The sequence below is a fragment of the Ammospiza caudacuta genome, chromosome Z, assembly GCF_027887145.1.
Source record: "Ammospiza caudacuta isolate bAmmCau1 chromosome Z, bAmmCau1.pri, whole genome shotgun sequence".
Classification (NCBI taxonomy): domain Eukaryota; kingdom Metazoa; phylum Chordata; class Aves; order Passeriformes; family Passerellidae; genus Ammospiza; species Ammospiza caudacuta.
In genome coordinates this window covers 72,088,873-72,221,042 of record NC_080632.1, presented here as the reverse complement: position 1 = coordinate 72,221,042, position 132,170 = coordinate 72,088,873, and the positions used below count along the sequence as shown (strand labels likewise).

Here is a 132,170-nt window from a genome sequence, read left to right as displayed (position 1 = left end):
GGGCAAAACATCACGCTGCTGTCACCATGAAGAGCTTGCTGCTTCAACACTCTTGGAAGTTTTTTCTAGATTTCCAAGCAAAGGCATCTGGGCTCCCAAAAGTTCCACCGGCCTTGGGTAGGAAGCGCGCCACCTTTGGCTGGGAGGCGGCACGGCAAAGAATTTTGGGGAAGCCTAGTGGCAGCAGAAGAGGAAGCTGCTGGTGACAGCAGCACCTTCGAGCTGTTCCACAATGCATCGCCATGCAGGCTGCAATGCTAGCCTTTGAAGCTGAGGACAGCTCTTTGCCCTTAGCTTGAAATTCTGCCACCCGCATGCTGCCTTCCAGTGGCAAGCAATGTAGGACAGACAGACAGGCTCCAGGCAAACATTCCCAGGCAAAGCTGAGAAGAGGAAGAAAGAGAAATTGAGCCAGTGAGCGAGCACCAAGGCCAGAGGACAGACAGGATGGAAGAGTGCAAGAACAGAGCCTGAGGAGTGCAAGGGCACTGGCAGGCAGTACACTTCCCATGCTCTTTCTTCTCCTGTGTGGCGTGACAGCAGCAGCAGCAGCAGCAGCAGCAGCAGCAGCAGCAGCAGCAAAAGAAAGGTGAGAGCAAGAAATCTCGGCTCTCCTTAAGCTCCAGCCGACAAGCAGCATCCGGGCAGTCTTGGGCAAGCACAAGCGGGATCCCTCACCTCCCGACAGACAGCGCCTATCTGTCCTTCCTCCAGGTACACTGCCCTCAGCACATCAAACAAGGTGCCGCCGTCCATGAACTCCATGGCCAGCCAGAGCTCCGCATCCACCAGGTAGCTGAAAGAAGAAAACCACGGCATGGAGCAACAGAATGGGCATAGCCTCAGTCACCCCAGGGCCTGAGACAGGTTTTTGCAGCTGCTCTCCAAGCTACGGGTGCCACAAGAGACTGTTGAACACCAGCTCCACCTCCTCCCACGCTCTGGAGACACGCAGAGAAATCATCCCCAGCTCTGTTCTCTGCCAGCGACCAAAGGGCATCGTCTCTTTGCGCTTGCACCAGCTAAAGCTACATTGACACCAGAATATGCCAACCTGTCTAAGTAGGTAACGATATTGGGACTCCTGTTGTCCCTCATGGCCAGGATTTCATTGGCAGCCAGCTCCTCGGACATCTCCTCCTCGAGTGACATGATCTTGATTGCCACCTGCAATGACATTGGCCACCGGTACCTTGAGAAGACGCACCCCGCTCGAGATCACAAGGAGCACGGAGCGAGTGCTGGTGCAATGAGGCAGCACGCTGGGCCAAAGTGCCTTGTCACTAGACAGCAGAGCTTAGCAGAAGCACCAAAAGCCATCCCAAATGCATTCTGCCGCCTGAGCCTCGACTGTATTTCAGAGGAACAGCCCCTGCTGCAGACATGGAGCTGCCACCCAAACCTCCAAGCACAGCTCACAGCAGCGGGCAAAGCGCTCCAGAGCTGCAAAATGGCGTGGGGCTCTTGGCACTTTACCTGTTGTCCGCTGCTGGTGTCAAGGGCTTTATAAACAGCTCCAAACCCTCTAGAAAGACCAAAGCAGCAGAAAGAGACCTTTATCCCTCTGGCAGTGAAAGCAAGCCCAGGCAGCAGATCTCCCCAGGCTGCCTGGACGCCTTCCTTAGAAAAAATGCCTGGCTGCAGCATCTCTTCGGCCAACAGCATGTTAGCCCGTGAGCCCTCTGCCATGCGGGGCAGGCTGTCCAAGGGAACACTAAGGTGCAGCATGAAGACCAAGGGCCGCTGGAAATCTCCAAGGCGCACACCCTGCCAGGTCATTTCAGAACCTAAGGGGAACTCTCTCCTTGTGCGGGTGTGCATGCATGTGTGTGTCAAAAAAGGGAGAACAGTTTGAGTCAGAAGACTGTCCTTGACAATCTGACCTTTCTTGGATGGCAAGGTGCTCTTTCAGGCCACAAAGCTGCAGGGCCAGGGCTTCTCCCAGCTCCTGCTCCTCACTGCTGCAAGCAAGACACTGCCAGCATCAACTTGTCTTTGATGAGGCCTTTGCATTGCTCTGACCGAGCAGTCCAGGCAGGCGACACGAGGTCAAGCCGGAGCCTGACCATGATTGGAGCTTGCCTGACTTCACGCTTGATATTGCACCAGCCAAAGACCTGGCCCACACTTTTGTAAAATGAGCTGACGTCACGCTTACCCTCGCCCGAGTTCCTCAAATGCCGTGTATTTGCCCGTTGGCCGGCCCGGACTCACGATGCTCCCTGAAAGACAAAAGCAGTGCAGGGCGCTCACTCGCACACAGAGACGCCGCTGCCCAGAGCGTCCCAAAGGCAGCCCTACTGCCCGCAGCTCTGGGCCCTTTGCGGTCCCGCGGCTTCCAGCTGCTGAGACCAGCAAGTGGGAGGGCCATCTTCTCCACCTTTCATCAGGTGGCCTTTCCAAGAAGGCCTTGATTTCTTTCAAGAGCAGCATCTCACGCGATAAGCCAAAATGATGAGCCCTTAAGAAGGGGGCCCTAAGAGGTAAGCAAGGGCCTTTGCTGCCTCCGCAGTCACACCCACCATCACTGGCAGGTCCACTGCCAGGGGCACAAAGTGTCTGGGCCGGAGGAGGAGTAAGAACCAGAGCCAGAAAACACCTGGGGCCAGACAGCTCCCTGGGCAATAGTCACTTGCTACGTGCCAGCCTTCTGCTCAAGCAGAAACAATCTCTGCTTTTGTCTTTGGCCCAGAAGGCAGCCCAGGCAGGGCCAAGCCAGGCCCAGCCGCCCTCACAGGCAGCAGGGACTCCCTGAGCGCTGCCGCGCTTCCTCAGAGCAGTACAACACCTTCTGCAGAGAGGCCTAAGTGCCTCTGAGACTGAGGGCCAGCATCTGGCGCAGCCTACACCCAGACACTCGCACAAGACCCTGCTCTGGCAGACAAGAAATGCACCAGACGGACGTACTCAGTGTCTTCAGGCCCTGCTCCTCCCTCATCTCGGGCTGCTGGGCTGCGCTGCTGCAGGAAGTGCCGGCAGCGGGGCTTGAGCTGGCTGCTGCAGGCCATGCTGGTCCGGCGGCACCAGGTTGAATGGCAGAGCCTGTCTTGCGCTGGGACAAGAAAGGATTGCCCGTCAGAAGGGTGGCTGGCACTCATGCCCCCCCCTAAGCGCACAGCAAAAGCAAGGCCTTGGGAAGGTGCTGCTAGCCACGGCCAGGCCTCTCCAGCTGGAGCAGTTCCCATGTCCCCTTCTCAAAGGCACCTTCGGGAGAAGCCCAAAGGCTACTTGGATCCAGCCCCTCCCGACCACCTCCATGCTCCACGTGTTCAGCTTTTCTGCAAGACACTGGCAACAAGGTATCGATGGGGCTGCCAAATCCACAAAGAGATCAGAGCAGGGCCCCAGAGCCTCGCTGCTTTCCTCCTCCTGTCTTTTCCTGGGCCGGAATGAAATCAGCCCGGAGTTGGCAGGCAACAGTCTGCTCAGAAGCCCGCAGCGTGTCCCTTCTCTGATCTGTTTCACGGATTTCCCTTCTCTATGGCAGCCTTTAGAGAGCGGCCCTTGGGAGCCGCCTTCCAGCCCTGCCCAGACCCACCCGCCCTTTTACAATGCAGGGCTGCCGAGGATTCTCCTCTCCAAACACTGCTCTGACCGGCTGGAAGTGAAGCACAGCCTGAAGCTAATTAGTCCACGGAGACAGCAGGTCCCTTCCAGGGGCCAGTGTCTGCCAGGTACCCTGCAAGGCTGTCAACTGCGTATTTGGGCCGCGCTGTCCGCTGACCACAGGCAGCCTGCACTGACAACGGGCACAAGGGGCTGACTCCTGCACTGAGAGTCACTCAATGCTGCCTCCTGTCTGATCCCAAGAGACACTCTGGCGCCCTCTCAGCATCCCAGCTTCAATGTCAAACTTCAGAACCCATTGGCCAGGGCTCCCCAGCTTGCCTGAAGCCGCACTACGTCACAGCAGGCACACGGCTGCCAGCATCTTCAGCCACGAGCAACAAGGGCTGCTCCAAAACGGGTAGCCTGGCCGTGCGCCAAAGGCAGTGCCAAGCTCAGCTGTCACTTACTGGCTCTGCAAGTTCAGGCTGTGAAGGGACAGCGGCTGAAGGCTTCATCTTCCTTTGCTCCTCTTCATCCTCTTCCTCAATGACAGAGGCAGCCAGAGGAGCTGCTGACCCTGCTGTTGTGCCCTGCAGGCAGACAGAAGTGAGAGAGATGGGCAAAAGCCAGTGCCTTAGGAGCTGCTTTCTATTGAGCTGGGAAAGCACCCAGAAGAAGGGCAAATCATAGACTTTGATACAAGTGGGCCTCTGAGTCACGCAAAGCCGAGGAAGCTGGCTGAACGAGCTGCTACTCCATCTTGCTGTGCATTTGAGCTTCCCTGCTGCCTAGAAGCAGCAAGATGCCTTGGAGCTGTCCCTTTTGCCTTTCATCTCTTGAAAGGCTTTTCACTGGAAAATCAGCAAACAGCCAGTGCTCCCTTTGCTACTGCTGATGCCACCGGGCAGCTGGCCTTTCCTTCAGCCTCCCACGCCGGCACTCCACACTCGGCTGCAACAGGCCAAGCTGGCAGAATTGCTGCACAATTCTCACACGCCAGCAACGTCTCAGCTTCCTTTGCCACTCACCAAAGGACAGGCTTGTCTCCATCCGTGTGTCAGGTGACCTGCAGCCAGCAAGGCAAAAGGAACCAGAGGCCCTTAGAAAAGTGCCTGTGCTGGCCACTCCCACAGCACAAGGCAGTCCCAACACAGAGCATTTCCCTTTCCCAACATGCCTCCAGGAGCAACAGCTCTTTCCCACAGCAAGCAAGAGAACAAGAAGGACGCTAGAGGAGCCTCTGGCTACATTTGGGCCTCTTTTGCCAAGAGAGAAATAGGAAGGCGGTGCTGGAAATGCCCGCTGCTCTTCAAAACTTTGAGCTTCTCTTGTGCCTAACAGCTCAAGCTACATTTCCCTCTTCTCTTTCCTGCATTTTCCATATACATTCTTTTAAATTGCATGCCCTAATTCCCATCCCTTGGCTGAAGATGATAGCCCAGCAAAGCTTCCACAAAGGGTCCCTTCCCTGTGGCAGCTCCCTGCTGAAGCAGCCCAGGAACAGCTGCTGGGCTCAGCAGCAAACCCTCCCTGCACTGGAGTTTGTGCTGCATGGCCAAGGCAATCGCAGTCTTGGCACAGCATCAAAGGCTCAAGTCATGCAGCCAAGGCCTTTAAGGGGTAGAATATGGAGCAAAAGGTGCTTTCCTTCACTCCTGGAGAGAACCACTGAGTTGGTAGAAATACTTGTGAGGATCTGCCCTCAGAGTCTGCAATTTGCAGCTTGTCTTGCTTGAAGCAGCAAGCTGAGGAAATGACAGACTCCGCTGCCGCGCACTCTCCCGGGGAGGGAAGGCAACCGCTGCAGGTTGCATGGCAAATAGTCTGCACGCGCTACCCAGTACAGATGCCCCCTTTGTAGCTGATGCTGCTGGCAGGACATTGACCAAAGCGGTGGCACCTTCACGGCCATTTTGTTCCCAAAGAAACTGGGCCACTGCTGCGGCATAAAGAGCAGAGCCAAGCAAAAGTCGGGCAATGCCAGCCCCAGGAGAAACCTTTACTTACGAGTCAGCTGGGTCAGGTAGTAGCCAGAATAGACAACAGAAAAGATGGTGCAAACGGCGGCACAGACTTGCCCAATCATTTTGGCAGTGCTGTGCGCGTTTGCACGCTGAGTGCCAGCCAAGGGAAAGCCAAGACTCCTCTCGGGGTGCAGGCCGTCTGCTGAGAGCTCCTTGAGCACAAGGATCCTCCTGCAGGGAGCCAGCGGAAGAGCTGCTCTGGACGACCAGGCCTGGCGCGCACCGGGACAACGCTGTGCTGACAGCACTGTGACGTGGCACCTCTGGCTTGACCTCACAATGGCAGCTGCTCTGTGGCTTTCTTGTGCCCAGCAAGACAACCTTGTGTACAGCTGATGCAAAAGAAAAGCCTGGGAAATTCTCCTCACTCACAAAGGCAGTGCTCAAGGCATGCCAGGGGAACTCAGAAAATGCACCAATCCAAGCGGCATCCAAGCAATGCAAGCAAACATGACTCTTGGTCCCAAAAGCTTTGACTGAAAGCAAGTCTGCTTCTTCTAGGTGGCATCCTAGCTGGTTTGGAAAAGCCTAACTTCTTCAGTGACATTTAGATGGCAAACGAAGCAAAGATAATAAATTTCCAGGACTATTGTAGGCTGCAGTTGCTCCTTGAGCACGCGGGTGCATGCTGACCTATGGAGGGGCTTGACAGCTGGCCTGCAAGCAAAGCCGAGTTCATGGAAGAAATAGCAGTTGATGGTTTTTGAGTGTATCCATAGCAAGGAAGAAGACAAGGCCGTCAGCATGGAAACCCATTAGAAGAGATTCAGGAAAAGTTGCGTATGCTAGACTAGGTGCCGAAGTAGATGTGCATACGTGCCTTATAAATTTCTGTAAAACTTTTGCCAGTTGTATTGACGTTAATTGCTTTGCACCAATGGATAGAAGAAGTTATTGTGATGTAGTTAGTGACTTGAGATCACGCTTTGTTAAGAGTGTATAAGCTGGAGAACATGCAGAATAAAACAAACAAACCTTTTTCTTCTTGGACCCTGATCACGTGTGTATGCCACGTCCGGCCTAACGGTGACGCTTGCCCCATCTCTGGGTCAAGAAACAAGTCTTGTCTGACTGGTAACTTTTCAACAAGCTGAGAAAGAAATTAATAGCTGGACATGCAGATTTCTGAAGAGAGGAAAGAAAAGTGTTGACAAGAATAAACCTAAGTTTTCAATGCCTGAAGCACTCAAAAATAACATGTTTTGGGATAGTGTACCATATGTTAGACAGAGTTAAAACAAACCACAACTCATTAGTATCTGGACTTCATTGCCCACTCTGCTTAGAGATGTTGCTTGAAGGCACTTGGTGTCAAGGATCCAGTTCCTGTAGATCACTGTCGACGTAGATCAAAATCCTCCCAACAAATCAGTGTCAAAACCAGCAAGAGTGAGACTTTTGTCCTTGGCAGTAGCTTCCAGGTGCTCCTGGAAGTCACCAGGCCTTGACACAAAGATGTGTATTCAACGGAGGGAGAGAAGCATCATGCTTAGCTCTAAATGTGACCTTTGCTAGCAGATCACACTAGCAGGCAATAAATTACATTTGTTCTGCACTTCGGCAGAGCCAAGATTGGAATCAAAGTCTAGATCACAGGAGAAGATCACACGAGCCTCAGCTTTTCCAGAAGAGGAAAAATACAAAGGATAGTAAATTTGCGTTGGGTTTACAGGCTATTTTTGCAGATCGATAGACAAGGGATGAAGCTTAAAAGATGAGAGCAAAGGAAAATCAACAGATATGCTGAAAGTGAGTGAAGAGTAAGGGGACCTCAAATTAACTGAAAAGCTGCACAGAAAGCTTCTCTACTTTGTGCACTTGCCTCAAGTTTTCAATGGCAAAATCTAGGAGTACTTCAAACTTATTTTTATTAATTCTAGAAGAAAGACAATCAAAACGGTGTACTTCTGCTTACAGTATCAAGTAAAGCACAGGAAGCCATTAGAGTAAGAAAAATTGTGTTCAGACGGCTGAGGCAGCCTTAGGGGTAGGAGGAATGGGGAGGCGTGGAAATCAGGCCTGTGGGCAACATTCAAGGAGCATCCAGTCCCTGAGCAGTCCCTCACAGTGGGTATGCCAGCAGATGGAGGCGAAATGGAGCCACAGCTGGGTGGGAAAAGGGCCGGGGTGGGGAGCCGTGCTCAGCAGGGGCTCCTGCATCAAATTGCTCAATGACAGGTGTGCTATGCTGTGTGCATGTTTCCAACACCTGGCAACAGCAGGCTGGCCCAGAGGTGGGAAAAGGCCAAGGAGGCAGCAGAGTGGGAATGGGGCTCTGCAGGAGGCCCTGGTGGTTGCACACCCCTGTAGGGGATGAGGCTGGCCCAGAGGGTCCCTGGGGGTCTGGGGTGAAAAGCGGGGAAAAGAGAAGCAGGGAGGAAATGCCAGATGCTGCCGCTGTGAGAATGCCATTCCATCCCACAGGTGACATAGTGAGAGGAGGGTGGCAACAAAATGGTGATTGCTGCTGATCAGCCTGACATCTGATCAAGACAAGAGGCCCAGAAAGGACTGCACATCTGCCTCCTAGTGCTGTCCTGAATGGCAGCTCATTACCTGGTGTTCATTACCTGTAGGTCTCTCAGCTTCCCACAGGCATGCCACACTTCAGGTAAGCAAAGCTGCTTACCTCACTATGTTCTTTGGGCCTCTGAAAGGGACTGTCCACTTAGCTACAGCCTGGCAAGGAAGGGAGTCTTACAACACTCTGGATATTTTCGACTTTTATTGACACTCGGGCTGAAACAAAGTATCCCCTCGCTGCTTCTTCATCTTCATCATTCTGTCCTGCAGGTGGCCTGCTCAGGCTGACAGCTTGGAGCGCCTGCAGGCTCCAGTTCTGCTGCAGCCCAGCTTTTCCTCTCACTGCTTAATTCTTATTATGACAATTCTTTCATTTCTACTTCAAAGCTTCCCTAAATTAACAACACTCTATCCTAAGCTAAACAATCCTCTACTATCCAAGCTGTCTACGTTCTATAGTCCTTAAAAGTTGATCCCTATAGTTCCTAATTTTTTTCAATTTTCATCTCTTGCAGAAAGAAAAACAACAGAGCTTTAAATTGAACCTAACAACATATCTAACCTAACCTAACCTAACCTAACCTAACCTAATCTAATCCAACCTAATGCTAACCTAACCCAACCTAACCTAACAGCTAACCTAACAGCTAACCTAACAGCTAAACTGAGCAAATATCTACACTATCATGTTTCCTAGCTACGGCACAGCTCCTCTTCAACCTCGGGGGATGGCTGAAGCTCTGCCTAAAGATGACACATCCCCTTTTCCCTCCTCTTGGCTGGCGGGGCATCAGGGCCTCCTCAGGCGCAGGTGTCTCCTCTCCAGTCTTCCTGCACTTGCTTGGCTGAGATGATCAGAGCAGCCAGGCTGGAGGCAGGATCGCCTGAGGTCACGAAGGGATGCTGCCCAGAGGAAAAAGAACAAAGAAAGGAACTCTTACTTTCCAGGATCACTTGAGCCTGCGGGCTCAAGCAGGATTCCCTGGCTACCAGCAAGACACACAAAGAGCGCTGAGGGCAGCATGTCCCCCTGCGCCTTCCTGTCCTGGCAGCTTTCTGTGCCACGTGGCCCACACTCCTCCTCCTCCTCATCCCTTCATGCAGGTGTCCTCAGCTGCCAGGGCTTTTTGCCCCTTTGCTTTTTCTTACCTGTAGGAGCTCCTGGGCAGACCAGCGCCTGTCCTCATCTGCCTGCAGGCAGCAGCGGAGGAAGTCGCGCAGGAGAGCCGAGTGGTGCCTGGGGTTCTGCAGTTTTGGGGGCCCGTTCCTTTCTAGCAGTTCAAAAACCTACAGCACATGGATGCAAGAGGACACTCCACCTGCTCCTTTGCTAGCCACACACAGCTCTCTCCACACAGAGCCCTCTTGCTAAGCTACACCTTACCCGGAGACGGGCTTCCCGCTGGTAAGGAGCTTCCCCTTCCACCATTTCCAGCCCCATGATCCCCAGGGACCAGATGTCCACTTTGGGGCCGTAGGCTTCTCCTCTCACCACCTCCGGTGCCATCCAGCTGGGAGTGCCGACGCTGGAGCTGCGCTTGCTGTGCTCAGGGCTGAGCTGAGCACAGAGGCCAAAGTCACCTGAGGACAAAAACAAAGCCTGTCAAAGCCAGCTACCACTGGCAAAGCAGCCAAAACCATTGCCCTGACCAGGCCATGCTGAATCTAACTGAAAAAGCAGCTGAGCTCTCCTTCCACGTGCCTGGAGCCAGGCAAATAAGGCATCGGCCGCTTCAAAAACACCCTGACGATTCACGCACTGGCCAAGCCGCCCTTCTGCCCCAGTGGCCGTCACCAAAATGCAAGCACACGGCATATGCTGGACATGCTGCAGCCCAGCAGGGATACCCACCCAACTTGACGGATCCGTCCGTGCCCACCAGGACGTTGCAACTTTTGATGTCTCTGTGGATGACTTGGCGGGAATGAAGGAAATGCAGTCCTTGCAGGCACTGAGAGAGAAAAAGGAGGGAGGGAAAGTTAACCTGCAGGATCTGATTTCATCCCACCCGCAAGGAAAGAGCTCAAGGGGATTGGCGGCTTTCTCAGGGAATTGTGAGCGAGGGCGAAACATCACGCTGCTGTCACCATGAAGAGCTTGCTGCTTCAACACTCTTGGAAGTTTTTTCTAGATTTCCAAGCAAAGGCATCTGGGCTCCCAAAAGTTCCACCGGCCTTGGGTAGGAAGCGCGCCACCTTTGGCTGGGAGGCGGCACGGCAAAGAATTTTGGGGAAGCCTAGTGGCAGCAGAAGAGGAAGCTGCTGGTGACAGCAGCACCTTCGAGCTGTTCCACAATGCATCGCCATGCAGGCTGCAATGCTAGCCTTTGAAGCTGAGGACAGCTCTTTGCCCTTAGCTTGAAATTCTGCCACCCGCATGCTGCCTTCCAGTGGCAAGCAATGTAGGACAGACAGACAGGCTCCAGGCAAACATTCCCAGGCAAAGCTGAGAAGAGGAAGAAAGAGAAATTGAGCCAGTGAGCGAGCACCAAGGCCAGAGGACAGACAGGATGGAAGAGTGCAAGAACAGAGCCTGAGGAGTGCAAGGGCACTGGCAGGCAGTACACTTCCCATGCTCTTTCTTCTCCTGTGTGGCGTGACAGCAGCAGCAGCAGCAGCAGCAGCAGCAGCAGCAGCAGCAGCAAAAGAAAGGTGAGAGCAAGAAATCTCGGCTCTCCTTAAGCTCCAGCCGACAAGCAGCATCCGGGCAGTCTTGGGCAAGCACAAGCGGGATCCCTCACCTCCCGACAGACAGCGCCTATCTGTCCTTCCTCCAGGTACACTGCCCTCAGCACATCAAACAAGGTGCCGCCGTCCATGAACTCCATGGCCAGCCAGAGCTCCGCATCCACCAGGTAGCTGAAAGAAGAAAACCACGGCATGGAGCAACAGAATGGGCATAGCCTCAGTCACCCCAGGGCCTGAGACAGGTTTTTGCAGCTGCTCTCCAAGCTACGGGTGCCACAAGAGACTGTTGAACACCAGCTCCACCTCCTCCCACGCTCTGGAGACACGCAGAGAAATCATCCCCAGCTCTGTTCTCTGCCAGCGACCAAAGGGCATCGTCTCTTTGCGCTTGCACCAGCTAAAGCTACATTGACACCAGAATATGCCAACCTGTCTAAGTAGGTAACGATATTGGGACTCCTGTTGTCCCTCATGGCCAGGATTTCATTGGCAGCCAGCTCCTCGGACATCTCCTCCTCGAGTGACATGATCTTGATTGCCACCTGCAATGACATTGGCCACCGGTACCTTGAGAAGACGCACCCCGCTCGAGATCACAAGGAGCACGGAGCGAGTGCTGGTGCAATGAGGCAGCACGCTGGGCCAAAGTGCCTTGTCACTAGACAGCAGAGCTTAGCAGAAGCACCAAAAGCCATCCCAAATGCATTCTGCCGCCTGAGCCTCGACTGTATTTCAGAGGAACAGCCCCTGCTGCAGACATGGAGCTGCCACCCAAACCTCCAAGCACAGCTCACAGCAGCGGGCAAAGCGCTCCAGAGCTGCAAAATGGCGTGGGGCTCTTGGCACTTTACCTGTTGTCCGCTGCTGGTGTCAAGGGCTTTATAAACAGCTCCAAACCCTCTAGAAAGACCAAAGCAGCAGAAAGAGACCTTTATCCCTCTGGCAGTGAAAGCAAGCCCAGGCAGCAGATCTCCCCAGGCTGCCTGGACGCCTTCCTTAGAAAAAATGCCTGGCTGCAGCATCTCTTCGGCCAACAGCATGTTAGCCCGTGAGCCCTCTGCCATGCGGGGCAGGCTGTCCAAGGGAACACTAAGGTGCAGCATGAAGACCAAGGGCCGCTGGAAATCTCCAAGGCGCACACCCTGCCAGGTCATTTCAGAACCTAAGGGGAACTCTCTCCTTGTGCGGGTGTGCATGCATGTGTGTGTCAAAAAAGGGAGAACAGTTTGAGTCAGAAGACTGTCCTTGACAATCTGACCTTTCTTGGATGGCAAGGTGCTCTTTCAGGCCACAAAGCTGCAGGGCCAGGGCTTCTCCCAGCTCCTGCTCCTCACTGCTGCAAGCAAGACACTGCCAGCATCAACTTGTCTTTGATGAGGCCTTTGCATTGCTCTGACCGAGCAGTCCAGGCAGGCGACACGAGGTCAAGCCGGAGCCTGACCATGATTGGAGCTTGCCTGACTTCACGCTTGATATTGCACCAGCCAAAGACCTGGCCCACACTTTTGTAAAATGAGCTGACGTCACGCTTACCCTCGCCCGAGTTCCTCAAATGCCGTGTATTTGCCCGTTGGCCGGCCCGGACTCACGATGCTCCCTGAAAGACAAAAGCAGTGCAGGGCGCTCACTCGCACACAGAGACGCCGCTGCCCAGAGCGTCCCAAAGGCAGCCCTACTGCCCGCAGCTCTGGGCCCTTTGCGGTCCCGCGGCTTCCAGCTGCTGAGACCAGCAAGTGGGAGGGCCATCTTCTCCACCTTTCATCAGGTGGCCTTTCCAAGAAGGCCTTGATTTCTTTCAAGAGCAGCATCTCACGCGATAAGCCAAAATGATGAGCCCTTAAGAAGGGGGCCCTAAGAGGTAAGCAAGGGCCTTTGCTGCCTCCGCAGTCACACCCACCATCACTGGCAGGTCCACTGCCAGGGGCACAAAGTGTCTGGGCCGGAGGAGGAGTAAGAACCAGAGCCAGAAAACACCTGGGGCCAGACAGCTCCCTGGGCAATAGTCACTTGCTACGTGCCAGCCTTCTGCTCAAGCAGAAACAATCTCTGCTTTTGTCTTTGGCCCAGAAGGCAGCCCAGGCAGGGCCAAGCCAGGCCCAGCCGCCCTCACAGGCAGCAGGGACTCCCTGAGCGCTGCCGCGCTTCCTCAGAGCAGTACAACACCTTCTGCAGAGAGGCCTAAGTGCCTCTGAGACTGAGGGCCAGCATCTGGCGCAGCCTACACCCAGACACTCGCACAAGACCCTGCTCTGGCAGACAAGAAATGCACCAGACGGACGTACTCAGTGTCTTCAGGCCCTGCTCCTCCCTCATCTCGGGCTGCTGGGCTGCGCTGCTGCAGGAAGTGCCGGCAGCGGGGCTTGAGCTGGCTGCTGCAGGCCATGCTGGTCCGGCGGCACCAGGTTGAATGGCAGAGCCTGTCTTGCGCTGGGACAAGAAAGGATTGCCCGTCAGAAGGGTGGCTGGCACTCATGCCCCCCCCTAAGCGCACAGCAAAAGCAAGGCCTTGGGAAGGTGCTGCTAGCCACGGCCAGGCCTCTCCAGCTGGAGCAGTTCCCATGTCCCCTTCTCAAAGGCACCTTCGGGAGAAGCCCAAAGGCTACTTGGATCCAGCCCCTCCCGACCACCTCCATGCTCCACGTGTTCAGCTTTTCTGCAAGACACTGGCAACAAGGTATCGATGGGGCTGCCAAATCCACAAAGAGATCAGAGCAGGGCCCCAGAGCCTCGCTGCTTTCCTCCTCCTGTCTTTTCCTGGGCCGGAATGAAATCAGCCCGGAGTTGGCAGGCAACAGTCTGCTCAGAAGCCCGCAGCGTGTCCCTTCTCTGATCTGTTTCACGGATTTCCCTTCTCTATGGCAGCCTTTAGAGAGCGGCCCTTGGGAGCCGCCTTCCAGCCCTGCCCAGACCCACCCGCCCTTTTACAATGCAGGGCTGCCGAGGATTCTCCTCTCCAAACACTGCTCTGACCGGCTGGAAGTGAAGCACAGCCTGAAGCTAATTAGTCCACGGAGACAGCAGGTCCCTTCCAGGGGCCAGTGTCTGCCAGGTACCCTGCAAGGCTGTCAACTGCGTATTTGGGCCGCGCTGTCCGCTGACCACAGGCAGCCTGCACTGACAACGGGCACAAGGGGCTGACTCCTGCACTGAGAGTCACTCAATGCTGCCTCCTGTCTGATCCCAAGAGACACTCTGGCGCCCTCTCAGCATCCCAGCTTCAATGTCAAACTTCAGAACCCATTGGCCAGGGCTCCCCAGCTTGCCTGAAGCCGCACTACGTCACAGCAGGCACACGGCTGCCAGCATCTTCAGCCACGAGCAACAAGGGCTGCTCCAAAACGGGTAGCCTGGCCGTGCGCCAAAGGCAGTGCCAAGCTCAGCTGTCACTTACTGGCTCTGCAAGTTCAGGCTGTGAAGGGACAGCGGCTGAAGGCTTCATCTTCCTTTGCTCCTCTTCATCCTCTTCCTCAATGACAGAGGCAGCCAGAGGAGCTGCTGACCCTGCTGTTGTGCCCTGCAGGCAGACAGAAGTGAGAGAGATGGGCAAAAGCCAGTGCCTTAGGAGCTGCTTTCTATTGAGCTGGGAAAGCACCCAGAAGAAGGGCAAATCATAGACTTTGATACAAGTGGGCCTCTGAGTCACGCAAAGCCGAGGAAGCTGGCTGAACGAGCTGCTACTCCATCTTGCTGTGCATTTGAGCTTCCCTGCTGCCTAGAAGCAGCAAGATGCCTTGGAGCTGTCCCTTTTGCCTTTCATCTCTTGAAAGGCTTTTCACTGGAAAATCAGCAAACAGCCAGTGCTCCCTTTGCTACTGCTGATGCCACCGGGCAGCTGGCCTTTCCTTCAGCCTCCCACGCCGGCACTCCACACTCGGCTGCAACAGGCCAAGCTGGCAGAATTGCTGCACAATTCTCACACGCCAGCAACGTCTCAGCTTCCTTTGCCACTCACCAAAGGACAGGCTTGTCTCCATCCGTGTGTCAGGTGACCTGCAGCCAGCAAGGCAAAAGGAACCAGAGGCCCTTAGAAAAGTGCCTGTGCTGGCCACTCCCACAGCACAAGGCAGTCCCAACACAGAGCATTTCCCTTTCCCAACATGCCTCCAGGAGCAACAGCTCTTTCCCACAGCAAGCAAGAGAACAAGAAGGACGCTAGAGGAGCCTCTGGCTACATTTGGGCCTCTTTTGCCAAGAGAGAAATAGGAAGGCGGTGCTGGAAATGCCCGCTGCTCTTCAAAACTTTGAGCTTCTCTTGTGCCTAACAGCTCAAGCTACATTTCCCTCTTCTCTTTCCTGCATTTTCCATATACATTCTTTTAAATTGCATGCCCTAATTCCCATCCCTTGGCTGAAGATGATAGCCCAGCAAAGCTTCCACAAAGGGTCCCTTCCCTGTGGCAGCTCCCTGCTGAAGCAGCCCAGGAACAGCTGCTGGGCTCAGCAGCAAACCCTCCCTGCACTGGAGTTTGTGCTGCATGGCCAAGGCAATCGCAGTCTTGGCACAGCATCAAAGGCTCAAGTCATGCAGCCAAGGCCTTTAAGGGGTAGAATATGGAGCAAAAGGTGCTTTCCTTCACTCCTGGAGAGAACCACTGAGTTGGTAGAAATACTTGTGAGGATCTGCCCTCAGAGTCTGCAATTTGCAGCTTGTCTTGCTTGAAGCAGCAAGCTGAGGAAATGACAGACTCCGCTGCCGCGCACTCTCCCGGGGAGGGAAGGCAACCGCTGCAGGTTGCATGGCAAATAGTCTGCACGCGCTACCCAGTACAGATGCCCCCTTTGTAGCTGATGCTGCTGGCAGGACATTGACCAAAGCGGTGGCACCTTCACGGCCATTTTGTTCCCAAAGAAACTGGGCCACTGCTGCGGCATAAAGAGCAGAGCCAAGCAAAAGTCGGGCAATGCCAGCCCCAGGAGAAACCTTTACTTACGAGTCAGCTGGGTCAGGTAGTAGCCAGAATAGACAACAGAAAAGATGGTGCAAACGGCGGCACAGACTTGCCCAATCATTTTGGCAGTGCTGTGCGCGTTTGCACGCTGAGTGCCAGCCAAGGGAAAGCCAAGACTCCTCTCGGGGTGCAGGCCGTCTGCTGAGAGCTCCTTGAGCACAAGGATCCTCCTGCAGGGAGCCAGCGGAAGAGCTGCTCTGGACGACCAGGCCTGGCGCGCACCGGGACAACGCTGTGCTGACAGCACTGTGACGTGGCACCTCTGGCTTGACCTCACAATGGCAGCTGCTCTGTGGCTTTCTTGTGCCCAGCAAGACAACCTTGTGTACAGCTGATGCAAAAGAAAAGCCTGGGAAATTCTCCTCACTCACAAAGGCAGTGCTCAAGGCATGCCAGGGGAACTCAGAAAATGCACCAATCCAAGCGGCATCCAAGCAATGCAAGCAAACATGACTCTTGGTCCCAAAAGCTTTGACTGAAAGCAAGTCTGCTTCTTCTAGGTGGCATCCTAGCTGGTTTGGAAAAGCCTAACTTCTTCAGTGACATTTAGATGGCAAACGAAGCAAAGATAATAAATTTCCAGGACTATTGTAGGCTGCAGTTGCTCCTTGAGCACGCGGGTGCATGCTGACCTATGGAGGGGCTTGACAGCTGGCCTGCAAGCAAAGCCGAGTTCATGGAAGAAATAGCAGTTGATGGTTTTTGAGTGTATCCATAGCAAGGAAGAAGACAAGGCCGTCAGCATGGAAACCCATTAGAAGAGATTCAGGAAAAGTTGCGTATGCTAGACTAGGTGCCGAAGTAGATGTGCATACGTGCCTTATAAATTTCTGTAAAACTTTTGCCAGTTGTATTGACGTTAATTGCTTTGCACCAATGGATAGAAGAAGTTATTGTGATGTAGTTAGTGACTTGAGATCACGCTTTGTTAAGAGTGTATAAGCTGGAGAACATGCAGAATAAAACAAACAAACCTTTTTCTTCTTGGACCCTGATCACGTGTGTATGCCACGTCCGGCCTAACGGTGACGCTTGCCCCATCTCTGGGTCAAGAAACAAGTCTTGTCTGACTGGTAACTTTTCAACAAGCTGAGAAAGAAATTAGTAGCTGGACATGCAGATTTCTGAAGAGAGGAAAGAAAAGTGTTGACAAGAATAAACCTAAGTTTTCAATGCCTGAAGCACTCAAAAATAACATGTTTTGGGATAGTGTACCATATGTTAGACAGAGTTAAAACAAACCACAACTCATTAGTATCTGGACTTCATTGCCCACTCTGCTTAGAGATGTTGCTTGAAGGCACTTGGTGTCAAGGATCCAGTTCCTGTAGATCACTGTCGACGTAGATCAAAATCCTCCCAACAAATCAGTGTCAAAACCAGCAAGAGTGAGACTTTTGTCCTTGGCAGTAGCTTCCAGGTGCTCCTGGAAGTCACCAGGCCTTGACACAAAGATGTGTATTCAACGGAGGGAGAGAAGCATCATGCTTAGCTCTAAATGTGACCTTTGCTAGCAGATCATACTAGCAGGCAATAAATTACATTTGTTCTGCACTTCGGCAGAGCCAAGATGGGAATCAAAGTCTAGATCACAGGAGAAGATCACACGAGCCTCAGCTTTTCCAGAAGAGGAAAAATACAAAGGATAGTAAATTTGCGTTGGGTTTACAGGCTATTTTTGCAGATCGATAGACAAGGGATGAAGCTTAAAAGATGAGAGCAAAGGAAAATCAACAGATATGCTGAAAGTGAGTGAAGAGTAAGGGGACCTCAAATTAACTGAAAAGCTGCACAGAAAGCTTCTCTACTTTGTGCACTTGCCTCAAGTTTTCAATGGCAAAATCTAGGAGTACTTCAAACTTATTTTTATTAATTCTAGAAGAAAGACAATCAAAACGGTGTACTTCTGCTTACAGTATCAAGTAAAGCACAGGAAGCCATTAGAGTAAGAAAAATTGTGTTCAGACGGCTGAGGCAGCCTTAGGGGTAGGAGGAATGGGGAGGCGTGGAAATCAGGCCTGTGGGCAACATTCAAGGAGCATCCAGTCCCTGAGCAGTCCCTCACAGTGGGTATGCCAGCAGATGGAGGTGAAATGGAGCCACAGCTGGGTGGGAAAAGGGCCAGGGTGGGGAGCCGTGCTCAGCAGGGGCTCCTGCATCAAATTGCTCAATGACAGGTGTGCTATGCTGTGTGCATGTTTCCAACACCTGGCAACAGCAGGCTGGCCCAGAGGTGGGAAAAGGCCAAGGAGGCAGCAGAGTGGGAATGGGGCTCTGCAGGAGGCCCTGGTGGTTGCACACCCCTGTAGGGGATGAGGCTGGCCCAGAGGGTCCCTGGGGGTCTGGGGTGAAAAGCGGGGAAAAGAGAAGCAGGGAGGAAATGCCAGATGCTGCCGCTGTGAGAATGCCATTCCATCCCACAGGTGACATAGTGAGAGGAGGGTGGCAACAAAATGGTGATTGCTGCTGATCAGCCTGACATCTGATCAAGACAAGAGGCCCAGAAAGGACTGCACATCTGCCTCCTAGTGCTGTCCTGAATGGCAGCTCATTACCTGGTGTTCATTACCTGTAGGTCTCTCAGCTTCCCACAGGCATGCCACACTTCAGGTAAGCAAAGCTGCTTACCTCACTATGTTCTTTGGGCCTCTGAAAGGGACTGTCCACTTAGCTACAGCCTGGCAAGGAAGGGAGTCTTACAACACTCTGGATATTTTCGACTTTTATTGACACTCGGGCTGAAACAAAGTATCCCCTCGCTGCTTCTTCATCTTCATCATTCTGTCCTGCAGGTGGCCTGCTCAGGCTGACAGCTTGGAGCGCCTGCAGGCTCCAGTTCTGCTGCAGCCCAGCTTTTCCTCTCACTGCTTAATTCTTATTATGACAATTCTTTCATTTCTACTTCAAAGCTTCCCTAAATTAACAACACCCTATCCTAAGCTAAACAATCCTCTACTATCCAAGCTGTCTACGTTCTATAGTCCTTAAAAGTTGATCCCTATAGTTCCTAATTTTTTTCAATTTTCATCTCTTGCAGAAAGAAAAACAACGGAGCTTTAAATTGAACCTAACAACATATCTAACCTAACCTAACCTAACCTAACCTAACCTAACCTAACCTAACCTAACCTAACCTAATCTAATCCAACCTAATGCTAACCTAACCCAACCTAACCTAACTGCTAACCTAACAGCTAACCTAACAGCTAAACTGAGCAAATATCTACACTATCATGTTTCCTAGCTACGGCACAGCTCCTCTTCAACCTCGGGGGATGGCTGAAGCTCTGCCTAAAGATGACACATCCCCTTTTCCCTCCTCTTGGCTGGCGGGGCATCAGGGCCTCCTCAGGCGCAGGTGTCTCCTCTCCAGTCTTCCTGCACTTGCTTGGCTGAGATGATCAGAGCAGCCAGGCTGGAGGCAGGATCGCCTGAGGTCACGAAGGGATGCTGCCCAGAGGAAAAAGAACAAAGAAAGGAACTCTTACTTTCCAGGATCACTTGAGCCTGCGGGCTCAAGCAGGATTCCCTGGCTACCAGCAAGACACACAAAGAGCACTGAGGGCAGCATGTCCCCCTGCGCCTTCCTGTCCTGGCAGCTTTCTGTGCCACGTGGCCCACACTCCTCCTCCTCCTCCTCATCCCTTCCCACCTTTGCAGGTGTCCTCAGCTGCCAGGGCTTTTTGCCCCTTTGCTTTTTCTTACCTGTAGGAGCTCCTGGGCAGACCAGCGCCTGTCCTCATCTGCCTGCAGGCAGCAGCGGAGGAAGTCGCGCAGGAGAGCCGAGTGGTGCCTGGGGTTCTGCAGTTTTGGGGGCCCGTTCCTTTCTAGCAGTTCAAAAGCCTACAGCACATGGATGCAAGAGGACATTCCACCTGCTCCTTTGCTAGCCACACACAGCTCTCTCCACACAGAGCCCTCTTGCTAAGCTGCACCTTACCCGGAGACGGGCTTCCCGCTGGTAAGGAGCTTCCCCTTCCACCATTTCCAGCCCCATGATCCCCAGGGACCAGATGTCCACTTTGGGGCCGTAGGCTTCTCCTCTCACCACCTCCGGTGCCATCCAGCTGGGAGTGCCGACGCTGGAGCTGCGCTTGCTGTGCTCAGGGCTGAGCTGAGCACAGAGGCCAAAGTCACCTGAGGACAAAAACAAAGCCTGTCAAAGCCAGCTACCACTGGCAAAGCAGCCAAAACCATTGCCCTGACCAGGCCATGCTGAATCTAACTGAAAAAGCAGCTGAGCTCTCCTTCCACGTGCCTGGAGCCAGGCAAATAAGGCATCGGCCGCTTCAAAAACACCCTGACGATTCACGCACTGGCCAAGCCGCCCTTCTGCCCCAGTGGCCGTCACCAAAATGCAAGCACACGGCATATGCTGGACATGCTGCAGCCCAGCAGGGATACCCACCCAACTTGACGGATCCGTCCGTGCCCACCAGGACGTTGCAACTTTTGATGTCTCTGTGGATGACTTGGCGGGAATGAAGGAAATGCAGTCCTTGCAGGCACTGAGAGAGAAAAAGGAGGGAGGGAAAGTTAACCTGCAGGATCTGATTTCATCCCACCCGCAAGGAAAGAGCTCAAGGGGATTGGCGGCTTTCTCAGGGAATTGTGAGCGAGGGCGAAACATCACGCTGCTGTCACCATGAAGAGCTTGCTGCTTCAACACTCTTGGAAGTTTTTTCTAGATTTCCAAGCAAAGGCATCTGGGCTCCCAAAAGTTCCACCGGCCTTGGGTAGGAAGCGCGCCACCTTTGGCTGGGAGGCGGCACGGCAAAGAATTTTGGGGAAGCCTAGTGGCAGCAGAAGAGGAAGCTGCTGGTGACAGCAGCACCTTCGAGCTGTTCCACAATGCATCGCCATGCAGGCTGCAATGCTAGCCTTTGAAGCTGAGGACAGCTCTTTGCCCTTAGCTTGAAATTCTGCCACCCGCATGCTGCCTTCCAGTGGCAAGCAATGTAGGACAGACAGACAGGCTCCAGGCAAACATTCCCAGGCAAAGCTGAGAAGAGGAAGAAAGAGAAATTGAGCCAGTGAGCGAGCACCAAGGCCAGAGGACAGACAGGATGGAAGAGTGCAAGAACAGAGCCTGAGGAGTGCAAGGGCACTGGCAGGCAGTACACTTCCCATGCTCTTTCTTCTCCTGTGTGGCGTGACAGCAGCAGCAGCAGCAGCAGCAGCAGCAGCAGCAGCAGCAAAAGAAAGGTGAGAGCAAGAAATCTCGGCTCTCCTTAAGCTCCAGCTGACAAGCAGCATCCGGGCAGTCTTGGGCAAGCACAAGCGGGATCCCTCACCTCCCGACAGACAGCGCCTATCTGTCCTTCCTCCAGGTACACTGCCCTCAGCACATCAAACAAGGTGCCGCCGTCCATGAACTCCATGGCCAGCCAGAGCTCCGCATCCACCAGGTAGCTGAAAGAAGAAAACCACGGCATGGAGCAACAGAATGGGCATAGCCTCAGTCACCCCAGGGCCTGAGACAGGTTTTTGCAGCTGCTCTCCAAGCTACGGGTGCCACAAGAGACTGTTGAACACCAGCTCCACCTCCTCCCACGCTCTGGAGACACGCAGAGAAATCATCCCCAGCTCTGTTCTCTGCCAGCGACCAAAGGGCATCGTCTCTTTGCGCTTGCACCAGCTAAAGCTACATTGACACCAGAATATGCCAACCTGTCTAAGTAGGTAACGATATTGGGACTCCTGTTGTCCCTCATGGCCAGGATTTCATTGGCAGCCAGCTCCTCGGACATCTCCTCCTCGAGTGACATGATCTTGATTGCCACCTGCAATGACATTGGCCACCGGTACCTTGAGAAGACGCACCCCGCTCGAGATCACAAGGAGCACGGAGCGAGTGCTGGTGCAATGAGGCAGCACGCTGGGCCAAAGTGCCTTGTCACTAGACAGCAGAGCTTAGCAGAAGCACCAAAAGCCATCCCAAATGCATTCTGCCGCCTGAGCCTCGACTGTATTTCAGAGGAACAGCCCCTGCTGCAGACATGGAGCTGCCACCCAAACCTCCAAGCACAGCTCACAGCAGCGGGCAAAGCGCTCCAGAGCTGCAAAATGGCGTGGGGCTCTTGGCACTTTACCTGTTGTCCGCTGCTGGTGTCAAGGGCTTTATAAACAGCTCCAAACCCTCTAGAAAGACCAAAGCAGCAGAAAGAGACCTTTATCCCTCTGGCAGTGAAAGCAAGCCCAGGCAGCAGATCTCCCCAGGCTGCCTGGACGCCTTCCTTAGAAAAAATGCCTGGCTGCAGCATCTCTTCGGCCAACAGCATGTTAGCCCGTGAGCCCTCTGCCATGCGGGGCAGGCTGTCCAAGGGAACACTAAGGTGCAGCATGAAGACCAAGGGCCGCTGGAAATCTCCAAGGCGCACACCCTGCCAGGTCATTTCAGAACCTAAGGGGAACTCTCTCCTTGTGCGGGTGTGCATGCATGTGTGTGTCAAAAAAGGGAGAACAATTTGAGTCAGAAGACTGTCCTTGACAATCTGACCTTTCTTGGATGGCAAGGTGCTCTTTCAGGCCACAAAGCTGCAGGGCCAGGGCTTCTCCCAGCTCCTGCTCCTCACTGCTGCAAGCAAGACACTGCCAGCATCAACTTGTCTTTGATGAGGCCTTTGCATTGCTCTGACCGAGCAGTCCAGGCAGGCGACACGAGGTCAAGCCGGAGCCTGACCATGACTGGAGCTTGCCTGACTTCACGCTTGATATTGCACCAGCCAAAGACCTGGCCCACACTTTTGTAAAATGAGCTGACGTCACGCTTACCCTCGCCCGAGTTCCTCAAATGCCGTGTATTTGCCCGTTGGCCGGCCCGGACTCACGATGCTCCCTGAAAGACAAAAGCAGTGCAGGGCGCTCACTCGCACACAGAGACGCCGCTGCCCAGAGCGTCCCAAAGGCAGCCCCACTGCCCGCAGCTCTGGGCCCTTTGCGGTCCCGCGGCTTCCAGCTGCTGAGACCAGCAAGTGGGAGGGCCATCTTCTCCACCTTTCATCAGGTGGCCTTTCCAAGAAGGCCTTGATTTCTTTCAAGAGCAGCATCTCACGCGATAAGCCAAAATGATGAGCCCTTAAGAAGGGGGTCCTAAGAGGTAAGCAAGGGCCTTTGCTGCCTCCGCAGTCACACCCACCATCACTGGCAGGTCCACTGCCAGGGGCACAAAGTGTCTGGGCCGGAGGAGGAGTAAGAACCAGAGCCAGAAAACACCTGGGGCCAGACAGCTCCCTGGGCAATAGTCACTTGCTACGTGCCAGCCTTCTGCTCAAGCAGAAACAACCTCTGCTTTTGTCTTTGGCCCAGAAGGCAGCCCAGGCAGGGCCAAGCCAGGCCCAGCCGCCCTCACAGGCAGCAGGGACTCCCTGAGCGCTGCCGCGCTTCCTCAGAGCAGTACAACACCTTCTGCAGAGAGGCCTAAGTGCCTCTGAGACTGAGGGCCAGCATCTGGCGCAGCCTACACCCAGACACTCGCACAAGACCCTGCTCTGGCAGACAAGAAATGCACCAGACGGACGTACTCAGTGTCTTCAGGCCCTGCTCCTCCCTCATCTCGGGCTGCTGGGCTGCGCTGCTGCAGGAAGTGCCGGCAGCGGGGCTTGAGCTGGCTGCTGCAGGCCATGCTGGTCCGGCGGCACCAGGTTGAATGGCAGAGCCTGTCTTGCGCTGGGACAAGAAAGGATTGCCCGTCAGAAGGGTGGCTGGCACTCATGCCCCCCCCTAAGCGCACAGCAAAAGCAAGGCCTTGGGAAGGTGCTGCTAGCCACGGCCAGGCCTCTCCAGCTGGAGCAGTTCCCATGTCCCCTTCTCAAAGGCACCTTCGGGAGAAGCCCAAAGGCTACTTGGATCCAGCCCCTCCCGACCACCTCCATGCTCCACGTGTTCAGCTTTTCTGCAAGACACTGGCAACAAGGTATCGATGGGGCTGCCAAATCCACAAAGAGATCAGAGCAGGGCCCCAGAGCCTCGCTGCTTTCCTCCTCCTGTCTTTTCCTGGGCCGGAATGAAATCAGCCCGGAGTTGGCAGGCAACAGTCTGCTCAGAAGCCCGCAGCGTGTCCCTTCTCTGATCTGTTTCACGGATTTCCCTTCTCTATGGCAGCCTTTAGAGAGCGGCCCTTGGGAGCCGCCTTCCAGCCCTGCCCAGACCCACCCGCCCTTTTACAATGCAGGGCTGCCGAGGATTCTCCTCTCCAAACTCTGCTCTGACCGGCTGGAAGTGAAGCACAGCCTGAAGCTAATTAGTCCACGGAGACAGCAGGTCCCTTCCAGGGGCCAGTGTCTGCCAGGTACCCTGCAAGGCTGTCAACTGCGTATTTGGGCCGCGCTGTCCGCTGACCACAGGCAGCCTGCACTGACAGCGGGCACAAGGGGCTGACTCCTGCACTGAGAGTCACTCAATGCTGCCTCCTGTCTGATCCCAAGAGACACTCTGGCGCCCTCTCAGCATCCCAGCTTCAATGTCAAACTTCAGAACCCATTGGCCAGGGCTCCCCAGCTTGCCTGAAGCCGCACTACGTCACAGCAGGCACACGGCTGCCAGCATCTTCAGCCACGAGCAACAAGGGCTGCTCCAAAACGGGTAGCCTGGCCGTGCGCCAAAGGCAGTGCCAAGCTCAGCTGTCACTTACTGGCTCTGCAAGTTCAGGCTGTGAAGGGACAGCGGCTGAAGGCTTCATCTTCCTTTGCTCCTCTTCATCCTCTTCCTCAATGACAGAGGCAGCCAGAGGAGCTGCTGACCCTGCTGTTGTGCCCTGCAGGCAGACAGAAGTGAGAGAGATGGGCAAAAGCCAGTGCCTTAGGAGCTGCTTTCTATTGAGCTGGGAAAGCACCCAGAAGAAGGGCAAATCATAGACTTTGATACAAGTGGGCCTCTGAGTCACGCAAAGCCGAGGAAGCTGGCTGAACGAGCTGCTACTCCATCTTGCTGTGCATTTGAGCTTCCCTGCTGCCTAGAAGCAGCAAGATGCCTTGGAGCTGTCCCTTTTGCCTTTCATCTCTTGAAAGGCTTTTCACTGGAAAATCAGCAAACAGCCAGTGCTCCCTTTGCTACTGCTGATGCCACCGGGCAGCTGGCCTTTCCTTCAGCCTCCCACGCCGGCACTCCACACTCGGCTGCAACAGGCCAAGCTGGCAGAATTGCTGCACAATTCTCACACGCCAGCAACGTCTCAGCTTCCTTTGCCACTCACCAAAGGACAGGCTTGTCTCCATCCGCGTGTCAGGTGACCTGCAGCCAGCAAGGCAAAAGGAACCAGAGGCCCTTAGAAAAGTGCCTGTGCTGGCCACTCCCACAGCACAAGGCAGTCCCAACACAGAGCATTTCCCTTTCCCAACATGCCTCCAGGAGCAACAGCTCTTTCCCACAGCAAGCAAGAGAACAAGAAGGACCCTAGAGGAGCCTCTGGCTACATTTGGGCCTCTTTTGCCAAGAGAGAAATAGGAAGACGGTGCTGGAAATGCCCGCTGCTCTTCAAAACTTTGAGCTTCTCTTGTGCCTAACAGCTCAAGCTACATTTCCCTCTTCCCTTTCCTGCATTTTCCATATACATTCTTTTAAATTGCACGCCCTAATTCCCATCCCTTGGCTGAAGATGATAGCCCAGCAAAGCTTCCACAAAGGGTCCCTTCCCTGTGGCAGCTCCCTGCTGAAGCAGCCCAGGAACAGCTGCTGGGCTCAGCAGCAAACCCTCCCTGCACTGGAGTTTGTGCTGCATGGCCAAGGCAATCGCAGTCTTGGCACAGCATCAAAGGCTCAAGTCATGCAGCCAAGGCCTCTAAGGGGTAGAATATGGAGCAAAAGGTGCTTTCCTTCACTCCTGGAGAGAACCACTGAGTTGGTAGAAATACTTCTGAGGATCTGCCCTCAGAGTCTGCAATTTGCAGCTTGTCTTGCTTGAAGCAGCAAGCTGAGGAAATGACAGACTCCGCTGCCGCGCACTCTCCCGGGGAGGGAAGGCAACCGCTGCAGGTTGCATGGCAAATAGTCTGCACGCGCTACCCAGTACAGATGCCCCCTTTGTAGCTGATGCTGCTGGCAGGACATTGACCAAAGCAGTGGCACCTTCACGGCCATTCTGTTCCCAAAGAAACTGGGCCACTGCTGCGGCATAAAGAGCAGAGCCAAGCAAAAGTCGGGCAATGCCAGCCCCAGGAGAAACCTTTACTTACGAGTCAGCTGGGTCAGGTAGTAGCCAGAATAGACAACAGAAAAGATGGTGCAAACGGCGGCACAGACTTGCCCAATCATTTTGGCAGTGCTGTGCGCGTTTGCACGCTGAGTGCCAGCCAAGGGAAAGCCAAGACTCCTCTCGGGGTGCAGGCCGTCTGCTGAGAGCTCCTTGAGCACAAGGATCCTCCTGCAGGGAGCCAGCGGAAGAGCTGCTCTGGACGACCAGGCCTGGCGCGCACCGGGACAACGCTGTGCTGACAGCACTGTGACGTGGCACCTCTGGCTTGACCTCACAATGGCAGCTGCTCTGTGGCTTTCTTGTGCCCAGCAAGACAACCTTGTGTACAGCTGATGCAAAAGAAAAGCCTGGGAAATTCTCCTCACTCACAAAGGCAGTGCTCAAGGCATGCCAGGGGAACTCAGAAAATGCACCAATCCAAGCGGCATCCAAGCAATGCAAGCAAACATGACTCTTGGTCCCAAAAGCTTTGACTGAAAGCAAGTCTGCTTCTTCTAGGTGGCATCCTAGCTGGTTTGGAAAAGCCTAACTTCTTCAGTGACATTTAGATGGCAAACGAAGCAAAGATAATAAATTTCCAGGACTATTGTAGGCTGCAGTTGCTCCTGGAGCACGCGGGTGCATGCTGACCTATGGAGGGGCTTTACAGCTGGCCTGCAAGCAAAGCCGAGTTCATGGAAGAAATAGCAGTTGATGGTTTTTGAGTGTATCCATAGCAAGGAAGAAGACAAGGCCGTCAGCATGGAAACCCATTAGAAGAGATTCAGGAAAAGTTGCGTATGCTAGACTAGGTGCTGAAGTAGATGTGCATACGTGCCTTATAAATTTCTGTAAAACTTTTGCCAGTTGTATTGATGTTAATTGCTTTGCACCAATGGATAGAAGAAGTTATTGTGATGTAGTTAGTGACTTGAGATCACGCTTTGTTAAGAGTGTATAAGCTGGAGAACATGCAGAATAAAACAAACAAACCTTTTTCTTCTTGGACCCTGATCACGTGTGTATGCCACGTCCGGCCTAACGGTGACGCTTGCCCCATCTCTGGGTCAAGAAACAAGTCTTGTCTGACTGGTAACTTTTCAACAAGCTGAGAAAGAAATTAGTAGCTGGACATGCAGATTTCTGAAGAGAGGAAAGAAAAGTGTTGACAAGAATAAACCTAAGTTTTCTATGCCTGAAGCACTCAAAAATAACATGTTTTGGGATAGTGTACCATATGTTAGACAGAGTTAAAACAAACCACAACTCATTAGTATCTGGACTTCATTGCCCACTCTGCTTAGAGATGTTGCTTGAAGGCACTTGGTGTCAAGGATCCAGTTCCTGTAGATCACTGTCGACGTAGATCAAAATCCTCCCAACAAATCAGTGTCAAAACCAGCAAGAGTGAGACTTTTGTCCTTGGCAGTAGCTTCCAGGTGCTCCTGGAAGTCACCAGGCCTTGACACAAAGATGTGTATTCAACGGAGGGAGAGAAGCATCATGCTTAGCTCTAAATGTGACCTTTGCTAGCAGATCACACTAGCAGGCAATAAATTACATTTGTTCTGCACTTCGGCAGAGCCAAGATTGGAATCAAAGTCTAGATCACAGGAGAAGATCACACGAGCCTCAGCTTTTCCAGAAGAGGAAAAATACAAAGGATAGTAAATTTGCGTTGGGTTTACAGGCTATTTTTGCAGATCGATAGACAAGGGATGAAGCTTAAAAGATGAGAGCAAAGGAAAATCAACAGATATGCTGAAAGTGAGTGAAGAGTAAGGGGACCTCAAATTAACTGAAAAGCTGCACAGAAAGCTTCTCTACTTTGTGCACTTGCCTCAAGTTTTCAATGGCAAAATCTAGGAGTACTTCAAACTTATTTTTATTAATTCTAGAAGAAAGACAATCAAAACGGTGTACTTCTGCTTACAGTATCAAGTAAAGCACAGGAAGCCATTAGAGTAAGAAAAATTGTGTTCAGACGGCTGAGGCAGCCTTAGGGGTAGGAGGAATGGGGAGGCGTGGAAATCAGGCCTGTGGGCAACATTCAAGGAGCATCCAGTCCCTGAGCAGTCCCTCACAGTGGGTATGCCAGCAGATGGAGGCGAAATGGAGCCACAGCTGGGTGGGAAAAGGGCCAGGGTGGGGAGCCGTGCTCAGCAGGGGCTCCTGCATCAAATTGCTCAATGACAGGTGTGCTATGCTGTGTGCATGTTTCCAACACCTGGCAACAGCAGGCTGGCCCAGAGGTGGGAAAAGGCCAAGGAGGCAGCAGAGTGGGAATGGGGCTCTGCAGGAGGCCCTGGTGGTTGCACACCCCTGTAGGGGATGAGGCTGGCCCAGAGGGTCCCTGGGGGTCTGGGGTGAAAAGCGGGGAAAAGAGAAGCAGGGAGGAAATGCCAGATGCTGCCGCTGTGAGAATGCCATTCCATCCCACAGGTGACATAGTGAGAGGAGGGTGGCAACAAAATGGTGATTGCTGCTGATCAGCCTGACATCTGATCAAGACAAGAGGCCCAGAAAGGACTGCACATCTGCCTCCTAGTGCTGTCCTGAATGGCAGCTCATTACCTGGTGTTCATTACCTGTAGGTCTCTCAGCTTCCCACAGGCATGCCACACTTCAGGTAAGCAAAGCTGCTTACCTCACTATGTTCTTTGGGCCTCTGAAAGGGACTGTCCACTCAGCTACAGCCTGGCAAGGAAGGGAGTCTTACAACACTGGATATTTTCGACTTTTATTGACACTCGGGCTGAAACAAAGTATCCCCTCGCTGCTTCTTCATCTTCATCATTCTGTCCTGCAGGTGGCCTGCTCAGGCTGACAGCTTGGAGCGCCTGCAGGCTCCAGTTCTGCTGCAGCCCAGCTTTTCCTCTCACTGCTTAATTCTTATTATGACAATTCTTTCATTTCTACTTCAAAGCTTCCCTAAATTAACAACACTCTATCCTAAGCTAAACAATCCTCTACTATCCAAGCTGTCTACGTTCTATAGTCCTTAAAAGTTGATCCCTATAGTTCCTAATTTTTTTCAATTTTCATCTTTTGCAGAAAGAAAAACAACAGAGCTTTAAATTGAACCTAACAACATATCTAACCTAACCTAACCTAACCTAACCTAACCTAATCTAATCCAACCTAATGCTAACCTAACCCAACCTAACCTAACAGCTAACCTAACAGCTAACCTAACAGCTAAACTGAGCAAATATCTACACTATCATGTTTCCTAGCTACGGCACAGCTCCTCTTCAACCTCGGGGGATGGCTGAAGCTCTGCCTAAAGATGACACATCCCCTTTTCCCTCCTCTTGGCTGGCGGGGCATCAGGGCCTCCTCAGGCGCAGGTGTCTCCTCTCCAGTCTTCCTGCACTTGCTTGGCTGAGATGATCAGAGCAGCCAGGCTGGAGGCAGGATCGCCTGAGGTCACGAAGGGATGCTGCCCAGAGGAAAAAGAACAAAGAAAGGAACTCTTACTTTCCAGGATCACTTGAGCCTGCGGGCTCAAGCAGGATTCCCTGGCTACCAGCAAGACACACAAAGAGCACTGAGGGCAGCATGTCCCCCTGCGCCTTCCTGTCCTGGCAGCTTTCTGTGCCACGTGGCCCACACTCCTCCTCCTCCTCCTCATCCCTTCATGCAGGTGTCCTCAGCTGCCAGGGCTTTTTGCCCCTTTGCTTTTTCTTACCTGTAGGAGCTCCTGGGCAGACCAGCGCCTGTCCTCATCTGCCTGCAGGCAGCAGCGGAGGAAGTCGCGCAGGAGAGCCGAGTGGTGCCTGGGGTTCTGCAGTTTTGGGGGCCCGTTCCTTTCTAGCAGTTCAAAAACCTACAGCACATGGATGCAAGAGGACACTCCACCTGCTCCTTTGCTAGCCACACACAGCTCTCTCCACACAGAGCCCTCTTGCTAAGCTGCACCTTACCCGGAGACGGGCTTCCCGCTGGTAAGGAGCTTCCCCTTCCACCATTTCCAGCCCCATGATCCCCAGGGACCAGATGTCCACTTTGGGGCCGTAGGCTTCTCCTCTCACCACCTCCGGTGCCATCCAGCTGGGAGTGCCGACGCTGGAGCTGCGCTTGCTGTGCTCAGGGCTGAGCTGAGCACAGAGGCCAAAGTCACCTGAGGACAAAAACAAAGCCTGTCAAAGCCAGCTACCACTGGCAAAGCAGCCAAAACCATTGCCCTGACCAGGCCATGCTGAATCTAACTGAAAAAGCAGCTGAGCTCTCCTTCCACGTGCCTGGAGCCAGGCAAATAAGGCATCGGCCGCTTCAAAAACACCCTGACGATTCACGCACTGGCCAAGCCGCGCTTCTGCCCCAGTGGCCGTCACCAAAATGCAAGCACACGGCATATGCTGGACATGCTGCAGCCCAGCAGGGATACCCACCCAACTTGACGGATCCGTCCGTGCCCACCAGGACGTTGCAACTTTTGATGTCTCTGTGGATGACTTGGCGGGAATGAAGGAAATGCAGTCCTTGCAGGCACTGAGAGAGAAAAAGGAGGGAGGGAAAGTTAACCTGCAGGATCTGATTTCATCCCACCCGCAAGGAAAGAGCTCAAGGGGATTGGCGGCTTTCTCAGGGAATTGTGAGCGAGGGCGAAACATCACGCTGCTGTCACCATGAAGAGCTTGCTGCTTCAACACTCTTGGAAGTTTTTTCTAGATTTCCAAGCAAAGGCATCTGGGCTCCCAAAAGTTCCACCGGCCTTGGGTAGGAAGCGCGCCACCTTTGGCTGGGAGGCGGCACGGCAAAGAATTTTGGGGAAGCCTAGTGGCAGCAGAAGAGGAAGCTGCTGGTGACAGCAGCACCTTCGAGCTGTTCCACAATGCATCGCCATGCAGGCTGCAATGCTAGCCTTTGAAGCTGAGGACAGCTCTTTGCCCTTAGCTTGAAATTCTGCCACCCGCATGCTGCCTTCCAGTGGCAAGCAATGTAGGACAGACAGACAGGCTCCAGGCAAACATTCCCAGGCAAAGCTGAGAAGAGGAAGAAAGAGAAATTGAGCCAGTGAGCGAGCACCAAGGCCAGAGGACAGACAGGATGGAAGAGTGCAAGAACAGAGCCTGAGGAGTGCAAGGGCACTGGCAGGCAGTACACTTCCCATGCTCTTTCTTCTCCTGTGTGGCGTGACAGCAGCAGCAGCAGCAGCAGCAGCAGCAGCAGCAGCAGCAGCAAAAGAAAGGTGAGAGCAAGAAATCTCGGCTCTCCTTAAGCTCCAGCCGACAAGCAGCATCCGGGCAGTCTTGGGCAAGCACAAGCGGGATCCCTCACCTCCCGACAGACAGCGCCTATCTGTCCTTCCTCCAGGTACACTGCCCTCAGCACATCAAACAAGGTGCCGCCGTCCATGAACTCCATGGCCAGCCAGAGCTCCGCATCCACCAGGTAGCTGAAAGAAGAAAACCACGGCATGGAGCAACAGAATGGGCATAGCCTCAGTCACCCCAGGGCCTGAGACAGGTTTTTGCAGCTGCTCTCCAAGCTACGGGTGCCACAAGAGACTGTTGAACACCAGCTCCACCTCCTCCCACGCTCTGGAGACATGCAGAGAAATCATCCCCAGCTCTGTTCTCTGCCAGCGACCAAAGGGCATCGTCTCTTTGCGCTTGCACCAGCTAAAGCTACATTGACACCAGAATATGCCAACCTGTCTAAGTAGGTAACGATATTGGGACTCCTGTTGTCCCTCATGGCCAGGATTTCATTGGCAGCCAGCTCCTCGGACATCTCCTCCTCGAGTGACATGATCTTGATTGCCACCTGCAATGACATTGGCCACCGGTACCTTGAGAAGACGCACCCCGCTCGAGATCACAAGGAGCACGGAGCGAGTGCTGGTGCAATGAGGCAGCACGCTGGGCCAAAGTGCCTTGTCACTAGACAGCAGAGCTTAGCAGAAGCACCAAAAGCCATCCCAAATGCATTCTGCCGCCTGAGCCTCGACTGTATTTCAGAGGAACAGCCCCTGCTGCAGACATGGAGCTGCCACCCAAACCTCCAAGCACAGCTCACAGCAGCGGGCAAAGCGCTCCAGAGCTGCAAAATGGCGTGGGGCTCTTGGCACTTTACCTGTTGTCCGCTGCTGGTGTCAAGGGCTTTATAAACAGCTCCAAACCCTCTAGAAAGACCAAAGCAGCAGAAAGAGACCTTTATCCCTCTGGCAGTGAAAGCAAGCCCAGGCAGCAGATCTCCCCAGGCTGCCTGGACGCCTTCCTTAGAAAAAATGCCTGGCTGCAGCATCTCTTCGGCCAACAGCATGTTAGCCCGTGAGCCCTCTGCCATGCGGGGCAGGCTGTCCAAGGGAACACTAAGGTGCAGCATGAAGACCAAGGGCCGCTGGAAATCTCCAAGGCGCACACCCTGCCAGGTCATTTCAGAACCTAAGGGGAACTCTCTCCTTGTGCGGGTGTGCATGCATGTGTGTGTCAAAAAAGGGAGAACAATTTGAGTCAGAAGACTGTCCTTGACAATCTGACCTTTCTTGGATGGCAAGGTGCTCTTTCAGGCCACAAAGCTGCAGGGCCAGGGCTTCTCCCAGCTCCTGCTCCTCACTGCTGCAAGCAAGACACTGCCAGCATCAACTTGTCTTTGATGAGGCCTTTGCATTGCTCTGACCGAGCAGTCCAGGCAGGCGACACGAGGTCAAGCCGGAGCCTGACCATGACTGGAGCTTGCCTGACTTCACGCTTGATATTGCACCAGCCAAAGACCTGGCCCACACTTTTGTAAAATGAGCTGACGTCACGCTTACCCTCGCCCGAGTTCCTCAAATGCCGTGTATTTGCCCGTTGGCCGGCCCGGACTCACGATGCTCCCTGAAAGACAAAAGCAGTGCAGGGCGCTCACTCGCACACAGAGACGCCGCTGCCCAGAGCGTCCCAAAGGCAGCCCCACTGCCCGCAGCTCTGGGCCCTTTGCGGTCCCGCGGCTTCCAGCTGCTGAGACCAGCAAGTGGGAGGGCCATCTTCTCCACCTTTCATCAGGTGGCCTTTCCAAGAAGGCCTTGATTTCTTTCAAGAGCAGCATCTCACGCGATAAGCCAAAATGATGAGCCCTTAAGAAGGGGGTCCTAAGAGGTAAGCAAGGGCCTTTGCTGCCTCCGCAGTCACACCCACCATCACTGGCAGGTCCACTGCCAGGGGCACAAAGTGTCTGGGCCGGAGGAGGAGTAAGAACCAGAGCCAGAAAACACCTGGGGCCAGACAGCTCCCTGGGCAATAGTCACTTGCTACGTGCCAGCCTTCTGCTCAAGCAGAAACAATCTCTGCTTTTGTCTTTGGCCCAGAAGGCAGCCCAGGCAGGGCCAAGCCAGGCCCAGCCGCCCTCACAGGCAGCAGGGACTCCCTGAGCGCTGCCGCGCTTCCTCAGAGCAGTACAACACCTTCTGCAGAGAGGCCTAAGTGCCTCTGAGACTGAGGGCCAGCATCTGGCGCAGCCTACACCCAGACACTCGCACAAGACCCTGCTCTGGCAGACAAGAAATGCACCAGACGGACGTACTCAGTGTCTTCAGGCCCTGCTCCTCCCTCATCTCGGGCTGCTGGGCTGCGCTGCTGCAGGAAGTGCCGGCAGCGGGGCTTGAGCTGGCTGCTGCAGGCCATGCTGGTCCGGCGGCACCAGGTTGAATGGCAGAGCCTGTCTTGCGCTGGGACAAGAAAGGATTGCCCGTCAGAAGGGTGGCTGGCACTCATGCCCCCCCCTAAGCGCACAGCAAAAGCAAGGCCTTGGGAAGGTGCTGCTAGCCACGGCCAGGCCTCTCCAGCTGGAGCAGTTCCCATGTCCCCTTCTCAAAGGCACCTTCGGGAGAAGCCCAAAGGCTACTTGGATCCAGCCCCTCCCGACCACCTCCATGCTCCACGTGTTCAGCTTTTCTGCAAGACACTGGCAACAAGGTATCGATGGGGCTGCCAAATCCACAAAGAGATCAGAGCAGGGCCCCAGAGCCTCGCTGCTTTCCTCCTCCTGTCTTTTCCTGGGCCGGAATGAAATCAGCCCGGAGTTGGCAGGCAACAGTCTGCTCAGAAGCCCGCAGCGTGTCCCTTCTCTGATCTGTTTCACGGATTTCCCTTCTCTATGGCAGCCTTTAGAGAGCGGCCCTTGGGAGCCGCCTTCCAGCCCTGCCCAGACCCACCCGCCCTTTTACAATGCAGGGCTGCCGAGGATTCTCCTCTCCAAACTCTGCTCTGACCGGCTGGAAGTGAAGCACAGCCTGAAGCTAATTAGTCCACGGAGACAGCAGGTCCCTTCCAGGGGCCAGTGTCTGCCAGGTACCCTGCAAGGCTGTCAACTGCGTATTTGGGCCGCGCTGTCCGCTGACCACAGGCAGCCTGCACTGACAACGGGCACAAGGGGCTGACTCCTGCACTGAGAGTCACTCAATGCTGCCTCCTGTCTGATCCCAAGAGACACTCTGGCGCCCTCTCAGCATCCCAGCTTCAATGTCAAACTTCAGAACCCATTGGCCAGGGCTCCCCAGCTTGCCTGAAGCCGCACTACGTCACAGCAGGCACACGGCTGCCAGCATCTTCAGCCACGAGCAACAAGGGCTGCTCCAAAACGGGTAGCCTGGCCGTGCGCCAAAGGCAGTGCCAAGCTCAGCTGTCACTTACTGGCTCTGCAAGTTCAGGCTGTGAAGGGACAGCGGCTGAAGGTTTCATCTTCCTTTGCTCCTCTTCATCCTCTTCCTCAATGACAGAGGCAGCCAGAGGAGCTGCTGACCCTGCTGTTGTGCCCTGCAGGCAGACAGAAGTGAGAGAGATGGGCAAAAGCCAGTGCCTTAGGAGCTGCTTTCTATTGAGCTGGGAAAGCACCCAGAAGAAGGGCAAATCATAGACTTTGATACAAGTGGGCCTCTGAGTCACGCAAAGCCGAGGAAGCTGGCTGAACGAGCTGCTACTCCATCTTGCTGTGCATTTGAGCTTCCCTGCTGCCTAGAAGCAGCAAGATGCCTTGGAGCTGTCCCTTTTGCCTTTCATCTCTTGAAAGGCTTTTCACTGGAAAATCAGCAAACAGCCAGTGCTCCCTTTGCTACTGCTGATGCCACCGGGCAGCTGGCCTTTCCTTCAGCCTCCCACGCCGGCACTCCACACTCGGCTGCAACAGGCCAAGCTGGCAGAATTGCTGCACAATTCTCACACGCCAGCAACGTCTCAGCTTCCTTTGCCACTCACCAAAGGACAGGCTTGTCTCCATCCGTGTGTCAGGTGACCTGCAGCCAGCAAGGCAAAAGGAACCAGAGGCCCTTAGAAAAGTGCCTGTGCTGGCCACTCCCACAGCACAAGGCAGTCCCAACACAGAGCATTTCCCTTTCCCAACATGCCTCCAGGAGCAACAGCTCTTTCCCACAGCAAGCAAGAGAACAAGAAGGACGCTAGAGGAGCCTCTGGCTACATTTGGGCCTCTTTTGCCAAGAGAGAAATAGGAAGGCGGTGCTGGAAATGCCCGCTGCTCTTCAAAACTTTGAGCTTCTCTTGTGCCTAACAGCTCAAGCTACATTTCCCTCTTCTCTTTCCTGCATTTTCCATATACATTCTTTTAAATTGCATGCCCTAATTCCCATCCCTTGGCTGAAGATGATAGCCCAGCAAAGCTTCCACAAAGGGTCCCTTCCCTGTGGCAGCTCCCTGCTGAAGCAGCCCAGGAACAGCTGCTGGGCTCAGCAGCAAACCCTCCCTGCACTGGAGTTTGTGCTGCATGGCCAAGGCAATCGCAGTCTTGGCACAGCATCAAAGGCTCAAGTCATGCAGCCAAGGCCTTTAAGGGGTAGAATATGGAGCAAAAGGTGCTTTCCTTCACTCCTGGAGAGAACCACTGAGTTGGTAGAAATACTTCTGAGGATCTGCCCTCAGAGTCTGCAATTTGCAGCTTGTCTTGCTTGAAGCAGCAAGCTGAGGAAATGACAGACTCCGCTGCCGCGCACTCTCCCGGGGAGGGAAGGCAACCGCTGCAGGTTGCATGGCAAATAGTCTGCACGCGCTACCCAGTACAGATGCCCCCTTTGTAGCTGATGCTGCTGGCAGGACATTGACCAAAGCGGTGGCACCTTCACGGCCATTTTGTTCCCAAAGAAACTGGGCCACTGCTGCGGCATAAAGAGCAGAGCCAAGCAAAAGTCGGGCAATGCCAGCCCCAGGAGAAACCTTTACTTACGAGTCAGCTGGGTCAGGTAGTAGCCAGAATAGACAACAGAAAAGATGGTGCAAACGGCGGCACAGACTTGCCCAATCATTTTGGCAGTGCTGTGCGCGTTTGCACGCTGAGTGCCAGCCAAGGGAAAGCCAAGACTCCTCTCGGGGTGCAGGCCGTCTGCTGAGAGCTCCTTGAGCACAAGGATCCTCCTGCAGGGAGCCAGCGGAAGAGCTGCTCTGGACGACCAGGCCTGGCGCGCACCGGGACAACGCTGTGCTGACAGCACTGTGACGTGGCACCTCTGGCTTGACCTCACAATGGCAGCTGCTCTGTGGCTTTCTTGTGCCCAGCAAGACAACCTTGTGTACAGCTGATGCAAAAGAAAAGCCTGGGAAATTCTCCTCACTCACAAAGGCAGTGCTCAAGGCATGCCAGGGGAACTCAGAAAATGCGCCAATCCAAGCGGCATCCAAGCAATGCAAGCAAACATGACTCTTGGTCCCAAAAGCTTTGACTGAAAGCAAGTCTGCTTCTTCTAGGTGGCATCCTAGCTGGTTTGGAAAAGCCTAACTTCTTCAGTGACATTTAGATGGCAAACGAAGCAAAGATAATAAATTTCCAGGACTATTGTAGGCTGCAGTTGCTCCTTGAGCACGCGGGTGCATGCTGACCTATGGAGGGGCTTGACAGCTGGCCTGCAAGCAAAGCCGAGTTCATGGAAGAAATAGCAGTTGATGGTTTTTGAGTGTATCCATAGCAAGGAAGAAGACAAGGCCGTCAGCATGGAAACCCATTAGAAGAGATTCAGGAAAAGTTGTGTATGCTAGACTAGGTGCCGAAGTAGATGTGCATACGTGCCTTATAAATTTCTGTAAAACTTTTGCCAGTTGTATTGACGTTAATTGCTTTGCACCAATGGATAGAAGAAGTTATTGTGATGTAGTTAGTGACTTGAGATCACGCTTTGTTAAGAGTGTATAAGCTGGAGAACATGCAGAATAAAACAAACAAACCTTTTTCTTCTTGGACCCTGATCACGTGTGTATGCCACGTCCGGCCTAACGGTGACGCTTGCCCCATCTCTGGGTCAAGAAACAAGTCTTGTCTGACTGGTAACTTTTCAACAAGCTGAGAAAGAAATTAGTAGCTGGACATGCAGATTTCTGAAGAGAGGAAAGAAAAGTGTTGACAAGAATAAACCTAAGTTTTCAATGCCTGAAGCACTCAAAAATAACATGTTTTGGGATAGTGTACCATATGTTAGACAGAGTTAAAACAAACCACAACTCATTAGTATCTGGACTTCATTGCCCACTCTGCTTAGAGATGTTGCTTGAAGGCACTTGGTGTCAAGGATCCAGTTCCTGTAGATCACTGTCGACGTAGATCAAAATCCTCCCAACAAATCAGTGTCAAAACCAGCAAGAGTGAGACTTTTGTCCTTGGCAGTAGCTTCCAGGTGCTCCTGGAAGTCACCAGGCCTTGACACAAAGATGTGTATTCAACGGAGGGAGAGAAGCATCATGCTTAGCTCTAAATGTGACCTTTGCTAGCAGATCACACTAGCAGGCAATAAATTACATTTGTTCTGCACTTCGGCAGAGCCAAGATTGGAATCAAAGTCTAGATCACAGGAGAAGATCACACGAGCCTCAGCTTTTCCAGAAGAGGAAAAATACAAAGGATAGTAAATTTGCGTTGGGTTTACAGGCTATTTTTGCAGATCGATAGACAAGGGATGAAGCTTAAAAGATGAGAGCAAAGGAAAATCAACAGATATGCTGAAAGTGAGTGAAGAGTAAGGGGACCTCAAATTAACTGAAAAGCTGCACAGAAAGCTTCTCTACTTTGTGCACTTGCCTCAAGTTTTCAATGGCAAAATCTAGGAGTACTTCAAACTTATTTTTATTAATTCTAGAAGAAAGACAATCAAAACGGTGTACTTCTGCTTACAGTATCAAGTAAAGCACAGGAAGCCATTAGAGTAAGAAAAATTGTGTTCAGACGGCTGAGGCAGCCTTAGGGGTAGGAGGAATGGGGAGGCGTGGAAATCAGGCCTGTGGGCAACATTCAAGGAGCATCCAGTCCCTGAGCAGTCCCTCTCAGTGGGTATGCCAGCAGATGGAGGCGAAATGGAGCCACAGCTGGGTGGGAAAAGGGCCGGGGTGGGGAGCCGTGCTCAGCAGGGGCTCCTGCATCAAATTGCTCAATGACAGGTGTGCTATGCTGTGTGCATGTTTCCAACACCTGGCAACAGCAGGCTGGCCCAGAGGTGGGAAAAGGCCAAGGAGGCAGCAGAGTGGGAATGGGGCTCTGCAGGAGGCCCTGGTGGTTGCACACCCCTGTAGGGGATGAGGCTGGCCCAGAGGGTCCCTGGGGGTCTGGGGTGAAAAGCGGGGAAAAGAGAAGCAGGGAGGAAATGCCAGATGCTGCCGCTGTGAGAATGCCATTCCATCCCACAGGTGACATAGTGAGAGGAGGGTGGCAACAAAATGGTGATTGCTGCTGATCAGCCTGACATCTGATCAAGACAAGAGGCCCAGAAAGGACTGCACATCTGCCTCCTAGTGCTGTCCTGAATGGCAGCTCATTACCTGGTGTTCATTACCTGTAGGTCTCTCAGCTTCCCACAGGCATGCCACACTTCAGGTAAGCAAAGCTGCTTACCTCACTATGTTCTTTGGGCCTCTGAAAGGGACTGTCCACTTAGCTACAGCCTGGCAAGGAAGGGAGTCTTACAACACTCTGGATATTTTCGACTTTTATTGACACTCGGGCTGAAACAAAGTATCCCCTCGCTGCTTCTTCATCTTCATCATTCTGTCCTGCAGGTGGCCTGCTCAGGCTGACAGCTTGGAGCGCCTGCAGGCTCCAGTTCTGCTGCAGCCCAGCTTTTCCTCTCACTGCTTAATTCTTATTATGACAATTCTTTCATTTCTACTTCAAAGCTTCCCTAAATTAACAACACCCTATCCTAAGCTAAACAATCCTCTACTATCCAAGCTGTCTACGTTCTATAGTCCTTAAAAGTTGATCCCTATAGTTCCTAATTTTTTTCAATTTTCATCTCTTGCAGAAAGAAAAACAACAGAGCTTTAAATTGAACCTAACAACATATCTAACCTAACCTAACCTAACCTAACCTAACCTAACCTAATCTAATCCAACCTAATGCTAACCTAACCCAACCTAACCTAACAGCTAACCTAACAGCTAACCTAACAGCTAAACTGAGCAAATATCTACACTATCATGTTTCCTAGCTACGGCACAGCTCCTCTTCAACCTCGGGGGATGGCTGAAGCTCTGCCTAAAGATGACACATCCCCTTTTCCCTCCTCTTGGCTGGCGGGGCATCAGGGCCTCCTCAGGCGCAGGTGTCTCCTCTCCAGTCTTCCTGCACTTGCTTGGCTGAGATGATCAGAGCAGCCAGGCTGGAGGCAGGATCGCCTGAGGTCACGAAGGGATGCTGCCCAGAGGAAAAAGAACAAAGAAAGGAACTCTTACTTTCCAGGATCACTTGAGCCTGCGGGCTCAAGCAGGATTCCCTGGCTACCAGCAAGACACACAAAGAGCACTGAGGGCAGCATGTCCCCCTGCGCCTTCCTGTCCTGGCAGCTTTCTGTGCCACGTGGCCCACACTCCTCCTCCTCCTCCTCATCCCTTCATGCAGGTGTCCTCAGCTGCCAGGGCTTTTTGCCCCTTTGCTTTTTCTTACCTGTAGGAGCTCCTGGGCAGACCAGCGCCTGTCCTCATCTGCCTGCAGGCAGCAGCGGAGGAAGTCGCGCAGGAGAGCCGAGTGGTGCCTGGGGTTCTGCAGTTTTGGGGGCCCGTTCCTTTCTAGCAGTTCAAAAGCCTACAGCACATGGATGCAAGAGGACACTCCACCTGCTCCTTTGCTAGCCACACACAGCTCTCTCCACACAGAGCCCTCTTGCTAAGCTGCACCTTACCCGGAGACGGGCTTCCCGCTGGTAAGGAGCTTCCCCTTCCACCATTTCCAGCCCCATGATCCCCAGGGACCAGATGTCCACTTTGGGGCCGTAGGCTTCTCCTCTCACCACCTCCGGTGCCATCCAGCTGGGAGTGCCGACGCTGGAGCTGCGCTTGCTGTGCTCAGGGCTGAGCTGAGCACAGAGGCCAAAGTCACCTGAGGACAAAAACAAAGCCTGTCAAAGCCAGCTACCACTGGCAAAGCAGCCAAAACCATTGCCCTGACCAGGCCATGCTGAATCTAACTGAAAAAGCAGCTGAGCTCTCCTTCCACGTGCCTGGAGCCAGGCAAATAAGGCATCGGCCGCTTCAAAAACACCCTGACGATTCACGCACTGGCCAAGCCGCCCTTCTGCCCCAGTGGCCGTCACCAAAATGCAAGCACACGGCATATGCTGGACATGCTGCAGCCCAGCAGGGATACCCACCCAACTTGACGGATCCGTCCGTGCCCACCAGGACGTTGCAACTTTTGATGTCTCTGTGGATGACTTGGCGGGAATGAAGGAAATGCAGTCCTTGCAGGCACTGAGAGAGAAAAAGGAGGGAGGGAAAGTTAACCTGCAGGATCTGATTTCATCCCACCCGCAAGGAAAGAGCTCAAGGGGATTGGCGGCTTTCTCAGGGAATTGTGAGCGAGGGCGAAACATCACGCTGCTGTCACCATGAAGAGCTTGCTGCTTCAACACTCTTGGAAGTTTTTTCTAGATTTCCAAGCAAAGGCATCTGGGCTCCCAAAAGTTCCACCGGCCTTGGGTAGGAAGCGCGCCACCTTTGGCTGGGAGGCGGCACGGCAAAGAATTTTGGGGAAGCCTAGTGGCAGCAGAAGAGGAAGCTGCTGGTGACAGCAGCACCTTCGAGCTGTTCCACAATGCATCGCCATGCAGGCTGCAATGCTAGCCTTTGAAGCTGAGGACAGCTCTTTGCCCTTAGCTTGAAATTCTGCCACCCGCATGCTGCCTTCCAGTGGCAAGCAATGTAGGACAGACAGACAGGCTCCAGGCAAACATTCCCAGGCAAAGCTGAGAAGAGGAAGAAAGAGAAATTGAGCCAGTGAGCGAGCACCAAGGCCAGAGGACAGACAGGATGGAAGAGTGCAAGAACAGAGCCTGAGGAGTGCAAGGGCACTGGCAGGCAGTACACTTCCCATGCTCTTTCTTCTCCTGTGTGGCGTGACAGCAGCAGCAGCAGCAGCAGCAGCAGCAGCAGCAGCAGCAGCAAAAGAAAGGTGAGAGCAAGAAATCTCGGCTCTCCTTAAGCTCCAGCTGACAAGCAGCATCCGGGCAGTCTTGGGCAAGCACAAGCGGGATCCCTCACCTCCCGACAGACAGCGCCTATCTGTCCTTCCTCCAGGTACACTGCCCTCAGCACATCAAACAAGGTGCCGCCGTCCATGAACTCCATGGCCAGCCAGAGCTCCGCATCCACCAGGTAGCTGAAAGAAGAAAACCACGGCATGGAGCAACAGAATGGGCATAGCCTCAGTCACCCCAGGGCCTGAGACAGGTTTTTGCAGCTGCTCTCCAAGCTACGGGTGCCACAAGAGACTGTTGAACACCAGCTCCACCTCCTCCCACGCTCTGGAGACACGCAGAGAAATCATCCCCAGCTCTGTTCTCTGCCAGCGACCAAAGGGCATCGTCTCTTTGCGCTTGCACCAGCTAAAGCTACATTGACACCAGAATATGCCAACCTGTCTAAGTAGGTAACGATATTGGGACTCCTGTTGTCCCTCATGGCCAGGATTTCATTGGCAGCCAGCTCCTCGGACATCTCCTCCTCGAGTGACATGATCTTGATTGCCACCTGCAATGACATTGGCCACCGGTACCTTGAGAAGACGCACCCCGCTCGAGATCACAAGGAGCACGGAGCGAGTGCTGGTGCAATGAGGCAGCACGCTGGGCCAAAGTGCCTTGTCACTAGACAGCAGAGCTTAGCAGAAGCACCAAAAGCCATCCCAAATGCATTCTGCCGCCTGAGCCTCGACTGTATTTCAGAGGAACAGCCCCTGCTGCAGACATGGAGCTGCCACCCAAACCTCCAAGCACAGCTCACAGCAGCGGGCAAAGCGCTCCAGAGCTGCAAAATGGCGTGGGGCTCTTGGCACTTTACCTGTTGTCCGCTGCTGGTGTCAAGGGCTTTATAAACAGCTCCAAACCCTCTAGAAAGACCAAAGCAGCAGAAAGAGACCTTTATCCCTCTGGCAGTGAAAGCAAGCCCAGGCAGCAGATCTCCCCAGGCTGCCTGGACGCCTTCCTTAGAAAAAATGCCTGGCTGCAGCATCTCTTCGGCCAACAGCATGTTAGCCCGTGAGCCCTCTGCCATGCGGGGCAGGCTGTCCAAGGGAACACTAAGGTGCAGCATGAAGACCAAGGGCCGCTGGAAATCTCCAAGGCGCACACCCTGCCAGGTCATTTCAGAACCTAAGGGGAACTCTCTCCTTGTGCGGGTGTGCATGCATGTGTGTGTCAAAAAAGGGAGAACAATTTGAGTCAGAAGACTGTCCTTGACAATCTGACCTTTCTTGGATGGCAAGGTGCTCTTTCAGGCCACAAAGCTGCAGGGCCAGGGCTTCTCCCAGCTCCTGCTCCTCACTGCTGCAAGCAAGACACTGCCAGCATCAACTTGTCTTTGATGAGGCCTTTGCATTGCTCTGACCGAGCAGTCCAGGCAGGCGACACGAGGTCAAGCCGGAGCCTGACCATGACTGGAGCTTGCCTGACTTCACGCTTGATATTGCACCAGCCAAAGACCTGGCCCACACTTTTGTAAAATGAGCTGACGTCACGCTTACCCTCGCCCGAGTTCCTCAAATGCCGTGTATTTGCCCGTTGGCCGGCCCGGACTCACGATGCTCCCTGAAAGACAAAAGCAGTGCAGGGCGCTCACTCGCACACAGAGACGCCGCTGCCCAGAGCGTCCCAAAGGCAGCCCCACTGCCCGCAGCTCTGGGCCCTTTGCGGTCCCGCGGCTTCCAGCTGCTGAGACCAGCAAGTGGGAGGGCCATCTTCTCCACCTTTCATCAGGTGGCCTTTCCAAGAAGGCCTTGATTTCTTTCAAGAGCAGCATCTCACGCGATAAGCCAAAATGATGAGCCCTTAAGAAGGGGGTCCTAAGAGGTAAGCAAGGGCCTTTGCTGCCTCCGCAGTCACACCCACCATCACTGGCAGGTCCACTGCCAGGGGCACAAAGTGTCTGGGCCGGAGGAGGAGTAAGAACCAGAGCCAGAAAACACCTGGGGCCAGACAGCTCCCTGGGCAATAGTCACTTGCTACGTGCCAGCCTTCTGCTCAAGCAGAAACAATCTCTGCTTTTGTCTTTGGCCCAGAAGGCAGCCCAGGCAGGGCCAAGCCAGGCCCAGCCGCCCTCACAGGCAGCAGGGACTCCCTGAGCGCTGCCGCGCTTCCTCAGAGCAGTACAACACCTTCTGCAGAGAGGCCTAAGTGCCTCTGAGACTGAGGGCCAGCATCTGGCGCAGCCTACACCCAGACACTCGCACAAGACCCTGCTCTGGCAGACAAGAAATGCACCAGACGGACGTACTCAGTGTCTTCAGGCCCTGCTCCTCCCTCATCTCGGGCTGCTGGGCTGCGCTGCTGCAGGAAGTGCCGGCAGCGGGGCTTGAGCTGGCTGCTGCAGGCCATGCTGGTCCGGCGGCACCAGGTTGAATGGCAGAGCCTGTCTTGCGCTGGGACAAGAAAGGATTGCCCGTCAGAAGGGTGGCTGGCACTCATGCCCCCCCCTAAGCGCACAGCAAAAGCAAGGCCTTGGGAAGGTGCTGCTAGCCACGGCCAGGCCTCTCCAGCTGGAGCAGTTCCCATGTCCCCTTCTCAAAGGCACCTTCGGGAGAAGCCCAAAGGCTACTTGGATCCAGCCCCTCCCGACCACCTCCATGCTCCACGTGTTCAGCTTTTCTGCAAGACACTGGCAACAAGGTATCGATGGGGCTGCCAAATCCACAAAGAGATCAGAGCAGGGCCCCAGAGCCTCGCTGCTTTCCTCCTCCTGTCTTTTCCTGGGCCGGAATGAAATCAGCCCGGAGTTGGCAGGCAACAGTCTGCTCAGAAGCCCGCAGCGTGTCCCTTCTCTGATCTGTTTCACGGATTTCCCTTCTCTATGGCAGCCTTTAGAGAGCGGCCCTTGGGAGCCGCCTTCCAGCCCTGCCCAGACCCACCCGCCCTTTTACAATGCAGGGCTGCCGAGGATTCTCCTCTCCAAACTCTGCTCTGACCGGCTGGAAGTGAAGCACAGCCTGAAGCTAATTAGTCCACGGAGACAGCAGGTCCCTTCCAGGGGCCAGTGTCTGCCAGGTACCCTGCAAGGCTGTCAACTGCGTATTTGGGCCGCGCTGTCCGCTGACCACAGGCAGCCTGCACTGACAACGGGCACAAGGGGCTGACTCCTGCACTGAGAGTCACTCAATGCTGCCTCCTGTCTGATCCCAAGAGACACTCTGGCGCCCTCTCAGCATCCCAGCTTCAATGTCAAACTTCAGAACCCATTGGCCAGGGCTCCCCAGCTTGCCTGAAGCCGCACTACGTCACAGCAGGCACACGGCTGCCAGCATCTTCAGCCACGAGCAACAAGGGCTGCTCCAAAACGGGTAGCCTGGCCGTGCGCCAAAGGCAGTGCCAAGCTCAGCTGTCACTTACTGGCTCTGCAAGTTCAGGCTGTGAAGGGACAGCGGCTGAAGGTTTCATCTTCCTTTGCTCCTCTTCATCCTCTTCCTCAATGACAGAGGCAGCCAGAGGAGCTGCTGACCCTGCTGTTGTGCCCTGCAGGCAGACAGAAGTGAGAGAGATGGGCAAAAGCCAGTGCCTTAGGAGCTGCTTTCTATTGAGCTGGGAAAGCACCCAGAAGAAGGGCAAATCATAGACTTTGATACAAGTGGGCCTCTGAGTCACGCAAAGCCGAGGAAGCTGGCTGAACGAGCTGCTACTCCATCTTGCTGTGCATTTGAGCTTCCCTGCTGCCTAGAAGCAGCAAGATGCCTTGGAGCTGTCCCTTTTGCCTTTCATCTCTTGAAAGGCTTTTCACTGGAAAATCAGCAAACAGCCAGTGCTCCCTTTGCTACTGCTGATGCCACCGGGCAGCTGGCCTTTCCTTCAGCCTCCCACGCCGGCACTCCACACTCGGCTGCAACAGGCCAAGCTGGCAGAATTGCTGCACAATTCTCACACGCCAGCAACGTCTCAGCTTCCTTTGCCACTCACCAAAGGACAGGCTTGTCTCCATCCGTGTGTCAGGTGACCTGCAGCCAGCAAGGCAAAAGGAACCAGAGGCCCTTAGAAAAGTGCCTGTGCTGGCCACTCCCACAGCACAAGGCAGTCCCAACACAGAGCATTTCCCTTTCCCAACATGCCTCCAGGAGCAACAGCTCTTTCCCACAGCAAGCAAGAGAACAAGAAGGACGCTAGAGGAGCCTCTGGCTACATTTGGGCCTCTTTTGCCAAGAGAGAAATAGGAAGGCGGTGCTGGAAATGCCCGCTGCTCTTCAAAACTTTGAGCTTCTCTTGTGCCTAACAGCTCAAGCTACATTTCCCTCTTCTCTTTCCTGCATTTTCCATATACATTCTTTTAAATTGCATGCCCTAATTCCCATCCCTTGGCTGAAGATGATAGCCCAGCAAAGCTTCCACAAAGGGTCCCTTCCCTGTGGCAGCTCCCTGCTGAAGCAGCCCAGGAACAGCTGCTGGGCTCAGCAGCAAACCCTCCCTGCACTGGAGTTTGTGCTGCATGGCCAAGGCAATCGCAGTCTTGGCACAGCATCAAAGGCTCAAGTCATGCAGCCAAGGCCTTTAAGGGGTAGAATATGGAGCAAAAGGTGCTTTCCTTCACTCCTGGAGAGAACCACTGAGTTGGTAGAAATACTTCTGAGGATCTGCCCTCAGAGTCTGCAATTTGCAGCTTGTCTTGCTTGAAGCAGCAAGCTGAGGAAATGACAGACTCCGCTGCCGCGCACTCTCCCGGGGAGGGAAGGCAACCGCTGCAGGTTGCATGGCAAATAGTCTGCACGCGCTACCCAGTACAGATGCCCCCTTTGTAGCTGATGCTGCTGGCAGGACATTGACCAAAGCGGTGGCACCTTCACGGCCATTTTGTTCCCAAAGAAACTGGGCCACTGCTGCGGCATAAAGAGCAGAGCCAAGCAAAAGTCGGGCAATGCCAGCCCCAGGAGAAACCTTTACTTACGAGTCAGCTGGGTCAGGTAGTAGCCAGAATAGACAACAGAAAAGATGGTGCAAACGGCGGCACAGACTTGCCCAATCATTTTGGCAGTGCTGTGCGCGTTTGCACGCTGAGTGCCAGCCAAGGGAAAGCCAAGACTCCTCTCGGGGTGCAGGCCGTCTGCTGAGAGCTCCTTGAGCACAAGGATCCTCCTGCAGGGAGCCAGCGGAAGAGCTGCTCTGGACGACCAGGCCTGGCGCGCACCGGGACAACGCTGTGCTGACAGCACTGTGACGTGGCACCTCTGGCTTGACCTCACAATGGCAGCTGCTCTGTGGCTTTCTTGTGCCCAGCAAGACAACCTTGTGTACAGCTGATGCAAAAGAAAAGCCTGGGAAATTCTCCTCACTCACAAAGGCAGTGCTCAAGGCATGCCAGGGGAACTCAGAAAATGCGCCAATCCAAGCGGCATCCAAGCAATGCAAGCAAACATGACTCTTGGTCCCAAAAGCTTTGACTGAAAGCAAGTCTGCTTCTTCTAGGTGGCATCCTAGCTGGTTTGGAAAAGCCTAACTTCTTCAGTGACATTTAGATGGCAAACGAAGCAAAGATAATAAATTTCCAGGACTATTGTAGGCTGCAGTTGCTCCTTGAGCACGCGGGTGCATGCTGACCTATGGAGGGGCTTGACAGCTGGCCTGCAAGCAAAGCCGAGTTCATGGAAGAAATAGCAGTTGATGGTTTTTGAGTGTATCCATAGCAAGGAAGAAGACAAGGCCGTCAGCATGGAAACCCATTAGAAGAGATTCAGGAAAAGTTGTGTATGCTAGACTAGGTGCCGAAGTAGATGTGCATACGTGCCTTATAAATTTCTGTAAAACTTTTGCCAGTTGTATTGACGTTAATTGCTTTGCACCAATGGATAGAAGAAGTTATTGTGATGTAGTTAGTGACTTGAGATCACGCTTTGTTAAGAGTGTATAAGCTGGAGAACATGCAGAATAAAACAAACAAACCTTTTTCTTCTTGGACCCTGATCACGTGTGTATGCCACGTCCGGCCTAACGGTGACGCTTGCCCCATCTCTGGGTCAAGAAACAAGTCTTGTCTGACTGGTAACTTTTCAACAAGCTGAGAAAGAAATTAGTAGCTGGACATGCAGATTTCTGAAGAGAGGAAAGAAAAGTGTTGACAAGAATAAACCTAAGTTTTCAATGCCTGAAGCACTCAAAAATAACATGTTTTGGGATAGTGTACCATATGTTAGACAGAGTTAAAACAAACCACAACTCATTAGTATCTGGACTTCATTGCCCACTCTGCTTAGAGATGTTGCTTGAAGGCACTTGGTGTCAAGGATCCAGTTCCTGTAGATCACTGTCGACGTAGATCAAAATCCTCCCAACAAATCAGTGTCAAAACCAGCAAGAGTGAGACTTTTGTCCTTGGCAGTAGCTTCCAGGTGCTCCTGGAAGTCACCAGGCCTTGACACAAAGATGTGTATTCAACGGAGGGAGAGAAGCATCATGCTTAGCTCTAAATGTGACCTTTGCTAGCAGATCACACTAGCAGGCAATAAATTACATTTGTTCTGCACTTCGGCAGAGCCAAGATTGGAATCAAAGTCTAGATCACAGGAGAAGATCACACGAGCCTCAGCTTTTCCAGAAGAGGAAAAATACAAAGGATAGTAAATTTGCGTTGGGTTTACAGGCTATTTTTGCAGATCGATAGACAAGGGATGAAGCTTAAAAGATGAGAGCAAAGGAAAATCAACAGATATGCTGAAAGTGAGTGAAGAGTAAGGGGACCTCAAATTAACTGAAAAGCTGCACAGAAAGCTTCTCTACTTTGTGCACTTGCCTCAAGTTTTCAATGGCAAAATCTAGGAGTACTTCAAACTTATTTTTATTAATTCTAGAAGAAAGACAATCAAAACGGTGTACTTCTGCTTACAGTATCAAGTAAAGCACAGGAAGCCATTAGAGTAAGAAAAATTGTGTTCAGACGGCTGAGGCAGCCTTAGGGGTAGGAGGAATGGGGAGGCGTGGAAATCAGGCCTGTGGGCAACATTCAAGGAGCATCCAGTCCCTGAGCAGTCCCTCTCAGTGGGTATGCCAGCAGATGGAGGCGAAATGGAGCCACAGCTGGGTGGGAAAAGGGCCGGGGTGGGGAGCCGTGCTCAGCAGGGGCTCCTGCATCAAATTGCTCAATGACAGGTGTGCTATGCTGTGTGCATGTTTCCAACACCTGGCAACAGCAGGCTGGCCCAGAGGTGGGAAAAGGCCAAGGAGGCAGCAGAGTGGGAATGGGGCTCTGCAGGAGGCCCTGGTGGTTGCACACCCCTGTAGGGGATGAGGCTGGCCCAGAGGGTCCCTGGGGGTCTGGGGTGAAAAGCGGGGAAAAGAGAAGCAGGGAGGAAATGCCAGATGCTGCCGCTGTGAGAATGCCATTCCATCCCACAGGTGACATAGTGAGAGGAGGGTGGCAACAAAATGGTGATTGCTGCTGATCAGCCTGACATCTGATCAAGACAAGAGGCCCAGAAAGGACTGCACATCTGCCTCCTAGTGCTGTCCTGAATGGCAGCTCATTACCTGGTGTTCATTACCTGTAGGTCTCTCAGCTTCCCACAGGCATGCCACACTTCAGGTAAGCAAAGCTGCTTACCTCACTATGTTCTTTGGGCCTCTGAAAGGGACTGTCCACTTAGCTACAGCCTGGCAAGGAAGGGAGTCTTACAACACTCTGGATATTTTCGACTTTTATTGACACTCGGGCTGAAACAAAGTATCCCCTCGCTGCTTCTTCATCTTCATCATTCTGTCCTGCAGGTGGCCTGCTCAGGCTGACAGCTTGGAGCGCCTGCAGGCTCCAGTTCTGCTGCAGCCCAGCTTTTCCTCTCACTGCTTAATTCTTATTATGACAATTCTTTCATTTCTACTTCAAAGCTTCCCTAAATTAACAACACCCTATCCTAAGCTAAACAATCCTCTACTATCCAAGCTGTCTACGTTCTATAGTCCTTAAAAGTTGATCCCTATAGTTCCTAATTTTTTTCAATTTTCATCTCTTGCAGAAAGAAAAACAACAGAGCTTTAAATTGAACCTAACAACATATCTAACCTAACCTAACCTAACCTAACCTAACCTAATCTAATCCAACCTAATGCTAACCTAACCCAACCTAACCTAACAGCTAACCTAACAGCTAACCTAACAGCTAAACTGAGCAAATATCTACACTATCATGTTTCCTAGCTACGGCACAGCTCCTCTTCAACCTCGGGGGATGGCTGAAGCTCTGCCTAAAGATGACACATCCCCTTTTCCCTCCTCTTGGCTGGCGGGGCATCAGGGCCTCCTCAGGCGCAGGTGTCTCCTCTCCAGTCTTCCTGCACTTGCTTGGCTGAGATGATCAGAGCAGCCAGGCTGGAGGCAGGATCGCCTGAGGTCACGAAGGGATGCTGCCCAGAGGAAAAAGAACAAAGAAAGGAACTCTTACTTTCCAGGATCACTTGAGCCTGCGGGCTCAAGCAGGATTCCCTGGCTACCAGCAAGACACACAAAGAGCACTGAGGGCAGCATGTCCCCCTGCGCCTTCCTGTCCTGGCAGCTTTCTGTGCCACGTGGCCCACACTCCTCCTCCTCCTCCTCATCCCTTCATGCAGGTGTCCTCAGCTGCCAGGGCTTTTTGCCCCTTTGCTTTTTCTTACCTGTAGGAGCTCCTGGGCAGACCAGCGCCTGTCCTCATCTGCCTGCAGGCAGCAGCGGAGGAAGTCGCGCAGGAGAGCCGAGTGGTGCCTGGGGTTCTGCAGTTTTGGGGGCCCGTTCCTTTCTAGCAGTTCAAAAGCCTACAGCACATGGATGCAAGAGGACACTCCACCTGCTCCTTTGCTAGCCACACACAGCTCTCTCCACACAGAGCCCTCTTGCTAAGCTGCACCTTACCCGGAGACGGGCTTCCCGCTGGTAAGGAGCTTCCCCTTCCACCATTTCCAGCCCCATGATCCCCAGGGACCAGATGTCCACTTTGGGGCCGTAGGCTTCTCCTCTCACCACCTCCGGTGCCATCCAGCTGGGAGTGCCGACGCTGGAGCTGCGCTTGCTGTGCTCAGGGCTGAGCTGAGCACAGAGGCCAAAGTCACCTGAGGACAAAAACAAAGCCTGTCAAAGCCAGCTACCACTGGCAAAGCAGCCAAAACCATTGCCCTGACCAGGCCATGCTGAATCTAACTGAAAAAGCAGCTGAGCTCTCCTTCCACGTGCCTGGAGCCAGGCAAATAAGGCATCGGCCGCTTCAAAAACACCCTGACGATTCACGCACTGGCCAAGCCGCCCTTCTGCCCCAGTGGCCGTCACCAAAATGCAAGCACACGGCATATGCTGGACATGCTGCAGCCCAGCAGGGATACCCACCCAACTTGACGGATCCGTCCGTGCCCACCAGGACGTTGCAACTTTTGATGTCTCTGTGGATGACTTGGCGGGAATGAAGGAAATGCAGTCCTTGCAGGCACTGAGAGAGAAAAAGGAGGGAGGGAAAGTTAACCTGCAGGATCTGATTTCATCCCACCCGCAAGGAAAGAGCTCAAGGGGATTGGCGGCTTTCTCAGGGAATTGTGAGCGAGGGCGAAACATCACGCTGCTGTCACCATGAAGAGCTTGCTGCTTCAACACTCTTGGAAGTTTTTTCTAGATTTCCAAGCAAAGGCATCTGGGCTCCCAAAAGTTCCACCGGCCTTGGGTAGGAAGCGCGCCACCTTTGGCTGGGAGGCGGCACGGCAAAGAATTTTGGGGAAGCCTAGTGGCAGCAGAAGAGGAAGCTGCTGGTGACAGCAGCACCTTCGAGCTGTTCCACAATGCATCGCCATGCAGGCTGCAATGCTAGCCTTTGAAGCTGAGGACAGCTCTTTGCCCTTAGCTTGAAATTCTGCCACCCGCATGCTGCCTTCCAGTGGCAAGCAATGTAGGACAGACAGACAGGCTCCAGGCAAACATTCCCAGGCAAAGCTGAGAAGAGGAAGAAAGAGAAATTGAGCCAGTGAGCGAGCACCAAGGCCAGAGGACAGACAGGATGGAAGAGTGCAAGAACAGAGCCTGAGGAGTGCAAGGGCACTGGCAGGCAGTACACTTCCCATGCTCTTTCTTCTCCTGTGTGGCGTGACAGCAGCAGCAGCAGCAGCAGCAGCAGCAGCAGCAGCAGCAGCAAAAGAAAGGTGAGAGCAAGAAATCTCGGCTCTCCTTAAGCTCCAGCTGACAAGCAGCATCCGGGCAGTCTTGGGCAAGCACAAGCGGGATCCCTCACCTCCCGACAGACAGCGCCTATCTGTCCTTCCTCCAGGTACACTGCCCTCAGCACATCAAACAAGGTGCCGCCGTCCATGAACTCCATGGCCAGCCAGAGCTCCGCATCCACCAGGTAGCTGAAAGAAGAAAACCACGGCATGGAGCAACAGAATGGGCATAGCCTCAGTCACCCCAGGGCCTGAGACAGGTTTTTGCAGCTGCTCTCCAAGCTACGGGTGCCACAAGAGACTGTTGAACACCAGCTCCACCTCCTCCCACGCTCTGGAGACACGCAGAGAAATCATCCCCAGCTCTGTTCTCTGCCAGCGACCAAAGGGCATCGTCTCTTTGCGCTTGCACCAGCTAAAGCTACATTGACACCAGAATATGCCAACCTGTCTAAGTAGGTAACGATATTGGGACTCCTGTTGTCCCTCATGGCCAGGATTTCATTGGCAGCCAGCTCCTCGGACATCTCCTCCTCGAGTGACATGATCTTGATTGCCACCTGCAATGACATTGGCCACCGGTACCTTGAGAAGACGCACCCCGCTCGAGATCACAAGGAGCACGGAGCGAGTGCTGGTGCAATGAGGCAGCACGCTGGGCCAAAGTGCCTTGTCACTAGACAGCAGAGCTTAGCAGAAGCACCAAAAGCCATCCCAAATGCATTCTGCCGCCTGAGCCTCGACTGTATTTCAGAGGAACAGCCCCTGCTGCAGACATGGAGCTGCCACCCAAACCTCCAAGCACAGCTCACAGCAGCGGGCAAAGCGCTCCAGAGCTGCAAAATGGCGTGGGGCTCTTGGCACTTTACCTGTTGTCCGCTGCTGGTGTCAAGGGCTTTATAAACAGCTCCAAACCCTCTAGAAAGACCAAAGCAGCAGAAAGAGACCTTTATCCCTCTGGCAGTGAAAGCAAGCCCAGGCAGCAGATCTCCCCAGGCTGCCTGGACGCCTTCCTTAGAAAAAATGCCTGGCTGCAGCATCTCTTCGGCCAACAGCATGTTAGCCCGTGAGCCCTCTGCCATGCGGGGCAGGCTGTCCAAGGGAACACTAAGGTGCAGCATGAAGACCAAGGGCCGCTGGAAATCTCCAAGGCGCACACCCTGCCAGGTCATTTCAGAACCTAAGGGGAACTCTCTCCTTGTGCGGGTGTGCATGCATGTGTGTGTCAAAAAAGGGAGAACAATTTGAGTCAGAAGACTGTCCTTGACAATCTGACCTTTCTTGGATGGCAAGGTGCTCTTTCAGGCCACAAAGCTGCAGGGCCAGGGCTTCTCCCAGCTCCTGCTCCTCACTGCTGCAAGCAAGACACTGCCAGCATCAACTTGTCTTTGATGAGGCCTTTGCATTGCTCTGACCGAGCAGTCCAGGCAGGCGACACGAGGTCAAGCCGGAGCCTGACCATGACTGGAGCTTGCCTGACTTCACGCTTGATATTGCACCAGCCAAAGACCTGGCCCACACTTTTGTAAAATGAGCTGACGTCACGCTTACCCTCGCCCGAGTTCCTCAAATGCCGTGTATTTGCCCGTTGGCCGGCCCGGACTCACGATGCTCCCTGAAAGACAAAAGCAGTGCAGGGCGCTCACTCGCACACAGAGACGCCGCTGCCCAGAGCGTCCCAAAGGCAGCCCCACTGCCCGCAGCTCTGGGCCCTTTGCGGTCCCGCGGCTTCCAGCTGCTGAGACCAGCAAGTGGGAGGGCCATCTTCTCCACCTTTCATCAGGTGGCCTTTCCAAGAAGGCCTTGATTTCTTTCAAGAGCAGCATCTCACGCGATAAGCCAAAATGATGAGCCCTTAAGAAGGGGGTCCTAAGAGGTAAGCAAGGGCCTTTGCTGCCTCCGCAGTCACACCCACCATCACTGGCAGGTCCACTGCCAGGGGCACAAAGTGTCTGGGCCGGAGGAGGAGTAAGAACCAGAGCCAGAAAACACCTGGGGCCAGACAGCTCCCTGGGCAATAGTCACTTGCTATGTGCCAGCCTTCTGCTCAAGCAGAAACAACCTCTGCTTTTGTCTTTGGCCCAGAAGGCAGCCCAGGCAGGGCCAAGCCAGGCCCAGCCGCCCTCACAGGCAGCAGGGACTCCCTGAGCGCTGCCGCGCTTCCTCAGAGCAGTACAACACCTTCTGCAGAGAGGCCTAAGTGCCTCTGAGACTGAGGGCCAGCATCTGGCGCAGCCTATACCCAGACACTCGCACAAGACCCTGCTCTGGCAGACAAGAAATGCACCAGACGGACGTACTCAGTGTCTTCAGGCCCTGCTCCTCCCTCATCTCGGGCTGCTGGGCTGCGCTGCTGCAGGAAGTGCCGGCAGCGGGGCTTGAGCTGGCTGCTGCAGGCCATGCTGGTCCGGCGGCACCAGGCTGAATGGCAGAGCCTGTCTTGCGCTGGGACAAGAAAGGATTGCCCGTCAGAAGGGTGGCTGGCACTCATGCCCCCCACTAAGCGCACAGCAAAAGCAAGGCCTTGGGAAGGTGCTGCCAGCCACGGCCAGGCCTCTCCAGCTGGAGCAGTTCCCATGTCCCCTTCTCAAAGGCACCTTCGGGAGAAGCCCAAAGGCTACTTGGATCCAGCCCCTCCCGACCACCTCCATGCTCCACGTGTTCAGCTTTTCTGCAAGACACTGGCAACAAGGTATCGATGGGGCTGCCAAATCCACAAAGAGATCAGAGCAGGGCCCCAGAGCCTCGCTGCTTTCCTCCTCCTGTCTTTTCCTGGGCCGGAATGAAATCAGCCCGGAGTTGGCAGGCAACAGTCTGCTCAGAAGCCCGCAGCGTGTCCCTTCTCTGATCTGTTTCACGGATTTCCCTTCTCTATGGCAGCCTTTAGAGAGCGGCCCTTGGGAGCCGCCTTCCAGCCCTGCCCAGACCCACCCGCCCTTTTACAATGCAGGGCTGCCGAGGATTCTCCTCTCCAAACTCTGCTCTGACCGGCTGGAAGTGAAGCACAGCCTGAAGCTAATTAGTCCACGGAGACAGCAGGTCCCTTCCAGGGGCCAGTGTCTGCCAGGTACCCTGCAAGGCTGTCAACTGCGTATTTGGGCCGCGCTGTCCGCTGACCACAGGCAGCCTGCACTGACAACGGGCACAAGGGGCTGACTCCTGCACTGAGAGTCACTCAATGCTGCCTCCTGTCTGATCCCAAGAGACACTCTGGCGCCCTCTCAGCATCCCAGCTTCAATGTCAAACTTCAGAACCCATTGGCCAGGGCTCCCCAGCTTGCCTGAAGCCGCACTACGTCACAGCAGGCACACGGCTGCCAGCATCTTCAGCCACGAGCAACAAGGGCTGCTCCAAAACGGGTAGCCTGGCCGTGCGCCAAAGGCAGTGCCAAGCTCAGCTGTCACTTACTGGCTCTGCAAGTTCAGGCTGTGAAGGGACAGCGGCTGAAGGCTTCATCTTCCTTTGCTCCTCTTCATCCTCTTCCTCAATGACAGAGGCAGCCAGAGGAGCTGCTGACCCTGCTGTTGTGCCCTGCAGGCAGACAGAAGTGAGAGAGATGGGCAAAAGCCAGTGCCTTAGGAGCTGCTTTCTATTGAGCTGGGAAAGCACCCAGAAGAAGGGCAAATCATAGACTTTGATACAAGTGGGCCTCTGAGTCACGCAAAGCCGAGGAAGCTGGCTGAACGAGCTGCTACTCCATCTTGCTGTGCATTTGAGCTTCCCTGCTGCCTAGAAGCAGCAAGATGCCTTGGAGCTGTCCCTTTTGCCTTTCATCTCTTGAAAGGCTTTTCACTGGAAAATCAGCAAACAGCCAGTGCTCCCTTTGCTACTGCTGATGCCACCGGGCAGCTGGCCTTTCCTTCAGCCTCCCACGCCGGCACTCCACACTCGGCTGCAACAGGCCAAGCTGGCAGAATTGCTGCACAATTCTCACACGCCAGCAACGTCTCAGCTTCCTTTGCCACTCACCAAAGGACAGGCTTGTCTCCATCCGTGTGTCAGGTGACCTGCAGCCAGCAAGGCAAAAGGAACCAGAGGCCCTTAGAAAAGTGCCTGTGCTGGCCACTCCCACAGCACAAGGCAGTCCCAACACAGAGCATTTCCCTTTCCCAACATGCCTCCAGGAGCAACAGCTCTTTCCCACAGCAAGCAAGAGAACAAGAAGGACGCTAGAGGAGCCTCTGGCTACATTTGGGCCTCTTTTGCCAAGAGAGAAATAGGAAGGCGGTGCTGGAAATGCCCGCTGCTCTTCAAAACTTTGAGCTTCTCTTGTGCCTAACAGCTCAAGCTACATTTCCCTCTTCTCTTTCCTGCATTTTCCATATACATTCTTTTAAATTGCATGCCCTAATTCCCATCCCTTGGCTGAAGATGATAGCCCAGCAAAGCTTCCACAAAGGGTCCCTTCCCTGTGGCAGCTCCCTGCTGAAGCAGCCCAGGAACAGCTGCTGGGCTCAGCAGCAAACCCTCCCTGCACTGGAGTTTGTGCTGCATGGCCAAGGCAATCGCAGTCTTGGCACAGCATCAAAGGCTCAAGTCATGCAGCCAAGGCCTTTAAGGGGTAGAATATGGAGCAAAAGGTGCTTTCCTTCACTCCTGGAGAGAACCACTGAGTTGGTAGAAATACTTCTGAGGATCTGCCCTCAGAGTCTGCAATTTGCAGCTTGTCTTGCTTGAAGCAGCAAGCTGAGGAAATGACAGACTCCGCTGCCGCGCACTCTCCCGGGGAGGGAAGGCAACCGCTGCAGGTTGCATGGCAAATAGTCTGCACGCGCTACCCAGTACAGATGCCCCCTTTGTAGCTGATGCTGCTGGCAGGACATTGACCAAAGCGGTGGCACCTTCACGGCCATTTTGTTCCCAAAGAAACTGGGCCACTGCTGCGGCATAAAGAGCAGAGCCAAGCAAAAGTCGGGCAATGCCAGCCCCAGGAGAAACCTTTACTTACGAGTCAGCTGGGTCAGGTAGTAGCCAGAATAGACAACAGAAAAGATGGTGCAAACGGCGGCACAGACTTGCCCAATCATTTTGGCAGTGCTGTGCGCGTTTGCACGCTGAGTGCCAGCCAAGGGAAAGCCAAGACTCCTCTCGGGGTGCAGGCCGTCTGCTGAGAGCTCCTTGAGCACAAGGATCCTCCTGCAGGGAGCCAGCGGAAGAGCTGCTCTGGACGACCAGGCCTGGCGCGCACCGGGACAACGCTGTGCTGACAGCACTGTGACGTGGCACCTCTGGCTTGACCTCACAATGGCAGCTGCTCTGTGGCTTTCTTGTGCCCAGCAAGACAACCTTGTGTACAGCTGATGCAAAAGAAAAGCCTGGGAAATTCTCCTCACTCACAAAGGCAGTGCTCAAGGCATGCCAGGGGAACTCAGAAAATGCGCCAATCCAAGCGGCATCCAAGCAATGCAAGCAAACATGACTCTTGGTCCCAAAAGCTTTGACTGAAAGCAAGTCTGCTTCTTCTAGGTGGCATCCTAGCTGGTTTGGAAAAGCCTAACTTCTTCAGTGACATTTAGATGGCAAACGAAGCAAAGATAATAAATTTCCAGGACTATTGTAGGCTGCAGTTGCTCCTTGAGCACGCGGGTGCATGCTGACCTATGGAGGGGCTTGACAGCTGGCCTGCAAGCAAAGCCGAGTTCATGGAAGAAATAGCAGTTGATGGTTTTTGAGTGTATCCATAGCAAGGAAGAAGACAAGGCCGTCAGCATGGAAACCCATTAGAAGAGATTCAGGAAAAGTTGCGTATGCTAGACTAGGTGCCGAAGTAGATGTGCATACGTGCCTTATAAATTTCTGTAAAACTTTTGCCAGTTGTATTGACGTTAATTGCTTTGCACCAATGGATAGAAGAAGTTATTGTGATGTAGTTAGTGACTTGAGATCACGCTTTGTTAAGAGTGTATAAGCTGGAGAACATGCAGAATAAAACAAACAAACCTTTTTCTTCTTGGACCCTGATCACGTGTGTATGCCACGTCCGGCCTAACGGTGACGCTTGCCCCATCTCTGGGTCAAGAAACAAGTCTTGTCTGACTGGTAACTTTTCAACAAGCTGAGAAAGAAATTAGTAGCTGGACATGCAGATTTCTGAAGAGAGGAAAGAAAAGTGTTGACAAGAATAAACCTAAGTTTTCAATGCCTGAAGCACTCAAAAATAACATGTTTTGGGATAGTGTACCATATGTTAGACAGAGTTAAAACAAACCACAACTCATTAGTATCTGGACTTCATTGCCCACTCTGCTTAGAGATGTTGCTTGAAGGCACTTGGTGTCAAGGATCCAGTTCCTGTAGATCACTGTCGACGTAGATCAAAATCCTCCCAACAAATCAGTGTCAAAACCAGCAAGAGTGAGACTTTTGTCCTTGGCAGTAGCTTCCAGGTGCTCCTGGAAGTCACCAGGCCTTGACACAAAGATGTGTATTCAACGGAGGGAGAGAAGCATCATGCTTAGCTCTAAATGTGACCTTTGCTAGCAGATCACACTAGCAGGCAATAAATTACATTTGTTCTGCACTTCGGCAGAGCCAAGATTGGAATCAAAGTCTAGATCACAGGAGAAGATCACACGAGCCTCAGCTTTTCCAGAAGAGGAAAAATACAAAGGATAGTAAATTTGCGTTGGGTTTACAGGCTATTTTTGCAGATCGATAGACAAGGGATGAAGCTTAAAAGATGAGAGCAAAGGAAAATCAACAGATATGCTGAAAGTGAGTGAAGAGTAAGGGGACCTCAAATTAACTGAAAAGCTGCACAGAAAGCTTCTCTACTTTGTGCACTTGCCTCAAGTTTTCAATGGCAAAATCTAGGAGTACTTCAAACTTATTTTTATTAATTCTAGAAGAAAGACAATCAAAACGGTGTACTTCTGCTTACAGTATCAAGTAAAGCACAGGAAGCCATTAGAGTAAGAAAAATTGTGTTCAGACGGCTGAGGCAGCCTTAGGGGTAGGAGGAATGGGGAGGCGTGGAAATCAGGCCTGTGGGCAACATTCAAGGAGCATCCAGTCCCTGAGCAGTCCTTCACAGTGGGTATGCCAGCAGATGGAGGCGAAATGGAGCCACAGCTGGGTGGGAAAAGGGCCGGGGTGGGGAGCCGTGCTCAGCAGGGGCTCCTGCATCAAATTGCTCAATGACAGGTGTGCTATGCTGTGTGCATGTTTCCAACACCTGGCAACAGCAGGCTGGCCCAGAGGTGGGAAAAGGCCAAGGAGGCAGCAGAGTGGGAATGGCGCTCTGCAGGAGGCCCTGGTGGTTGCACACCCCTGTAGGGGATGAGGCTGGCCCAGAGGGTCCCTGGGGGTCTGGGGTGAAAAGCGGGGAAAAGAGAAGCAGGGAGGAAATGCCAGATGCTGCCGCTGTGAGAATGCCATTCCATCCCACAGGTGACATAGTGAGAGGAGGGTGGCAACAAAATGGTGATTGCTGCTGATCAGCCTGACATCTGATCAAGACAAGAGGCCCAGAAAGGACTGCACATCTGCCTCCTAGTGCTGTCCTGAATGGCAGCTCATTACCTGGTGTTCATTACCTGTAGGTCTCTCAGCTTCCCACAGGCATGCCACACTTCAGGTAAGCAAAGCTGCTTACCTCACTATGTTCTTTGGGCCTCTGAAAGGGACTGTCCACTTAGCTACAGCCTGGCAAGGAAGGGAGTCTTACAACACTCTGGATATTTTCGACTTTTATTGACACTCGGGCTGAAACAAAGTATCCCCTCGCTGCTTCTTCATCTTCATCATTCTGTCCTGCAGGTGGCCTGCTCAGGCTGACAGCTTGGAGCGCCTGCAGGCTCCAGTTCTGCTGCAGCCCAGCTTTTCCTCTCACTGCTTAATTCTTATTATGACAATTCTTTCATTTCTACTTCAAAGCTTCCCTAAATTAACAACACCCTATCCTAAGCTAAACAATCCTCTACTATCCAAGCTGTCTACGTTCTATAGTCCTTAAAAGTTGATCCCTATAGTTCCTAATTTTTTTCAATTTTCATCTCTTGCAGAAAGAAAAACAACAGAGCTTTAAATTGAACCTAACAACATATCTAACCTAACCTAACCTAACCTAACCTAACCTAACCTAACCTAACCTAACCTAACCTAATCTAATCCAACCTAATGCTAACCTAACCCAACCTAACCTAACAGCTAACCTAACAGCTAAACTGAGCAAATATCTACACTATCATGTTTCCTAGCTACGGCACAGCTCCTCTTCAACCTCGGGGGATGGCTGAAGCTCTGCCTAAAGATGACACATCCCCTTTTCCCTCCTCTTGGCTGGCGGGGCATCAGGGCCTCCTCAGGCGCAGGTGTCTCCTCTCCAGTCTTCCTGCACTTGCTTGGCTGAGATGATCAGAGCAGCCAGGCTGGAGGCAGGATCGCCTGAGGTCACGAAGGGATGCTGCCCAGAGGAAAAAGAACAAAGAAAGGAACTCTTACTTTCCAGGATCACTTGAGCCTGCGGGCTCAAGCAGGATTCCCTGGCTACCAGCAAGACACACAAAGAGCACTGAGGGCAGCATGTCCCCCTGCGCCTTCCTGTCCTGGCAGCTTTCTGTGCCACGTGGCCCACACTCCTCCTCCTCCTCCTCATCCCTTCATGCAGGTGTCCTCAGCTGCCAGGGCTTTTTGCCCCTTTGCTTTTTCTTACCTGTAGGAGCTCCTGGGCAGACCAGCGCCTGTCCTCATCTGCCTGCAGGCAGCAGCGGAGGAAGTCGCGCAGGAGAGCCGAGTGGTGCCTGGGGTTCTGCAGTTTTGGGGGCCCGTTCCTTTCTAGCAGTTCAAAAGCCTACAGCACATGGATGCAAGAGGACACTCCACCTGCTCCTTTGCTAGCCACACACAGCTCTCTCCACACAGAGCCCTCTTGCTAAGCTGCACCTTACCCGGAGACGGGCTTCCCGCTGGTAAGGAGCTTCCCCTTCCACCATTTCCAGCCCCATGATCCCCAGGGACCAGATGTCCACTTTGGGGCCGTAGGCTTCTCCTCTCACCACCTCCGGTGCCATCCAGCTGGGAGTGCCGACGCTGGAGCTGCGCTTGCTGTGCTCAGGGCTGAGCTGAGCACAGAGGCCAAAGTCACCTGAGGACAAAAACAAAGCCTGTCAAAGCCAGCTACCACTGGCAAAGCAGCCAAAACCATTGCCCTGACCAGGCCATGCTGAATCTAACTGAAAAAGCAGCTGAGCTCTCCTTCCACGTGCCTGGAGCCAGGCAAATAAGGCATCGGCCGCTTCAAAAACACCCTGACGATTCACGCACTGGCCAAGCCGCCCTTCTGCCCCAGTGGCCGTCACCAAAATGCAAGCACACGGCATATGCTGGACATGCTGCAGCCCAGCAGGGATACCCACCCAACTTGACGGATCCGTCCGTGCCCACCAGGACGTTGCAACTTTTGATGTCTCTGTGGATGACTTGGCGGGAATGAAGGAAATGCAGTCCTTGCAGGCACTGAGAGAGAAAAAGGAGGGAGGGAAAGTTAACCTGCAGGATCTGATTTCATCCCACCCGCAAGGAAAGAGCTCAAGGGGATTGGCGGCTTTCTCAGGAAATTGTGAGCCAGGGCAAAACATCACGCTGCTGTCACCATGAAGAGCTTGCTGCTTCAACACTCTTGGAAGTTTTTTCTAGATTTCCAAGCAAAGGCATCTGGGCTCCCAAAAGTTCCACCGGCCTTGGGTAGGAAGCGCGCCACCTTTGGCTGGGAGGCGGCACGGCAAAGAATTTTGGGGAAGCCTAGTGGCAGCAGAAGAGGAAGCTGCTGGTGACAGCAGCACCTTCGAGCTGTTCCACAATGCATCGCCATGCAGGCTGCAATGCTAGCCTTTGAAGCTGAGGACAGCTCTTTGCCCTTAGCTTGAAATTCTGCCACCCGCATGCTGCCTTCCAGTGGCAAGCAATGTAGGACAGACAGACAGGCTCCAGGCAAACATTCCCAGGCAAAGCTGAGAAGAGGAAGAAAGAGAAATTGAGCCAGTGAGCGAGCACCAAGGCCAGAGGACAGACAGGATGGAAGAGTGCAAGAACAGAGCCTGAGGAGTGCAAGGGCACTGGCAGGCAGTACACTTCCCATGCTCTTTCTTCTCCTGTGTGGCGTGACAGCAGCAGCAGCAGCAGCAGCAGCAGCAGCAGCAGCAGCAGCAAAAGAAAGGTGAGAGCAAGAAATCTCGGCTCTCCTTAAGCTCCAGCTGACAAGCAGCATCCGGGCAGTCTTGGGCAAGCACAAGCGGGATCCCTCACCTCCCGACAGACAGCGCCTATCTGTCCTTCCTCCAGGTACACTGCCCTCAGCACATCAAACAAGGTGCCGCCGTCCATGAACTCCATGGCCAGCCAGAGCTCCGCATCCACCAGGTAGCTGAAAGAAGAAAACCACGGCATGGAGCAACAGAATGGGCATAGCCTCAGTCACCCCAGGGCCTGAGACAGGTTTTTGCAGCTGCTCTCCAAGCTACGGGTGCCACAAGAGACTGTTGAACACCAGCTCCACCTCCTCCCACGCTCTGGACACACGCAGAGAAATCATCCCCAGCTCTGTTCTCTGCCAGCGACCAAAGGGCATCGTCTCTTTGCGCTTGCACCAGCTAAAGCTACATTGACACCAGAATATGCCAACCTGTCTAAGTAGGTAACGATATTGGGACTCCTGTTGTCCCTCATGGCCAGGATTTCATTGGCAGCCAGCTCCTCGGACATCTCCTCCTCGAGTGACATGATCTTGATTGCCACCTGCAATGACATTGGCCACCGGTACCTTGAGAAGACGCACCCCGCTCGAGATCACAAGGAGCACGGAGCGAGTGCTGGTGCAATGAGGCAGCACGCTGGGCCAAAGTGCCTTGTCACTAGACAGCAGAGCTTAGCAGAAGCACCAAAAGCCATCCCAAATGCATTCTGCCGCCTGAGCCTCGACTGTATTTCAGAGGAACAGCCCCTGCTGCAGACATGGAGCTGCCACCCAAACCTCCAAGCACAGCTCACAGCAGCGGGCAAAGCGCTCCAGAGCTGCAAAATGGCGTGGGGCTCTTGGCACTTTACCTGTTGTCCGCTGCTGGTGTCAAGGGCTTTATAAACAGCTCCAAACCCTCTAGAAAGACCAAAGCAGCAGAAAGAGACCTTTATCCCTCTGGCAGTGAAAGCAAGCCCAGGCAGCAGATCTCCCCAGGCTGCCTGGACGCCTTCCTTAGAAAAAATGCCTGGCTGCAGCATCTCTTCGGCCAACAGCATGTTAGCCCGTGAGCCCTCTGCCATGCGGGGCAGGCTGTCCAAGGGAACACTAAGGTGCAGCATGAAGACCAAGGGCCGCTGGAAATCTCCAAGGCGCACACCCTGCCAGGTCATTTCAGAACCTAAGGGGAACTCTCTCCTTGTGCGGGTGTGCATGCATGTGTGTGTCAAAAAAGGGAGAACAATTTGAGTCAGAAGACTGTCCTTGACAATCTGACCTTTCTTGGATGGCAAGGTGCTCTTTCAGGCCACAAAGCTGCAGGGCCAGGGCTTCTCCCAGCTCCTGCTCCTCACTGCTGCAAGCAAGACACTGCCAGCATCAACTTGTCTTTGATGAGGCCTTTGCATTGCTCTGACCGAGCAGTCCAGGCAGGCGACACGAGGTCAAGCCGGAGCCTGACCATGACTGGAGCTTGCCTGACTTCACGCTTGATATTGCACCAGCCAAAGACCTGGCCCACACTTTTGTAAAATGAGCTGACGTCACGCTTACCCTCGCCCGAGTTCCTCAAATGCCGTGTATTTGCCCGTTGGCCGGCCCGGACTCACGATGCTCCCTGAAAGACAAAAGCAGTGCAGGGCGCTCACTCGCACACAGAGACGCCGCTGCCCAGAGCGTCCCAAAGGCAGCCCCACTGCCCGCAGCTCTGGGCCCTTTGCGGTCCCGCGGCTTCCAGCTGCTGAGACCAGCAAGTGGGAGGGCCATCTTCTCCACCTTTCATCAGGTGGCCTTTCCAAGAAGGCCTTGATTTCTTTCAAGAGCAGCATCTCACGCGATAAGCCAAAATGATGAGCCCTTAAGAAGGGGGTCCTAAGAGGTAAGCAAGGGCCTTTGCTGCCTCCGCAGTCACACCCACCATCACTGGCAGGTCCACTGCCAGGGGCACAAAGTGTCTGGGCCGGAGGAGGAGTAAGAACCAGAGCCAGAAAACACCTGGGGCCAGACAGCTCCCTGGGCAATAGTCACTTGCTATGTGCCAGCCTTCTGCTCAAGCAGAAACAACCTCTGCTTTTGTCTTTGGCCCAGAAGGCAGCCCAGGCAGGGCCAAGCCAGGCCCAGCCGCCCTCACAGGCAGCAGGGACTCCCTGAGCGCTGCCGCGCTTCCTCAGAGCAGTACAACACCTTCTGCAGAGAGGCCTAAGTGCCTCTGAGACTGAGGGCCAGCATCTGGCGCAGCCTATACCCAGACACTCGCACAAGACCCTGCTCTGGCAGACAAGAAATGCACCAGACGGACGTACTCAGTGTCTTCAGGCCCTGCTCCTCCCTCATCTCGGGCTGCTGGGCTGCGCTGCTGCAGGAAGTGCCGGCAGCGGGGCTTGAGCTGGCTGCTGCAGGCCATGCTGGTCCGGCGGCACCAGGCTGAATGGCAGAGCCTGTCTTGCGCTGGGACAAGAAAGGATTGCCCGTCAGAAGGGTGGCTGGCACTCATGCCCCCCACTAAGCGCACAGCAAAAGCAAGGCCTTGGGAAGGTGCTGCCAGCCACGGCCAGGCCTCTCCAGCTGGAGCAGTTCCCATGTCCCCTTCTCAAAGGCACCTTCGGGAGAAGCCCAAAGGCTACTTGGATCCAGCCCCTCCCGACCACCTCCATGCTCCACGTGTTCAGCTTTTCTGCAAGACACTGGCAACAAGGTATCGATGGGGCTGCCAAATCCACAAAGAGATCAGAGCAGGGCCCCAGAGCCTCGCTGCTTTCCTCCTCCTGTCTTTTCCTGGGCCGGAATGAAATCAGCCCGGAGTTGGCAGGCAACAGTCTGCTCAGAAGCCCGCAGCGTGTCCCTTCTCTGATCTGTTTCACGGATTTCCCTTCTCTATGGCAGCCTTTAGAGAGCGGCCCTTGGGAGCCGCCTTCCAGCCCTGCCCAGACCCACCCGCCCTTTTACAATGCAGGGCTGCCGAGGATTCTCCTCTCCAAACTCTGCTCTGACCGGCTGGAAGTGAAGCACAGCCTGAAGCTAATTAGTCCACGGAGACAGCAGGTCCCTTCCAGGGGCCAGTGTCTGCCAGGTACCCTGCAAGGCTGTCAACTGCGTATTTGGGCCGCGCTGTCCGCTGACCACAGGCAGCCTGCACTGACAACGGGCACAAGGGGCTGACTCCTGCACTGAGAGTCACTCAATGCTGCCTCCTGTCTGATCCCAAGAGACACTCTGGCGCCCTCTCAGCATCCCAGCTTCAATGTCAAACTTCAGAACCCATTGGCCAGGGCTCCCCAGCTTGCCTGAAGCCGCACTACGTCACAGCAGGCACACGGCTGCCAGCATCTTCAGCCACGAGCAACAAGGGCTGCTCCAAAACGGGTAGCCTGGCCGTGCGCCAAAGGCAGTGCCAAGCTCAGCTGTCACTTACTGGCTCTGCAAGTTCAGGCTGTGAAGGGACAGCGGCTGAAGGCTTCATCTTCCTTTGCTCCTCTTCATCCTCTTCCTCAATGACAGAGGCAGCCAGAGGAGCTGCTGACCCTGCTGTTGTGCCCTGCAGGCAGACAGAAGTGAGAGAGATGGGCAAAAGCCAGTGCCTTAGGAGCTGCTTTCTATTGAGCTGGGAAAGCACCCAGAAGAAGGGCAAATCATAGACTTTGATACAAGTGGGCCTCTGAGTCACGCAAAGCCGAGGAAGCTGGCTGAACGAGCTGCTACTCCATCTTGCTGTGCATTTGAGCTTCCCTGCTGCCTAGAAGCAGCAAGATGCCTTGGAGCTGTCCCTTTTGCCTTTCATCTCTTGAAAGGCTTTTCACTGGAAAATCAGCAAACAGCCAGTGCTCCCTTTGCTACTGCTGATGCCACCGGGCAGCTGGCCTTTCCTTCAGCCTCCCACGCCGGCACTCCACACTCGGCTGCAACAGGCCAAGCTGGCAGAATTGCTGCACAATTCTCACACGCCAGCAACGTCTCAGCTTCCTTTGCCACTCACCAAAGGACAGGCTTGTCTCCATCCGTGTGTCAGGTGACCTGCAGCCAGCAAGGCAAAAGGAACCAGAGGCCCTTAGAAAAGTGCCTGTGCTGGCCACTCCCACAGCACAAGGCAGTCCCAACACAGAGCATTTCCCTTTCCCAACATGCCTCCAGGAGCAACAGCTCTTTCCCACAGCAAGCAAGAGAACAAGAAGGACGCTAGAGGAGCCTCTGGCTACATTTGGGCCTCTTTTGCCAAGAGAGAAATAGGAAGGCGGTGCTGGAAATGCCCGCTGCTCTTCAAAACTTTGAGCTTCTCTTGTGCCTAACAGCTCAAGCTACATTTCCCTCTTCTCTTTCCTGCATTTTCCATATACATTCTTTTAAATTGCATGCCCTAATTCCCATCCCTTGGCTGAAGATGATAGCCCAGCAAAGCTTCCACAAAGGGTCCCTTCCCTGTGGCAGCTCCCTGCTGAAGCAGCCCAGGAACAGCTGCTGGGCTCAGCAGCAAACCCTCCCTGCACTGGAGTTTGTGCTGCATGGCCAAGGCAATCGCAGTCTTGGCACAGCATCAAAGGCTCAAGTCATGCAGCCAAGGCCTTTAAGGGGTAGAATATGGAGCAAAAGGTGCTTTCCTTCACTCCTGGAGAGAACCACTGAGTTGGTAGAAATACTTCTGAGGATCTGCCCTCAGAGTCTGCAATTTGCAGCTTGTCTTGCTTGAAGCAGCAAGCTGAGGAAATGACAGACTCCACTGCCGCGCACTCTCCCGGGGAGGGAAGGCAACCGCTGCAGGTTGCATGGCAAATAGTCTGCACGCGCTACCCAGTACAGATGCCCCCTTTGTAGCTGATGCTGCTGGCAGGACATTGACCAAAGCGGTGGCACCTTCACGGCCATTTTGTTCCCAAAGAAACTGGGCCACTGCTGCGGCATAAAGAGCAGAGCCAAGCAAAAGTCGGGCAATGCCAGCCCCAGGAGAAACCTTTACTTACGAGTCAGCTGGGTCAGGTAGTAGCCAGAATAGACAACAGAAAAGATGGTGCAAACGGCGGCACAGACTTGCCCAATCATTTTGGCAGTGCTGTGCGCGTTTGCACGCTGAGTGCCAGCCAAGGGAAAGCCAAGACTCCTCTCGGGGTGCAGGCCGTCTGCTGAGAGCTCCTTGAGCACAAGGATCCTCCTGCAGGGAGCCAGCGGAAGAGCTGCTCTGGACGACCAGGCCTGGCGCGCACCGGGACAACGCTGTGCTGACAGCACTGTGACGTGGCACCTCTGGCTTGACCTCACAATGGCAGCTGCTCTGTGGCTTTCTTGTGCCCAGCAAGACAACCTTGTGTACAGCTGATGCAAAAGAAAAGCCTGGGAAATTCTCCTCACTCACAAAGGCAGTGCTCAAGGCATGCCAGGGGAACTCAGAAAATGCGCCAATCCAAGCGGCATCCAAGCAATGCAAGCAAACATGACTCTTGGTCCCAAAAGCTTTGACTGAAAGCAAGTCTGCTTCTTCTAGGTGGCATCCTAGCTGGTTTGGAAAAGCCTAACTTCTTCAGTGACATTTAGATGGCAAACGAAGCAAAGATAATAAATTTCCAGGACTATTGTAGGCTGCAGTTGCTCCTTGAGCACGCGGGTGCATGCTGACCTATGGAGGGGCTTGACAGCTGGCCTGCAAGCAAAGCCGAGTTCATGGAAGAAATAGCAGTTGATGGTTTTTGAGTGTATCCATAGCAAGGAAGAAGACAAGGCCGTCAGCATGGAAACCCATTAGAAGAGATTCAGGAAAAGTTGCGTATGCTAGACTAGGTGCCGAAGTAGATGTGCATACGTGCCTTATAAATTTCTGTAAAACTTTTGCCAGTTGTATTGACGTTAATTGCTTTGCACCAATGGATAGAAGAAGTTATTGTGATGTAGTTAGTGACTTGAGATCACGCTTTGTTAAGAGTGTATAAGCTGGAGAACATGCAGAATAAAACAAACAAACCTTTTTCTTCTTGGACCCTGATCACGTGTGTATGCCACGTCCGGCCTAACGGTGACGCTTGCCCCATCTCTGGGTCAAGAAACAAGTCTTGTCTGACTGGTAACTTTTCAACAAGCTGAGAAAGAAATTAGTAGCTGGACATGCAGATTTCTGAAGAGAGGAAAGAAAAGTGTTGACAAGAATAAACCTAAGTTTTCAATGCCTGAAGCACTCAAAAATAACATGTTTTGGGATAGTGTACCATATGTTAGACAGAGTTAAAACAAACCACAACTCATTAGTATCTGGACTTCATTGCCCACTCTGCTTAGAGATGTTGCTTGAAGGCACTTGGTGTCAAGGATCCAGTTCCTGTAGATCACTGTCGACGTAGATCAAAATCCTCCCAACAAATCAGTGTCAAAACCAGCAAGAGTGAGACTTTTGTCCTTGGCAGTAGCTTCCAGGTGCTCCTGGAAGTCACCAGGCCTTGACACAAAGATGTGTATTCAACGGAGGGAGAGAAGCATCATGCTTAGCTCTAAATGTGACCTTTGCTAGCAGATCACACTAGCAGGCAATAAATTACATTTGTTCTGCACTTCGGCAGAGCCAAGATTGGAATCAAAGTCTAGATCACAGGAGAAGATCACACGAGCCTCAGCTTTTCCAGAAGAGGAAAAATACAAAGGATAGTAAATTTGCGTTGGGTTTACAGGCTATTTTTGCAGATCGATAGACAAGGGATGAAGCTTAAAAGATGAGAGCAAAGGAAAATCAACAGATATGCTGAAAGTGAGTGAAGAGTAAGGGGACCTCAAATTAACTGAAAAGCTGCACAGAAAGCTTCTCTACTTTGTGCACTTGCCTCAAGTTTTCAATGGCAAAATCTAGGAGTACTTCAAACTTATTTTTATTAATTCTAGAAGAAAGACAATCAAAACGGTGTACTTCTGCTTACAGTATCAAGTAAAGCACAGGAAGCCATTAGAGTAAGAAAAATTGTGTTCAGACGGCTGAGGCAGCCTTAGGGGTAGGAGGAATGGGGAGGCGTGGAAATCAGGCCTGTGGGCAACATTCAAGGAGCATCCAGTCCCTGAGCAGTCCCTCACAGTGGGTATGCCAGCAGATGGAGGCGAAATGGAGCCACAGCTGGGTGGGAAAAGGGCCGGGGTGGGGAGCCGTGCTCAGCAGGGGCTCCTGCATCAAATTGCTCAATGACAGGTGTGCTATGCTGTGTGCATGTTTCCAACACCTGGCAACAGCAGGCTGGCCCAGAGGTGGGAAAAGGCCAAGGAGGCAGCAGAGTGGGAATGGGGCTCTGCAGGAGGCCCTGGTGGTTGCACACCCCTGTAGGGGATGAGGCTGGCCCAGAGGGTCCCTGGGGGTCTGGGGTGAAAAGCGGGGAAAAGAGAAGCAGGGAGGAAATGCCAGATGCTGCCGCTGTGAGAATGCCATTCCATCCCACAGGTGACATAGTGAGAGGAGGGTGGCAACAAAATGGTGATTGCTGCTGATCAGCCTGACATCTGATCAAGACAAGAGGCCCAGAAAGGACTGCACATCTGCCTCCTAGTGCTGTCCTGAATGGCAGCTCATTACCTGGTGTTCATTACCTGTAGGTCTCTCAGCTTCCCACAGGCATGCCACACTTCAGGTAAGCAAAGCTGCTTACCTCACTATGTTCTTTGGGCCTCTGAAAGGGACTGTCCACTTAGCTACAGCCTGGCAAGGAAGGGAGTCTTACAACACTCTGGATATTTTCGACTTTTATTGACACTCGGGCTGAAACAAAGTATCCCCTCGCTGCTTCTTCATCTTCATCATTCTGTCCTGCAGGTGGCCTGCTCAGGCTGACAGCTTGGAGCGCCTGCAGGCTCCAGTTCTGCTGCAGCCCAGCTTTTCCTCTCACTGCTTAATTCTTATTATGACAATTCTTTCATTTCTACTTCAAAGCTTCCCTAAATTAACAACACCCTATCCTAAGCTAAACAATCCTCTACTATCCAAGCTGTCTACGTTCTATAGTCCTTAAAAGTTGATCCCTATAGTTCCTAATTTTTTTCAATTTTCATCTCTTGCAGAAAGAAAAACAACAGAGCTTTAAATTGAACCTAACAACATATCTAACCTAACCTAACCTAACCTAACCTAACCTAACCTAATCTAATCCAACCTAATGCTAACCTAACCCAACCTAACCTAACAGCTAACCTAACAGCTAACCTAACAGCTAAACTGAGCAAATATCTACACTATCATGTTTCCTAGCTACGGCACAGCTCCTCTTCAACCTCGGGGGATGGCTGAAGCTCTGCCTAAAGATGACACATCCCCTTTTCCCTCCTCTTGGCTGGCGGGGCATCAGGGCCTCCTCAGGCGCAGGTGTCTCCTCTCCAGTCTTCCTGCACTTGCTTGGCTGAGATGATCAGAGCAGCCAGGCTGGAGGCAGGATCGCCTGAGGTCACGAAGGGATGCTGCCCAGAGGAAAAAGAACAAAGAAAGGAACTCTTACTTTCCAGGATCACTTGAGCCTGCGGGCTCAAGCAGGATTCCCTGGCTACCAGCAAGACACACAAAGAGCACTGAGGGCAGCATGTCCCCCTGCGCCTTCCTGTCCTGGCAGCTTTCTGTGCCACGTGGCCCACACTCCTCCTCCTCCTCATCCCTTCCCACCTTTGCAGGTGTCCTCAGCTGCCAGGGCTTTTTGCCCCTTTGCTTTTTCTTACCTGTAGGAGCTCCTGGGCAGACCAGCGCCTGTCCTCATCTGCCTGCAGGCAGCAGCGGAGGAAGTCGCGCAGGAGAGCCGAGTGGTGCCTGGGGTTCTGCAGTTTTGGGGGCCCGTTCCTTTCTAGCAGTTCAAAAGCCTACAGCACATGGATGCAAGAGGACACTCCACCTGCTCCTTTGCTAGCCACACACAGCTCTCTCCACACAGAGCCCTCTTGCTAAGCTGCACCTTACCCGGAGACGGGCTTCCCGCTGGTAAGGAGCTTCCCCTTCCACCATTTCCAGCCCCATGATCCCCAGGGACCAGATGTCCACTTTGGGGCCGTAGGCTTCTCCTCTCACCACCTCCGGTGCCATCCAGCTGGGAGTGCCGACGCTGGAGCTGCGCTTGCTGTGCTCAGGGCTGAGCTGAGCACAGAGGCCAAAGTCACCTGAGGACAAAAACAAAGCCTGTCAAAGCCAGCTACCACTGGCAAAGCAGCCAAAACCATTGCCCTGACCAGGCCATGCTGAATCTAACTGAAAAAGCAGCTGAGCTCTCCTTCCACGTGCCTGGAGCCAGGCAAATAAGGCATCGGCCGCTTCAAAAACACCCTGACGATTCACGCACTGGCCAAGCCGCCCTTCTGCCCCAGTGGCCGTCACCAAAATGCAAGCGCACGGCATATGCTGGACATGCTGCAGCCCAGCAGGGATACCCACCCAACTTGACGGATCCGTCCGTGCCCACCAGGACGTTGCAACTTTTGATGTCTCTGTGGATGACTTGGCGGGAATGAAGGAAATGCAGTCCTTGCAGGCACTGAGAGAGAAAAAGGAGGGAGGGAAAGTTAACCTGCAGGATCTGATTTCATCCCACCCGCAAGGAAAGAGCTCAAGGGGATTGGCGGCTTTCTCAGGAAATTGTGAGCCAGGGCAAAACATCACGCTGCTGTCACCATGAAGAGCTTGCTGCTTCAACACTCTTGGAAGTTTTTTCTAGATTTCCAAGCAAAGGCATCTGGGCTCCCAAAAGTTCCACCGGCCTTGGGTAGGAAGCGCGCCACCTTTGGCTGGGAGGCGGCACGGCAAAGAATTTTGGGGAAGCCTAGTGGCAGCAGAAGAGGAAGCTGCTGGTGACAGCAGCACCTTCGAGCTGTTCCACAATGCATCGCCATGCAGGCTGCAATGCTAGCCTTTGAAGCTGAGGACAGCTCTTTGCCCTTAGCTTGAAATTCTGCCACCCGCATGCTGCCTTCCAGTGGCAAGCAATGTAGGACAGACAGACAGGCTCCAGGCAAACATTCCCAGGCAAAGCTGAGAAGAGGAAGAAAGAGAAATTGAGCCAGTGAGCGAGCACCAAGGCCAGAGGACAGACAGGATGGAAGAGTGCAAGAACAGAGTCTGAGGAGTGCAAGGGCACTGGCAGGCAGTACACTTCCCATGCTCTTTCTTCTCCTGTGTGGCGTGACAGCAGCAGCAGCAGCAGCAGCAGCAGCAGCAGCAGCAGCAGCAGCAAAAGAAAGGTGAGAGCAAGAAATCTCGGCTCTCCTTAAGCTCCAGCTGACAAGCAGCATCCGGGCAGTCTTGGGCAAGCACAAGCGGGATCCCTCACCTCCCGACAGACAGCGCCTATCTGTCCTTCCTCCAGGTACACTGCCCTCAGCACATCAAACAAGGTGCCGCCGTCCATGAACTCCATGGCCAGCCAGAGCTCCGCATCCACCAGGTAGCTGAAAGAAGAAAACCACGGCATGGAGCAACAGAATGGGCATAGCCTCAGTCACCCCAGGGCCTGAGACAGGTTTTTGCAGCTGCTCTCCAAGCTACGGGTGCCACAAGAGACTGTTGAACACCAGCTCCACCTCCTCCCACGCTCTGGAGACACGCAGAGAAATCATCCCCAGCTCTGTTCTCTGCCAGCGACCAAAGGGCATCGTCTCTTTGCGCTTGCACCAGCTAAAGCTACATTGACACCAGAATATGCCAACCTGTCTAAGTAGGTAACGATATTGGGACTCCTGTTGTCCCTCATGGCCAGGATTTCATTGGCAGCCAGCTCCTCGGACATCTCCTCCTCGAGTGACATGATCTTGATTGCCACCTGCAATGACATTGGCCACCGGTACCTTGAGAAGACGCACCCCGCTCGAGATCACAAGGAGCACGGAGCGAGTGCTGGTGCAATGAGGCAGCACGCTGGGCCAAAGTGCCTTGTCACTAGACAGCAGAGCTTAGCAGAAGCACCAAAAGCCATCCCAAATGCATTCTGCCGCCTGAGCCTCGACTGTATTTCAGAGGAACAGCCCCTGCTGCAGACATGGAGCTGCCACCCAAACCTCCAAGCACAGCTCACAGCAGCGGGCAAAGCGCTCCAGAGCTGCAAAATGGCGTGGGGCTCTTGGCACTTTACCTGTTGTCCGCTGCTGGTGTCAAGGGCTTTATAAACAGCTCCAAACCCTCTAGAAAGACCAAAGCAGCAGAAAGAGACCTTTATCCCTCTGGCAGTGAAAGCAAGCCCAGGCAGCAGATCTCCCCAGGCTGCCTGGACGCCTTCCTTAGAAAAAATGCCTGGCTGCAGCATCTCTTCGGCCAACAGCATGTTAGCCCGTGAGCCCTCTGCCATGCGGGGCAGGCTGTCCAAGGGAACACTAAGGTGCAGCATGAAGACCAAGGGCCGCTGGAAATCTCCAAGGCGCACACCCTGCCAGGTCATTTCAGAACCTAAGGGGAACTCTCTCCTTGTGCGGGTGTGCATGCATGTGTGTGTCAAAAAAGGGAGAACAATTTGAGTCAGAAGACTGTCCTTGACAATCTGACCTTTCTTGGATGGCAAGGTGCTCTTTCAGGCCACAAAGCTGCAGGGCCAGGGCTTCTCCCAGCTCCTGCTCCTCACTGCTGCAAGCAAGACACTGCCAGCATCAACTTGTCTTTGATGAGGCCTTTGCATTGCTCTGACCGAGCAGTCCAGGCAGGCGACACGAGGTCAAGCCGGAGCCTGACCATGACTGGAGCTTGCCTGACTTCACGCTTGATATTGCACCAGCCAAAGACCTGGCCCACACTTTTGTAAAATGAGCTGACGTCACGCTTACCCTCGCCCGAGTTCCTCAAATGCCGTGTATTTGCCCGTTGGCCGGCCCGGACTCACGATGCTCCCTGAAAGACAAAAGCAGTGCAGGGCGCTCACTCGCACACAGAGACGCCGCTGCCCAGAGCGTCCCAAAGGCAGCCCCACTGCCCGCAGCTCTGGGCCCTTTGCGGTCCCGCGGCTTCCAGCTGCTGAGACCAGCAAGTGGGAGGGCCATCTTCTCCACCTTTCATCAGGTGGCCTTTCCAAGAAGGCCTTGATTTCTTTCAAGAGCAGCATCTCACGCGATAAGCCAAAATGATGAGCCCTTAAGAAGGGGGTCCTAAGAGGTAAGCAAGGGCCTTTGCTGCCTCCGCAGTCACACCCACCATCACTGGCAGGTCCACTGCCAGGGGCACAAAGTGTCTGGGCCGGAGGAGGAGTAAGAACCAGAGCCAGAAAACACCTGGGGCCAGACAGCTCCCTGGGCAATAGTCACTTGCTATGTGCCAGCCTTCTGCTCAAGCAGAAACAACCTCTGCTTTTGTCTTTGGCCCAGAAGGCAGCCCAGGCAGGGCCAAGCCAGGCCCAGCCGCCCTCACAGGCAGCAGGGACTCCCTGAGCGCTGCCGCGCTTCCTCAGAGCAGTACAACACCTTCTGCAGAGAGGCCTAAGTGCCTCTGAGACTGAGGGCCAGCATCTGGCGCAGCCTACACCCAGACACTCGCACAAGACCCTGCTCTGGCAGACAAGAAATGCACCAGACGGACGTACTCAGTGTCTTCAGGCCCTGCTCCTCCCTCATCTCGGGCTGCTGGGCTGCGCTGCTGCAGGAAGTGCCGGCAGCGGGGCTTGAGCTGGCTGCTGCAGGCCATGCTGGTCCGGCGGCACCAGGCTGAATGGCAGAGCCTGTCTTGCGCTGGGACAAGAAAGGATTGCCCGTCAGAAGGGTGGCTGGCACTCATGCCCCCCACTAAGCGCACAGCAAAAGCAAGGCCTTGGGAAGGTGCTGCCAGCCACGGCCAGGCCTCTCCAGCTGGAGCAGTTCCCATGTCCCCTTCTCAAAGGCACCTTCGGGAGAAGCCCAAAGGCTACTTGGATCCAGCCCCTCCCGACCACCTCCATGCTCCACGTGTTCAGCTTTTCTGCAAGACACTGGCAACAAGGTATCGATGGGGCTGCCAAATCCACAAAGAGATCAGAGCAGGGCCCCAGAGCCTCGCTGCTTTCCTCCTCCTGTCTTTTCCTGGGCCGGAATGAAATCAGCCCGGAGTTGGCAGGCAACAGTCTGCTCAGAAGCCCGCAGCGTGTCCCTTCTCTGATCTGTTTCACGGATTTCCCTTCTCTATGGCAGCCTTTAGAGAGCGGCCCTTGGGAGCCGCCTTCCAGCCCTGCCCAGACCCACCCGCCCTTTTACAATGCAGGGCTGCCGAGGATTCTCCTCTCCAAACACTGCTCTGACCGGCTGGAAGTGAAGCACAGCCTGAAGCTAATTAGTCCACGGAGACAGCAGGTCCCTTCCAGGGGCCAGTGTCTGCCAGGTACCCTGCAAGGCTGTCAACTGCGTATTTGGGCCGCGCTGTCCGCTGACCACAGGCAGCCTGCACTGACAACGGGCACAAGGGGCTGACTCCTGCACTGAGAGTCACTCAATGCTGCCTCCTGTCTGATCCCAAGAGACACTCTGGCGCCCTCTCAGCATCCCAGCTTCAATGTCAAACTTCAGAACCCATTGGCCAGGGCTCCCCAGCTTGCCTGAAGCCGCACTACGTCACAGCAGGCACACGGCTGCCAGCATCTTCAGCCACGAGCAACAAGGGCTGCTCCAAAACGGGTAGCCTGGCCGTGCGCCAAAGGCAGTGCCAAGCTCAGCTGTCACTTACTGGCTCTGCAAGTTCAGGCTGTGAAGGGACAGCGGCTGAAGGTTTCATCTTCCTTTGCTCCTCTTCATCCTCTTCCTCAATGACAGAGGCAGCCAGAGGAGCTGCTGACCCTGCTGTTGTGCCCTGCAGGCAGACAGAAGTGAGAGAGATGGGCAAAAGCCAGTGCCTTAGGAGCTGCTTTCTATTGAGCTGGGAAAGCACCCAGAAGAAGGGCAAATCATAGACTTTGATACAAGTGGGCCTCTGAGTCACGCAAAGCCGAGGAAGCTGGCTGAACGAGCTGCTACTCCATCTTGCTGTGCATTTGAGCTTCCCTGCTGCCTAGAAGCAGCAAGATGCCTTGGAGCTGTCCCTTTTGCCTTTCATCTCTTGAAAGGCTTTTCACTGGAAAATCAGCAAACAGCCAGTGCTCCCTTTGCTACTGCTGATGCCACCGGGCAGCTGGCCTTTCCTTCAGCCTCCCACGCCGGCACTCCACACTCGGCTGCAACAGGCCAAGCTGGCAGAATTGCTGCACAATTCTCACACGCCAGCAACGTCTCAGCTTCCTTTGCCACTCACCAAAGGACAGGCTTGTCTCCATCCGCGTGTCAGGTGACCTGCAGCCAGCAAGGCAAAAGGAACCAGAGGCCCTTAGAAAAGTGCCTGTGCTGGCCACTCCCACAGCACAAGGCAGTCCCAACACAGAGCATTTCCCTTTCCCAACATGCCTCCAGGAGCAACAGCTCTTTCCCACAGCAAGCAAGAGAACAAGAAGGACGCTAGAGGAGCCTCTGGCTACATTTGGGCCTCTTTTGCCAAGAGAGAAATAGGAAGACGGTGCTGGAAATGCCCGCTGCTCTTCAAAACTTTGAGCTTCTCTTGTGCCTAACAGCTCAAGCTACATTTCCCTCTTCCCTTTCCTGCATTTTCCATATACATTCTTTTAAATTGCACGCCCTAATTCCCATCCCTTGGCTGAAGATGATAGCCCAGCAAAGCTTCCACAAAGGGTCCCTTCCCTGTGGCAGCTCCCTGCTGAAGCAGCCCAGGAACAGCTGCTGGGCTCAGCAGCAAACCCTCCCTGCACTGGAGTTTGTGCTGCATGGCCAAGGCAATCGCAGTCTTGGCACAGCATCAAAGGCTCAAGTCATGCAGCCAAGGCCTCTAAGGGGTAGAATATGGAGCAAAAGGTGCTTTCCTTCACTCCTGGAGAGAACCACTGAGTTGGTAGAAATACTTCTGAGGATCTGCCCTCAGAGTCTGCAATTTGCAGCTTGTCTTGCTTGAAGCAGCAAGCTGAGGAAATGACAGACTCCGCTGCCGCGCACTCTCCCGGGGAGGGAAGGCAACCGCTGCAGGTTGCATGGCAAATAGTCTGCACGCGCTACCCAGTACAGATGCCCCCTTTGTAGCTGATGCTGCTGGCAGGACATTGACCAAAGCAGTGGCACCTTCACGGCCATTCTGTTCCCAAAGAAACTGGGCCACTGCTGCGGCATAAAGAGCAGAGCCAAGCAAAAGTCGGGCAATGCCAGCCCCAGGAGAAACCTTTACTTACGAGTCAGCTGGGTCAGGTAGTAGCCAGAATAGACAACAGAAAAGATGGTGCAAACGGCGGCACAGACTTGCCCAATCATTTTGGCAGTGCTGTGCGCGTTTGCACGCTGAGTGCCAGCCAAGGGAAAGCCAAGACTCCTCTCGGGGTGCAGGCCGTCTGCTGAGAGCTCCTTGAGCACAAGGATCCTCCTGCAGGGAGCCAGCGGAAGAGCTGCTCTGGACGACCAGGCCTGGCGCGCACCGGGACAACGCTGTGCTGACAGCACTGTGACGTGGCACCTCTGGCTTGACCTCACAATGGCAGCTGCTCTGTGGCTTTCTTGTGCCCAGCAAGACAACCTTGTGTACAGCTGATGCAAAAGAAAAGCCTGGGAAATTCTCCTCACTCACAAAGGCAGTGCTCAAGGCATGCCAGGGGAACTCAGAAAATGCACCAATCCAAGCGGCATCCAAGCAATGCAAGCAAACATGACTCTTGGTCCCAAAAGCTTTGACTGAAAGCAAGTCTGCTTCTTCTAGGTGGCATCCTAGCTGGTTTGGAAAAGCCTAACTTCTTCAGTGACATTTAGATGGCAAACGAAGCAAAGATAATAAATTTCCAGGACTATTGTAGGCTGCAGTTGCTCCTGGAGCACGCGGGTGCATGCTGACCTATGGAGGGGCTTTACAGCTGGCCTGCAAGCAAAGCCGAGTTCATGGAAGAAATAGCAGTTGATGGTTTTTGAGTGTATCCATAGCAAGGAAGAAGACAAGGCCGTCAGCATGGAAACCCATTAGAAGAGATTCAGGAAAAGTTGTGTATGCTAGACTAGGTGCCGAAGTAGATGTGCATACGTGCCTTATAAATTTCTGTAAAACTTTTGCCAGTTGTATTGACGTTAATTGCTTTGCACCAATGGATAGAAGAAGTTATTGTGATGTAGTTAGTGACTTGAGATCACGCTTTGTTAAGAGTGTATAAGCTGGAGAACATGCAGAATAAAACAAACAAACCTTTTTCTTCTTGGACCCTGATCACGTGTGTATGCCACGTCCGGCCTAACGGTGACGCTTGCCCCATCTCTGGGTCAAGAAACAAGTCTTGTCTGACTGGTAACTTTTCAACAAGCTGAGAAAGAAATTAGTAGCTGGACATGCAGATTTCTGAAGAGAGGAAAGAAAAGTGTTGACAAGAATAAACCTAAGTTTTCAATGCCTGAAGCACTCAAAAATAACATGTTTTGGGATAGTGTACCATATGTTAGACAGAGTTAAAACAAACCACAACTCATTAGTATCTGGACTTCATTGCCCACTCTGCTTAGAGATGTTGCTTGAAGGCACTTGGTGTCAAGGATCCAGTTCCTGTAGATCACTGTCGACGTAGATCAAAATCCTCCCAACAAATCAGTGTCAAAACCAGCAAGAGTGAGACTTTTGTCCTTGGCAGTAGCTTCCAGGTGCTCCTGGAAGTCACCAGGCCTTGACACAAAGATGTGTATTCAACGGAGGGAGAGAAGCATCATGCTTAGCTCTAAATGTGACCTTTGCTAGCAGATCACACTAGCAGGCAATAAATTACATTTGTTCTGCACTTCGGCAGAGCCAAGATTGGAATCAAAGTCTAGATCACAGGAGAAGATCACACGAGCCTCAGCTTTTCCAGAAGAGGAAAAATACAAAGGATAGTAAATTTGCGTTGGGTTTACAGGCTATTTTTGCAGATCGATAGACAAGGGATGAAGCTTAAAAGATGAGAGCAAAGGAAAATCAACAGATATGCTGAAAGTGAGTGAAGAGTAAGGGGACCTCAAATTAACTGAAAAGCTGCACAGAAAGCTTCTCTACTTTGTGCACTTGCCTCAAGTTTTCAATGGCAAAATCTAGGAGTACTTCAAACTTATTTTTATTAATTCTAGAAGAAAGACAATCAAAACGGTGTACTTCTGCTTACAGTATCAAGTAAAGCACAGGAAGCCATTAGAGTAAGAAAAATTGTGTTCAGACGGCTGAGGCAGCCTTAGGGGTAGGAGGAATGGGGAGGCGTGGAAATCAGGCCTGTGGGCAACATTCAAGGAGCATCCAGTCCCTGAGCAGTCCCTCTCAGTGGGTATGCCAGCAGATGGAGGCGAAATGGAGCCACAGCTGGGTGGGAAAAGGGCCGGGGTGGGGAGCCGTGCTCAGCAGGGGCTCCTGCATCAAATTGCTCAATGACAGGTGTGCTATGCTGTGTGCATGTTTCCAACACCTGGCAACAGCAGGCTGGCCCAGAGGTGGGAAAAGGCCAAGGAGGCAGCAGAGTGGGAATGGGGCTCTGCAGGAGGCCCTGGTGGTTGCACACCCCTGTAGGGGATGAGGCTGGCCCAGAGGGTCCCTGGGGGTCTGGGGTGAAAAGCGGGGAAAAGAGAAGCAGGGAGGAAATGCCAGATGCTGCCGCTGTGAGAATGCCATTCCATCCCACAGGTGACATAGTGAGAGGAGGGTGGCAACAAAATGGTGATTGCTGCTGATCAGCCTGACATCTGATCAAGACAAGAGGCCCAGAAAGGACTGCACATCTGCCTCCTAGTGCTGTCCTGAATGGCAGCTCATTACCTGGTGTTCATTACCTGTAGGTCTCTCAGCTTCCCACAGGCATGCCACACTTCAGGTAAGCAAAGCTGCTTACCTCACTATGTTCTTTGGGCCTCTGAAAGGGACTGTCCACTTAGCTACAGCCTGGCAAGGAAGGGAGTCTTACAACACTCTGGATATTTTCGACTTTTATTGACACTCGGGCTGAAACAAAGTATCCCCTCGCTGCTTCTTCATCTTCATCATTCTGTCCTGCAGGTGGCCTGCTCAGGCTGACAGCTTGGAGCGCCTGCAGGCTCCAGTTCTGCTGCAGCCCAGCTTTTCCTCTCACTGCTTAATTCTTATTATGACAATTCTTTCATTTCTACTTCAAAGCTTCCCTAAATTAACAACACTCTATCCTAAGCTAAACAATCCTCTACTATCCAAGCTGTCTACGTTCTATAGTCCTTAAAAGTTGATCCCTATAGTTCCTAATTTTTTTCAATTTTCATCTCTTGCAGAAAGAAAAACAACAGAGCTTTAAATTGAACCTAACAACATATCTAACCTAACCTAACCTAACCTAACCTAACCTAACCTAACCTAATCTAATCCAACCTAATGCTAACCTAACCCAACCTAACCTAACAGCTAACCTAACAGCTAACCTAACAGCTAAACTGAGCAAATATCTACACTATCATGTTTCCTAGCTACGGCACAGCTCCTCTTCAACCTCGGGGGATGGCTGAAGCTCTGCCTAAAGATGACACATCCCCTTTTCCCTCCTCTTGGCTGGCGGGGCATCAGGGCCTCCTCAGGCGCAGGTGTCTCCTCTCCAGTCTTCCTGCACTTGCTTGGCTGAGATGATCAGAGCAGCCAGGCTGGAGGCAGGATCGCCTGAGGTCACGAAGGGATGCTGCCCAGAGGAAAAAGAACAAAGAAAGGAACTCTTACTTTCCAGGATCACTTGAGCCTGCGGGCTCAAGCAGGAGTCCCTGGCTACCAGCAAGACACACAAAGAGCACTGAGGGCAGCATGTCCCCCTGCGCCTTCCTGTCCTGGCAGCTTTCTGTGCCACGTGGCCCACACTCCTCCTCCTCCTCCTCATCCCTTCATGCAGGTGTCCTCAGCTGCCAGGGCTTTTTGCCCCTTTGCTTTTTCTTACCTGTAGGAGCTCCTGGGCAGACCAGCGCCTGTCCTCATCTGCCTGCAGGCAGCAGCGGAGGAAGTCGCGCAGGAGAGCCGAGTGGTGCCTGGGGTTCTGCAGTTTTGGGGGCCCGTTCCTTTCTAGCAGTTCAAAAACCTACAGCACATGGATGCAAGAGGACACTCCACCTGCTCCTTTGCTAGCCACACACAGCTCTCTCCACACAGAGCCCTCTTGCTAAGCTGCACCTTACCCGGAGACGGGCTTCCCGCTGGTAAGGAGCTTCCCCTTCCACCATTTCCAGCCCCATGATCCCCAGGGACCAGATGTCCACTTTGGGGCCGTAGGCTTCTCCTCTCACCACCTCCGGTGCCATCCAGCTGGGAGTGCCGACGCTGGAGCTGCGCTTGCTGTGCTCAGGGCTGAGCTGAGCACAGAGGCCAAAGTCACCTGAGGACAAAAACAAAGCCTGTCAAAGCCAGCTACCACTGGCAAAGCAGCCAAAACCATTGCCCTGACCAGGCCATGCTGAATCTAACTGAAAAAGCAGCTGAGCTCTCCTTCCACGTGCCTGGAGCCAGGCAAATAAGGCATCGGCCGCTTCAAAAACACCCTGACGATTCACGCACTGGCCAAGCCGCCCTTCTGCCCCAGTGGCCGTCACCAAAATGCAAGCACACGGCATATGCTGGACATGCTGCAGCCCAGCAGGGATACCCACCCAACTTGACGGATCCGTCCGTGCCCACCAGGACGTTGCAACTTTTGATGTCTCTGTGGATGACTTGGCGGGAATGAAGGAAATGCAGTCCTTGCAGGCACTGAGAGAGAAAAAGGAGGGAGGGAAAGTTAACCTGCAGGATCTGATTTCATCCCACCCGCAAGGAAAGAGCTCAAGGGGATTGGCGGCTTTCTCAGGGAATTGTGAGCGAGGGCAAAACATCACGCTGCTGTCACCATGAAGAGCTTGCTGCTTCAACACTCTTGGAAGTTTTTTCTAGATTTCCAAGCAAAGGCATCTGGGCTCCCAAAAGTTCCACCGGCCTTGGGTAGGAAGCGCGCCACCTTTGGCTGGGAGGCGGCACGGCAAAGAATTTTGGGGAAGCCTAGTGGCAGCAGAAGAGGAAGCTGCTGGTGACAGCAGCACCTTCGAGCTGTTCCACAATGCATCGCCATGCAGGCTGCAATGCTAGCCTTTGAAGCTGAGGACAGCTCTTTGCCCTTAGCTTGAAATTCTGCCACCCGCATGCTGCCTTCCAGTGGCAAGCAATGTAGGACAGACAGACAGGCTCCAGGCAAACATTCCCAGGCAAAGCTGAGAAGAGGAAGAAAGAGAAATTGAGCCAGTGAGCGAGCACCAAGGCCAGAGGACAGACAGGATGGAAGAGTGCAAGAACAGAGCCTGAGGAGTGCAAGGGCACTGGCAGGCAGTACACTTCCCATGCTCTTTCTTCTCCTGTGTGGCGTGACAGCAGCAGCAGCAGCAGCAGCAGCAGCAGCAGCAGCAGCAGCAAAAGAAAGGTGAGAGCAAGAAATCTCGGCTCTCCTTAAGCTCCAGCTGACAAGCAGCATCCGGGCAGTCTTGGGCAAGCACAAGCGGGATCCCTCACCTCCCGACAGACAGCGCCTATCTGTCCTTCCTCCAGGTACACTGCCCTCAGCACATCAAACAAGGTGCCGCCGTCCATGAACTCCATGGCCAGCCAGAGCTCCGCATCCACCAGGTAGCTGAAAGAAGAAAACCACGGCATGGAGCAACAGAATGGGCATAGCCTCAGTCACCCCAGGGCCTGAGACAGGTTTTTGCAGCTGCTCTCCAAGCTACGGGTGCCACAAGAGACTGTTGAACACCAGCTCCACCTCCTCCCACGCTCTGGAGACACGCAGAGAAATCATCCCCAGCTCTGTTCTCTGCCAGCGACCAAAGGGCATCGTCTCTTTGCGCTTGCACCAGCTAAAGCTACATTGACACCAGAATATGCCAACCTGTCTAAGTAGGTAACGATATTGGGACTCCTGTTGTCCCTCATGGCCAGGATTTCATTGGCAGCCAGCTCCTCGGACATCTCCTCCTCGAGTGACATGATCTTGATTGCCACCTGCAATGACATTGGCCACCGGTACCTTGAGAAGACGCACCCCGCTCGAGATCACAAGGAGCACGGAGCGAGTGCTGGTGCAATGAGGCAGCACGCTGGGCCAAAGTGCCTTGTCACTAGACAGCAGAGCTTAGCAGAAGCACCAAAAGCCATCCCAAATGCATTCTGCCGCCTGAGCCTCGACTGTATTTCAGAGGAACAGCCCCTGCTGCAGACATGGAGCTGCCACCCAAACCTCCAAGCACAGCTCACAGCAGCGGGCAAAGCGCTCCAGAGCTGCAAAATGGCGTGGGGCTCTTGGCACTTTACCTGTTGTCCGCTGCTGGTGTCAAGGGCTTTATAAACAGCTCCAAACCCTCTAGAAAGACCAAAGCAGCAGAAAGAGACCTTTATCCCTCTGGCAGTGAAAGCAAGCCCAGGCAGCAGATCTCCCCAGGCTGCCTGGACGCCTTCCTTAGAAAAAATGCCTGGCTGCAGCATCTCTTCGGCCAACAGCATGTTAGCCCGTGAGCCCTCTGCCATGCGGGGCAGGCTGTCCAAGGGAACACTAAGGTGCAGCATGAAGACCAAGGGCCGCTGGAAATCTCCAAGGCGCACACCCTGCCAGGTCATTTCAGAACCTAAGGGGAACTCTCTCCTTGTGCGGGTGTGCATGCATGTGTGTGTCAAAAAAGGGAGAACAATTTGAGTCAGAAGACTGTCCTTGACAATCTGACCTTTCTTGGATGGCAAGGTGCTCTTTCAGGCCACAAAGCTGCAGGGCCAGGGCTTCTCCCAGCTCCTGCTCCTCACTGCTGCAAGCAAGACACTGCCAGCATCAACTTGTCTTTGATGAGGCCTTTGCATTGCTCTGACCGAGCAGTCCAGGCAGGCGACACGAGGTCAAGCCGGAGCCTGACCATGACTGGAGCTTGCCTGACTTCACGCTTGATATTGCACCAGCCAAAGACCTGGCCCACACTTTTGTAAAATGAGCTGACGTCACGCTTACCCTCGCCCGAGTTCCTCAAATGCCGTGTATTTGCCCGTTGGCCGGCCCGGACTCACGATGCTCCCTGAAAGACAAAAGCAGTGCAGGGCGCTCACTCGCACACAGAGACGCCGCTGCCCAGAGCGTCCCAAAGGCAGCCCCACTGCCCGCAGCTCTGGGCCCTTTGCGGTCCCGCGGCTTCCAGCTGCTGAGACCAGCAAGTGGGAGGGCCATCTTCTCCACCTTTCATCAGGTGGCCTTTCCAAGAAGGCCTTGATTTCTTTCAAGAGCAGCATCTCACGCGATAAGCCAAAATGATGAGCCCTTAAGAAGGGGGTCCTAAGAGGTAAGCAAGGGCCTTTGCTGCCTCCGCAGTCACACCCACCATCACTGGCAGGTCCACTGCCAGGGGCACAAAGTGTCTGGGCCGGAGGAGGAGTAAGAACCAGAGCCAGAAAACACCTGGGGCCAGACAGCTCCCTGGGCAATAGTCACTTGCTACGTGCCAGCCTTCTGCTCAAGCAGAAACAACCTCTGCTTTTGTCTTTGGCCCAGAAGGCAGCCCAGGCAGGGCCAAGCCAGGCCCAGCCGCCCTCACAGGCAGCAGGGACTCCCTGAGCGCTGCCGCGCTTCCTCAGAGCAGTACAACACCTTCTGCAGAGAGGCCTAAGTGCCTCTGAGACTGAGGGCCAGCATCTGGCGCAGCCTACACCCAGACACTCGCACAAGACCCTGCTCTGGCAGACAAGAAATGCACCAGACGGACGTACTCAGTGTCTTCAGGCCCTGCTCCTCCCTCATCTCGGGCTGCTGGGCTGCGCTGCTGCAGGAAGTGCCGGCAGCGGGGCTTGAGCTGGCTGCTGCAGGCCATGCTGGTCCGGCGGCACCAGGTTGAATGGCAGAGCCTGTCTTGCGCTGGGACAAGAAAGGATTGCCCGTCAGAAGGGTGGCTGGCACTCATGCCCCCCCCTAAGCGCACAGCAAAAGCAAGGCCTTGGGAAGGTGCTGCCAGCCACGGCCAGGCCTCTCCAGCTGGAGCAGTTCCCATGTCCCCTTCTCAAAGGCACCTTCGGGAGAAGCCCAAAGGCTACTTGGATCCAGCCCCTCCCGACCACCTCCATGCTCCACGTGTTCAGCTTTTCTGCAAGACACTGGCAACAAGGTATCGATGGGGCTGCCAAATCCACAAAGAGATCAGAGCAGGGCCCCAGAGCCTCGCTGCTTTCCTCCTCCTGTCTTTTCCTGGGCCGGAATGAAATCAGCCCGGAGTTGGCAGGCAACAGACTGCTCAGAAGCCCGCAGCGTGTCCCTTCTCTGATCTGTTTCACGGATTTCCCTTCTCTATGGCAGCCTTTAGAGAGCGGCCCTTGGGAGCCGCCTTCCAGCCCTGCCCAGACCCACCCGCCCTTTTACAATGCAGGGCTGCCGAGGATTCTCCTCTCCAAACTCTGCTCTGACCGGCTGGAAGTGAAGCACAGCCTGAAGCTAATTAGTCCACGGAGACAGCAGGTCCCTTCCAGGGGCCAGTGTCTGCCAGGTACCCTGCAAGGCTGTCAACTGCGTATTTGGGCCGCGCTGTCCGCTGACCACAGGCAGCCTGCACTGACAACGGGCACAAGGGGCTGACTCCTGCACTGAGAGTCACTCAATGCTGCCTCCTGTCTGATCCCAAGAGACACTCTGGCGCCCTCTCAGCATCCCAGCTTCAATGTCAAACTTCAGAACCCATTGGCCAGGGCTCCCCAGCTTGCCTGAAGCCGCACTACGTCACAGCAGGCACACGGCTGCCAGCATCTTCAGCCACGAGCAACAAGGGCTGCTCCAAAACGGGTAGCCTGGCCGTGCGCCAAAGGCAGTGCCAAGCTCAGCTGTCACTTACTGGCTCTGCAAGTTCAGGCTGTGAAGGGACAGCGGCTGAAGGTTTCATCTTCCTTTGCTCCTCTTCATCCTCTTCCTCAATGACAGAGGCAGCCAGAGGAGCTGCTGACCCTGCTGTTGTGCCCTGCAGGCAGACAGAAGTGAGAGAGATGGGCAAAAGCCAGTGCCTTAGGAGCTGCTTTCTATTGAGCTGGGAAAGCACCCAGAAGAAGGGCAAATCATAGACTTTGATACAAGTGGGCCTCTGAGTCACGCAAAGCCGAGGAAGCTGGCTGAACGAGCTGCTACTCCATCTTGCTGTGCATTTGAGCTTCCCTGCTGCCTAGAAGCAGCAAGATGCCTTGGAGCTGTCCCTTTTGCCTTTCATCTCTTGAAAGGCTTTTCACTGGAAAATCAGCAAACAGCCAGTGCTCCCTTTGCTACTGCTGATGCCACCGGGCAGCTGGCCTTTCCTTCAGCCTCCCACGCCGGCACTCCACACTCGGCTGCAACAGGCCAAGCTGGCAGAATTGCTGCACAATTCTCACACGCCAGCAACGTCTCAGCTTCCTTTGCCACTCACCAAAGGACAGGCTTGTCTCCATCCGCGTGTCAGGTGACCTGCAGCCAGCAAGGCAAAAGGAACCAGAGGCCCTTAGAAAAGTGCCTGTGCTGGCCACTCCCACAGCACAAGGCAGTCCCAACACAGAGCATTTCCCTTTCCCAACATGCCTCCAGGAGCAACAGCTCTTTCCCACAGCAAGCAAGAGAACAAGAAGGACCCTAGAGGAGCCTCTGGCTACATTTGGGCCTCTTTTGCCAAGAGAGAAATAGGAAGACGGTGCTGGAAATGCCCGCTGCTCTTCAAAACTTTGAGCTTCTCTTGTGCCTAACAGCTCAAGCTACATTTCCCTCTTCCCTTTCCTGCATTTTCCATATACATTCTTTTAAATTGCACGCCCTAATTCCCATCCCTTGGCTGAAGATGATAGCCCAGCAAAGCTTCCACAAAGGGTCCCTTCCCTGTGGCAGCTCCCTGCTGAAGCAGCCCAGGAACAGCTGCTGGGCTCAGCAGCAAACCCTCCCTGCACTGGAGTTTGTGCTGCATGGCCAAGGCAATCGCAGTCTTGGCACAGCATCAAAGGCTCAAGTCATGCAGCCAAGGCCTCTAAGGGGTAGAATATGGAGCAAAAGGTGCTTTCCTTCACTCCTGGAGAGAACCACTGAGTTGGTAGAAATACTTCTGAGGATCTGCCCTCAGAGTCTGCAATTTGCAGCTTGTCTTGCTTGAAGCAGCAAGCTGAGGAAATGACAGACTCCGCTGCCGCGCACTCTCCCGGGGAGGGAAGGCAACCGCTGCAGGTTGCATGGCAAATAGTCTGCACGCGCTACCCAGTACAGATGCCCCCTTTGTAGCTGATGCTGCTGGCAGGACATTGACCAAAGCAGTGGCACCTTCACGGCCATTCTGTTCCCAAAGAAACTGGGCCACTGCTGCGGCATAAAGAGCAGAGCCAAGCAAAAGTCGGGCAATGCCAGCCCCAGGAGAAACCTTTACTTACGAGTCAGCTGGGTCAGGTAGTAGCCAGAATAGACAACAGAAAAGATGGTGCAAACGGCGGCACAGACTTGCCCAATCATTTTGGCAGTGCTGTGCGCGTTTGCACGCTGAGTGCCAGCCAAGGGAAAGCCAAGACTCCTCTCGGGGTGCAGGCCGTCTGCTGAGAGCTCCTTGAGCACAAGGATCCTCCTGCAGGGAGCCAGCGGAAGAGCTGCTCTGGACGACCAGGCCTGGCGCGCACCGGGACAACGCTGTGCTGACAGCACTGTGACGTGGCACCTCTGGCTTGACCTCACAATGGCAGCTGCTCTGTGGCTTTCTTGTGCCCAGCAAGACAACCTTGTGTACAGCTGATGCAAAAGAAAAGCCTGGGAAATTCTCCTCACTCACAAAGGCAGTGCTCAAGGCATGCCAGGGGAACTCAGAAAATGCACCAATCCAAGCGGCATCCAAGCAATGCAAGCAAACATGACTCTTGGTCCCAAAAGCTTTGACTGAAAGCAAGTCTGCTTCTTCTAGGTGGCATCCTAGCTGGTTTGGAAAAGCCTAACTTCTTCAGTGACATTTAGATGGCAAACGAAGCAAAGATAATAAATTTCCAGGACTATTGTAGGCTGCAGTTGCTCCTGGAGCACGCGGGTGCATGCTGACCTATGGAGGGGCTTTACAGCTGGCCTGCAAGCAAAGCCGAGTTCATGGAAGAAATAGCAGTTGATGGTTTTTGAGTGTATCCATAGCAAGGAAGAAGACAAGGCCGTCAGCATGGAAACCCATTAGAAGAGATTCAGGAAAAGTTGTGTATGCTAGACTAGGTGCCGAAGTAGATGTGCATACGTGCCTTATAAATTTCTGTAAAACTTTTGCCAGTTGTATTGACGTTAATTGCTTTGCACCAATGGATAGAAGAAGTTATTGTGATGTAGTTAGTGACTTGAGATCACGCTTTGTTAAGAGTGTATAAGCTGGAGAACATGCAGAATAAAACAAACAAACCTTTTTCTTCTTGGACCCTGATCACGTGTGTATGCCACGTCCGGCCTAACGGTGACGCTTGCCCCATCTCTGGGTCAAGAAACAAGTCTTGTCTGACTGGTAACTTTTCAACAAGCTGAGAAAGAAATTAGTAGCTGGACATGCAGATTTCTGAAGAGAGGAAAGAAAAGTGTTGACAAGAATAAACCTAAGTTTTCAATGCCTGAAGCACTCAAAAATAACATGTTTTGGGATAGTGTACCATATGTTAGACAGAGTTAAAACAAACCACAACTCATTAGTATCTGGACTTCATTGCCCACTCTGCTTAGAGATGTTGCTTGAAGGCACTTGGTGTCAAGGATCCAGTTCCTGTAGATCACTGTCGACGTAGATCAAAATCCTCCCAACAAATCAGTGTCAAAACCAGCAAGAGTGAGACTTTTGTCCTTGGCAGTAGCTTCCAGGTGCTCCTGGAAGTCACCAGGCCTTGACACAAAGATGTGTATTCAACGGAGGGAGAGAAGCATCATGCTTAGCTCTAAATGTGACCTTTGCTAGCAGATCACACTAGCAGGCAATAAATTACATTTGTTCTGCACTTCGGCAGAGCCAAGATTGGAATCAAAGTCTAGATCACAGGAGAAGATCACACGAGCCTCAGCTTTTCCAGAAGAGGAAAAATACAAAGGATAGTAAATTTGCGTTGGGTTTACAGGCTATTTTTGCAGATCGATAGACAAGGGATGAAGCTTAAAAGATGAGAGCAAAGGAAAATCAACAGATATGCTGAAAGTGAGTGAAGAGTAAGGGGACCTCAAATTAACTGAAAAGCTGCACAGAAAGCTTCTCTACTTTGTGCACTTGCCTCAAGTTTTCAATGGCAAAATCTAGGAGTACTTCAAACTTATTTTTATTAATTCTAGAAGAAAGACAATCAAAACGGTGTACTTCTGCTTACAGTATCAAGTAAAGCACAGGAAGCCATTAGAGTAAGAAAAATTGTGTTCAGACGGCTGAGGCAGCCTTAGGGGTAGGAGGAATGGGGAGGCGTGGAAATCAGGCCTGTGGGCAACATTCAAGGAGCATCCAGTCCCTGAGCAGTCCCTCTCAGTGGGTATGCCAGCAGATGGAGGCGAAATGGAGCCACAGCTGGGTGGGAAAAGGGCCGGGGTGGGGAGCCGTGCTCAGCAGGGGCTCCTGCATCAAATTGCTCAATGACAGGTGTGCTATGCTGTGTGCATGTTTCCAACACCTGGCAACAGCAGGCTGGCCCAGAGGTGGGAAAAGGCCAAGGAGGCAGCAGAGTGGGAATGGGGCTCTGCAGGAGGCCCTGGTGGTTGCACACCCCTGTAGGGGATGAGGCTGGCCCAGAGGGTCCCTGGGGGTCTGGGGTGAAAAGCGGGGAAAAGAGAAGCAGGGAGGAAATGCCAGATGCTGCCGCTGTGAGAATGCCATTCCATCCCACAGGTGACATAGTGAGAGGAGGGTGGCAACAAAATGGTGATTGCTGCTGATCAGCCTGACATCTGATCAAGACAAGAGGCCCAGAAAGGACTGCACATCTGCCTCCTAGTGCTGTCCTGAATGGCAGCTCATTACCTGGTGTTCATTACCTGTAGGTCTCTCAGCTTCCCACAGGCATGCCACACTTCAGGTAAGCAAAGCTGCTTACCTCACTATGTTCTTTGGGCCTCTGAAAGGGACTGTCCACTTAGCTACAGCCTGGCAAGGAAGGGAGTCTTACAACACTCTGGATATTTTCGACTTTTATTGACACTCGGGCTGAAACAAAGTATCCCCTCGCTGCTTCTTCATCTTCATCATTCTGTCCTGCAGGTGGCCTGCTCAGGCTGACAGCTTGGAGCGCCTGCAGGCTCCAGTTCTGCTGCAGCCCAGCTTTTCCTCTCACTGCTTAATTCTTATTATGACAATTCTTTCATTTCTACTTCAAAGCTTCCCTAAATTAACAACACTCTATCCTAAGCTAAACAATCCTCTACTATCCAAGCTGTCTACGTTCTATAGTCCTTAAAAGTTGATCCCTATAGTTCCTAATTTTTTTCAATTTTCATCTCTTGCAGAAAGAAAAACAACAGAGCTTTAAATTGAACCTAACAACATATCTAACCTAACCTAACCTAACCTAACCTAACCTAACCTAACCTAATCTAATCCAACCTAATGCTAACCTAACCCAACCTAACCTAACAGCTAACCTAACAGCTAACCTAACAGCTAAACTGAGCAAATATCTACACTATCATGTTTCCTAGCTACGGCACAGCTCCTCTTCAACCTCGGGGGATGGCTGAAGCTCTGCCTAAAGATGACACATCCCCTTTTCCCTCCTCTTGGCTGGCGGGGCATCAGGGCCTCCTCAGGCGCAGGTGTCTCCTCTCCAGTCTTCCTGCACTTGCTTGGCTGAGATGATCAGAGCAGCCAGGCTGGAGGCAGGATCGCCTGAGGTCACGAAGGGATGCTGCCCAGAGGAAAAAGAACAAAGAAAGGAACTCTTACTTTCCAGGATCACTTGAGCCTGCGGGCTCAAGCAGGAGTCCCTGGCTACCAGCAAGACACACAAAGAGCACTGAGGGCAGCATGTCCCCCTGCGCCTTCCTGTCCTGGCAGCTTTCTGTGCCACGTGGCCCACACTCCTCCTCCTCCTCCTCATCCCTTCATGCAGGTGTCCTCAGCTGCCAGGGCTTTTTGCCCCTTTGCTTTTTCTTACCTGTAGGAGCTCCTGGGCAGACCAGCGCCTGTCCTCATCTGCCTGCAGGCAGCAGCGGAGGAAGTCGCGCAGGAGAGCCGAGTGGTGCCTGGGGTTCTGCAGTTTTGGGGGCCCGTTCCTTTCTAGCAGTTCAAAAACCTACAGCACATGGATGCAAGAGGACACTCCACCTGCTCCTTTGCTAGCCACACACAGCTCTCTCCACACAGAGCCCTCTTGCTAAGCTGCACCTTACCCGGAGACGGGCTTCCCGCTGGTAAGGAGCTTCCCCTTCCACCATTTCCAGCCCCATGATCCCCAGGGACCAGATGTCCACTTTGGGGCCGTAGGCTTCTCCTCTCACCACCTCCGGTGCCATCCAGCTGGGAGTGCCGACGCTGGAGCTGCGCTTGCTGTGCTCAGGGCTGAGCTGAGCACAGAGGCCAAAGTCACCTGAGGACAAAAACAAAGCCTGTCAAAGCCAGCTACCACTGGCAAAGCAGCCAAAACCATTGCCCTGACCAGGCCATGCTGAATCTAACTGAAAAAGCAGCTGAGCTCTCCTTCCACGTGCCTGGAGCCAGGCAAATAAGGCATCGGCCGCTTCAAAAACACCCTGACGATTCACGCACTGGCCAAGCCGCCCTTCTGCCCCAGTGGCCGTCACCAAAATGCAAGCACACGGCATATGCTGGACATGCTGCAGCCCAGCAGGGATACCCACCCAACTTGACGGATCCGTCCGTGCCCACCAGGACGTTGCAACTTTTGATGTCTCTGTGGATGACTTGGCGGGAATGAAGGAAATGCAGTCCTTGCAGGCACTGAGAGAGAAAAAGGAGGGAGGGAAAGTTAACCTGCAGGATCTGATTTCATCCCACCCGCAAGGAAAGAGCTCAAGGGGATTGGCGGCTTTCTCAGGGAATTGTGAGCGAGGGCAAAACATCACGCTGCTGTCACCATGAAGAGCTTGCTGCTTCAACACTCTTGGAAGTTTTTTCTAGATTTCCAAGCAAAGGCATCTGGGCTCCCAAAAGTTCCACCGGCCTTGGGTAGGAAGCGCGCCACCTTTGGCTGGGAGGCGGCACGGCAAAGAATTTTGGGGAAGCCTAGTGGCAGCAGAAGAGGAAGCTGCTGGTGACAGCAGCACCTTCGAGCTGTTCCACAATGCATCGCCATGCAGGCTGCAATGCTAGCCTTTGAAGCTGAGGACAGCTCTTTGCCCTTAGCTTGAAATTCTGCCACCCGCATGCTGCCTTCCAGTGGCAAGCAATGTAGGACAGACAGACAGGCTCCAGGCAAACATTCCCAGGCAAAGCTGAGAAGAGGAAGAAAGAGAAATTGAGCCAGTGAGCGAGCACCAAGGCCAGAGGACAGACAGGATGGAAGAGTGCAAGAACAGAGCCTGAGGAGTGCAAGGGCACTGGCAGGCAGTACACTTCCCATGCTCTTTCTTCTCCTGTGTGGCGTGACAGCAGCAGCAGCAGCAGCAGCAGCAGCAGCAGCAGCAGCAGCAAAAGAAAGGTGAGAGCAAGAAATCTCGGCTCTCCTTAAGCTCCAGCTGACAAGCAGCATCCGGGCAGTCTTGGGCAAGCACAAGCGGGATCCCTCACCTCCCGACAGACAGCGCCTATCTGTCCTTCCTCCAGGTACACTGCCCTCAGCACATCAAACAAGGTGCCGCCGTCCATGAACTCCATGGCCAGCCAGAGCTCCGCATCCACCAGGTAGCTGAAAGAAGAAAACCACGGCATGGAGCAACAGAATGGGCATAGCCTCAGTCACCCCAGGGCCTGAGACAGGTTTTTGCAGCTGCTCTCCAAGCTACGGGTGCCACAAGAGACTGTTGAACACCAGCTCCACCTCCTCCCACGCTCTGGAGACACGCAGAGAAATCATCCCCAGCTCTGTTCTCTGCCAGCGACCAAAGGGCATCGTCTCTTTGCGCTTGCACCAGCTAAAGCTACATTGACACCAGAATATGCCAACCTGTCTAAGTAGGTAACGATATTGGGACTCCTGTTGTCCCTCATGGCCAGGATTTCATTGGCAGCCAGCTCCTCGGACATCTCCTCCTCGAGTGACATGATCTTGATTGCCACCTGCAATGACATTGGCCACCGGTACCTTGAGAAGACGCACCCCGCTCGAGATCACAAGGAGCACGGAGCGAGTGCTGGTGCAATGAGGCAGCACGCTGGGCCAAAGTGCCTTGTCACTAGACAGCAGAGCTTAGCAGAAGCACCAAAAGCCATCCCAAATGCATTCTGCCGCCTGAGCCTCGACTGTATTTCAGAGGAACAGCCCCTGCTGCAGACATGGAGCTGCCACCCAAACCTCCAAGCACAGCTCACAGCAGCGGGCAAAGCGCTCCAGAGCTGCAAAATGGCGTGGGGCTCTTGGCACTTTACCTGTTGTCCGCTGCTGGTGTCAAGGGCTTTATAAACAGCTCCAAACCCTCTAGAAAGACCAAAGCAGCAGAAAGAGACCTTTATCCCTCTGGCAGTGAAAGCAAGCCCAGGCAGCAGATCTCCCCAGGCTGCCTGGACGCCTTCCTTAGAAAAAATGCCTGGCTGCAGCATCTCTTCGGCCAACAGCATGTTAGCCCGTGAGCCCTCTGCCATGCGGGGCAGGCTGTCCAAGGGAACACTAAGGTGCAGCATGAAGACCAAGGGCCGCTGGAAATCTCCAAGGCGCACACCCTGCCAGGTCATTTCAGAACCTAAGGGGAACTCTCTCCTTGTGCGGGTGTGCATGCATGTGTGTGTCAAAAAAGGGAGAACAATTTGAGTCAGAAGACTGTCCTTGACAATCTGACCTTTCTTGGATGGCAAGGTGCTCTTTCAGGCCACAAAGCTGCAGGGCCAGGGCTTCTCCCAGCTCCTGCTCCTCACTGCTGCAAGCAAGACACTGCCAGCATCAACTTGTCTTTGATGAGGCCTTTGCATTGCTCTGACCGAGCAGTCCAGGCAGGCGACACGAGGTCAAGCCGGAGCCTGACCATGACTGGAGCTTGCCTGACTTCACGCTTGATATTGCACCAGCCAAAGACCTGGCCCACACTTTTGTAAAATGAGCTGACGTCACGCTTACCCTCGCCCGAGTTCCTCAAATGCCGTGTATTTGCCCGTTGGCCGGCCCGGACTCACGATGCTCCCTGAAAGACAAAAGCAGTGCAGGGCGCTCACTCGCACACAGAGACGCCGCTGCCCAGAGCGTCCCAAAGGCAGCCCCACTGCCCGCAGCTCTGGGCCCTTTGCGGTCCCGCGGCTTCCAGCTGCTGAGACCAGCAAGTGGGAGGGCCATCTTCTCCACCTTTCATCAGGTGGCCTTTCCAAGAAGGCCTTGATTTCTTTCAAGAGCAGCATCTCACGCGATAAGCCAAAATGATGAGCCCTTAAGAAGGGGGTCCTAAGAGGTAAGCAAGGGCCTTTGCTGCCTCCGCAGTCACACCCACCATCACTGGCAGGTCCACTGCCAGGGGCACAAAGTGTCTGGGCCGGAGGAGGAGTAAGAACCAGAGCCAGAAAACACCTGGGGCCAGACAGCTCCCTGGGCAATAGTCACTTGCTACGTGCCAGCCTTCTGCTCAAGCAGAAACAACCTCTGCTTTTGTCTTTGGCCCAGAAGGCAGCCCAGGCAGGGCCAAGCCAGGCCCAGCCGCCCTCACAGGCAGCAGGGACTCCCTGAGCGCTGCCGCGCTTCCTCAGAGCAGTACAACACCTTCTGCAGAGAGGCCTAAGTGCCTCTGAGACTGAGGGCCAGCATCTGGCGCAGCCTACACCCAGACACTCGCACAAGACCCTGCTCTGGCAGACAAGAAATGCACCAGACGGACGTACTCAGTGTCTTCAGGCCCTGCTCCTCCCTCATCTTGGGCTGCTGGGCTGCGCTGCTGCAGGAAGTGCCGGCAGCGGGGCTTGAGCTGGCTGCTGCAGGCCATGCTGGTCCGGCGGCACCAGGTTGAATGGCAGAGCCTGTCTTGCGCTGGGACAAGAAAGGATTGCCCGTCAGAAGGGTGGCTGGCACTCATGCCCCCCCCTAAGCGCACAGCAAAAGCAAGGCCTTGGGAAGGTGCTGCCAGCCACGGCCAGGCCTCTCCAGCTGGAGCAGTTCCCATGTCCCCTTCTCAAAGGCACCTTCGGGAGAAGCCCAAAGGCTACTTGGATCCAGCCCCTCCCGACCACCTCCATGCTCCACGTGTTCAGCTTTTCTGCAAGACACTGGCAACAAGGTATCGATGGGGCTGCCAAATCCACAAAGAGATCAGAGCAGGGCCCCAGAGCCTCGCTGCTTTCCTCCTCCTGTCTTTTCCTGGGCCGGAATGAAATCAGCCCGGAGTTGGCAGGCAACAGACTGCTCAGAAGCCCGCAGCGTGTCCCTTCTCTGATCTGTTTCACGGATTTCCCTTCTCTATGGCAGCCTTTAGAGAGCGGCCCTTGGGAGCCGCCTTCCAGCCCTGCCCAGACCCACCCGCCCTTTTACAATGCAGGGCTGCCGAGGATTCTCCTCTCCAAACTCTGCTCTGACCGGCTGGAAGTGAAGCACAGCCTGAAGCTAATTAGTCCACGGAGACAGCAGGTCCCTTCCAGGGGCCAGTGTCTGCCAGGTACCCTGCAAGGCTGTCAACTGCGTATTTGGGCCGCGCTGTCCGCTGACCACAGGCAGCCTGCACTGACAACGGGCACAAGGGGCTGACTCCTGCACTGAGAGTCACTCAATGCTGCCTCCTGTCTGATCCCAAGAGACACTCTGGCGCCCTCTCAGCATCCCAGCTTCAATGTCAAACTTCAGAACCCATTGGCCAGGGCTCCCCAGCTTGCCTGAAGCCGCACTACGTCACAGCAGGCACACGGCTGCCAGCATCTTCAGCCACGAGCAACAAGGGCTGCTCCAAAACGGGTAGCCTGGCCGTGCGCCAAAGGCAGTGCCAAGCTCAGCTGTCACTTACTGGCTCTGCAAGTTCAGGCTGTGAAGGGACAGCGGCTGAAGGTTTCATCTTCCTTTGCTCCTCTTCATCCTCTTCCTCAATGACAGAGGCAGCCAGAGGAGCTGCTGACCCTGCTGTTGTGCCCTGCAGGCAGACAGAAGTGAGAGAGATGGGCAAAAGCCAGTGCCTTAGGAGCTGCTTTCTATTGAGCTGGGAAAGCACCCAGAAGAAGGGCAAATCATAGACTTTGATACAAGTGGGCCTCTGAGTCACGCAAAGCCGAGGAAGCTGGCTGAACGAGCTGCTACTCCATCTTGCTGTGCATTTGAGCTTCCCTGCTGCCTAGAAGCAGCAAGATGCCTTGGAGCTGTCCCTTTTGCCTTTCATCTCTTGAAAGGCTTTTCACTGGAAAATCAGCAAACAGCCAGTGCTCCCTTTGCTACTGCTGATGCCACCGGGCAGCTGGCCTTTCCTTCAGCCTCCCACGCCGGCACTCCACACTCGGCTGCAACAGGCCAAGCTGGCAGAATTGCTGCACAATTCTCACACGCCAGCAACGTCTCAGCTTCCTTTGCCACTCACCAAAGGACAGGCTTGTCTCCATCCGCGTGTCAGGTGACCTGCAGCCAGCAAGGCAAAAGGAACCAGAGGCCCTTAGAAAAGTGCCTGTGCTGGCCACTCCCACAGCACAAGGCAGTCCCAACACAGAGCATTTCCCTTTCCCAACATGCCTCCAGGAGCAACAGCTCTTTCCCACAGCAAGCAAGAGAACAAGAAGGACCCTAGAGGAGCCTCTGGCTACATTTGGGCCTCTTTTGCCAAGAGAGAAATAGGAAGACGGTGCTGGAAATGCCCGCTGCTCTTCAAAACTTTGAGCTTCTCTTGTGCCTAACAGCTCAAGCTACATTTCCCTCTTCCCTTTCCTGCATTTTCCATATACATTCTTTTAAATTGCACGCCCTAATTCCCATCCCTTGGCTGAAGATGATAGCCCAGCAAAGCTTCCACAAAGGGTCCCTTCCCTGTGGCAGCTCCCTGCTGAAGCAGCCCAGGAACAGCTGCTGGGCTCAGCAGCAAACCCTCCCTGCACTGGAGTTTGTGCTGCATGGCCAAGGCAATCGCAGTCTTGGCACAGCATCAAAGGCTCAAGTCATGCAGCCAAGGCCTCTAAGGGGTAGAATATGGAGCAAAAGGTGCTTTCCTTCACTCCTGGAGAGAACCACTGAGTTGGTAGAAATACTTCTGAGGATCTGCCCTCAGAGTCTGCAATTTGCAGCTTGTCTTGCTTGAAGCAGCAAGCTGAGGAAATGACAGACTCCGCTGCCGCGCACTCTCCCGGGGAGGGAAGGCAACCGCTGCAGGTTGCATGGCAAATAGTCTGCACGCGCTACCCAGTACAGATGCCCCCTTTGTAGCTGATGCTGCTGGCAGGACATTGACCAAAGCGGTGGCACCTTCACGGCCATTCTGTTCCCAAAGAAACTGGGCCACTGCTGCGGCATAAAGAGCAGAGCCAAGCAAAAGTCGGGCAATGCCAGCCCCAGGAGAAACCTTTACTTACGAGTCAGCTGGGTCAGGTAGTAGCCAGAATAGACAACAGAAAAGATGGTGCAAACGGCGGCACAGACTTGCCCAATCATTTTGGCAGTGCTGTGCGCGTTTGCACGCTGAGTGCCAGCCAAGGGAAAGCCAAGACTCCTCTCGGGGTGCAGGCCGTCTGCTGAGAGCTCCTTGAGCACAAGGATCCTCCTGCAGGGAGCCAGCGGAAGAGCTGCTCTGGACGACCAGGCCTGGCGCGCACCGGGACAACGCTGTGCTGACAGCACTGTGACGTGGCACCTCTGGCTTGACCTCACAATGGCAGCTGCTCTGTGGCTTTCTTGTGCCCAGCAAGACAACCTTGTGTACAGCTGATGCAAAAGAAAAGCCTGGGAAATTCTCCTCACTCACAAAGGCAGTGCTCAAGGCATGCCAGGGGAACTCAGAAAATGCACCAATCCAAGCGGCATCCAAGCAATGCAAGCAAACATGACTCTTGGTCCCAAAAGCTTTGACTGAAAGCAAGTCTGCTTCTTCTAGGTGGCATCCTAGCTGGTTTGGAAAAGCCTAACTTCTTCAGTGACATTTAGATGGCAAACGAAGCAAAGATAATAAATTTCCAGGACTATTGTAGGCTGCAGTTGCTCCTGGAGCACGCGGGTGCATGCTGACCTATGGAGGGGCTTGACAGCTGGCCTGCAAGCAAAGCTGAGTTCATGGAAGAAATAGCAGTTGATGGTTTTTGAGTGTATCAATAGCAAGGAAGAAGACAAGGCCGTCAGCATGGAAACCCATTAGAAGAGATTCAGGAAAAGTTGCGTATGCTAGACTAGGTGCCGAAGTAGATGTGCATACGTGCCTTATAAATTTCTGTAAAACTTTTGCCAGTTGTATTGACGTTAATTGCTTTGCACCAATGGATAGAAGAAGTTATTGTGATGTAGTTAGTGACTTGAGATCACGCTTTGTTAAGAGTGTATAAGCTGGAGAACATGCAGAATAAAACAAACAAACCTTTTTCTTCTTGGACCCTGATCACGTGTGTATGCCACGTCCGGCCTAACGGTGACGCTTGCCCCATCTCTGGGTCAAGAAACAAGTCTTGTCTGACTGGTAACTTTTCAACAAGCTGAGAAAGAAATTAGTAGCTGGACATGCAGATTTCTGAAGAGAGGAAAGAAAAGTGTTGACAAGAATAAACCTAAGTTTTCAATGCCTGAAGCACTCAAAAATAACATGTTTTGGGATAGTGTACCATATGTTAGACAGAGTTAAAACAAACCACAACTCATTAGTATCTGGACTTCATTGCCCACTCTGCTTAGAGATGTTGCTTGAAGGCACTTGGTGTCAAGGATCCAGTTCCTGTAGATCACTGTCGACGTAGATCAAAATCCTCCCAACAAATCAGTGTCAAAACCAGCAAGAGTGAGACTTTTGTCCTTGGCAGTAGCTTCCAGGTGCTCCTGGAAGTCACCAGGCCTTGACACAAAGATGTGTATTCAACGGAGGGAGAGAAGCATCATGCTTAGCTCTAAATGTGACCTTTGCTAGCAGATCACACTAGCAGGCAATAAATTACATTTGTTCTGCACTTCGGCAGAGCCAAGATTGGAATCAAAGTCTAGATCACAGGAGAAGATCACACGAGCCTCAGCTTTTCCAGAAGAGGAAAAATACAAAGGATAGTAAATTTGCGTTGGGTTTACAGGCTATTTTTGCAGATCGATAGACAAGGGATGAAGCTTAAAAGATGAGAGCAAAGGAAAATCAACAGATATGCTGAAAGTGAGTGAAGAGTAAGGGGACCTCAAATTAACTGAAAAGCTGCACAGAAAGCTTCTCTACTTTGTGCACTTGCCTCAAGTTTTCAATGGCAAAATCTAGGAGTACTTCAAACTTATTTTTATTAATTCTAGAAGAAAGACAATCAAAACGGTGTACTTCTGCTTACAGTATCAAGTAAAGCACAGGAAGCCATTAGAGTAAGAAAAATTGTGTTCAGACGGCTGAGGCAGCCTTAGGGGTAGGAGGAATGGGGAGGCGTGGAAATCAGGCCTGTGGGCAACATTCAAGGAGCATCCAGTCCCTGAGCAGTCCCTCACAGTGGGTATGCCAGCAGATGGAGGCGAAATGGAGCCACAGCTGGGTGGGAAAAGGGCCGGGGTGGGGAGCCGTGCTCAGCAGGGGCTCCTGCATCAAATTGCTCAATGACAGGTGTGCTATGCTGTGTGCATGTTTCCAACACCTGGCAACAGCAGGCTGGCCCAGAGGTGGGAAAAGGCCAAGGAGGCAGCAGAGTGGGAATGGGGCTCTGCAGGAGGCCCTGGTGGTTGCACACCCCTGTAGGGGATGAGGCTGGCCCAGAGGGTCCCTGGGGGTCTGGGGTGAAAAGCGGGGAAAAGAGAAGCAGGGAGGAAATGCCAGATGCTGCCGCTGTGAGAATGCCATTCCATCCCACAGGTGACATAGTGAGAGGAGGGTGGCAACAAAATGGTGATTGCTGCTGATCAGCCTGACATCTGATCAAGACAAGAGGCCCAGAAAGGACTGCACATCTGCCTCCTAGTGCTGTCCTGAATGGCAGCTCATTACCTGGTGTTCATTACCTGTAGGTCTCTCAGCTTCCCACAGGCATGCCACACTTCAGGTAAGCAAAGCTGCTTACCTCACTATGTTCTTTGGGCCTCTGAAAGGGACTGTCCACTTAGCTACAGCCTGGCAAGGAAGGGAGTCTTACAACACTCTGGATATTTTCGACTTTTATTGACACTCGGGCTGAAACAAAGTATCCCCTCGCTGCTTCTTCATCTTCATCATTCTGTCCTGCAGGTGGCCTGCTCAGGCTGACAGCTTGGAGCGCCTGCAGGCTCCAGTTCTGCTGCAGCCCAGCTTTTCCTCTCACTGCTTAATTCTTATTATGACAATTCTTTCATTTCTACTTCAAAGCTTCCCTAAATTAACAACACTCTATCCTAAGCTAAACAATCCTCTACTATCCAAGCTGTCTACGTTCTATAGTCCTTAAAAGTTGATCCCTATAGTTCCTAATTTTTTTCAATTTTCATCTCTTGCAGAAAGAAAAACAACAGAGCTTTAAATTGAACCTAACAACATATCTAACCTAACCTAACCTAACCTAACCTAACCTAACCTAATCTAATCCAACCTAATGCTAACCTAACCCAACCTAACCTAACAGCTAACCTAACAGCTAACCTAACAGCTAAACTGAGCAAATATCTACACTATCATGTTTCCTAGCTACGGCACAGCTCCTCTTCAACCTCGGGGGATGGCTGAAGCTCTGCCTAAAGATGACACATCCCCTTTTCCCTCCTCTTGGCTGGCGGGGCATCAGGGCCTCCTCAGGCGCAGGTGTCTCCTCTCCAGTCTTCCTGCACTTGCTTGGCTGAGATGATCAGAGCAGCCAGGCTGGAGGCAGGATCGCCTGAGGTCACGAAGGGATGCTGCCCAGAGGAAAAAGAACAAAGAAAGGAACTCTTACTTTCCAGGATCACTTGAGCCTGCGGGCTCAAGCAGGAGTCCCTGGCTACCAGCAAGACACACAAAGAGCACTGAGGGCAGCATGTCCCCCTGCGCCTTCCTGTCCTGGCAGCTTTCTGTGCCACGTGGCCCACACTCCTCCTCCTCCTCCTCATCCCTTCATGCAGGTGTCCTCAGCTGCCAGGGCTTTTTGCCCCTTTGCTTTTTCTTACCTGTAGGAGCTCCTGGGCAGACCAGCGCCTGTCCTCATCTGCCTGCAGGCAGCAGCGGAGGAAGTCGCGCAGGAGAGCCGAGTGGTGCCTGGGGTTCTGCAGTTTTGGGGGCCCGTTCCTTTCTAGCAGTTCAAAAACCTACAGCACATGGATGCAAGAGGACACTCCACCTGCTCCTTTGCTAGCCACACACAGCTCTCTCCACACAGAGCCCTCTTGCTAAGCTGCACCTTACCCGGAGACGGGCTTCCCGCTGGTAAGGAGCTTCCCCTTCCACCATTTCCAGCCCCATGATCCCCAGGGACCAGATGTCCACTTTGGGGCCGTAGGCTTCTCCTCTCACCACCTCCGGTGCCATCCAGCTGGGAGTGCCGACGCTGGAGCTGCGCTTGCTGTGCTCAGGGCTGAGCTGAGCACAGAGGCCAAAGTCACCTGAGGACAAAAACAAAGCCTGTCAAAGCCAGCTACCACTGGCAAAGCAGCCAAAACCATTGCCCTGACCAGGCCATGCTGAATCTAACTGAAAAAGCAGCTGAGCTCTCCTTCCACGTGCCTGGAGCCAGGCAAATAAGGCATCGGCCGCTTCAAAAACACCCTGACGATTCACGCACTGGCCAAGCCGCCCTTCTGCCCCAGTGGCCGTCACCAAAATGCAAGCACACGGCATATGCTGGACATGCTGCAGCCCAGCAGGGATACCCACCCAACTTGACGGATCCGTCCGTGCCCACCAGGACGTTGCAACTTTTGATGTCTCTGTGGATGACTTGGCGGGAATGAAGGAAATGCAGTCCTTGCAGGCACTGAGAGAGAAAAAGGAGGGAGGGAAAGTTAACCTGCAGGATCTGATTTCATCCCACCCGCAAGGAAAGAGCTCAAGGGGATTGGCGGCTTTCTCAGGGAATTGTGAGCGAGGGCAAAACATCACGCTGCTGTCACCATGAAGAGCTTGCTGCTTCAACACTCTTGGAAGTTTTTTCTAGATTTCCAAGCAAAGGCATCTGGGCTCCCAAAAGTTCCACCGGCCTTGGGTAGGAAGCGCGCCACCTTTGGCTGGGAGGCGGCACGGCAAAGAATTTTGGGGAAGCCTAGTGGCAGCAGAAGAGGAAGCTGCTGGTGACAGCAGCACCTTCGAGCTGTTCCACAATGCATCGCCATGCAGGCTGCAATGCTAGCCTTTGAAGCTGAGGACAGCTCTTTGCCCTTAGCTTGAAATTCTGCCACCCGCATGCTGCCTTCCAGTGGCAAGCAATGTAGGACAGACAGACAGGCTCCAGGCAAACATTCCCAGGCAAAGCTGAGAAGAGGAAGAAAGAGAAATTGAGCCAGTGAGCGAGCACCAAGGCCAGAGGACAGACAGGATGGAAGAGTGCAAGAACAGAGCCTGAGGAGTGCAAGGGCACTGGCAGGCAGTACACTTCCCATGCTCTTTCTTCTCCTGTGTGGCGTGACAGCAGCAGCAGCAGCAGCAGCAGCAGCAGCAGCAGCAGCAGCAAAAGAAAGGTGAGAGCAAGAAATCTCGGCTCTCCTTAAGCTCCAGCTGACAAGCAGCATCCGGGCAGTCTTGGGCAAGCACAAGCGGGATCCCTCACCTCCCGACAGACAGCGCCTATCTGTCCTTCCTCCAGGTACACTGCCCTCAGCACATCAAACAAGGTGCCGCCGTCCATGAACTCCATGGCCAGCCAGAGCTCCGCATCCACCAGGTAGCTGAAAGAAGAAAACCACGGCATGGAGCAACAGAATGGGCATAGCCTCAGTCACCCCAGGGCCTGAGACAGGTTTTTGCAGCTGCTCTCCAAGCTACGGGTGCCACAAGAGACTGTTGAACACCAGCTCCACCTCCTCCCACGCTCTGGAGACACGCAGAGAAATCATCCCCAGCTCTGTTCTCTGCCAGCGACCAAAGGGCATCGTCTCTTTGCGCTTGCACCAGCTAAAGCTACATTGACACCAGAATATGCCAACCTGTCTAAGTAGGTAACGATATTGGGACTCCTGTTGTCCCTCATGGCCAGGATTTCATTGGCAGCCAGCTCCTCGGACATCTCCTCCTCGAGTGACATGATCTTGATTGCCACCTGCAATGACATTGGCCACCGGTACCTTGAGAAGACGCACCCCGCTCGAGATCACAAGGAGCACGGAGCGAGTGCTGGTGCAATGAGGCAGCACGCTGGGCCAAAGTGCCTTGTCACTAGACAGCAGAGCTTAGCAGAAGCACCAAAAGCCATCCCAAATGCATTCTGCCGCCTGAGCCTCGACTGTATTTCAGAGGAACAGCCCCTGCTGCAGACATGGAGCTGCCACCCAAACCTCCAAGCACAGCTCACAGCAGCGGGCAAAGCGCTCCAGAGCTGCAAAATGGCGTGGGGCTCTTGGCACTTTACCTGTTGTCCGCTGCTGGTGTCAAGGGCTTTATAAACAGCTCCAAACCCTCTAGAAAGACCAAAGCAGCAGAAAGAGACCTTTATCCCTCTGGCAGTGAAAGCAAGCCCAGGCAGCAGATCTCCCCAGGCTGCCTGGACGCCTTCCTTAGAAAAAATGCCTGGCTGCAGCATCTCTTCGGCCAACAGCATGTTAGCCCGTGAGCCCTCTGCCATGCGGGGCAGGCTGTCCAAGGGAACACTAAGGTGCAGCATGAAGACCAAGGGCCGCTGGAAATCTCCAAGGCGCACACCCTGCCAGGTCATTTCAGAACCTAAGGGGAACTCTCTCCTTGTGCGGGTGTGCATGCATGTGTGTGTCAAAAAAGGGAGAACAATTTGAGTCAGAAGACTGTCCTTGACAATCTGACCTTTCTTGGATGGCAAGGTGCTCTTTCAGGCCACAAAGCTGCAGGGCCAGGGCTTCTCCCAGCTCCTGCTCCTCACTGCTGCAAGCAAGACACTGCCAGCATCAACTTGTCTTTGATGAGGCCTTTGCATTGCTCTGACCGAGCAGTCCAGGCAGGCGACACGAGGTCAAGCCGGAGCCTGACCATGACTGGAGCTTGCCTGACTTCACGCTTGATATTGCACCAGCCAAAGACCTGGCCCACACTTTTGTAAAATGAGCTGACGTCACGCTTACCCTCGCCCGAGTTCCTCAAATGCCGTGTATTTGCCCGTTGGCCGGCCCGGACTCACGATGCTCCCTGAAAGACAAAAGCAGTGCAGGGCGCTCACTCGCACACAGAGACGCCGCTGCCCAGAGCGTCCCAAAGGCAGCCCCACTGCCCGCAGCTCTGGGCCCTTTGCGGTCCCGCGGCTTCCAGCTGCTGAGACCAGCAAGTGGGAGGGCCATCTTCTCCACCTTTCATCAGGTGGCCTTTCCAAGAAGGCCTTGATTTCTTTCAAGAGCAGCATCTCACGCGATAAGCCAAAATGATGAGCCCTTAAGAAGGGGGTCCTAAGAGGTAAGCAAGGGCCTTTGCTGCCTCCGCAGTCACACCCACCATCACTGGCAGGTCCACTGCCAGGGGCACAAAGTGTCTGGGCCGGAGGAGGAGTAAGAACCAGAGCCAGAAAACACCTGGGGCCAGACAGCTCCCTGGGCAATAGTCACTTGCTACGTGCCAGCCTTCTGCTCAAGCAGAAACAACCTCTGCTTTTGTCTTTGGCCCAGAAGGCAGCCCAGGCAGGGCCAAGCCAGGCCCAGCCGCCCTCACAGGCAGCAGGGACTCCCTGAGCGCTGCCGCGCTTCCTCAGAGCAGTACAACACCTTCTGCAGAGAGGCCTAAGTGCCTCTGAGACTGAGGGCCAGCATCTGGCGCAGCCTACACCCAGACACTCGCACAAGACCCTGCTCTGGCAGACAAGAAATGCACCAGACGGACGTACTCAGTGTCTTCAGGCCCTGCTCCTCCCTCATCTCGGGCTGCTGGGCTGCGCTGCTGCAGGAAGTGCCGGCAGCGGGGCTTGAGCTGGCTGCTGCAGGCCATGCTGGTCCGGCGGCACCAGGTTGAATGGCAGAGCCTGTCTTGCGCTGGGACAAGAAAGGATTGCCCGTCAGAAGGGTGGCTGGCACTCATGCCCCCCCCTAAGCGCACAGCAAAAGCAAGGCCTTGGGAAGGTGCTGCCAGCCACGGCCAGGCCTCTCCAGCTGGAGCAGTTCCCATGTCCCCTTCTCAAAGGCACCTTCGGGAGAAGCCCAAAGGCTACTTGGATCCAGCCCCTCCCGACCACCTCCATGCTCCACGTGTTCAGCTTTTCTGCAAGACACTGGCAACAAGGTATCGATGGGGCTGCCAAATCCACAAAGAGATCAGAGCAGGGCCCCAGAGCCTCGCTGCTTTCCTCCTCCTGTCTTTTCCTGGGCCGGAATGAAATCAGCCCGGAGTTGGCAGGCAACAGACTGCTCAGAAGCCCGCAGCGTGTCCCTTCTCTGATCTGTTTCACGGATTTCCCTTCTCTATGGCAGCCTTTAGAGAGCGGCCCTTGGGAGCCGCCTTCCAGCCCTGCCCAGACCCACCCGCCCTTTTACAATGCAGGGCTGCCGAGGATTCTCCTCTCCAAACTCTGCTCTGACCGGCTGGAAGTGAAGCACAGCCTGAAGCTAATTAGTCCACGGAGACAGCAGGTCCCTTCCAGGGGCCAGTGTCTGCCAGGTACCCTGCAAGGCTGTCAACTGCGTATTTGGGCCGCGCTGTCCGCTGACCACAGGCAGCCTGCACTGACAACGGGCACAAGGGGCTGACTCCTGCACTGAGAGTCACTCAATGCTGCCTCCTGTCTGATCCCAAGAGACACTCTGGCGCCCTCTCAGCATCCCAGCTTCAATGTCAAACTTCAGAACCCATTGGCCAGGGCTCCCCAGCTTGCCTGAAGCCGCACTACGTCACAGCAGGCACACGGCTGCCAGCATCTTCAGCCACGAGCAACAAGGGCTGCTCCAAAACGGGTAGCCTGGCCGTGCGCCAAAGGCAGTGCCAAGCTCAGCTGTCACTTACTGGCTCTGCAAGTTCAGGCTGTGAAGGGACAGCGGCTGAAGGTTTCATCTTCCTTTGCTCCTCTTCATCCTCTTCCTCAATGACAGAGGCAGCCAGAGGAGCTGCTGACCCTGCTGTTGTGCCCTGCAGGCAGACAGAAGTGAGAGAGATGGGCAAAAGCCAGTGCCTTAGGAGCTGCTTTCTATTGAGCTGGGAAAGCACCCAGAAGAAGGGCAAATCATAGACTTTGATACAAGTGGGCCTCTGAGTCACGCAAAGCCGAGGAAGCTGGCTGAACGAGCTGCTACTCCATCTTGCTGTGCATTTGAGCTTCCCTGCTGCCTAGAAGCAGCAAGATGCCTTGGAGCTGTCCCTTTTGCCTTTCATCTCTTGAAAGGCTTTTCACTGGAAAATCAGCAAACAGCCAGTGCTCCCTTTGCTACTGCTGATGCCACCGGGCAGCTGGCCTTTCCTTCAGCCTCCCACGCCGGCACTCCACACTCGGCTGCAACAGGCCAAGCTGGCAGAATTGCTGCACAATTCTCACACGCCAGCAACGTCTCAGCTTCCTTTGCCACTCACCAAAGGACAGGCTTGTCTCCATCCGCGTGTCAGGTGACCTGCAGCCAGCAAGGCAAAAGGAACCAGAGGCCCTTAGAAAAGTGCCTGTGCTGGCCACTCCCACAGCACAAGGCAGTCCCAACACAGAGCATTTCCCTTTCCCAACATGCCTCCAGGAGCAACAGCTCTTTCCCACAGCAAGCAAGAGAACAAGAAGGACCCTAGAGGAGCCTCTGGCTACATTTGGGCCTCTTTTGCCAAGAGAGAAATAGGAAGACGGTGCTGGAAATGCCCGCTGCTCTTCAAAACTTTGAGCTTCTCTTGTGCCTAACAGCTCAAGCTACATTTCCCTCTTCCCTTTCCTGCATTTTCCATATACATTCTTTTAAATTGCACGCCCTAATTCCCATCCCTTGGCTGAAGATGATAGCCCAGCAAAGCTTCCACAAAGGGTCCCTTCCCTGTGGCAGCTCCCTGCTGAAGCAGCCCAGGAACAGCTGCTGGGCTCAGCAGCAAACCCTCCCTGCACTGGAGTTTGTGCTGCATGGCCAAGGCAATCGCAGTCTTGGCACAGCATCAAAGGCTCAAGTCATGCAGCCAAGGCCTCTAAGGGGTAGAATATGGAGCAAAAGGTGCTTTCCTTCACTCCTGGAGAGAACCACTGAGTTGGTAGAAATACTTCTGAGGATCTGCCCTCAGAGTCTGCAATTTGCAGCTTGTCTTGCTTGAAGCAGCAAGCTGAGGAAATGACAGACTCCGCTGCCGCGCACTCTCCCGGGGAGGGAAGGCAACCGCTGCAGGTTGCATGGCAAATAGTCTGCACGCGCTACCCAGTACAGATGCCCCCTTTGTAGCTGATGCTGCTGGCAGGACATTGACCAAAGCGGTGGCACCTTCACGGCCATTCTGTTCCCAAAGAAACTGGGCCACTGCTGCGGCATAAAGAGCAGAGCCAAGCAAAAGTCGGGCAATGCCAGCCCCAGGAGAAACCTTTACTTACGAGTCAGCTGGGTCAGGTAGTAGCCAGAATAGACAACAGAAAAGATGGTGCAAACGGCGGCACAGACTTGCCCAATCATTTTGGCAGTGCTGTGCGCGTTTGCACGCTGAGTGCCAGCCAAGGGAAAGCCAAGACTCCTCTCGGGGTGCAGGCCGTCTGCTGAGAGCTCCTTGAGCACAAGGATCCTCCTGCAGGGAGCCAGCGGAAGAGCTGCTCTGGACGACCAGGCCTGGCGCGCACCGGGACAACGCTGTGCTGACAGCACTGTGACGTGGCACCTCTGGCTTGACCTCACAATGGCAGCTGCTCTGTGGCTTTCTTGTGCCCAGCAAGACAACCTTGTGTACAGCTGATGCAAAAGAAAAGCCTGGGAAATTCTCCTCACTCACAAAGGCAGTGCTCAAGGCATGCCAGGGGAACTCAGAAAATGCACCAATCCAAGCGGCATCCAAGCAATGCAAGCAAACATGACTCTTGGTCCCAAAAGCTTTGACTGAAAGCAAGTCTGCTTCTTCTAGGTGGCATCCTAGCTGGTTTGGAAAAGCCTAACTTCTTCAGTGACATTTAGATGGCAAACGAAGCAAAGATAATAAATTTCCAGGACTATTGTAGGCTGCAGTTGCTCCTGGAGCACGCGGGTGCATGCTGACCTATGGAGGGGCTTGACAGCTGGCCTGCAAGCAAAGCTGAGTTCATGGAAGAAATAGCAGTTGATGGTTTTTGAGTGTATCAATAGCAAGGAAGAAGACAAGGCCGTCAGCATGGAAACCCATTAGAAGAGATTCAGGAAAAGTTGCGTATGCTAGACTAGGTGCCGAAGTAGATGTGCATACGTGCCTTATAAATTTCTGTAAAACTTTTGCCAGTTGTATTGACGTTAATTGCTTTGCACCAATGGATAGAAGAAGTTATTGTGATGTAGTTAGTGACTTGAGATCACGCTTTGTTAAGAGTGTATAAGCTGGAGAACATGCAGAATAAAACAAACAAACCTTTTTCTTCTTGGACCCTGATCACGTGTGTATGCCACGTCCGGCCTAACGGTGACGCTTGCCCCATCTCTGGGTCAAGAAACAAGTCTTGTCTGACTGGTAACTTTTCAACAAGCTGAGAAAGAAATTAGTAGCTGGACATGCAGATTTCTGAAGAGAGGAAAGAAAAGTGTTGACAAGAATAAACCTAAGTTTTCAATGCCTGAAGCACTCAAAAATAACATGTTTTGGGATAGTGTACCATATGTTAGACAGAGTTAAAACAAACCACAACTCATTAGTATCTGGACTTCATTGCCCACTCTGCTTAGAGATGTTGCTTGAAGGCACTTGGTGTCAAGGATCCAGTTCCTGTAGATCACTGTCGACGTAGATCAAAATCCTCCCAACAAATCAGTGTCAAAACCAGCAAGAGTGAGACTTTTGTCCTTGGCAGTAGCTTCCAGGTGCTCCTGGAAGTCACCAGGCCTTGACACAAAGATGTGTATTCAACGGAGGGAGAGAAGCATCATGCTTAGCTCTAAATGTGACCTTTGCTAGCAGATCACACTAGCAGGCAATAAATTACATTTGTTCTGCACTTCGGCAGAGCCAAGATTGGAATCAAAGTCTAGATCACAGGAGAAGATCACACGAGCCTCAGCTTTTCCAGAAGAGGAAAAATACAAAGGATAGTAAATTTGCGTTGGGTTTACAGGCTATTTTTGCAGATCGATAGACAAGGGATGAAGCTTAAAAGATGAGAGCAAAGGAAAATCAACAGATATGCTGAAAGTGAGTGAAGAGTAAGGGGACCTCAAATTAACTGAAAAGCTGCACAGAAAGCTTCTCTACTTTGTGCACTTGCCTCAAGTTTTCAATGGCAAAATCTAGGAGTACTTCAAACTTATTTTTATTAATTCTAGAAGAAAGACAATCAAAACGGTGTACTTCTGCTTACAGTATCAAGTAAAGCACAGGAAGCCATTAGAGTAAGAAAAATTGTGTTCAGACGGCTGAGGCAGCCTTAGGGGTAGGAGGAATGGGGAGGCGTGGAAATCAGGCCTGTGGGCAACATTCAAGGAGCATCCAGTCCCTGAGCAGTCCCTCACAGTGGGTATGCCAGCAGATGGAGGCGAAATGGAGCCACAGCTGGGTGGGAAAAGGGCCGGGGTGGGGAGCCGTGCTCAGCAGGGGCTCCTGCATCAAATTGCTCAATGACAGGTGTGCTATGCTGTGTGCATGTTTCCAACACCTGGCAACAGCAGGCTGGCCCAGAGGTGGGAAAAGGCCAAGGAGGCAGCAGAGTGGGAATGGGGCTCTGCAGGAGGCCCTGGTGGTTGCACACCCCTGTAGGGGATGAGGCTGGCCCAGAGGGTCCCTGGGGGTCTGGGGTGAAAAGCGGGGAAAAGAGAAGCAGGGAGGAAATGCCAGATGCTGCCGCTGTGAGAATGCCATTCCATCCCACAGGTGACATAGTGAGAGGAGGGTGGCAACAAAATGGTGATTGCTGCTGATCAGCCTGACATCTGATCAAGACAAGAGGCCCAGAAAGGACTGCACATCTGCCTCCTAGTGCTGTCCTGAATGGCAGCTCATTACCTGGTGTTCATTACCTGTAGGTCTCTCAGCTTCCCACAGGCATGCCACACTTCAGGTAAGCAAAGCTGCTTACCTCACTATGTTCTTTGGGCCTCTGAAAGGGACTGTCCACTTAGCTACAGCCTGGCAAGGAAGGGAGTCTTACAACACTCTGGATATTTTCGACTTTTATTGACACTCGGGCTGAAACAAAGTATCCCCTCGCTGCTTCTTCATCTTCATCATTCTGTCCTGCAGGTGGCCTGCTCAGGCTGACAGCTTGGAGCGCCTGCAGGCTCCAGTTCTGCTGCAGCCCAGCTTTTCCTCTCACTGCTTAATTCTTATTATGACAATTCTTTCATTTCTACTTCAAAGCTTCCCTAAATTAACAACACTCTATCCTAAGCTAAACAATCCTCTACTATCCAAGCTGTCTACGTTCTATAGTCCTTAAAAGTTGATCCCTATAGTTCCTAATTTTTTTCAATTTTCATCTCTTGCAGAAAGAAAAACAACAGAGCTTTAAATTGAACCTAACAACATATCTAACCTAACCTAACCTAACCTAACCTAACCTAATCTAATCCAACCTAATGCTAACCTAACCCAACCTAACCTAACAGCTAACCTAACAGCTAACCTAACAGCTAAACTGAGCAAATATCTACACTATCATGTTTCCTAGCTACGGCACAGCTCCTCTTCAACCTCGGGGGATGGCTGAAGCTCTGCCTAAAGATGACACATCCCCTTTTCCCTCCTCTTGGCTGGCGGGGCATCAGGGCCTCCTCAGGCGCAGGTGTCTCCTCTCCAGTCTTCCTGCACTTGCTTGGCTGAGATGATCAGAGCAGCCAGGCTGGAGGCAGGATCGCCTGAGGTCACGAAGGGATGCTGCCCAGAGGAAAAAGAACAAAGAAAGGAACTCTTACTTTCCAGGATCACTTGAGCCTGCGGGCTCAAGCAGGATTCCCTGGCTACCAGCAAGACACACAAAGAGCACTGAGGGCAGCATGTCCCCCTGCGCCTTCCTGTCCTGGCAGCTTTCTGTGCCACGTGGCCCACACTCCTCCTCCTCCTCCTCATCCCTTCATGCAGGTGTCCTCAGCTGCCAGGGCTTTTTGCCCCTTTGCTTTTTCTTACCTGTAGGAGCTCCTGGGCAGACCAGCGCCTGTCCTCATCTGCCTGCAGGCAGCAGCGGAGGAAGTCGCGCAGGAGAGCCGAGTGGTGCCTGGGGTTCTGCAGTTTTGGGGGCCCGTTCCTTTCTAGCAGTTCAAAAACCTACAGCACATGGATGCAAGAGGACACTCCACCTGCTCCTTTGCTAGCCACACACAGCTCTCTCCACACAGAGCCCTCTTGCTAAGCTGCACCTTACCCGGAGACGGGCTTCCCGCTGGTAAGGAGCTTCCCCTTCCACCATTTCCAGCCCCATGATCCCCAGGGACCAGATGTCCACTTTGGGGCCGTAGGCTTCTCCTCTCACCACCTCCGGTGCCATCCAGCTGGGAGTGCCGACGCTGGAGCTGCGCTTGCTGTGCTCAGGGCTGAGCTGAGCACAGAGGCCAAAGTCACCTGAGGACAAAAACAAAGCCTGTCAAAGCCAGCTACCACTGGCAAAGCAGCCAAAACCATTGCCCTGACCAGGCCATGCTGAATCTAACTGAAAAAGCAGCTGAGCTCTCCTTCCACGTGCCTGGAGCCAGGCAAATAAGGCATCGGCCGCTTCAAAAACACCCTGACGATTCACGCACTGGCCAAGCCGCCCTTCTGCCCCAGTGGCCGTCACCAAAATGCAAGCACACGGCATATGCTGGACATGCTGCAGCCCAGCAGGGATACCCACCCAACTTGACGGATCCGTCCGTGCCCACCAGGACGTTGCAACTTTTGATGTCTCTGTGGATGACTTGGCGGGAATGAAGGAAATGCAGTCCTTGCAGGCACTGAGAGAGAAAAAGGAGGGAGGGAAAGTTAACCTGCAGGATCTGATTTCATCCCACCCGCAAGGAAAGAGCTCAACGGGATTGGCGGCTTTCTCAGGGAATTGTGAGCGAGGGCAAAACATCACGCTGCTGTCACCATGAAGAGCTTGCTGCTTCAACACTCTTGGAAGTTTTTTCTAGATTTCCAAGCAAAGGCATCTGGGCTCCCAAAAGTTCCACCGGCCTTGGGTAGGAAGCGCGCCACCTTTGGCTGGGAGGCGGCACGGCAAAGAATTTTGGGGAAGCCTAGTGGCAGCAGAAGAGGAAGCTGCTGGTGACAGCAGCACCTTCGAGCTGTTCCACAATGCATCGCCATGCAGGCTGCAATGCTAGCCTTTGAAGCTGAGGACAGCTCTTTGCCCTTAGCTTGAAATTCTGCCACCCGCATGCTGCCTTCCAGTGGCAAGCAATGTAGGACAGACAGACAGGCTCCAGGCAAACATTCCCAGGCAAAGCTGAGAAGAGGAAGAAAGAGAAATTGAGCCAGTGAGCGAGCACCAAGGCCAGAGGACAGACAGGATGGAAGAGTGCAAGAACAGAGCCTGAGGAGTGCAAGGGCACTGGCAGGCAGTACACTTCCCATGCTCTTTCTTCTCCTGTGTGGCGTGACAGCAGCAGCAGCAGCAGCAGCAGCAGCAGCAGCAGCAGCAGCAAAAGAAAGGTGAGAGCAAGAAATCTCGGCTCTCCTTAAGCTCCAGCTGACAAGCAGCATCCGGGCAGTCTTGGGCAAGCACAAGCGGGATCCCTCACCTCCCGACAGACAGCGCCTATCTGTCCTTCCTCCAGGTACACTGCCCTCAGCACATCAAACAAGGTGCCGCCGTCCATGAACTCCATGGCCAGCCAGAGCTCCGCATCCACCAGGTAGCTGAAAGAAGAAAACCACGGCATGGAGCAACAGAATGGGCATAGCCTCAGTCACCCCAGGGCCTGAGACAGGTTTTTGCAGCTGCTCTCCAAGCTACGGGTGCCACAAGAGACTGTTGAACACCAGCTCCACCTCCTCCCACGCTCTGGACACACGCAGAGAAATCATCCCCAGCTCTGTTCTCTGCCAGCGACCAAAGGGCATCGTCTCTTTGCGCTTGCACCAGCTAAAGCTACATTGACACCAGAATATGCCAACCTGTCTAAGTAGGTAACGATATTGGGACTCCTGTTGTCCCTCATGGCCAGGATTTCATTGGCAGCCAGCTCCTCGGACATCTCCTCCTCGAGTGACATGATCTTGATTGCCACCTGCAATGACATTGGCCACCGGTACCTTGAGAAGACGCACCCCGCTCGAGATCACAAGGAGCACGGAGCGAGTGCTGGTGCAATGAGGCAGCACGCTGGGCCAAAGTGCCTTGTCACTAGACAGCAGAGCTTAGCAGAAGCACCAAAAGCCATCCCAAATGCATTCTGCCGCCTGAGCCTCGACTGTATTTCAGAGGAACAGCCCCTGCTGCAGACATGGAGCTGCCACCCAAACCTCCAAGCACAGCTCACAGCAGCGGGCAAAGCGCTCCAGAGCTGCAAAATGGCGTGGGGCTCTTGGCACTTTACCTGTTGTCCGCTGCTGGTGTCAAGGGCTTTATAAACAGCTCCAAACCCTCTAGAAAGACCAAAGCAGCAGAAAGAGACCTTTATCCCTCTGGCAGTGAAAGCAAGCCCAGGCAGCAGATCTCCCCAGGCTGCCTGGACGCCTTCCTTAGAAAAAATGCCTGGCTGCAGCATCTCTTCGGCCAACAGCATGTTAGCCCGTGAGCCCTCTGCCATGCGGGGCAGGCTGTCCAAGGGAACACTAAGGTGCAGCATGAAGACCAAGGGCCGCTGGAAATCTCCAAGGCGCACACCCTGCCAGGTCATTTCAGAACCTAAGGGGAACTCTCTCCTTGTGCGGGTGTGCATGCATGTGTGTGTCAAAAAAGGGAGAACAATTTGAGTCAGAAGACTGTCCTTGACAATCTGACCTTTCTTGGATGGCAAGGTGCTCTTTCAGGCCACAAAGCTGCAGGGCCAGGGCTTCTCCCAGCTCCTGCTCCTCACTGCTGCAAGCAAGACACTGCCAGCATCAACTTGTCTTTGATGAGGCCTTTGCATTGCTCTGACCGAGCAGTCCAGGCAGGCGACACGAGGTCAAGCCGGAGCCTGACCATGACTGGAGCTTGCCTGACTTCACGCTTGATATTGCACCAGCCAAAGACCTGGCCCACACTTTTGTAAAATGAGCTGACGTCACGCTTACCCTCGCCCGAGTTCCTCAAATGCCGTGTATTTGCCCGTTGGCCGGCCCGGACTCACGATGCTCCCTGAAAGACAAAAGCAGTGCAGGGCGCTCACTCGCACACAGAGACGCCGCTGCCCAGAGCGTCCCAAAGGCAGCCCCACTGCCCGCAGCTCTGGGCCCTTTGCGGTCCCGCGGCTTCCAGCTGCTGAGACCAGCAAGTGGGAGGGCCATCTTCTCCACCTTTCATCAGGTGGCCTTTCCAAGAAGGCCTTGATTTCTTTCAAGAGCAGCATCTCACGCGATAAGCCAAAATGATGAGCCCTTAAGAAGGGGGTCCTAAGAGGTAAGCAAGGGCCTTTGCTGCCTCCGCAGTCACACCCACCATCACTGGCAGGTCCACTGCCAGGGGCACAAAGTGTCTGGGCCGGAGGAGGAGTAAGAACCAGAGCCAGAAAACACCTGGGGCCAGACAGCTCCCTGGGCAATAGTCACTTGCTACGTGCCAGCCTTCTGCTCAAGCAGAAACAACCTCTGCTTTTGTCTTTGGCCCAGAAGGCAGCCCAGGCAGGGCCAAGCCAGGCCCAGCCGCCCTCACAGGCAGCAGGGACTCCCTGAGCGCTGCCGCGCTTCCTCAGAGCAGTACAACACCTTCTGCAGAGAGGCCTAAGTGCCTCTGAGACTGAGGGCCAGCATCTGGCGCAGCCTACACCCAGACACTCGCACAAGACCCTGCTCTGGCAGACAAGAAATGCACCAGACGGACGTACTCAGTGTCTTCAGGCCCTGCTCCTCCCTCATCTCGGGCTGCTGGGCTGCGCTGCTGCAGGAAGTGCCGGCAGCGGGGCTTGAGCTGGCTGCTGCAGGCCATGCTGGTCCGGCGGCACCAGGTTGAATGGCAGAGCCTGTCTTGCGCTGGGACAAGAAAGGATTGCCCGTCAGAAGGGTGGCTGGCACTCATGCCCCCCCCTAAGCGCACAGCAAAAGCAAGGCCTTGGGAAGGTGCTGCCAGCCACGGCCAGGCCTCTCCAGCTGGAGCAGTTCCCATGTCCCCTTCTCAAAGGCACCTTCGGGAGAAGCCCAAAGGCTACTTGGATCCAGCCCCTCCCGACCACCTCCATGCTCCACGTGTTCAGCTTTTCTGCAAGACACTGGCAACAAGGTATCGATGGGGCTGCCAAATCCACAAAGAGATCAGAGCAGGGCCCCAGAGCCTCGCTGCTTTCCTCCTCCTGTCTTTTCCTGGGCCGGAATGAAATCAGCCCGGAGTTGGCAGGCAACAGACTGCTCAGAAGCCCGCAGCGTGTCCCTTCTCTGATCTGTTTCACGGATTTCCCTTCTCTATGGCAGCCTTTAGAGAGCGGCCCTTGGGAGCCGCCTTCCAGCCCTGCCCAGACCCACCCGCCCTTTTACAATGCAGGGCTGCCGAGGATTCTCCTCTCCAAACTCTGCTCTGACCGGCTGGAAGTGAAGCACAGCCTGAAGCTAATTAGTCCACGGAGACAGCAGGTCCCTTCCAGGGGCCAGTGTCTGCCAGGTACCCTGCAAGGCTGTCAACTGCGTATTTGGGCCGCGCTGTCCGCTGACCACAGGCAGCCTGCACTGACAACGGGCACAAGGGGCTGACTCCTGCACTGAGAGTCACTCAATGCTGCCTCCTGTCTGATCCCAAGAGACACTCTGGCGCCCTCTCAGCATCCCAGCTTCAATGTCAAACTTCAGAACCCATTGGCCAGGGCTCCCCAGCTTGCCTGAAGCCGCACTACGTCACAGCAGGCACACGGCTGCCAGCATCTTCAGCCACGAGCAACAAGGGCTGCTCCAAAACGGGTAGCCTGGCCGTGCGCCAAAGGCAGTGCCAAGCTCAGCTGTCACTTACTGGCTCTGCAAGTTCAGGCTGTGAAGGGACAGCGGCTGAAGGTTTCATCTTCCTTTGCTCCTCTTCATCCTCTTCCTCAATGACAGAGGCAGCCAGAGGAGCTGCTGACCCTGCTGTTGTGCCCTGCAGGCAGACAGAAGTGAGAGAGATGGGCAAAAGCCAGTGCCTTAGGAGCTGCTTTCTATTGAGCTGGGAAAGCACCCAGAAGAAGGGCAAATCATAGACTTTGATACAAGTGGGCCTCTGAGTCACGCAAAGCCGAGGAAGCTGGCTGAACGAGCTGCTACTCCATCTTGCTGTGCATTTGAGCTTCCCTGCTGCCTAGAAGCAGCAAGATGCCTTGGAGCTGTCCCTTTTGCCTTTCATCTCTTGAAAGGCTTTTCACTGGAAAATCAGCAAACAGCCAGTGCTCCCTTTGCTACTGCTGATGCCACCGGGCAGCTGGCCTTTCCTTCAGCCTCCCACGCCGGCACTCCACACTCGGCTGCAACAGGCCAAGCTGGCAGAATTGCTGCACAATTCTCACACGCCAGCAATGTCTCAGCTTCCTTTGCCACTCACCAAAGGACAGGCTTGTCTCCATCCGCGTGTCAGGTGACCTGCAGCCAGCAAGGCAAAAGGAACCAGAGGCCCTTAGAAAAGTGCCTGTGCTGGCCACTCCCACAGCACAAGGCAGTCCCAACACAGAGCATTTCCCTTTCCCAACATGCCTCCAGGAGCAACAGCTCTTTCCCACAGCAAGCAAGAGAACAAGAAGGACCCTAGAGGAGCCTCTGGCTACATTTGGGCCTCTTTTGCCAAGAGAGAAATAGGAAGACGGTGCTGGAAATGCCCGCTGCTCTTCAAAACTTTGAGCTTCTCTTGTGCCTAACAGCTCAAGCTACATTTCCCTCTTCCCTTTCCTGCATTTTCCATATACATTCTTTTAAATTGCACGCCCTAATTCCCATCCCTTGGCTGAAGATGATAGCCCAGCAAAGCTTCCACAAAGGGTCCCTTCCCTGTGGCAGCTCCCTGCTGAAGCAGCCCAGGAACAGCTGCTGGGCTCAGCAGCAAACCCTCCCTGCACTGGAGTTTGTGCTGCATGGCCAAGGCAATCGCAGTCTTGGCACAGCATCAAAGGCTCAAGTCATGCAGCCAAGGCCTCTAAGGGGTAGAATATGGAGCAAAAGGTGCTTTCCTTCACTCCTGGAGAGAACCACTGAGTTGGTAGAAATACTTCTGAGGATCTGCCCTCAGAGTCTGCAATTTGCAGCTTGTCTTGCTTGAAGCAGCAAGCTGAGGAAATGACAGACTCCGCTGCCGCGCACTCTCCCGGGGAGGGAAGGCAACCGCTGCAGGTTGCATGGCAAATAGTCTGCACGCGCTACCCAGTACAGATGCCCCCTTTGTAGCTGATGCTGCTGGCAGGACATTGACCAAAGCGGTGGCACCTTCACGGCCATTCTGTTCCCAAAGAAACTGGGCCACTGCTGCGGCATAAAGAGCAGAGCCAAGCAAAAGTCGGGCAATGCCAGCCCCAGGAGAAACCTTTACTTACGAGTCAGCTGGGTCAGGTAGTAGCCAGAATAGACAACAGAAAAGATGGTGCAAACGGCGGCACAGACTTGCCCAATCATTTTGGCAGTGCTGTGCGCGTTTGCACGCTGAGTGCCAGCCAAGGGAAAGCCAAGACTCCTCTCGGGGTGCAGGCCGTCTGCTGAGAGCTCCTTGAGCACAAGGATCCTCCTGCAGGGAGCCAGCGGAAGAGCTGCTCTGGACGACCAGGCCTGGCGCGCACCGGGACAACGCTGTGCTGACAGCACTGTGACGTGGCACCTCTGGCTTGACCTCACAATGGCAGCTGCTCTGTGGCTTTCTTGTGCCCAGCAAGACAACCTTGTGTACAGCTGATGCAAAAGAAAAGCCTGGGAAATTCTCCTCACTCACAAAGGCAGTGCTCAAGGCATGCCAGGGGAACTCAGAAAATGCACCAATCCAAGCGGCATCCAAGCAATGCAAGCAAACATGACTCTTGGTCCCAAAAGCTTTGACTGAAAGCAAGTCTGCTTCTTCTAGGTGGCATCCTAGCTGGTTTGGAAAAGCCTAACTTCTTCAGTGACATTTAGATGGCAAACGAAGCAAAGATAATAAATTTCCAGGACTATTGTAGGCTGCAGTTGCTCCTGGAGCACGCGGGTGCATGCTGACCTATGGAGGGGCTTTACAGCTGGCCTGCAAGCAAAGCCGAGTTCATGGAAGAAATAGCAGTTGATGGTTTTTGAGTGTATCCATAGCAAGGAAGAAGACAAGGCCGTCAGCATGGAAACCCATTAGAAGAGATTCAGGAAAAGTTGCGTATGCTAGACTAGGTGCCGAAGTAGATGTGCATACGTGCCTTATAAATTTCTGTAAAACTTTTGCCAGTTGTATTGACGTTAATTGCTTTGCACCAATGGATAGAAGAAGTTATTGTGATGTAGTTAGTGACTTGAGATCACGCTTTGTTAAGAGTGTATAAGCTGGAGAACATGCAGAATAAAACAAACAAACCTTTTTCTTCTTGGACCCTGATCACGTGTGTATGCCACGTCCGGCCTAACGGTGACGCTTGCCCCATCTCTGGGTCAAGAAACAAGTCTTGTCTGACTGGTAACTTTTCAACAAGCTGAGAAAGAAATTAGTAGCTGGACATGCAGATTTCTGAAGAGAGGAAAGAAAAGTGTTGACAAGAATAAACCTAAGTTTTCAATGCCTGAAGCACTCAAAAATAACATGTTTTGGGATAGTGTACCATATGTTAGACAGAGTTAAAACAAACCACAACTCATTAGTATCTGGACTTCATTGCCCACTCTGCTTAGAGATGTTGCTTGAAGGCACTTGGTGTCAAGGATCCAGTTCCTGTAGATCACTGTCGACGTAGATCAAAATCCTCCCAACAAATCAGTGTCAAAACCAGCAAGAGTGAGACTTTTGTCCTTGGCAGTAGCTTCCAGGTGCTCCTGGAAGTCACCAGGCCTTGACACAAAGATGTGTATTCAACGGAGGGAGAGAAGCATCATGCTTAGCTCTAAATGTGACCTTTGCTAGCAGATCACACTAGCAGGCAATAAATTACATTTGTTCTGCACTTCGGCAGAGCCAAGATTGGAATCAAAGTCTAGATCACAGGAGAAGATCACACGAGCCTCAGCTTTTCCAGAAGAGGAAAAATACAAAGGATAGTAAATTTGCGTTGGGTTTACAGGCTATTTTTGCAGATCGATAGACAAGGGATGAAGCTTAAAAGATGAGAGCAAAGGAAAATCAACAGATATGCTGAAAGTGAGTGAAGAGTAAGGGGACCTCAAATTAACTGAAAAGCTGCACAGAAAGCTTCTCTACTTTGTGCACTTGCCTCAAGTTTTCAATGGCAAAATCTAGGAGTACTTCAAACTTATTTTTATTAATTCTAGAAGAAAGACAATCAAAACGGTGTACTTCTGCTTACAGTATCAAGTAAAGCACAGGAAGCCATTAGAGTAAGAAAAATTGTGTTCAGACGGCTGAGGCAGCCTTAGGGGTAGGAGGAATGGGGAGGCCTGGAAATCAGGCCTGTGGGCAACATTCAAGGAGCATCCAGTCCCTGAGCAGTCCCTCACAGTGGGTATGCCAGCAGATGGAGGCGAAATGGAGCCACAGCTGGGTGGGAAAAGGGCCGGGGTGGGGAGCCGTGCTCAGCAGGGGCTCCTGCATCAAATTGCTCAATGACAGGTGTGCTATGCTGTGTGCATGTTTCCAACACCTGGCAACAGCAGGCTGGCCCAGAGGTGGGAAAAGGCCAAGGAGGCAGCAGAGTGGGAATGGGGCTCTGCAGGAGGCCCTGGTGGTTGCACACCCCTGTAGGGGATGAGGCTGGCCCAGAGGGTCCCTGGGGGTCTGGGGTGAAAAGCGGGGAAAAGAGAAGCAGGGAGGAAATGCCAGATGCTGCCGCTGTGAGAATGCCATTCCATCCCACAGGTGACATAGTGAGAGGAGGGTGGCAACAAAATGGTGATTGCTGCTGATCAGCCTGACATCTGATCAAGACAAGAGGCCCAGAAAGGACTGCACATCTGCCTCCTAGTGCTGTCCTGAATGGCAGCTCATTACCTGGTGTTCATTACCTGTAGGTCTCTCAGCTTCCCACAGGCATGCCACACTTCAGGTAAGCAAAGCTGCTTACCTCACTATGTTCTTTGGGCCTCTGAAAGGGACTGTCCACTTAGCTACAGCCTGGCAAGGAAGGGAGTCTTACAACACTCTGGATATTTTCGACTTTTATTGACACTCGGGCTGAAACAAAGTATCCCCTCGCTGCTTCTTCATCTTCATCATTCTGTCCTGCAGGTGGCCTGCTCAGGCTGACAGCTTGGAGCGCCTGCAGGCTCCAGTTCTGCTGCAGCCCAGCTTTTCCTCTCACTGCTTAATTCTTATTATGACAATTCTTTCATTTCTACTTCAAAGCTTCCCTAAATTAACAACACTCTATCCTAAGCTAAACAATCCTCTACTATCCAAGCTGTCTACGTTCTATAGTCCTTAAAAGTTGATCCCTATAGTTCCTAATTTTTTTCAATTTTCATCTCTTGCAGAAAGAAAAACAACAGAGCTTTAAATTGAACCTAACAACATATCTAACCTAACCTAACCTAACCTAACCTAACCTAACCTAATCTAATCCAACCTAATGCTAACCTAACCCAACCTAACCTAACAGCTAACCTAACAGCTAACCTAACAGCTAAACTGAGCAAATATCTACACTATCATGTTTCCTAGCTACGGCACAGCTCCTCTTCAACCTCGGGGGATGGCTGAAGCTCTGCCTAAAGATGACACATCCCCTTTTCCCTCCTCTTGGCTGGCGGGGCATCAGGGCCTCCTCAGGCGCAGGTGTCTCCTCTCCAGTCTTCCTGCACTTGCTTGGCTGAGATGATCAGAGCAGCCAGGCTGGAGGCAGGATCGCCTGAGGTCACGAAGGGATGCTGCCCAGAGGAAAAAGAACAAAGAAAGGAACTCTTACTTTCCAGGATCACTTGAGCCTGCGGGCTCAAGCAGGATTCCCTGGCTACCAGCAAGACACACAAAGAGCACTGAGGGCAGCATGTCCCCCTGCGCCTTCCTGTCCTGGCAGCTTTCTGTGCCACGTGGCCCACACTCCTCCTCCTCCTCCTCATCCCTTCATGCAGGTGTCCTCAGCTGCCAGGGCTTTTTGCCCCTTTGCTTTTTCTTACCTGTAGGAGCTCCTGGGCAGACCAGCGCCTGTCCTCATCTGCCTGCAGGCAGCAGCGGAGGAAGTCGCGCAGGAGAGCCGAGTGGTGCCTGGGGTTCTGCAGTTTTGGGGGCCCGTTCCTTTCTAGCAGTTCAAAAACCTACAGCACATGGATGCAAGAGGACACTCCACCTGCTCCTTTGCTAGCCACACACAGCTCTCTCCACACAGAGCCCTCTTGCTAAGCTGCACCTTACCCGGAGACGGGCTTCCCGCTGGTAAGGAGCTTCCCCTTCCACCATTTCCAGCCCCATGATCCCCAGGGACCAGATGTCCACTTTGGGGCCGTAGGCTTCTCCTCTCACCACCTCCGGTGCCATCCAGCTGGGAGTGCCGACGCTGGAGCTGCGCTTGCTGTGCTCAGGGCTGAGCTGAGCACAGAGGCCAAAGTCACCTGAGGACAAAAACAAAGCCTGTCAAAGCCAGCTACCACTGGCAAAGCAGCCAAAACCATTGCCCTGACCAGGCCATGCTGAATCTAACTGAAAAAGCAGCTGAGCTCTCCTTCCACGTGCCTGGAGCCAGGCAAATAAGGCATCGGCCGCTTCAAAAACACCCTGACGATTCACGCACTGGCCAAGCCGCGCTTCTGCCCCAGTGGCCGTCACCAAAATGCAAGCACACGGCATATGCTGGACATGCTGCAGCCCAGCAGGGATACCCACCCAACTTGACGGATCCGTCCGTGCCCACCAGGACGTTGCAACTTTTGATGTCTCTGTGGATGACTTGGCGGGAATGAAGGAAATGCAGTCCTTGCAGGCACTGAGAGAGAAAAAGGAGGGAGGGAAAGTTAACCTGCAGGATCTGATTTCATCCCACCCGCAAGGAAAGAGCTCAAGGGGATTGGCGGCTTTCTCAGGGAATTGTGAGCCAGGGCAAAACATCACGCTGCTGTCACCATGAAGAGCTTGCTGCTTCAACACTCTTGGAAGTTTTTTCTAGATTTCCAAGCAAAGGCATCTGGGCTCCCAAAAGTTCCACCGGCCTTGGGTAGGAAGCGCGCCACCTTTGGCTGGGAGGCGGCACGGCAAAGAATTTTGGGGAAGCCTAGTGGCAGCAGAAGAGGAAGCTGCTGGTGACAGCAGCACCTTCGAGCTGTTCCACAATGCATCGCCATGCAGGCTGCAATGCTAGCCTTTGAAGCTGAGGACAGCTCTTTGCCCTTAGCTTGAAATTCTGCCACCCGCATGCTGCCTTCCAGTGGCAAGCAATGTAGGACAGACAGACAGGCTCCAGGCAAACATTCCCAGGCAAAGCTGAGAAGAGGAAGAAAGAGAAATTGAGCCAGTGAGCGAGCACCAAGGCCAGAGGACAGACAGGATGGAAGAGTGCAAGAACAGAGCCTGAGGAGTGCAAGGGCACTGGCAGGCAGTACACTTCCCATGCTCTTTCTTCTCCTGTGTGGCGTGACAGCAGCAGCAGCAGCAGCAGCAGCAGCAGCAGCAGCAGCAGCAGCAAAAGAAAGGTGAGAGCAAGAAATCTCGGCTCTCCTTAAGCTCCAGCTGACAAGCAGCATCCGGGCAGTCTTGGGCAAGCACAAGCGGGATCCCTCACCTCCCGACAGACAGCGCCTATCTGTCCTTCCTCCAGGTACACTGCCCTCAGCACATCAAACAAGGTGCCGCCGTCCATGAACTCCATGGCCAGCCAGAGCTCCGCATCCACCAGGTAGCTGAAAGAAGAAAACCACGGCATGGAGCAACAGAATGGGCATAGCCTCAGTCACCCCAGGGCCTGAGACAGGTTTTTGCAGCTGCTCTCCAAGCTACGGGTGCCACAAGAGACTGTTGAACACCAGCTCCACCTCCTCCCACGCTCTGGAGACACGCAGAGAAATCATCCCCAGCTCTGTTCTCTGCCAGCGACCAAAGGGCATCGTCTCTTTGCGCTTGCACCAGCTAAAGCTACATTGACACCAGAATATGCCAACCTGTCTAAGTAGGTAACGATATTGGGACTCCTGTTGTCTCTCATGGCCAGGATTTCATTGGCAGCCAGCTCCTCGGACATCTCCTCCTCGAGTGACATGATCTTGATTGCCACCTGCAATGACATTGGCCACCGGTACCTTGAGAAGACGCACCCCGCTCGAGATCACAAGGAGCACGGAGCGAGTGCTGGTGCAATGAGGCAGCACGCTGGGCCAAAGTGCCTTGTCACTAGACAGCAGAGCTTAGCAGAAGCACCAAAAGCCATCCCAAATGCATTCTGCCGCCTGAGCCTCGACTGTATTTCAGAGGAACAGCCCCTGCTGCAGACATGGAGCTGCCACCCAAACCTCCAAGCACAGCTCACAGCAGCGGGCAAAGCGCTCCAGAGCTGCAAAATGGCGTGGGGCTCTTGGCACTTTACCTGTTGTCCGCTGCTGGTGTCAAGGGCTTTATAAACAGCTCCAAACCCTCTAGAAAGACCAAAGCAGCAGAAAGAGACCTTTATCCCTCTGGCAGTGAAAGCAAGCCCAGGCAGCAGATCTCCCCAGGCTGCCTGGACGCCTTCCTTAGAAAAAATGCCTGGCTGCAGCATCTCTTCGGCCAACAGCATGTTAGCCCGTGAGCCCTCTGCCATGCGGGGCAGGCTGTCCAAGGGAACACTAAGGTGCAGCATGAAGACCAAGGGCCGCTGGAAATCTCCAAGGCGCACACCCTGCCAGGTCATTTCAGAACCTAAGGGGAACTCTCTCCTTGTGCGGGTGTGCATGCATGTGTGTGTCAAAAAAGGGAGAACAATTTGAGTCAGAAGACTGTCCTTGACAATCTGACCTTTCTTGGATGGCAAGGTGCTCTTTCAGGCCACAAAGCTGCAGGGCCAGGGCTTCTCCCAGCTCCTGCTCCTCACTGCTGCAAGCAAGACACTGCCAGCATCAACTTGTCTTTGATGAGGCCTTTGCATTGCTCTGACCGAGCAGTCCAGGCAGGCGACACGAGGTCAAGCCGGAGCCTGACCATGACTGGAGCTTGCCTGACTTCACGCTTGATATTGCACCAGCCAAAGACCTGGCCCACACTTTTGTAAAATGAGCTGACGTCACGCTTACCCTCGCCCGAGTTCCTCAAATGCCGTGTATTTGCCCGTTGGCCGGCCCGGACTCACGATGCTCCCTGAAAGACAAAAGCAGTGCAGGGCGCTCACTCGCACACAGAGACGCCGCTGCCCAGAGCGTCCCAAAGGCAGCCCCACTGCCCGCAGCTCTGGGCCCTTTGCGGTCCCGCGGCTTCCAGCTGCTGAGACCAGCAAGTGGGAGGGCCATCTTCTCCACCTTTCATCAGGTGGCCTTTCCAAGAAGGCCTTGATTTCTTTCAAGAGCAGCATCTCACGCGATAAGCCAAAATGATGAGCCCTTAAGAAGGGGGCCCTAAGAGGTAAGCAAGGGCCTTTGCTGCCTCCGCAGTCACACCCACCATCACTGGCAGGTCCACTGCCAGGGGCACAAAGTGTCTGGGCCGGAGGAGGAGTAAGAACCAGAGCCAGAAAACACCTGGGGCCAGACAGCTCCCTGGGCAATAGTCACTTGCTATGTGCCAGCCTTCTGCTCAAGCAGAAACAACCTCTGCTTTTGTCTTTGGCCCAGAAGGCAGCCCAGGCAGGGCCAAGCCAGGCCCAGCCGCCCTCACAGGCAGCAGGGACTCCCTGAGCGCTGCCGCGCTTCCTCAGAGCAGTACAACACCTTCTGCAGAGAGGCCTAAGTGCCTCTGAGACTGAGGGCCAGCATCTGGCGCAGCCTACACCCAGACACTCGCACAAGACCCTGCTCTGGCAGACAAGAAATGCACCAGACGGACGTACTCAGTGTCTTCAGGCCCTGCTCCTCCCTCATCTCGGGCTGCTGGGCTGCGCTGCTGCAGGAAGTGCCGGCAGCGGGGCTTGAGCTGGCTGCTGCAGGCCATGCTGGTCCGGCGGCACCAGGTTGAATGGCAGAGCCTGTCTTGCGCTGGGACAAGAAAGGATTGCCCGTCAGAAGGGTGGCTGGCACTCATGCCCCCCCCTAAGCGCACAGCAAAAGCAAGGCCTTGGGAAGGTGCTGCCAGCCACGGCCAGGCCTCTCCAGCTGGAGCAGTTCCCATGTCCCCTTCTCAAAGGCACCTTCGGGAGAAGCCCAAAGGCTACTTGGATCCAGCCCCTCCCGACCACCTCCATGCTCCACGTGTTCAGCTTTTCTGCAAGACACTGGCAACAAGGTATTGATGGGGCTGCCAAATCCACAAAGAGATCAGAGCAGGGCCCCAGAGCCTCGCTGCTTTCCTCCTCCTGTCTTTTCCTGGGCCGGAATGAAATCAGCCCGGAGTTGGCAGGCAACAGTCTGCTCAGAAGCCCGCAGCGTGTCCCTTCTCTGATCTGTTTCACGGATTTCCCTTCTCTATGGCAGCCTTTAGAGAGCGGCCCTTGGGAGCCGCCTTCCAGCCCTGCCCAGACCCACCCGCCCTTTTACAATGCAGGGCTGCCGAGGATTCTCCTCTCCAAACTCTGCTCTGACCGGCTGGAAGTGAAGCACAGCCTGAAGCTAATTAGTCCACGGAGACAGCAGGTCCCTTCCAGGGGCCAGTGTCTGCCAGGTACCCTGCAAGGCTGTCAACTGCGTATTTGGGCCGCGCTGTCCGCTGACCACAGGCAGCCTGCACTGACAACGGGCACAAGGGGCTGACTCCTGCACTGAGAGTCACTCAATGCTGCCTCCTGTCTGATCCCAAGAGACACTCTGGCGCCCTCTCAGCATCCCAGCTTCAATGTCAAACTTCAGAACCCATTGGCCAGGGCTCCCCAGCTTGCCTGAAGCCGCACTACGTCACAGCAGGCACACGGCTGCCAGCATCTTCAGCCACGAGCAACAAGGGCTGCTCCAAAACGGGTAGCCTGGCCCTGCGCCAAAGGCAGTGCCAAGCTCAGCTGTCACTTACTGGCTCTGCAAGTTCAGGCTGTGAAGGGACAGCGGCTGAAGGTTTCATCTTCCTTTGCTCCTCTTCATCCTCTTCCTCAATGACAGAGGCAGCCAGAGGAGCTGCTGACCCTGCTGTTGTGCCCTGCAGGCAGACAGAAGTGAGAGAGATGGGCAAAAGCCAGTGCCTTAGGAGCTGCTTTCTATTGAGCTGGGAAAGCACCCAGAAGAAGGGCAAATCATAGACTTTGATACAAGTGGGCCTCTGAGTCACGCAAAGCCGAGGAAGCTGGCTGAACGAGCTGCTACTCCATCTTGCTGTGCATTTGAGCTTCCCTGCTGCCTAGAAGCAGCAAGATGCCTTGGAGCTGTCCCTTTTGCCTTTCATCTCTTGAAAGGCTTTTCACTGGAAAATCAGCAAACAGCCAGTGCTCCCTTTGCTACTGCTGATGCCACCGGGCAGCTGGCCTTTCCTTCAGCCTCCCATGCCGGCACTCCACACTCGGCTGCAACAGGCCAAGCTGGCAGAATTGCTGCACAATTCTCACACGCCAGCAACGTCTCAGCTTCCTTTGCCACTCACCAAAGGACAGGCTTGTCTCCATCCGCGTGTCAGGTGACCTGCAGCCAGCAAGGCAAAAGGAACCAGAGGCCCTTAGAAAAGTGCCTGTGCTGGCCACTCCCACAGCACAAGGCAGTCCCAACACAGAGCATTTCCCTTTCCCAACATGCCTCCAGGAGCAACAGCTCTTTCCCACAGCAAGCAAGAGAACAAGAAGGACCCTAGAGGAGCCTCTGGCTACATTTGGGCCTCTTTTGCCAAGAGAGAAATAGGAAGACGGTGCTGGAAATGCCCGCTGCTCTTCAAAACTTTGAGCTTCTCTTGTGCCTAACAGCTCAAGCTACATTTCCCTCTTCCCTTTCCTGCATTTTCCATATACATTCTTTTAAATTGCACGCCCTAATTCCCATCCCTTGGCTGAAGATGATAGCCCAGCAAAGCTTCCACAAAGGGTCCCTTCCCTGTGGCAGCTCCCTGCTGAAGCAGCCCAGGAACAGCTGCTGGGCTCAGCAGCAAACCCTCCCTGCACTGGAGTTTGTGCTGCATGGCCAAGGCAATCGCAGTCTTGGCACAGCATCAAAGGCTCAAGTCATGCAGCCAAGGCCTCTAAGGGGTAGAATATGGAGCAAAAGGTGCTTTCCTTCACTCCTGGAGAGAACCACTGAGTTGGTAGAAATACTTCTGAGGATCTGCCCTCAGAGTCTGCAATTTGCAGCTTGTCTTGCTTGAAGCAGCAAGCTGAGGAAATGACAGACTCCGCTGCCGCGCACTCTCCCGGGGAGGGAAGGCAACCGCTGCAGGTTGCATGGCAAATAGTCTGCACGCGCTACCCAGTACAGATGCCCCCTTTGTAGCTGATGCTGCTGGCAGGACATTGACCAAAGCAGTGGCACCTTCACGGCCATTCTGTTCCCAAAGAAACTGGGCCACTGCTGCGGCATAAAGAGCAGAGCCAAGCAAAAGTCGGGCAATGCCAGCCCCAGGAGAAACCTTTACTTACGAGTCAGCTGGGTCAGGTAGTAGCCAGAATAGACAACAGAAAAGATGGTGCAAACGGCGGCACAGACTTGCCCAATCATTTTGGCAGTGCTGTGCGCGTTTGCACGCTGAGTGCCAGCCAAGGGAAAGCCAAGACTCCTCTCGGGGTGCAGGCCGTCTGCTGAGAGCTCCTTGAGCACAAGGATCCTCCTGCAGGGAGCCAGCGGAAGAGCTGCTCTGGACGACCAGGCCTGGCGCGCACCGGGACAACGCTGTGCTGACAGCACTGTGACGTGGCACCTCTGGCTTGACCTCACAATGGCAGCTGCTCTGTGGCTTTCTTGTGCCCAGCAAGACAACCTTGTGTACAGCTGATGCAAAAGAAAAGCCTGGGAAATTCTCCTCACTCACAAAGGCAGTGCTCAAGGCATGCCAGGGGAACTCAGAAAATGCACCAATCCAAGCGGCATCCAAGCAATGCAAGCAAACATGACTCTTGGTCCCAAAAGCTTTGACTGAAAGCAAGTCTGCTTCTTCTAGGTGGCATCCTAGCTGGTTTGGAAAAGCCTAACTTCTTCAGTGACATTTAGATGGCAAACGAAGCAAAGATAATAAATTTCCAGGACTATTGTAGGCTGCAGTTGCTCCTGGAGCACGCGGGTGCATGCTGACCTATGGAGGGGCTTTACAGCTGGCCTGCAAGCAAAGCCGAGTTCATGGAAGAAATAGCAGTTGATGGTTTTTGAGTGTATCAATAGCAAGGCAGAAGACAAGGCCGTCAGCATGGAAACCCATTAGAAGAGATTCAGGAAAAGTTGCGTATGCTAGACTAGGTGCTGAAGTAGATGTGCATACGTGCCTTATAAATTTCTGTAAAACTTTTGCCAGTTGTATTGATGTTAATTGCTTTGCACCAATGGATAGAAGAAGTTATTGTGATGTAGTTAGTGACTTGAGATCACGCTTTGTTAAGAGTGTATAAGCTGGAGAACATGCAGAATAAAACAAACAAACCTTTTTCTTCTTGGACCCTGATCACGTGTGTATGCCACGTCCGGCCTAACGGTGACGCTTGCCCCATCTCTGGGTCAAGAAACAAGTCTTGTCTGACTGGTAACTTTTCAACAAGCTGAGAAAGAAATTAGTAGCTGGACATGCAGATTTCTGAAGAGAGGAAAGAAAAGTGTTGACAAGAATAAACCTAAGTTTTCAATGCCTGAAGCACTCAAAAATAACATGTTTTGGGATAGTGTACCATATGTTAGACAGAGTTAAAACAAACCACAACTCATTAGTATCTGGACTTCATTGCCCACTCTGCTTAGAGATGTTGCTTGAAGGCACTTGGTGTCAAGGATCCAGTTCCTGTAGATCACTGTCGACGTAGATCAAAATCCTCCCAACAAATCAGTGTCAAAACCAGCAAGAGTGAGACTTTTGTCCTTGGCAGTAGCTTCCAGGTGCTCCTGGAAGTCACCAGGCCTTGACACAAAGATGTGTATTCAACGGAGGGAGAGAAGCATCATGCTTAGCTCTAAATGTGACCTTTGCTAGCAGATCACACTAGCAGGCAATAAATTACATTTGTTCTGCACTTCGGCAGAGCCAAGATTGGAATCAAAGTCTAGATCACAGGAGAAGATCACACGAGCCTCAGCTTTTCCAGAAGAGGAAAAATACAAAGGATAGTAAATTTGCGTTGGGTTTACAGGCTATTTTTGCAGATCGATAGACAAGGGATGAAGCTTAAAAGATGAGAGCAAAGGAAAATCAACAGATATGCTGAAAGTGAGTGAAGAGTAAGGGGACCTCAAATTAACTGAAAAGCTGCACAGAAAGCTTCTCTACTTTGTGCACTTGCCTCAAGTTTTCAATGGCAAAATCTAGGAGTACTTCAAACTTATTTTTATTAATTCTAGAAGAAAGACAATCAAAACGGTGTACTTCTGCTTACAGTATCAAGTAAAGCACAGGAAGCCATTAGAGTAAGAAAAATTGTGTTCAGACGGCTGAGGCAGCCTTAGGGGTAGGAGGAATGGGGAGGCGTGGAAATCAGGCCTGTGGGCAACATTCAAGGAGCATCCAGTCCCTGAGCAGTCCCTCACAGTGGGTATGCCAGCAGATGGAGGCGAAATGGAGCCACAGCTGGGTGGGAAAAGGGCCGGGGTGGGGAGCCGTGCTCAGCAGGGGCTCCTGCATCAAATTGCTCAATGACAGGTGTGCTATGCTGTGTGCATGTTTCCAACACCTGGCAACAGCAGGCTGGCCCAGAGGTGGGAAAAGGCCAAGGAGGCAGCAGAGTGGGAATGGGGCTCTGCAGGAGGCCCTGGTGGTTGCACACCCCTGTAGGGGATGAGGCTGGCCCAGAGGGTCCCTGGGGGTCTGGGGTGAAAAGCGGGGAAAAGAGAAGCAGGGAGGAAATGCCAGATGCTGCCGCTGTGAGAATGCCATTCCATCCCACAGGTGACATAGTGAGAGGAGGGTGGCAACAAAATGGTGATTGCTGCTGATCAGCCTGACATCTGATCAAGACAAGAGGCCCAGAAAGGACTGCACATCTGCCTCCTAGTGCTGTCCTGAATGGCAGCTCATTACCTGGTGTTCATTACCTGTAGGTCTCTCAGCTTCCCACAGGCATGCCACACTTCAGGTAAGCAAAGCTGCTTACCTCACTATGTTCTTTGGGCCTCTGAAAGGGACTGTCCACTTAGCTACAGCCTGGCAAGGAAGGGAGTCTTACAACACTCTGGATATTTTCGACTTTTATTGACACTCGGGCTGAAACAAAGTATCCCCTCGCTGCTTCTTCATCTTCATCATTCTGTCCTGCAGGTGGCCTGCTCAGGCTGACAGCTTGGAGCGCCTGCAGGCTCCAGTTCTGCTGCAGCCCAGCTTTTCCTCTCACTGCTTAATTCTTATTATGACAATTCTTTCATTTCTACTTCAAAGCTTCCCTAAATTAACAACACTCTATCCTAAGCTAAACAATCCTCTACTATCCAAGCTGTCTACGTTCTATAGTCCTTAAAAGTTGATCCCTATAGTTCCTAATTTTTTTCAATTTTCATCTCTTGCAGAAAGAAAAACAACAGAGCTTTAAATTGAACCTAACAACATATCTAACCTAACCTAACCTAACCTAACCTAACCTAATCTAATCCAACCTAATGCTAACCTAACCCAACCTAACCTAACAGCTAACCTAACAGCTAACCTAACAGCTAAACTGAGCAAATATCTACACTATCATGTTTCCTAGCTACGGCACAGCTCCTCTTCAACCTCGGGGGATGGCTGAAGCTCTGCCTAAAGATGACACATCCCCTTTTCCCTCCTCTTGGCTGGCGGGGCATCAGGGCCTCCTCAGGCGCAGGTGTCTCCTCTCCAGTCTTCCTGCACTTGCTTGGCTGAGATGATCAGAGCAGCCAGGCTGGAGGCAGGATCGCCTGAGGTCACGAAGGGATGCTGCCCAGAGGAAAAAGAACAAAGAAAGGAACTCTTACTTTCCAGGATCACTTGAGCCTGCGGGCTCAAGCAGGATTCCCTGGCTACCAGCAAGACACACAAAGAGCACTGAGGGCAGCATGTCCCCCTGCGCCTTCCTGTCCTGGCAGCTTTCTGTGCCACGTGGCCCACACTCCTCCTCCTCCTCATCCCTTCATGCAGGTGTCCTCAGCTGCCAGGGCTTTTTGCCCCTTTGCTTTTTCTTACCTGTAGGAGCTCCTGGGCAGACCAGCGCCTGTCCTCATCTGCCTGCAGGCAGCAGCGGAGGAAGTCGCGCAGGAGAGCCGAGTGGTGCCTGGGGTTCTGCAGTTTTGGGGGCCCGTTCCTTTCTAGCAGTTCAAAAACCTACAGCACATGGATGCAAGAGGACACTCCACCTGCTCCTTTGCTAGCCACACACAGCTCTCTCCACACAGAGCCCTCTTGCTAAGCTGCACCTTACCCGGAGACGGGCTTCCCGCTGGTAAGGAGCTTCCCCTTCCACCATTTCCAGCCCCATGATCCCCAGGGACCAGATGTCCACTTTGGGGCCGTAGGCTTCTCCTCTCACCACCTCCGGTGCCATCCAGCTGGGAGTGCCGACGCTGGAGCTGCGCTTGCTGTGCTCAGGGCTGAGCTGAGCACAGAGGCCAAAGTCACCTGAGGACAAAAACAAAGCCTGTCAAAGCCAGCTACCACTGGCAAAGCAGCCAAAACCATTGCCCTGACCAGGCCATGCTGAATCTAACTGAAAAAGCAGCTGAGCTCTCCTTCCACGTGCCTGGAGCCAGGCAAATAAGGCATCGGCCGCTTCAAAAACACCCTGACGATTCACGCACTGGCCAAGCCGCGCTTCTGCCCCAGTGGCCGTCACCAAAATGCAAGCACACGGCATATGCTGGACATGCTGCAGCCCAGCAGGGATACCCACCCAACTTGACGGATCCGTCCGTGCCCACCAGGACGTTGCAACTTTTGATGTCTCTGTGGATGACTTGGCGGGAATGAAGGAAATGCAGTCCTTGCAGGCACTGAGAGAGAAAAAGGAGGGAGGGAAAGTTAACCTGCAGGATCTGATTTCATCCCACCCGCAAGGAAAGAGCTCAAGGGGATTGGCGGCTTTC

The 132,170-nt window shown here is 53.5% G+C and overlaps 14 protein-coding genes across 14 annotated transcripts in view; all 14 read right to left on the bottom strand.

The window, feature by feature from the left end:
• LOC131571660 (serine/threonine-protein kinase PAK 3-like) overlaps positions 1-1,098 on the bottom strand; it is a 7,629-nt gene extending 6,531 nt beyond the window's left edge. The window contains exons 1-2 of the mRNA XM_058824440.1: positions 1,055-1,098; positions 679-796 (exon numbers count right to left, since the gene is read on the bottom strand). Coding sequence (XP_058680423.1) covers positions 679-796; positions 1,055-1,098 — 162 coding nt within the window. The remainder of the gene's footprint in view (positions 1-678; positions 797-1,054) is intronic.
• Positions 1,099-3,626: 2,528 nt separating this feature from the next.
• LOC131571659 (serine/threonine-protein kinase PAK 3-like) lies at positions 3,627-11,257 on the bottom strand. Its single transcript, XM_058824439.1, has 6 exons — positions 11,214-11,257; positions 10,838-10,955; positions 9,949-10,048; positions 9,481-9,677; positions 5,557-5,725; positions 3,627-3,739 (listed from the first exon to the last, which is right to left on the bottom strand). Exons 1-6 carry the CDS (start codon positions 11,255-11,257, stop codon positions 3,627-3,629), a joined length of 741 nt encoding a protein of 246 aa, XP_058680422.1.
• Positions 11,258-19,081: 7,824 nt separating this feature from the next.
• Positions 19,082-25,984, bottom strand: LOC131571658 (serine/threonine-protein kinase PAK 1-like). Its single transcript, XM_058824438.1, has 11 exons — positions 25,906-25,984; positions 24,927-24,964; positions 23,257-23,293; positions 22,508-22,571; positions 21,826-21,874; positions 21,404-21,516; positions 21,028-21,145; positions 20,142-20,241; positions 19,674-19,870; positions 19,439-19,576; positions 19,082-19,183 (listed from the first exon to the last, which is right to left on the bottom strand). The coding sequence occupies exons 1-11, from the start codon at positions 25,982-25,984 to the stop codon at positions 19,082-19,084; spliced, it is 1,035 nt and encodes a 344-aa protein (XP_058680421.1).
• Positions 25,985-29,244: 3,260 nt separating this feature from the next.
• On the bottom strand, positions 29,245-31,670 carry LOC131571657 (serine/threonine-protein kinase PAK 3-like). Its single transcript, XM_058824437.1, has 6 exons — positions 31,564-31,670; positions 31,188-31,305; positions 30,299-30,398; positions 29,831-30,027; positions 29,596-29,733; positions 29,245-29,346 (listed from the first exon to the last, which is right to left on the bottom strand). The coding sequence occupies exons 1-6, from the start codon at positions 31,659-31,661 to the stop codon at positions 29,245-29,247; spliced, it is 753 nt and encodes a 250-aa protein (XP_058680420.1). The 5' UTR covers positions 31,662-31,670.
• A 7,741-nt stretch (positions 31,671-39,411) lies between these two features.
• On the bottom strand, positions 39,412-46,311 carry LOC131571656 (serine/threonine-protein kinase PAK 3-like). The gene is made up of 11 exons (XM_058824435.1): positions 46,233-46,311; positions 44,318-44,415; positions 43,584-43,620; positions 42,835-42,898; positions 42,153-42,201; positions 41,731-41,843; positions 41,355-41,472; positions 40,466-40,565; positions 39,998-40,194; positions 39,763-39,900; positions 39,412-39,513 (listed from the first exon to the last, which is right to left on the bottom strand). Exons 1-11 carry the CDS (start codon positions 46,309-46,311, stop codon positions 39,412-39,414), a joined length of 1,095 nt encoding a protein of 364 aa, XP_058680418.1.
• Positions 46,312-49,573: 3,262 nt separating this feature from the next.
• Positions 49,574-56,473, bottom strand: LOC131571655 (serine/threonine-protein kinase PAK 3-like). The gene is made up of 11 exons (XM_058824434.1): positions 56,395-56,473; positions 54,480-54,577; positions 53,746-53,782; positions 52,997-53,060; positions 52,315-52,363; positions 51,893-52,005; positions 51,517-51,634; positions 50,628-50,727; positions 50,160-50,356; positions 49,925-50,062; positions 49,574-49,675 (listed from the first exon to the last, which is right to left on the bottom strand). The coding sequence occupies exons 1-11, from the start codon at positions 56,471-56,473 to the stop codon at positions 49,574-49,576; spliced, it is 1,095 nt and encodes a 364-aa protein (XP_058680417.1).
• A 3,275-nt stretch (positions 56,474-59,748) lies between these two features.
• On the bottom strand, positions 59,749-66,648 carry LOC131571654 (serine/threonine-protein kinase PAK 3-like). The gene is made up of 11 exons (XM_058824433.1): positions 66,570-66,648; positions 64,655-64,752; positions 63,921-63,957; positions 63,172-63,235; positions 62,490-62,538; positions 62,068-62,180; positions 61,692-61,809; positions 60,803-60,902; positions 60,335-60,531; positions 60,100-60,237; positions 59,749-59,850 (listed from the first exon to the last, which is right to left on the bottom strand). The coding sequence occupies exons 1-11, from the start codon at positions 66,646-66,648 to the stop codon at positions 59,749-59,751; spliced, it is 1,095 nt and encodes a 364-aa protein (XP_058680416.1).
• Positions 66,649-69,915: 3,267 nt separating this feature from the next.
• LOC131571652 (serine/threonine-protein kinase PAK 1-like) lies at positions 69,916-76,821 on the bottom strand. Its single transcript, XM_058824432.1, has 12 exons — positions 76,743-76,821; positions 75,764-75,801; positions 74,725-74,784; positions 74,094-74,130; positions 73,345-73,408; positions 72,663-72,711; positions 72,241-72,353; positions 71,865-71,982; positions 70,973-71,072; positions 70,505-70,701; positions 70,270-70,407; positions 69,916-70,017 (listed from the first exon to the last, which is right to left on the bottom strand). Exons 1-12 carry the CDS (start codon positions 76,819-76,821, stop codon positions 69,916-69,918), a joined length of 1,095 nt encoding a protein of 364 aa, XP_058680415.1.
• Positions 76,822-80,093: 3,272 nt separating this feature from the next.
• Positions 80,094-82,519, bottom strand: LOC131571651 (serine/threonine-protein kinase PAK 3-like). Its single transcript, XM_058824431.1, has 6 exons — positions 82,413-82,519; positions 82,037-82,154; positions 81,148-81,247; positions 80,680-80,876; positions 80,445-80,582; positions 80,094-80,195 (listed from the first exon to the last, which is right to left on the bottom strand). Exons 1-6 carry the CDS (start codon positions 82,508-82,510, stop codon positions 80,094-80,096), a joined length of 753 nt encoding a protein of 250 aa, XP_058680414.1. The 5' UTR covers positions 82,511-82,519.
• A 7,746-nt stretch (positions 82,520-90,265) lies between these two features.
• Positions 90,266-92,691, bottom strand: LOC131571650 (serine/threonine-protein kinase PAK 3-like). The gene is made up of 6 exons (XM_058824430.1): positions 92,585-92,691; positions 92,209-92,326; positions 91,320-91,419; positions 90,852-91,048; positions 90,617-90,754; positions 90,266-90,367 (listed from the first exon to the last, which is right to left on the bottom strand). Exons 1-6 carry the CDS (start codon positions 92,680-92,682, stop codon positions 90,266-90,268), a joined length of 753 nt encoding a protein of 250 aa, XP_058680413.1. The 5' UTR covers positions 92,683-92,691.
• Positions 92,692-100,432: 7,741 nt separating this feature from the next.
• On the bottom strand, positions 100,433-102,858 carry LOC131571649 (serine/threonine-protein kinase PAK 3-like). Its single transcript, XM_058824429.1, has 6 exons — positions 102,752-102,858; positions 102,376-102,493; positions 101,487-101,586; positions 101,019-101,215; positions 100,784-100,921; positions 100,433-100,534 (listed from the first exon to the last, which is right to left on the bottom strand). The coding sequence occupies exons 1-6, from the start codon at positions 102,847-102,849 to the stop codon at positions 100,433-100,435; spliced, it is 753 nt and encodes a 250-aa protein (XP_058680412.1). The 5' UTR covers positions 102,850-102,858.
• Positions 102,859-110,594: 7,736 nt separating this feature from the next.
• Positions 110,595-113,020, bottom strand: LOC131571648 (serine/threonine-protein kinase PAK 3-like). The gene is made up of 6 exons (XM_058824428.1): positions 112,914-113,020; positions 112,538-112,655; positions 111,649-111,748; positions 111,181-111,377; positions 110,946-111,083; positions 110,595-110,696 (listed from the first exon to the last, which is right to left on the bottom strand). The coding sequence occupies exons 1-6, from the start codon at positions 113,009-113,011 to the stop codon at positions 110,595-110,597; spliced, it is 753 nt and encodes a 250-aa protein (XP_058680411.1). The 5' UTR covers positions 113,012-113,020.
• A 7,741-nt stretch (positions 113,021-120,761) lies between these two features.
• Positions 120,762-127,664, bottom strand: LOC131571541 (serine/threonine-protein kinase PAK 3-like). The gene is made up of 13 exons (XM_058824287.1): positions 127,586-127,664; positions 126,607-126,644; positions 126,042-126,168; positions 125,971-125,982; positions 124,937-125,071; positions 124,188-124,251; positions 123,506-123,554; positions 123,084-123,196; positions 122,708-122,825; positions 121,816-121,915; positions 121,348-121,544; positions 121,113-121,250; positions 120,762-120,863 (listed from the first exon to the last, which is right to left on the bottom strand). Exons 1-13 carry the CDS (start codon positions 127,662-127,664, stop codon positions 120,762-120,764), a joined length of 1,272 nt encoding a protein of 423 aa, XP_058680270.1.
• Positions 127,665-130,926: 3,262 nt separating this feature from the next.
• The window catches only part of LOC131571647 (serine/threonine-protein kinase PAK 3-like), a 2,426-nt gene continuing 1,182 nt past the window's right edge, over positions 130,927-132,170 (bottom strand). The window contains exons 3-5 of the mRNA XM_058824427.1: positions 131,978-132,077; positions 131,510-131,706; positions 130,927-131,028 (exon numbers count right to left, since the gene is read on the bottom strand). Of these exons, the coding sequence (XP_058680410.1) occupies positions 130,927-131,028; positions 131,510-131,706; positions 131,978-132,077 (399 nt within the window). The remainder of the gene's footprint in view (positions 131,029-131,509; positions 131,707-131,977; positions 132,078-132,170) is intronic.

Excerpts from the sequence above, each read along its gene's own strand:
- LOC131571659 (XM_058824439.1), bottom strand. The coding sequence starts at position 11,257 with ATGAGGGACAACAGGAGTCCCAATATCGTTACCTACTTAGACAG. Across the intron at positions 10,049-10,837 it reads TAGGCGCTGTCTGTCGGGAG|TGCCTGCAAGGACTGCATTT; the intron begins GTGAGGGATCCC and ends TTTCTCTCTCAG. Across the intron at positions 5,726-9,480 it reads AGCGGGAAGCCCGTCTCCGG|GAGCTCTCAGCAGACGGCCT; the intron begins GTAAGGTGTAGC and ends CTTGTGCTCAAG.
- LOC131571658 (XM_058824438.1), bottom strand. The coding sequence starts at position 25,984 with ATGATTGGGCAAGTCTGTGCCGCCGTTTGCACCATCTTTTCTGTTGTC. Across the intron at positions 21,146-21,403 it reads ATCGTTACCTACTTAGACAG|CTACCTGGTGGATGCGGAGC; the intron begins GTTGGCATATTC and ends TTCTTCTTTCAG. Across the intron at positions 19,871-20,141 it reads GGACGGATCCGTCAAGTTGG|GTGACTTTGGCCTCTGTGCT; the intron begins GTGGGTATCCCT and ends TTTTGTCCTCAG.
- LOC131571657 (XM_058824437.1), bottom strand. The coding sequence starts at position 31,661 with ATGTCACTCGAGGAGGAGATGTCCGAGGAGCTGGCTGCCAATGAAATC. Across the intron at positions 30,399-31,187 it reads TAGGCGCTGTCTGTCGGGAG|TGCCTGCAAGGACTGCATTT; the intron begins GTGAGGGATCCC and ends TTTCTCTCTCAG. Across the intron at positions 29,347-29,595 it reads CTGCCCAGGAGCTCCTACAG|CATCCCTTCGTGACCTCAGG; the intron begins GTAAGAAAAAGC and ends TCCTCTGGGCAG.
- LOC131571656 (XM_058824435.1), bottom strand. The coding sequence starts at position 46,311 with ATGATTGGGCAAGTCTGTGCCGCCGTTTGCACCATCTTTTCTGTTGTC. Across the intron at positions 43,621-44,317 it reads GCCCCTGGAAGGGACCTGCT|CCCGAGATGAGGGAGGAGCA; the intron begins GTCTCCGTGGAC and ends GCAGCCCAGCAG. Across the intron at positions 41,473-41,730 it reads ATCGTTACCTACTTAGACAG|CTACCTGGTGGATGCGGAGC; the intron begins GTTGGCATATTC and ends TTCTTCTTTCAG.
- LOC131571655 (XM_058824434.1), bottom strand. The coding sequence starts at position 56,473 with ATGATTGGGCAAGTCTGTGCCGCCGTTTGCACCATCTTTTCTGTTGTC. Across the intron at positions 54,578-56,394 it reads CTACCTGACCCAGCTGACTC|TGCAGGCTGCCTGTGGTCAG; the intron begins GTAAGTAAAGGT and ends GCCCGTTGTCAG. Across the intron at positions 52,006-52,314 it reads ACACCAGCAGCGGACAACAG|GTGGCAATCAAGATCATGTC; the intron begins GTAAAGTGCCAA and ends ATGTCATTGCAG.
- LOC131571654 (XM_058824433.1), bottom strand. The coding sequence starts at position 66,648 with ATGATTGGGCAAGTCTGTGCCGCCGTTTGCACCATCTTTTCTGTTGTC. Across the intron at positions 60,903-61,691 it reads TAGGCGCTGTCTGTCGGGAG|TGCCTGCAAGGACTGCATTT; the intron begins GTGAGGGATCCC and ends TTTCTCTCTCAG. Across the intron at positions 59,851-60,099 it reads CTGCCCAGGAGCTCCTACAG|CATCCCTTCGTGACCTCAGG; the intron begins GTAAGAAAAAGC and ends TCCTCTGGGCAG.
- LOC131571652 (XM_058824432.1), bottom strand. The coding sequence starts at position 76,821 with ATGATTGGGCAAGTCTGTGCCGCCGTTTGCACCATCTTTTCTGTTGTC. Across the intron at positions 74,131-74,724 it reads CCTGCATTGTAAAAGGGCGG|CCCGAGATGAGGGAGGAGCA; the intron begins GTGGGTCTGGGC and ends GCAGCCCAGCAG. Across the intron at positions 70,408-70,504 it reads AGCGGGAAGCCCGTCTCCGG|GCTTTTGAACTGCTAGAAAG; the intron begins GTAAGGTGCAGC and ends CATGTGCTGTAG.
- LOC131571651 (XM_058824431.1), bottom strand. The coding sequence starts at position 82,510 with ATGTCACTCGAGGAGGAGATGTCCGAGGAGCTGGCTGCCAATGAAATC. Across the intron at positions 80,877-81,147 it reads GGACGGATCCGTCAAGTTGG|GTGACTTTGGCCTCTGTGCT; the intron begins GTGGGTATCCCT and ends TTTTGTCCTCAG. Across the intron at positions 80,583-80,679 it reads AGCGGGAAGCCCGTCTCCGG|GTTTTTGAACTGCTAGAAAG; the intron begins GTAAGGTGCAGC and ends CATGTGCTGTAG.
- LOC131571650 (XM_058824430.1), bottom strand. The coding sequence starts at position 92,682 with ATGTCACTCGAGGAGGAGATGTCCGAGGAGCTGGCTGCCAATGAAATC. Across the intron at positions 91,420-92,208 it reads TAGGCGCTGTCTGTCGGGAG|TGCCTGCAAGGACTGCATTT; the intron begins GTGAGGGATCCC and ends TTTCTCTCTCAG. Across the intron at positions 91,049-91,319 it reads GGACGGATCCGTCAAGTTGG|GTGACTTTGGCCTCTGTGCT; the intron begins GTGGGTATCCCT and ends TTTTGTCCTCAG.
- LOC131571649 (XM_058824429.1), bottom strand. The coding sequence starts at position 102,849 with ATGTCACTCGAGGAGGAGATGTCCGAGGAGCTGGCTGCCAATGAAATC. Across the intron at positions 100,922-101,018 it reads AGCGGGAAGCCCGTCTCCGG|GTTTTTGAACTGCTAGAAAG; the intron begins GTAAGGTGCAGC and ends CATGTGCTGTAG. Across the intron at positions 100,535-100,783 it reads CTGCCCAGGAGCTCCTACAG|CATCCCTTCGTGACCTCAGG; the intron begins GTAAGAAAAAGC and ends TCCTCTGGGCAG.
- LOC131571648 (XM_058824428.1), bottom strand. The coding sequence starts at position 113,011 with ATGTCACTCGAGGAGGAGATGTCCGAGGAGCTGGCTGCCAATGAAATC. Across the intron at positions 111,378-111,648 it reads GGACGGATCCGTCAAGTTGG|GTGACTTTGGCCTCTGTGCT; the intron begins GTGGGTATCCCT and ends TTTTGTCCTCAG. Across the intron at positions 110,697-110,945 it reads CTGCCCAGGAGCTCCTACAG|CATCCCTTCGTGACCTCAGG; the intron begins GTAAGAAAAAGC and ends TCCTCTGGGCAG.
- LOC131571541 (XM_058824287.1), bottom strand. The coding sequence starts at position 127,664 with ATGATTGGGCAAGTCTGTGCCGCCGTTTGCACCATCTTTTCTGTTGTC. Across the intron at positions 126,169-126,606 it reads GGAGACAAGCCTGTCCTTTG|GGCACAACAGCAGGGTCAGC; the intron begins GTGAGTGGCAAA and ends GTCTGCCTGCAG. Across the intron at positions 121,545-121,815 it reads GGACGGATCCGTCAAGTTGG|GTGACTTTGGCCTCTGTGCT; the intron begins GTGGGTATCCCT and ends TTTTGTCCTCAG.